This window comes from Notamacropus eugenii, chromosome 7 (genome assembly GCF_028372415.1).
Source record: "Notamacropus eugenii isolate mMacEug1 chromosome 7, mMacEug1.pri_v2, whole genome shotgun sequence".
Taxonomy (NCBI): domain Eukaryota; kingdom Metazoa; phylum Chordata; class Mammalia; order Diprotodontia; family Macropodidae; genus Notamacropus; species Notamacropus eugenii.
In genome coordinates, this window is record NC_092878.1 from 167,043,753 (window position 1) to 167,165,648 (window position 121,896).

Here is a 121,896-nt window from a genome sequence, read left to right on the forward strand (position 1 = left end):
ACACCACATAAAATAGCTGTAAAAAAGGACTCTAAACAAATTCTAGAGCAGCAGAAGCCACAAACGACAGTGGAAGAGATTTTCAGGCCAAGGCAGCCTGAAAGACTGACAGGAAAGGTCTATTGCATGGAACATGGAGCACCCCGGCCAGCCTTCATTGTGCAGCGCAGCAGGGACAGGACCAGAACAGGACTCTGGGACAGAATCCTCAGCAGCAGCAGAGGTTCTCAGATCCCTCTACCCACAAATGCCAAAGACACTTCAAAGGTCACTGAAAAAGTTTTTTCTCCTGGATAAGAAGGGAGCAGAGTGCCCCCCTAGACCTGGCCCAAGGTGGTGGTGACTGCTCAGCAACTGCAGCGTTTCTTTTTGGAGCCCTAGACCTAAAGCTCCTGGGGGAATTGAGCCCCTGATCTGGGTCTCAGTCCTGAGTGGCAGTCTGGGGGTGAGGAAGAGTGCTAGCTGGCATGGTGGAGGCTCTGGAAAGGGAATTCTACTTGTAGATTCTAGGCAGAAAAGCTTTGGTAGCTCCCAGGCCAGAGTGCATGCCAGGAGAGGAGTAAACTGCTCTCCCTTGATTGTGCCACCTTGGAGGAACTGAGAACTTACAGGACCCCAGAGTATACCCCCCTCCTAACAAAAGACTCAAAAGTCAAGTAACTGGCTGGGAAAATACCCAAAAAGGGGGGGGGGGGGGGGAGAGAAGAAAATAGAAAGTTACTTTCTTGGTGAACAGGTATTTTTTTCCATTCTTTTGGATGAGGAAGAACAGTGCTTACCATCAGAGGCCTCCAAAATAAATATGCAATAGTCTCAGGCCATGGAAGAGCTCAAAAAGGACTTTAAAAATCAATAAGAGGGGTGGAGGAAAAATTGGGAAGAGAAATGAGAGTGATGCAAGAAAATCATGAAAAATGGGTCAACGGCTTGCTAAAGGAGACCCAAAAAAATGCTGAAGAAAATAACATCTTTAAAAATAGGCTAACTCAAATGGCAAAAGAAGTCCAAAAAGTCAACGAAGAGAAAAATGCTTTAAAAAGCAGAATTAGCCAAATGGAAAAGGAGGTCCAAAAGCTCACTGAAGAAAATAGTTCTTTAAAAGAGAATGGAGCAGATGGAAGCTAATAACTTTATGAGAAACCAAGAAATTATAAAACAAAACCAAAAAGAATGAAAAAAATGCAAGATACTGTGAAATATCTCATTGGAAAAACAACTGACCTGGAAAAGAAATCCAGGAGAGACAGTTTAGAAATTATGGGACTACCTGAAAGCCATGATCAAAAAAAGAGCCTAGACATCATCTTTCAGGAAATTATCAAGGAAAACTACCCTGATATTCTAGAACTAGAGGGCAAAATATTGAAAGAATCCACTAATCACCTCCTGAAAGAGACTCGAAAAGAGAAACTCCTAGGAATATTGTGGCCAATTTCAGAGTTCCCAGGTCAAGAAGAAAATATTGCAAGCAGCTAGAAAGAAACAATTCAAGTATTGTGTAAATACAATCAGGATAACACAGGATCTGGCAGCTTCTACGTTAAGGGACTGAAGGGCTTGGAATATGATATTTCAGAAGTCAAAGGAACTAGGATTAAAACCAAGAATTGCCTACACAGCAAAACTGAGTATAGTACTTCAGGAAAAAAAAAAGGTCATTCAGTGAAATAGAGAACTTTCAAGCATTCTTGATGAAAAGACCAGAACTGAATAGAAAATTTGACTTTCAAACACAAGAATGAAGAGAAGCATGAAAAGGTAAACAGGAAAGAAAAATCACAAGGGATTTACTAAAGTTGAACTGTTTACATTCCTACATGGAAAGATAATATTTGTAACTCGAGACTTTTCTCAGTATTTGGGTAGTTGGAGAGATTATATACACACACATACACACACACACATGTCTGTGTATATATATATATATATATATATATATATACACACATATATACATACATACACATATATATACATGTGTATATGTATGTATGCATAGAGAGAGAGCACAGGGTGAGTTGAATAAGTTGAATAAGAAGGGATGATATCTAAAAAAATAAAATTAAGGGGTGAGAAAGGAATATATTGGGAGGACAAAGGGAGAAATGGAATGGGGCAAATTATCACTCATAAAAGAGGCAAGAAAAATCTTTTTCAATGGAGGAGAAAAGGGAGGAGGTGAGAGGGAAAAAGTGAAGCTTACTGTCATCACATTTGGCTTAAAGAGGGAATAACATGCTCACTCAATATGTTATGAAAATCTATCTTACACTACAGAAAAGTAGGGGAGGGCATAGGCAGGGTTGGGGGGATGATGGGAGGGCAAATGGGAAGAGGGGGTAATTAGAAGTAAACACCTTTGGGGAGGGACAAGGACAAAAGAGAGAATAGAATAAATGGGGGGCAGGATAGGATGGAGAGAAATATAGTCTTACACAACATGACTATTAGGGAAGTCTTTTGCAAAACTACATATATATAGCCTGTATTGAATTGCTTGCCTTCTCAGTGGGGATGGGTGGGGAGGGAGGAAGGAAGAGAAGTTGAAACTCAAAGTCTTAGGAATGAATGTGGAGAATTGTTTTTGCATGCAACTGGGAAATAAGAAATCCTTGTATTTATAATGGGGTATAGAAATCTATCTTGCCCTACAAGAAAAGAGAGAAGATGGGGATAAAGGAAGGGAGGGAATATTGAGGGAAGGGATAATCAGAATGCAAGGCATTGGGGGTGGGAGAGGGGAGAGATGAGGAGAAAATTTGAAACTCAAAATTTTGTGGAAATGAATGTCAAAAACCAAAAATAAATAAACATTTTAAAAAATGGTAAAGAGGCTTAAGTGGCTAATACTGTGCTCCAGTGCACTGGAAATAGAAAAGCAAAGATGAAACAATCCCCACCCTCAGAAAACTTATGTACTACTACGAGAGAAATAAGACAAGGAGACAAGATTGGAGGAAAAGGCACAGAGATGGGAGATGGGAGCGTCTTGTATGAGGAACAACATGGCAGCCAGTTTGGCTGTAGAGAATAGGCAGGAGGCAGGTTGTGAGGGTTTTATTATACATCAGAAAGAGGCGTTTGTATCTGATCCTAAAGTCATGGGAATTTGGAGTTTAAACAGAAACATAGTGAGATCCATCCTTTGTTTTCAATTTTTTTATCCTGAACTTAACAATACGTGAATGCAGAAGGTAGAACAGAAAGATGTGGAAACCATTAACGAAGCCACAAATTATTATGTCATACAGGTTGGCCTTTTGGGAAAGTGTAATATAAATTCAAAAAGTTACTTTCAAAGCTGTTCTAATTTTCTGGCTTTTCTTCTGTTCTTTCTTGGCATTTTTAAAATGCTTCCTCCTCCTTTTTTAAAATTTTCTTCTTTCTAAAATGTCCATGATTGAATGTGCCCTGTCCCAAAAAACTACATCTCATTCCAACAGTCAACAGACAATTATTAAGTACCTATATGTGTCAGGCCCTGGGTTAAGCACCAGGGATGCAAAGAAAGCAAAAGTTGGTCCCTGCCCTCAGGAGATTCACAATCTCATGGGGGAGACAACATGCACAAAGCAAGCTCTCCATTGCATAACTAGGTAATACTTAACAGAAGGAAGGCTCTGAGATCGAGGGAGCAAGGCTTCCTGTAGCAGGTGGATTTTAACTGACAGTTAAAGGGAGCTGACCTTGGAAGGAGGGAGAGTCTTTCAGGAACAGGGGCAGCCAGAGAAAACGCCTGGACTCGAGAGCTCAAATGTCTTGTTCATAAAACAGTCAGGAAACCAGTGTCACTGGATCAGATGCCCTGACCTGGTCAGGCTACAGCTGGGATACTGTGTTTGGGGATGAATTCCACTATTTAAGGAGGTGAGGGATACACTCTGAAAGTGTCCAGAGGAAGGCTGCTGGCATGGGGAAGAGCCGAATATATGTGCTTGAAGCTCAGATGAGGAGAGTGATCCATCTAGAGAAGACAGGAGGGACAGGATGATTATCTTCAAGTATCTGAAGGACTGTCTTATGAAGGGGGAATGAGACGTGTTCTCTTTGGCCCCAGAGGACAGGACCAGGAGCAAGGACAGAAGACCGGGAGCAAGTTCCCAAAGGTCAACTTAGGCTTAATCTAAGTAAAAAAATAACCCTAACAATAAGAGCAGTGCTCAAGTGGACCAGGCAGGAGATAGATTTCCCCTTCGGGTGCTCCCTCTCACTGGCTGTTCTCTAGGCAGAGGTTGCAGATCCTCTTATCCAGCCATGGGTGGGGGCAGTGGGCAGCAAAGAGGCCTTCCAGCACCGAGTCCAGCAGCCTCAGCATCGTTAAAGTCCAACGGAAAGGTCAGCTATTAGGACTCCATATCTGAATGAGATGAGATGGTGGAGCTGTTACGCCTAATGGACAAGAGGCAGAGAAGCCTTCTGGAAGGCCCCTCCAGAAAGCTGGTGCCTTCCCCAGGGTGACCTCCATGGGTCCTCTCTACTGAGCTCTTGGTGAGCTGTCAGAGTTGGGGGTGGAGAGGGGCTGTCCTTCTACCTCTCTTTGTATCCCCAGGGCTAGCACAGGGCCTAGCACACAGTAGGCACTTAAGGAATGTTTACTGTCTACTGTGCACAGCCCATTATGCCCGCTCCTTCCGTGTCTGGCTGGCACTTTTCTTACATCATTTATACAACTCATTATGACCAAGCGTCACCGTTTCCCCATCAACTATCCTCTGCCACTTGCCATGTCGGTCTGCCCACTGCCCCTCACACCCAAGGCTCCCTCTCCAAGCCCTTGGCACAGGCTCACCACCCACCCTTAGCCTAGGCTCGGCTGGCCTCCCTCCTCCGATCAGCCTCTTGGAATTCTTTTCCTACAAGATTCAGCTCATGTACCACCCTGCTAAGGCTTTCGGTGGGGGCCTAAAATTACCTTTTTCTCCTTCATGTAGGATGCCGACTCTGAGGAGTCAAGGACTGTTGCTTCCTGTTGAACAAACGAACGAAGCCGTAACAAAGTGGAGGATCAACAGAACGTAGCAGAAGCCGCATCAGGCTTGGAGTGGGAAGACCCAAATTCAAACCTGGCCACAGCTGCCTGAGGGAGCTTGGGTTAGTCACCTGAGGCTCTGGGCAGTGATTAAAGGACACTCTTGTGTCCTGGACCTCTCTGGGGCACCCCAGAGGAGGGATGGAATTACCCAGGAAACCAACTCTATGGGAATGCAGCGATCCATGCATCTTCAAAAATAAGTTTCCAGACCCTGGTCAAGACCCCCCTGCCATGTAGATGAGCTCTGGGGGCTCAGACTGTACATCCTGCGATCTTGGAATCCAAGAAAGAAGGGGAGGTGTAAAAGGCCTCAGAGCAGCCAGAACAGTCCAAAGTCCGCAGAACTCACTCAGACCCTGGTCATTCTTGTTTTACTTTCTTTTTAAAATTGTTTCTATTTTTAATTTACGGAATAAAACAAGCATTTCCATAATAATATAATAAAAAAGGCCTGCACATGGAACTGCCTATCTACTACGCATAGCACATTATTCCTCTCAAATAGATTCTTTTTCCTTTGTTTTCCTTCCCAAAGCTTCCACCAAGTTCCACCATCTGGCTTCCCAGATCACAGTAGATCTGCCTGAAAGCTGGCACAAACAGCCCTCCCTACGGTCCCGAGATCACAGCTGCACACAATCACAGGAAGACCATCCCATCCTACAGCCTCATTTTGCAGGTGAGGAAACTGAGGACACACCAAATGTGGGACATAGTGATGTGGTGGCTGAGCTGGGACTGGACCCAGGACTCCTGCCTCCTCAAGCAGGGTTCTTCCCAAGGCGTTGGCACACTTTCATTATCAGGAAAAAGGAGAATTCTCTGAAGAAGTCCAGAAGTACACAGATTAGGTACGTTTGGGGGAGTATTTTCCTCAGAGTGATGACATTTTTTAAAAAGCTGCAGTACTTGAAATGGGACCCACTTGCGGCGAGCAAGAGAATGCAGCTGCAGGCACAGGGGGCCCTATGCCGGATCCCAGGCAGCATGTTCTCAGAGAGCTCTTTCCACTTCATCCAGGGCCGCAGAATGAGGCTGCAGGCTCCCTGGGCTGGGGAGGCCTTCAAGGTGCATTCAACGCACCCCACACCTGAAAAGGAATCCCTACCACCACGCACCTCCCTGTCCTCGGCTTCCACCTGACAAAGACTCCCAACTCTTGAAGGGGGTCCATCCCACTGTTGGGCAGTTCTAACTGAAAGGCACATGCTCCTGCCCTCAAGCTGAAAATCTGCCTCTCTAACATACACACAAAAGAATGCTGGTACTTTCAAAGTTGTCTGTTCCTGTGGAAGAATATCTACTTGTGTTTTCTGGAATGTCACTTTAAGATCATAGGAGCGAAGAGTTGGCTGGACTGGAGGGGTCAGAGTCCAGTTCCTTCCAGAGGTCCAGAGGGGATCAGTCAGCAGCCCAAGGTCACACACATCCAAACATGGTTCCTGTGACTCTAAATCTAGCATGTTCTCCAAGCTACCGCACCGATTCCCTGAGATCAGAGGGTTAAGGCAGTTGGCCTATGGTCACACAGCCAGAAAGGGCTGGAGATCACCACCAAAGCTGATTGCTTCCCTGACACCAACCAGACTCCCTTCTGAAACTGGCCCCAGAGGGGTGGTCTTTGGGATATTCTCAATGGCTGCAAAGTCTTGGCTTTTAGGATGGAATTGATTCCTCAAGAAAAGAGTAGTTAATTAAGGAAAGAAAACTGTCTGGAGAGTAAGGTATGGGATGCATCGAGAGAAGGACAGATGGTCATGGAGTCAGGTCCCTAAAGAGGAAGCTAAGGGAGAATGGGCAAGACAGAGTCACCTGAGCTTCAGACCCTGACCTGAGAACCACAGGGAGGAGCAGGGAAGGGGCTCACCTGGGATGGCACTGGCCTGGCAACTCCTAGGTGAGAACATTCCCTCCACCAAGTGGTGAAATGGAGATAACAGGGAGAGAAACAGTAACAAGAGAATCCAGCATTTAGGCAGGTCAGGCCTGAAAGTCTGTAAAGGTTTTTTTCATATCATATCACTGAATCCTCAAAAAGAATTCCTTCCCCCCTTCTCCCTAGGCTGTTGGGAAATCTTCTCCAGCCTGACTCTCCAGCTTTTCTAAAGAGAATGTATTTATTATGACAGAATTAGTGAAAAGCCTCCCTCTTCAAGCATCTTCAGGTCAACAGGACTCATGACATCACTGACATCATCCCCATCCCATAGACAGGGAAACTGAGGCTGGGTGTGGCTGAGGTGAACTGGCTCAGAAAGCTGCAGCCGCAGCGAGGTCTGGGAGGTACAAAAGCCCCCTGGGCCTGGGGAGTCCCAAGCCAGAGCTGGCCAGGTATAAAACAAGGGAACATTCTGGAATAAACAGGCATTTATTTCATGAAAAACTACCAGAAGGCCTAAGTACAAAGTTCCCCATTGTGGAATGAGACTCAATGGCCGATGGGCAGTGCCATCCTCTGACAGTGTGTAACACACACAGAAAAACCGGTGCCCATCCCTCCGCACTGGCAGCAGCACCCAGGAGGACAGCCTCATAGAAAATGAGGAAATCACAATGGGGGCCCAAGGAGGCCCACGGAAAAAGTTCTTTTCTTTAAAAATAAAAAACTCTTGGTCACTGCAGCTCCACTAGCAGCTGCAAAAGAAAGTGCCCCATTGTCCTTGACCCTGAAGCCGGAAACAGCTTCCAGACTTGTGCACAGACCATGAGTGCTAGGAGCCAGTGGGGCAGGTTTTCTGGCCAAGTGGGGGTCTGGCCCCACTCACATGGGAAACGAGCCCCCCTCCCACATCTCTGAAGGCTGGAAGCCGTCGTGCAAAGAAAGGTCTTGGGAAATGCCCCTAAAAACCTCTTCTGAAGGCAATCAGGAAAAGAAGCGGCCAACCTTGACACACTGGGAAACATTCCATGTTTCTGATAATAGTCCATCACCCACCACAGAATGGTAACAAATGTCCAGGGGAGATCCACCATCTCAGATGAAGAGCCCTTTCCTGGCTCCGGCTTTGGCTTTCTTGGAGCAGCACACTGGGGGCACACTACCCCGGACTCCAGAGAACCAGCCTGGGAACTTCCTCTTGGAGGTCTCCAGCATGGGCTGTGGGGGAGAAGAAAGGGGGGAGCAGACAGGTGGAGAGGGGTGCTGGGCACAGAGGGCTTCAGGGCGTGTGCAGGTACACACACACCCCCATGCCATACATCACACGCATGCATACACATCACACACACACATCCCCTCATGCCATATACCACATGCATATATACACACATCACACACACACACACACATTGCATACACATGCACCGCACACACACACCACCATATATACACACACCCTTGTGCCACATACTGCATGCACACATATTACACATGCACATCACTCATGCATGCACACACATACACACACGTGTGTGCACATACATTGCCACACGCTACACATACATACACACCACATTGCCACACACTGCACGTACACACACACATCACATACATGCCTGTGCATATACACATATACACATACATACACACAGAGATGCCAGGGTTGGTCACAGCACTTGCAGAGGTCTGATACACAGAGCTAAGGGTTTGGACAAAGAAGACCCCAGGGGTCTGCACAGTGCTTTCCTCTTGTCACCTCATTTGGTCCTCCCACCAACCCTCTGGTAAGGCCCCAGCCCTGTCACTCTCCACTCTCCAGAGAAGTCCCAGGATGGAGGTGGTAGCTCCCAGCAACAGGCAGTACCCATACAACCAGGAGAAGAGGAGGCAGCAATGTCAGGTCCGAGCTCCAGAGCTTGCTGGGCCAGTAAACCCCACAGCGATCACCTGGGAGTCCCCCTTACAGCCAGCTCCATCACTCTCTACCATGACAGGTACAAGGCTCATCCTTTCCTCCTTGTATGGGGAAGGAGGGCCCAGGAAACCTGGGGGGAGGGGAGAGGTGGAACCAAGCTCCTGAGGCTAGTCCCCTGCCCTGCTGATCTGCACAATGTGGGGAATGTCACTCCTTTGGAATAAATCACAGGAATGCCTCTCATTGGAGGGCAAAGCTAACATGACTGGGCTCTTAGACCCAACAGGCTTCAGAGTTGAGGCTCATCAGCTTCTGGGTCACAGTCATTCTGAAGAAGCCAGAAACATGTTTTTAAAGGCAGAAAACACAAAGGACTATAAAGGGAGCCAAATGGCCTGAAACCATCATTAAAACATTTTTTATAAAGTTCAGGGACCTCCCATGAAGAAGCCCTGAGCAGGCAGACCACCTGGTCTCTACTGCCTAACCATCACACAGAGCCATCCTGCTGGCTGTCCCTAGGATGACCTTCCGATGCAAGCCCAGTGCCATGGCATTCCATGACCAAAGGAGCCTTCTGCAGAGCAGCTAAGATGGGCCAGCTGAGGTGGACAGCCTTCGAGATTCCTCCACATTAGAGACCAGAGTCAAGGCAAACACAGCTTCTCTGCACCCCAGCATGGTCTCCAGTTTTCCAGGAGGGGCAGGCAGAGGGCACATTTAAAACTCCAGCTCCTTGAGAGAAGCCAATCATGCACCAGGCACCAGGATATTTGAATTTGGGACTTAACAAGATGTTTTGCTCAGCTGTAAAATTTCCTGATATTATCTGAGGATGCGCAGTGCACTGATAAGTCACTTTCTATCAGAATTCACAGGTGCTCAGGGTTCAAACTCACCCATACTCATTATCAAACTTCACCGCTGAATGTGACCTTGGAAATGGCCCTGCCCAACCACTCCTCTATCCACAGACAGATGCTGCCCCATACAGAGAATCTCCTTACTACAGACAGTTTGGGTGAGAGGGGGCTGCAGGGCCAGGGTCTCTGCACCTTGACTGCCTACCTTGTTGGCATCTGAGCAGGGCTCTGAAGTACTGGCTACAACACTCTCCACGTTGGACTCTTTTGGGGATGGATCAGGGAGGGTGGCTTCCAATGTCCTCTCCTTTTCCACCAGTGCCACCACTATCTGGATGAGGTAGGTCTCAACTTTTGAAGGAACCAGCGTCCTGATGTCCTTCATTTTGGAAATATCTGAAAATAGGTGTTGCTAAGTGTCAGTGGAAGAAAATGTGCAAGTTTTGAATGACATGCAACAGAGCCCAGTGAATCATGCGAGAAAGCCTTGGAAGAGGCCAAGTGGTAAAAGGCATGCCCATGTTGGCAGGACTTGACTGTGAACCTTGTCTCCAGTTCTGCCATCTTACCTCCCCCTGACACCAAGTTTCCTCCTTCACCAGCCACCCAGTCATCCACTCAGACCATCCTCCACTCTGCCCCACATCTCCCTAGCTGGATTGCCAACACCCATGCCCACTGTCCCTGGGGAAGTGACTCCACTGACCCTTGAAGCACCCCCAGGACCCCAGCCACTTGGCAGGTGACTGCGCCAACAAGATTTCTGAGCCAATCTATGTCCTGGCTGGCCCTCCAACCAGCCCAAAGGGGACAAAATTCCCTTCACACTCTATCCTGCCTTCTTCCCAGGTTACCTCCCTACCCTGAACACAATAATCAGATGGAGAGTACTGCTTCTTCTGGAAAGGACACGTCACTGGGAATGTCACTCCACTCTTTGCCTAAAACCCTCCCCTCCCTGATCACCACTCCTCTGAATATGATCTCTCGGCCATGACAAGAGAAGGCCCTTGAAGGAAGGGATCATCTCTCTATTTATAGAGTGCGGATTTGGCACACTGTAGAGTGTTTAATAAATATGTTTTCATTCATCCCACACTGGCCCGGTGACTTCTGAGGAGCTAGGTGATACAGCTAATGTGCTTCCAAGCACTCCTGGCCGAATGCTGGGGCATTTTTGGCCTGCAGGGTCTGCACTGGATGCCCTCTAAACACCCTTCCAATTCAGAATCTATAATTCTCTGAAGTCATACCATAGCCAGAATGGACAGGCCATGGCTGGGGGGCTGGGGACCTGGAACGGTGAAGTCACTTCGGAAATGCTTGAGGTTCGGAAGAGTTGGTGTGGGAAAGGAGGGTAGATGACAAGAGAGTCAGGGTCTCAGAAAAGACTCCAATTTCAATCCCCATTTGAAACTCTCCTCCAGCCAAACACAATTGGTGTTTTAACTAGACTATGGAATGAGTCCAAAGGAGGCTGGATGCCCTGTACACTCAGTGATGCAGTTGGCAAAGGGAAGGGCTTTCAAAGCCAAAAACAGAAGTCAAAGGAAGCCCTAGAGTTCAGTGGTCAGGCCCAGCCTCTCCTAGGGGGATCCCCATCACCTCTAGAAATAGACACACCTTCCTCAATGGAGCAGTGAACATTTCACGACCTGGTTCCATATTCATTTCCAACTTTCTAGCACTCCCCTGCACTCACTTCAGCCTACCTGGCTCATTGCTTCTAGGCCAGAACCTGGTCTAAAATGCCCGGCTCCCCTTCCCTGTGCTTCTGGGGGGTCCTGATGGGGCAGTGGACAAAGCGCTGGGCCTGGAGTCAGGAAGATCAGAGTTCAAATCTAGCCCCAGACACTTACTAGCTGGGTGACTGGACAAATCACTTAACCTCGGTTTGCCTCAGTTTCTTCATATGTAAAATTGTTAATGACACACCAACCTCCCGACACTGTTGTGAGGACAGAGCTATTTGCAAAGCATTCAGCAACCCTTAAAGCCTAGATATGTGCTACCCAGTAATGCTATTTCTCATTCTCCTCAAAGCTCTGCTCTCTCTGCCTACATGAGATCTGCCTGATCCTCTCAGCTGCTGGCACCTCCTCGTACTAGTACTTGCAAAATGACTACAATAGAGTGAGCTCCCTGCAGGCAATGATTGACCTTCTCTTGCCTTTGCACACTGCCTGAAAACAGTTACCAGGTTCTCCTTCCACCTAAACATCCTTAAGCTCTCCCAAGCCATCAGCTGGCTGGACACCACGATACAGTCCGGCAGTGCGTCTGGCCACCTCTCTTGGCAGAGGGTCACCTGCCAAGGACCTCAGCACACCAGCTCTGCTTCTCTCTGGGCCCAGTCAGGAATATCTGTCTCCCTCTCGAGGGTGCTGTGAGGTGGTCAGAGCCTCCGAGCTCATGGTCCGTGCCCACATCTGTCCTGTCTTTCCCTCAAGCACAGAATTAGAGACTTTGTCAGAAGCTCTGTGTAAAACTGCTACTAAATGTACCTCAGGACTCTGGCATCATCTCCTCAGGGCCTCCTGATCCCTAAGGGCCAACACAAAGACTGTTAAAAGAGCAGTGGGACCCAGCAGCCTGCTTCATGGCTAGAAGGGATTCTTAGACCTAGCTGCAACGTCTAAACAGCACAGACAACGCTAACATTGTCTAAGGAGCCCAGCTTGTTTTGAGGAAAAACTCAGTTTGGGCAAAGGAGAAATGAAGATCTTCTCTATTCTCTCCTAAGCCATACCAACCTGCTGCCTCTGTTAGGATGCTACCAGAAAAATGTCTGCCCAAAACCAAGCAGCTTCTTTAAGATGTAAACAGATTGTGACCCAGAAAATTAAACTAGACAACTTCGACAGTCTTAAATGAAACATACTCAAGGGGGTTCAACCTCAGGAAGACAACATAATATTAAATTACTGTTTGTTGACTATAAAAACCCATTTGACTTGGCAGGGGAATATGGTGCCCATGAGGCTCTCCCCTCCTCCCCAGGGAGGCTCCCATGCATACCTGAAGCCCACCAAAGCCCCTGAAGGAAGCTTTACAAGGTGATCATGGAGGTTTAAATTAAGTAAGGCATAAAACAAGGACAGTCAGAGAGAGTGCCCAGGGCCAAGCCCCAATCACCCGATGGAGGAGGGAATCTCCATGGAGCAGCGGAGTGTGAGGGCTCCTGTCTGTAGATTAGTCATGGGATGACTCCTCACAAGCCTAAGAGCTCTGCAGGTCTCTGCTGAGACCCAAACACACCGGACCCAACTGCTCAGTGAGAGAAGAGCACGTGCTGCTCGTCAGTGAGCATCTCTGAGGGGCTCTGGCCAAGGGAGTGGGCTGAACTGCGCTTGGGAAACTGAGGCCCACGTCTCTGTGATCTCAGCTTCCTCCTGGTGATGCTAACCGCTGCACAGACACCTCGAACGCTTTCAGGTCCCAGCACCTTATCTGCTCCTCACAATCACTCTGTGAAGTAGGCGCTGTTATTATCCCCATTTCACAGATGAGGAAACAGAGACCAAACCAGACTCTGGGCCCCCAGACCCAGGCAGCGGGCAGAGGAGGGCCGCCCAGCTGACTGGCAGGCCCTGGGACAGGGCTGGCCTCAGATGAGAGGGGGCTGGGGAGCTAGGAGAGGAAACCCCTGGGAGGGACGGAAGCAGCACACTGGATTCAGAGCAGTGACTGCCTCACTTAACAAAAATCTGCACCTCTAGGACGGGACAGCCATTGGTTACCAACAACTGAACACTCGGCCCCGCTCATTTCATCCTGTTTCCTACGTGCCACAGCGTTCTGGGACCAATTTGTGCTTAGAGTGTCACTGACTTTAAGGAACGTAAAAAATTATTCTAAAACAAACCGAATAAAAAGGATGACGATTTGGAAATTTCTTTTGTGCAAGTGCCTTTTATCCTTTAAGGGCTGAGCTGATGTAAACAAACTGGGGAGGGGGAGCCCTGGGGTTCCCACATATGAAAATGAAAGCAGGAGACCAGAAATAAGTTTGTAAAAGGACGTGCGCACAATGAGGGGAGCTGAGAACACCAAGGTGGGCCCGGGCTGCCCTTCCCTCGGTGACCAGCCCTCCAGATGCTCACCGCCCTCTATGCTATGCCTAGACAGAACAGAGATACTGAAAAAGGGCCTAGTAAGAGGCCTGCGGGCCTCCCCCTCAAGGTGAGCAAGGCTAGAAGCATGAACAAACGCCAGTCACAACACCATTTGAGTCAGGATGATGAGGCAAACTGAGGACAAGCCCGTACCCAAACCATCAACACCCTGAAGTCTTAGATGAAAGAACATACAAGCCTGCTTCTTCAGGGTCTCCAAAACCTCCAGCCACTCCCCACTGACCCTCCCTCGTCCCTGAGGCTCCAAGTATGCCCTGCACTCTCTACCTCACTCACACTGCTTCCTTTGTGGAACATCAAGCACCAGGCCCTGACCTCAGGGAGCTTAGACTCCACCTGTGCACAAAGGAGCATGTACCAAATATGTGCCAAGGCCATGCCATTCACCAGCCCTGCTCCCCCTTCATGAAGGCTTTGGCAGCCCCCCTTGCCCATAAAGACTTCACCAGGCACTCTCCTCTGTACCCCCTTAACATACTTTGCTAATGTGTGTTTCTAGTTATTGGGGCCCGTAGCGGCCTCCTTCTGGGCTGCTGGCCTTCTGCAGGTGGGTCCACAAAGCCCATGAAGCCTTCCTGCCCACTTCAAGTCCCACTGAATGCAGACAACAAGACCCCATGTCTCCACTCCAGGTGTCTGCCGCCGTTGAGCAAAGGCCTCCTAGACAGGGTGTGCTACTGCTCCAGGAGGCAGCTTGCCCACACCCTGACAAAAGGGAGCTGAGCTCAGGAAATGCAATGACAGTCACCACTGAGGACCATTATGCCCAAAAGGGGGGCAAGCTAAGCCCGTATCAAGAAGGAAACAGAGGAGCAGCCCAATTGCCTCTGGACACCAAGGAGGCCACAAAGGACAGCTTGGGAGAAAACGTGACCCAAAGAGGTGGAAAGTTTGGATCTGCATCACCCCCAGGACAGTCATGGCCTACTCCCAAAGGACCAAGCTGGCCTCAGCCCTCAGCGGCCATGGTTTGGCAGGGGGTGGCGAGAGATCCAACATCAACACCAAGGAAACTGATATGCCTGAGGCTCCAGATGAGGAGCTGGGTCTCAACATGGCCAGGCTGCATAGTGGAAGGACACGGGTGAACACAGGGCTTCCCCAGACGATGAGGGCAGGCCCAGGTGCTAGAACACAGACAGTATCCCAGCTGATCCTGCCTGCAGCCTTCCAGTGCGAGCCTGCTCTCCCCCAGAGGCCTGAGGCTCCCTGAACAAATAAGCCAAGAGTACATCACTCAGGCACCAGATTAGCTTGACTTCATTCAAATGCTTCATAACATCACCAGTGTAGTCAGCGACCAGCGAAGGGCATTCCTTCCACAGCTGCTTGGTCGCTGTTCCCCACTGTCTCTGAGGATGGCCCAGGGCCTAGATCTCATCCTGAACTCTCCTCTGAGTCTCACCACGCAGCTGCCCCTCATCTGTACTGAGTACATATGTGCCCACAACACATACATCATTCATTAGAAGTCAGAACAGATGGAAGCCATGAGAGAAAGAGCCCTGCATTGGGTCCAAATCCTGGCTCTCTCCTTCCCTACCTGGATGGCCTCAGACAGAACATGATCCTGCTTCAGGTTCATTAAAGGTGAAAATGAAGAGTGAGAGCCAATGCCAGCTTCCTGCTCTACAGTCTATGTTTCAGCTAGTGAACTGGGCCCCCTGCCCCCACCCGTGGAGAAGCAGGAAGCGTTCAGACCACGCACAGAGAAGGGGCGTAGAGAAGGGAGACGAGGGAGCCTCCCTCCAAGCCACAGGGAGCTGCTGCCACCTTTCCCGGAAGCACCAAAGGTTCCTGCTGCCCAGAGGCCAAGCTTGGCCCAGCTAGTTCCCTCTGGCCTTGATGGCAGTAGGCAGGCCTATGCCAGCAGCTCACCTGAGTTGATGGGAGGTTTCTGGATCACATCAGTGATTATCTTCCGGATGTGCGGAGTCAGGCCTGCACGTTCTAGGTCCAGCGGGTAGCCAGCCTTCACCGCCTGGGATAAGTGACTGCCAACCACGGGGAGAGGCATCGTCCTGTTCTCAGCAATGCTCCCCTAGGAAGACGAGAACAAAGGTAGCCACAGATTAGGCACAACATGGGGCACAGCAGCCCCAAGCCTCACTCTCTAGGCAATCTGAGCCTTGCAATTCAAAATAACAATGATCACAGGCCATGGCTGAGGTCCATGCCCTCCTCCCCCTGGGGCCTTGTGCCTGGATTGCCACACCAAGGGTGGGTCAGCTCTTGGCCCAGCTTCTATCTACAAGGGGTCTTAGGGACTGGGAGCACATGGGATTCCATCATCACAGATTCTAAAGGGTCTCCTGCCATCTGTCATACCACAGACTCCCTGCAGGAAACTGAAAACTAGTTCCTCTTGGAAGCCAGTGACAGTAAGCACCCCCTTAGAAAGCATGTCACCCTTATCCAGTGCCACACTACAAATTAACCACGTTGTTTCACTCTGGCCTCCCTGGTGGTCCTCAGTTAGGTGCAGGCTGGAACTTGACACACCACCCTGGGCATTCCCTTCAAGGGATTAGGGGAACATTCCTTAGATAAGTTCACTGGGGGACAGCTTCCCTCCTGGCATCTTTTTTCACCCCCTCCTGACCTGCTGACCTCCCAAGGCCGTGGACGGTCCTGCAGTTGGCTTGAGGCTCCTGGGAAAGCAACTATGCTCCCAGAAGAGGCAAGGGAGGTTTTAAATTACTTACATAAACTTTTCACCCTTCCCTGCCAGACAGGGCACCATGTGTGTGAGTATAATACCACGGTTATTTGATACAGGGCATCAAGTTACCTCACACTAATTGCACCCCGGCTCCTGAGTAATCAGTCCTTGGACATTTTTAATTTTGTGGTTAACTGACAAGTCCCCCTATTTCAGCCTCCTGGGAAGGGAAGCTAATACACAACCAAATACACCAAAAATAGTAACACAGTGCATCTACAGTGACGGTCACAGTCACCAAGCACGGAGACAGAGTGTGCAGCAGCCTCTGAACAGCCGCAGGGCCCGTGTGCCTGGTGACCACACAGGTCAGTGAAAGCAAAATGCCTTGGAGCCCTTCAAGCTGCCCTGGTGCAGCGTACCGTGACACAACACAGTGACACGCACACACCATCCATGGGCCACACTGATCTGGTTTGTCAACGGTGAGCTTTGACTGTTGTTTGTAACACACATCATCCCTTCTCGTTGGCTCCAGGGGTATGCTGGCTAAAGGGCTGGGCCTGGTGTCAGGAAGACCCAAATTCAGTGCCAGTCTCAGATACTCAGTGTGACCCTGGGCAAGTCAGATACTCTCTGCCTGCCTCAGTTTCCTCATCTGTGAAATCAGAAAAATTAGAGCACATCCCTCCATAAAGTGTTTTGTACCCTTAAAGAGCTCAGTAAATGCCAGCTATTAATAATCAGTCCAAAGGATGACCGGACTGAATCTTGGGGGTCCATTCAGCCCTGTCTACGCTGGCCCTTACCAGCACGTAGAGTCTGGAGGAGTCCAGAACAAAGACAGACAGTCAGGGCAGGGTCAGCAAGAAAATCCCTCTAAGGGGATGATGCCATTTCAGACCATGGCTCCTTTCTAAGGAGACTCAGAAAAGGACATCATTCTTTGTGGGCGACATGCACCCACGAAAGCCTGATATTCTCTCCAGCAAGGAGCAATGGAAATCTTGGGAAGGTGAAGGATTTTGAAACTGCACCTAACTTTCTAAGCTAAATATTTTCCTAAATCTCTGCTTAGAACAAGGATCTTGACAATACAGTCCTCTGGGCAGCCTTCACGCATGCCCACCACATTCAGCAGTCGGTCACACCTGGGACGCTAACACAGGCAGGCCAAACGACAAGGCCAGGCACCCAGGACTGCATGATCATGGCCAAGAGAGCAGCTGCCCACATGGCAGCCTGGAGCCTTCAAGGTTATCACAACATAGATGAGCCCCAAGGCAACACTCACCAAAGACATGTTCTTCTCCTGGAACAAAGAGTAAGTGATGGAGACCGACTTGGGAAGCGGCCTATACTCCTGTCTCTTCACTGAGTCGTTCTCCTCCACTCCAGGTGAAAGACTGGAAAACATGTCTGTCTAAAGAGAAGAGAGAACAGAGTGCAAGTGTTGTCAGAAGCAACCCAAGAATTCCCCAAGTTCCATCTGCCCAGAGACAAGACAACATATGGAGGGCGAGGAGGTGAGAACAGCTGCATTCAGGCCAAACCACATCTGCTCGCTTCCAGAGCACGTGGAGGTGGGGCAGACTCGCAGGCTCACAAAGGGAGAGCTGGGCATCTAGTACACTACCACATGAAGAAGAAATGGGCCTGGCCAGGGTTTCTGTGGAAAGAAGCTAGTCTGGGAGTCCAAGCTGTTGTACAGACATTCTGCATGTCAGCAGATAAAAGGTCAAGTCCCCATCTGGTACACAGGAGAAACGCCCAGGCTATTTGAGAATCTGACCCTGTCTAAAAGTGAGAAGAACCTCATTTTTCAGGAAAGCCCAGAACCATGATCTTCACCTAGGGTCCTCCTGGGACTAGAAAGCAGAACCAAGTACATGTGAGGTAAGGGGTCCAGCACCTGACCAGGCCTTGACCCAAAGCACAGCTATGGAGCTCTCCAAGGTTCTGACAAGAGAGGGCAGCTTTGGGTCCTAAGGCAGGAGGCCAAGTCAGCTCCAGATTTTAGCCCCTCCCTCCCCCCCCAGAAATGACTACTTAGAGTTCATCTAGCAAGCCTTAGAGAGGAAATTCAATCTTGAAAAAAAGGCTTAATGTATCTATGGCATTTTATGAGTCAAACAATGGAGTCAACCCTTCTCTTTAAGGAGGAGCAGGAGAATGATGTCATTCTGCCAGCTTCTCCTTAGGCCCTTCATGGTGCTGGTCAGAAATACCATGTCATTCCCCAGTACATTCGGTAACTTTGTCAGGCTTCATTATGTTGGAGCCTCTGCATTTCAAGGAGCATCACCTAAAATTAAAAGTGCTATTTCTGCCTCCCAGGAAGCTCTTGGAGGCCCCTCCAAGCATGGAACTGGAGAGCACTTGACAAGATTCTCAACATTGACATTCATGAAATTCAGTCAAACAACTTCCCCCTAATTCTTCGAGAAGATCCACAGGGCTCATGCTCACGTCCTCAGCTACAGAATTCTGACTAGCAGCAGAGGCTCACGCGCAGCCATGAGGCTTTTCTCTAACTTTCGCAGACTCTCCCTCCTTTTTCTACTTCCATAAAAGGAATTCAGACAAGCAATGAAATCTCATCTGACGACTTGCAAAATGTCTGCTATTTTCAAAAAGAAAAAGCATCAAAATTGTTATTGAGATATTAATGATGAGGAAAGGTCAGTCCTAAGACACAGACTAACTATCCCCAACCTATACAGAAAATTCCACCTTTAATCAGCTGCCCATGAACTTTTCCAGGTTAGGAAATAAAGTTTCCCAGAAGCACCTGGGACTAACTAGGGTGTTTCCCCTGGCACTGTTCATAATCATAAGCTTCTGAAATAAAATTTAAAAGAAGCAAGCAGGCGAGTTGGGGGAAGAGAGAGCATGTTTCTCCTTAACTCAGACTATCCATTCTCCAATTCAATCAATCAGCAGTTCTCAGGTGCCTAGAATGTGCGAAGCACTGGATTAAGCACTGGGTACACAATACAAAAGGGAAAAAGCTGTCCTGAAAAGAGACAACACCAACAGTAGCCACCAGAACATCAAGAACAGTTTCCCAAGAAAGATGAGGGTCATAGAGAAGGAGGACGCTCACAGCTGGCAGATGCGAGCTGGCCTCCTATGTGAGCTGGCCTCCTACACAAGATAGCTCTAGAGTCAAGCTTTGAGGGACCTTGGATTCCAAGAGGTCAGGAGACACAAAGACAGAAGCAGGAGCATTCTGGATGGGGACAGACCACAAGGGCTTGGACAATACCGTGGGTGTGCAGGGGCAGTGAGGGAAGGATAACAAGTAAAAACTCAGGAAGGTAGGATGGGGACAAGCACTATTGAGGAATCTATATTTGCTCCCAGCAGCAAGAGGGAGCCTCAGACATTTACTGAGTAAGGGAGGTCACCACACCTGAGCAAATTTAGGAAAATCTACTTGGTGACTGAAAGCTTAGTCTGAAAAGGAATCTGGAGGCAGGGAGTCTAGAGGAAGGGTGACACGGTCCTGAACCAGGGGAGACACCGGGGAGGAAGAACCTCCAAGACCAAGCAGCAAATGAGATGGAGAGACTGAAGGGAAGGAGTCAGGGAGACCAAAAGGACAGGGTGCCTCAGACTGATAGAGGGGGAAAACCCCAAGCTCTGGAGGGAGGAGAGCCATTCAGTCCTAAATGCCCTACAGGCAGTGGTGATGACCCAAGACCAGGGCCAAATACACACACAGAGTTGTCACTCATGGGGGCTGACAAGGTCACCTGCATCATCATGCAGGGCAGGGCTTTTCACCAGCTGACATCACGGACCTGAGAGCAGCAGACCAATGAAGCCCCCAGATCCCTGCCCAGAAGAAAGCTTCTGAATGAAAGTAAAATGCAGAAGATTTCAAAGCAAAGCAATTATCTCCAAACACCATCATCACAATGTCTAAAAAGCAAGTTCATGGCTCCCAGGCTGAAGAGGATGATCCAGATTGTTCTTGAGGAAGTCAGTAAATAAGCATGTATTAAGCACCTACTATGGGCCAGGTGCTGGGTTAAGCAGAGACAAAAGGATATAAAAGCCAGTCCTCATGCTCCAGGAGCTCACAGGCTGATGGGGATACCAGAGGGAAGGCCATGGGATGAAGAGTAACCCAGAAAAGCTGCTTGTACTAGTCGGGGTTTCAGCTGGGACTTAATGCAAGCCAGGGAGACCAGCAATGGGAGCAGAGGAGGGAGAACAAGAGCGAAAAATGCCAGAACTGAGAGATGGAGGATTGTGTTTGTGGGAAAGCCAGGAGGCAGTCACTAGACTGGAGAGGACGTCCTTGGGAGGAGGGTCAGGAAGGGCCCTGGAAGAAGCCACTGTAGCTAACTGAGCAGGGAAGATGTCATGATGAAGCCGGGGCTTTAGGAAAATCTCCCTGGTGGCTGAAGGGAGGATGGATGGGAGAGAAGGAAGCCCTGAGGTGGGCAGCCCCCACCCCACTCCCAGAAGCTGGACTGTATAGCCCAGGTGTGAGGTGAGGAGGGTCTGTACCAGGTGATGGTAGTGTCAGAGGAGAGAAGGGGGCATACTTAAGAGATGCTGCACAGATGGACAGGGCAAAGAGTGGGCAGTCCATGAGCTGGACTCACAGAGGAAATACACCTACTGAGGAGAGCCCCTCCCCAGATCCATGAGTATGAGAAGCCCCATGTCCACCACCCAGACAGAGACCCTCTGACTCTAAGCACACTTGTTAGATGGCAGAGAAAGGCAGGGCCAGAGGACAGGCACCAGATGGGGGGCAGGGGTGTCTGCCTTGACAAGAGCGGGCAGCTCTGCGCATCTTACCGGAAGATCGTTTGTCTGGCTGAAGACTCGAATTACCTCCAGAAGAGGGGCGAGCATCGCACACTTGGCCTCAGAAACACCTTCAATGTTTTTCAGACTTTCCAAGGTACTTGGCCTGTTGAAAAAGTTGTGGTGAACATGAAAAAGGCACTGCTGCCTCTAGGCAGCAGCTGACTGATGACAGTGCCACGCTGATCTCAACAAATGAAGAAAACAATGCATTCTCAAGTGCCGAAGACCCTTGTCCCCAGAGGTGACAGGTTAATGCTGTCACTCTAACTACTCTTCTGGTCTGTGTGAGGGCCTGGGGGCAGTGCTGGGACAAGAGGCAGGCAGACCTGACTCCCTGACAAGCCCCAGGACCCAGGGCAAGCCAGTTCACCTCTGTCAGCCTCAATGTACCCCTCTATAAAATGGGGATAATGGTCCCTACCTCCCAGCGGGGTTGGGGGGATCCAATTAGTAACACTTGTAAAGTACTTTGCAAACCTTAAAGCCCTGTATAAACGCCAGCTCTTATCATTATCACCATGAAGTGAACTCCGCAGAGAACACACCGCAAGTTCACTGGAAATACATCCAGTGAAGTAAAAGCCAAGCAGTACAGGTCAATAGTCTAAGAAACATCCCCTTACCAGGCATCACGACTTGAAGAGGAGCATCACTCAGGACCACTAGTTGGCCAAACTCAACCTGAGGGGACACAGGGACAGAAGGGAAGGACCTGGGGGGTGGGGAGGGAGCAATGCCGAGAAGGGTGGATGGGCCAAGGCACAGGCGCCCACTCAAGTGGCAGAAAAAGAAGCTGTTTGATGTGCCCACATCATCAGGGGTGAACTGGAGCTGGAAAGGTCCAAGAAGCTCTCCCTCTAAACATCTCCTTTTTTGCCCCTTCCTAGGGGCAAACCAGGCCCAGAGAAGAGCAAGGACAGACCCCCAGGACCCCACTGGCCCTGACTGTGGCACCCAGTCTGGAACTTGAGGGTGCGGGACACCCAGAGAACATGGCAGGAAGAGGGGTGGATTTCAGTGTGGCCTTGTTGGGTAAGCAAGCTTAAAACACAGGAAAATGGCAGACAGAGCTAGGGGCCAGGCCAAGGTTGAGGTTTTGCAATAAATGGGCACAGAGGGCAAGGGGAGACATTCAAGACCCCATTGGGGTTTCCAGCCTTGAGATTGGGAGGCTGGTGGTCAGAAGAGTGAGCTGTAGGTGGCAGGATCTCAGGCAGTGAATGAATCCTATTCTTAGACCTGGCACCCATGCCAGCCATGAGAATGCCCTTCACAGGTGGGATCAGATCAGGGAAGCCAAAGGACCAGGCAAGGGATGAAGCAAACTGCGTACTCCAGTCAAGGAGGGAATAGAGCCCCAGCGTGTGCAGGCACCTCCACCCCCATGTGGTGGTGTTCACACTCACCTCATCTTGGCCATATCCACTAGCACCTTGTTGGTGGCTAATAAAGCAGGAGGGAGGTCCTTTTCACTGGCCTGCTTCTGCCTTGCTTCCAACAATTTGCAATACAGTGCAGTCTGAGAAAAAAAAAATCACAAACCCTGCACATCTCAAAAGAGTACACTCCAAAACACCAAGAGTGCATCCAAGGCCTTGGGGCCTCAGTCAACACGTGACTCTAGCATGCACACGGAGCAGGCCACAATCCTGGAATCCCAGACTCTCCAAGGGCACACAGGGGCCACAGCAGGGATCCCCCTCCAGCACACCTGAAAAGGAGGCCCCAGCCCCATCACACACTGACACAGCTGTGCTGTAGAAACACAAATGTCCATGAGTATGTGATCATGGACGTATTCACTGAACACTGATATGAAACTTTCCAAATTGACCATGAGACGGTTCCCTAACCTCTCAGGGCCTCAGTTTGCTCCAAATCGTAAAAGGAAAGCTCTGAGTCTCTCATGACCCTGTAGACAATGACAACAAATATCACCAACCCTTTTTCATGGACTATCCAACAGACTCAGAGGGGTGGTGGCTGATTGTCCGACATCACCTGGCTGGGGAGAGTGAGACACAGATGTTCCCTCCCTTACCCTGACTCACCTGAAATTCCTGCTCTTTGGATGACACAGATGCTGGGGAGTCAAGGGACCCAGGAAGAGGAAGAGGCTTCTCTGGTGATGTTGGCCAAAGGCTACATGATTCAAAAGAGACTTGAGATGAGAGTGAAGTGAGGCCTCTGTTCCCTATTCCAGATAGCCAGTTTCCCATCAGCTCCATTCACCAAGGCTCCTTGCTCAGACCCCACTGTCTCTTTGTGACTAGAAACCCAGCAGGCAGGCATGTGGCTGACATGCAAAACCATCTGTCACCAAACAGCTGGCCTCTACATTAATGCCTGATGAGCATCCCATTGTCAACTCCCTCATGGAGGAAAAAAAATGCTGTCTTAGCGAAAACCAAGGGGGGAGCAGAGAAACAGACCCAAAGCCTCGACATGGCTATTTATGGGAGGCTCCTCTATCGGATTCTTATCAGGCGCACAAGTCCATTCTTTCACTTGCTCTTCCAAAAAGCCCTGGGAAGTGACCTCTAGTGGAAGAACCGTCTCCATTGTGTAGAGACATGACTTATGTTAGCGTGGAAACAATCTAGAAGCCATAACTCAAATTCCAAGTAGAACACAGTCAAAATATACAGACCATAAACAGGCAGGACTGGATAACACAATCACCTTCAGAGAAAGAACTGAATCCATGAGCTGATGATGTCATAGGAGGGAGGAGCCAGGACAGAACCCTGAGGGACACCTATGGTTAGAGGCTGTGATCGGAGGAGGAGCAAAGGAATAGTCGGGGAGGTAGGAGGAGAACCAGGAGAGACTGATGCCCTAAAACTTAGCGAGAAGAGATTGTCACCAACGAGAGAAGAATCAAGCATCAAAGGGAATGAGAACTGAGAAAGCTGCGAAGTTGTTTTTCAGTCATGTCTGACTCTTCATGACCCCATTTGAGGTTTCTTGGGAAAGATACTGCAGTGGTTTGTCACTGCCTTCTCCAGCAGATGAGGAGCTGAGGCCAACAGGCTTAAGAGACTTGCCCAGGGTCACACAGATAGTACGTGTCTGAGGCCAGATTTGAACTGACTGGTGCTCTGTGCACTATGGTGCCTCCTATCTGCCCCCATTTTCTTTTGTATTTCCCTAATTATTAGTGATTCAGACCATTTTTTCACATGACTATTAATAGGTTGGATTTCTTTCTCTGAAATTGCCTGTTTGTATACTTTGACCATTTATTAAGTGGGGACTATATAAATTTGGCTCAATTCTCTACATATTTGATAAATGAGACCTTCATCTGAGAAAGCTTACTAAAGGAAAATTCCTTTGGATTTGGCCAGTAAGAGATTATTGGTAACTTTGGAGAGAAAGGCTTCAGTGGAATGATGAGCCTGGGAGCCAGACTACAGAGTTAACAGAATTATAATAAAGTTAAAAGATGTCTAAATTGTTTAAAAATAAGATGAATATTCAAGAAGAAACCTCTCCTATATTTGCCAAAGTGTACAAAATAGAATCACAGATGTTTGAGCTGGCAAGCATCTAAGATCACCTAAGTAAAGTCTCATTTTACATGAGAAACTGGTGCTCAGAGAGTTTATGAGATGGACCCTGCGCTGAAGAGCTTCCAAGGTTGAGTGTTAGTCACACCATCTGACGATTTAACAGATTATATTGTCTCCAACCTTGAGCAGCCAGAACTCGTCAAGAGCCAGAAATCCCTGCTCTGCTTCCTCTCGTCTCCCAGTACCTCTGCCACAGTCACTGGACTCACATCCACCCAGCCAAGCAGCAGCAGCCCAGGACAGGACCACTCCCACCCAGATTTACAACTTCCTTCTCTGACTGATAGGTCATCTGCTCAGTTGGCCTCATCCTCCACCAGGCAGGGATGAGGTGTTGGACCAAGAACCAAAGAAGAACTCCATCTTGGCCTCAGACTCTTCTGTTAATCGTGACACCAGGCTCCAATGCCCCATCCCCTCCAGTCCCTCATGCTGCTGAAGGAAGAGCCTACTCCAGATGCCAAAGCTAATACTATCAGAGTGTTGTCACAGGACCCCAGAGGGTAGAGGGCCAGTCCCAATCTCACAGAGTTTTCCCCAGTCTATACAGCTAGTCAAATTCCACTTGGTGATCCCTCAGTCCTTAAGCTTCAGAGTTGCTATGGAGTAAGGCCAAAACGTAGGCCAAGGGCCCTGAGGAACAAAGTTTGGATCTCTTCCTCCCATGGATGAAGCTGTCTCTGGTGGTCCGTGCTCTGCAGTCAGCCCTCTACCCCTGGGGCACTTGACTGGGATGGTTGATGGAAATTCAGTTACTCCAAGGGTCCTGGTTCCATCAGGGAACCAAAAGGAGATGGCCCGAATAGAGTGGCTGAAATTTGCATCCTCCCATTCACCAAGTGCCCAAACTACAGGGGCGGCAACTGGCATCTACCCTAAACAAGGTGGACCCTACATGAAAGGACATGCAGTATACCCTGTCTTCTGGCTTGCCAGGCAGTGCCCTATTTTATAAACTCTACCAAGTATAGTTATCATCAATACTATGAAGGCCCAGAACAAGGCATTCTCCTGTTCCCTAAGTACCGTGACCACTTTACCAATCCTAGATTGGGAGGCTTACAGTTCTCTCTTGCACAATTTTTATCTGTTATAGGAAAAACCTTCACTTTTTCTTAAAAACGGGGTGGGGAAGGGACTCATTCTATGACACGAACCTTCACATAGTAAAAATTATTAAAGACTATAGATCTTACTAGCATTATTCCAAGAAGAATTGTTATCCGTGGTTTTATAAGAATACACCTTCTGCAACTTTTCCTGGTTTAAATACATATAAATCCCATTAAAAATATAAATTATGAAGTTTGAAGAAAATAACAATTTTTTAAACTTTTCAAAAATTGCATTTGGGGCAAAGTGTATAAAGCACTGGCCCTGGAGTCCGTTCAAATCCAGCCTCAGACACTTGACACTTACTAGCTCTATGACCTTGGGCAAGTCACTTAACCTTGGCTGCCTAGCCAAAAAAAAAAAAAAGACCCCAAGGAAAAATGTGTTCAGAAACCCCCACACACCAGTTATCATGAAGAAGGACAATAACCCACAGCACCAGGACTCCTGAACCTTTGGACACACCCACACACACACACTCTTCCTATTCCCCAGACAAGCTCTCCTTGTTATCTCAGCTTTCTGTGTAAGGACAGCAGGATCAGCACCTGGCTCAGGACAGCTCCTAGGGGCCTGACCTCTCCAAGGCTGACCCAACCAAGAAAACTGATGCTGCTGGCCCTGGGAACAAGACCCAATCCAGGCACATAAGCTCAACTCAGCAAAGTCTCTGGAAAAAACGTCAGGATAAGACGGAAAAAAAATACAAGTTCTGGTGAAGAATAAACGAAGCAGAAAATGCAATAGATCACAAGAATTCACTGGTTCCACATTCAAGCTAATCAAGGCCAAAGTTATAATTAAATTAAGATCCATAATTAAATATAGGATACATTTATAAATTTATAAGTATTATTACAATTAAATTAAGCTCTACAAATCACAACAAAACACTGAAGCTGAGAGGCAGAATGATTCTAGTTTTTCTCAGAAAAGTCTAAAAATCTAATTTGTACAATTTAACTGTAAATCAGGTACCATTTTAGCACATAGCCTGACTAAGCTTTAAAGTCATTTCTGGTCTCATTAACTGAGACACTTGTAGACTTTGATTCAGCCCTGAAGTCTCTGATAACATCACCATCATGCCCAGATTACATCTATGGAAGCAAAGAACAGAGTGGGACAGGGAGCGAGCAGCAGAGTCAGGATCTGAATTCAGGTTCTGTTTCTCCAAACCGCAGGCTCTCTCCTTCCTCCCCTTGCATTCTTTAACCATCATACTCCCTCAGGAGATTCTGGGCCACCGAAATCCCCAAGATACAAAGGAACAAGAAGTTGCACCCCTGAAGCACCCACCCCATCTCACTATCATCCCCTCCGCTTCCTTGGAGAAGATGCTGAGCCACAGAAACCCAAATTTGGACAGTTCATCCTTCACATTTTGGACTGGGCTATTTCATCACTTTTCTCCAGTCAAGGACAAGTTACACATTTTGTTCCACAGCTAATCCTCTTGATGCATACACAGAAAGAGGCAAACAGTAAAAGATCTCCTTTTACTGCTGCCAACTCTTTAAACAAACCTTCTTCAAGAAAGCTGGCCCTCCACAAATAAAGTCAGATTTAAGTAAGTGGAAAAACATTAGTTGCTCATGGGTAGGCCGTGCTAATATAATAAAAATGACAATTCTACCCAAATTAATATACTTATTTAGTGCCATACCAATTAAACTATCAGACAATTATTTTCTAGAGCTGGACAAAATAATATCAAAATTCATTTGGAAAAACAAAAGGTCCAGAATATCAAAGGGACTAATGAAAAGAAATGCTTGGGAAGGTGGCCTAGCGCTACCAGACCTCAAACTCTACTATAAAGCAGCAATTATCAAAACCACTTGGTATTGGCTAAGAAACAGAGAGGTAGACAAGTGGAATAGACTTGGCACTCAAGATGCAGTAGGCAAGGAATATAGCAACCTTCTGTTTGATAAACCCAAGGACCCCAGCTTCTGGGATAAGAACTCATTGTTTGACAAAAATTGCTGGGAAAACTGGATAACAGTGTGGCGGAAATTAGGCATAGACCCATACCTGGCACCGCACACAAGAATAAAGTCCAAATGGGTACATGACTTAGGTATAAAGATTGATACCATGAATAAACTGGAGAAGCAAGGAATAGTGTATTTATCAGATCTATGGAGAAGGGAAGAATTCTTTACTAAAGGAGAGATAGAATGCATTATGAAATGCAAAATGGATAACTTTGATTACATTAAACTGAGAAGTTTTTGCACAACCAAACCCAATGCAACCAAAATCCGGAGGGATGTAGTAAATTGGGAAAGAATTTTTACAGCTAAGCTCGGGGATAAAGGCCTCATTTCTAGAATATATAGAGAACTGATCCAAATGTATAATCATACAAGTCATTCCCCAATTGATAAATGGTCAAAGGATATGAACAGGCAATTTTCAGAGGAAGAAATTAAAGCTATCTATAATCATATGAAAAAATGCTCTAAATCACTATTGGTTAGAGAGATGCAAATCAAAACAACTCTGAGGTACCACATCACACCTATAAGATTGGCAAACATGACAGAACAAGAAAATGATAAATGCTGGAGAGGATGTGGGAAAGTTGGAACACTAATTCATTGTTGGTGGAGCTGCGAGCGCATCCAACCATTCTGGAGAGCAATTTGGAACTATGCCCAAAGGGCTACAAAAATGTGCATACCCTTTGACCCAGCAACATCGCTACTAGGACTATATCCCCAAGAGATCATAAAAATGGGAAAGGGTCCCACATGTACAAAAATATTTATAGCAGCACTCTATGTAGTTGCCAAAAACTGGAAGTCAAGGGGATGTCCATCAATTGGGGAATGGCTGAATAAATTATGGTATATGAATGTAATGGAGTACTATTGTGCCATAAGAAATGATGAACAAGAAGACTTCAGAGAGGCCTGGAAGGACTTATATGACCTGATGCTGAGTGAAAGGAGCAGAACCAGGAGAACTTTATGCACAGCAACAACCACAGTGTGTGAGAGTTTTTTCTGGTAGACTTAGATTTTTGTAATAACACAAGAACTTCTTACCAAAAAAAAAAAAAAAATCCCAATGGAGGATCTCAAGGCAAAATGCCTGCCACACTCAGAGAGAGAAATATGGAAGTCACTCACATATTGTAGCAGATCATGTTTGTGTATGTGTATGTGTTTGTGTATCATGTTCTGATTTGTTATACGATTTCTTTCATTTATTCTAGTCTGACTACATAGCATGACTACAGTGAAAATATACTCAATAGGAAAGTATATGTAGAACCTATACAGAATTGTATGCAGTCGTGGGGAGGGAGTGGGGGAGTGGGGGGTAGGTGGGGGGGGATAAAATCTCAATTGTATGGCAGTGATTGTTAAACATTAAAAAATAAAAAAAAAATAAAAAAGAAAGCTGGCCCTCTATGAGAGGAGCCCTGTTCTATGGATGCAAATCTTGTGACACCATTCACAATAAAACACCTTAGGCCAAGGGTTAAAACAATTCTCTGATTCAGATGCTCAGTCTTGAGCTCCTCATAAACTCCACACCATCCAAAACCTCCACGTCAGCTCCACAGATAACAGCTCATACTCTGCTCAAGGATAACATTTTGCCTTTTTTTAAGCCTGTTCACTCAAATCTCTGAAGAGCTCGAGAAGGAAGGAAATTATTACAACTAATAAAAATGCTAAAAGGTACTGCCAAATGGATTCCCTTCTCACCCTATGAAACGAAAGGGAGATTCACGGCTTCCCCGCCATCTGCAGCCTCTCTAACAGGAGGACCGCTCTCAGTCATTTGTCATGTTCTCCAGCACCTACTTCATCCAGATGCTTCTCCCCACCCACACCCTGCTCCCCCGTCCCCTACTGTCCAATGAATATATAGGTTACAATCTAAACAAAGCTAAGACAGACATTTCCTAGGTATCCTGCTGTGAAATGATAATGGCCAAATGACTTATTAACCAAAAAACCAATGGCATTTTAAAACAATGAACCTTAGTTTTACTAATTTCCTTGGATTTAGGTCTTCATTGGTATGAAGGAGGAGTGTTCGGGCTGATTCATCAGTGGCTTTATCCAACCAGATTCTACCCTATTTAAAAAAAAAAAACCTTCAGTCAGACAACAAGCATTTATTATGTGCCTATTATATGCAAAGTTTAGACAATAAGCATTTATTACATGCCTACTGTATGCAAGTCCCTGTTCTAAGTACTAGTGAAAGCAAAGGTAAGAAGAGTCTCTGTCTGCAAGGAGTTCATATTCTAAGAGAACAGCTTCATTTAACACAATCTGTGTGTGAACACAGTACAAATATAATGGAAAGGCCAACTTCTATACTTCTTACCGTCTTTGTAAGAACACACAATTTGGCAAACTTCTTGGATCCTGCCTTTTCCTCCAAGAAGCCCTCTGAGATCAGCTGTCGAGCCAAAGCCTTCCACCAGCCCTCCAGATGGTCCTTGCCACCACCAAAGAGACAATGCTGGCGGAATTTATCAGGAAGACGTTGAGAACTCTGAAATTAGGAGGAAAAGTCATTATCTCTACATTTTTCCTGGCTTATGGTAGACAAAGTACTCATCTCATCAAGGAGACAACAGAAGCAGGCTAACATTCTCTTGGGACGGGTGCCTTGTGCTCCTAAATACTTGTGACTTGGGCAGGCAGATTCCATCTCCAGGAGCATACCCCCCACAGTGCTGCACCTCACCTCCAGGCCACTTTCCTGACACAGAAAGGAAAGATGACCCAAACCCACAATCCAGCCAAGGCCAAGACATCATTTCTGTTTTTCTCGCCTTTGGGGGTTAAATCGTTAAAGTGACCAAGGCTGAGGATCAGTGAGGCCTACCCAGAAGCCAGCTTGGAGTACTAATTGTAAGCTATCCCAGGAGAAGGATGGGACAAGGACCAAGAAACGCAAACAGAAAGCAGAATGACCAAACTCCTATTTGTCTTCTGTCTTGGAGAACAGCCTTTGGACCTCCAAGTACAGAACCAAAAGGGCTGAAAGAGGAAACTCTCACAGGAAGCAAGGAGACGATACAAGAGCACCTCGCTGCCCTGCAGGAAATCAAGTCTTCAGGGCCAGAGTGTCCAGCCATGACCGCTGGGCCACTGTGATCACAGAAAGCCAGAGGTCAGGCAGCCACCTGCAGCTGGCCCTCTCCAAGTTCCTTCGGGCCCCCCCGTTACCTCTCACCTAAACTAGGAATGAGCCACTGCTCGCTCTTCTTCCATCAAGCAACGGCTCTTCCTTCTCTGATTCATCCTCTCCCAGTGGGAAAATAAATTTTCCTAAGATGTAGATCTAACAAGGTCATTCTCCTGCTCAGAAGGATCCAGCTACTGCATGGAGCCTCTCCTTAAGAACACAAGCTCCTCTTCATGAGCACTTAAAAGCCTGTGTGGTCTGACTCCCTCCTCCCTTTCCCCATCCACATCACTCCTCTTCATAGGCTGGGTACTTCAGCCAATCTGTCTCACCAGCTTTCCCCGACTGTGCCAATCCATCCCATTTCCACACTTTTACACAGAGGAGGGGCCGTGTTCCCATCCCCCTGCCACCCCTATGCTTGCTGCAGGTTTCAGCTCCAGCTTCTACCCACAAGCCCTTGCTGCTGCCCCCAGCTTGCACCAGTGCTCAGGCAGGCTTACTCATTGGCCACATCCATCAACGAAAAGGCCACTGTGCTCCAGAGTGTGCCCTCTCTGTATATAGACCCTCCTTCAGAGCATAGTTCCCAGACTGCCCAGAAGACTGCAGCTACTAGGTCTCCTGAAGGAAGGTTCTGTGGATTCCTAGACTGCAGTCTTCCATTATCACTATTTCTTAATGCTTGCCCCAGCTCAATCCCACTGGCAGGAGACCCCTCCATTCTCCTCTAGCCCCATCAGTATCGCCATGATCCAGTGAGTGAATCTCACCACATCCAAGCAGACTGCTGAGGAAGCCGTGACTCTTTGAAGGTCCTACTTAAATTTTATTTCTTGCACCCTCTGCCATGGTGCACAGACATCATGGGTCACCAGCATCCTGGGCATCAGAGGAAAGAGCGCTGGACTCCAATCAGAAGATCTGTGCTGGAATCCCAGCCCAAATGCTAACTAGCTGTGCGACCATTCACATGTTCCTAAACCTGTCTGGTCAAGTTCTATCATCTGTCAGGTGAGACTAATGATGGACCTCAAACTCTCCTGTTATCTACTGACTTACAAGGCTACCCTCTCATGCAGACATGAGAACCACTGAGACATCGCTGAGGGGCCCCACCAGAAACCAGCTAGGTGGCACCGTGGATAAAGTGCTGACCCTAGAGTCAGGAGGACCTGAATTCAAATCCAGACACTTACGAGCTGTGTGGCCCTGGGCAAGTCATTTCATCCTGCTTACCTCAGTTTCCTCATCTCCAAAATAAGCTGGAGAAGGAAATGGCAAACCACTGCAATACCTTTGCCAAGAAAATCCCAAATGGGGCATGAAGAGCTGGCCATGACTAACCCTAACCAAACCACCCCTGCCACCACCAGGCTTTCCTGAGTAATATCTTACAAAAGGCTGCAACGTCCCTCCTCACAGGGTGGACAAGCACAAAAGTCTCCTGAAGATAGAAACCAAACTAGATCCCTCCTGATCATCACCTTTAGAATCAGCTCATTCTTTGCAGCTGCATCCTGACACTGGCATCCAGCATGTTGGGGATCAATGTGCTCAAGAAGGCCAATCGAGCGTTCATCCACATCCCTGAGAAGCCTGAAGCCAGCAGGACCGAGGACAGAGGCCTGCAGCAATCCACCAGAACTGGGCTCATGGACTTTGTTTTGTTTCTTAGACAGCATTTTAATATGCATTGCTGGTTTCCTAGGGAGCCTATGAATTTCATTTTTGCATTTAAAAACACGATCTGGAGAAATTTCACCAGACAACGACAAAAGGACCCCACGAAACACAGGTTAAGAACTGTGCTACCGAAAAGCTCCTACAACTGATTCAGGTTAACTGTACTAAGAGAGAGTTCCTAAACAAACCAAAAGTAAACAGAGAAACCTGAAGGAATGTCAGAAAGAAAAGGATTCATGCGGAGGCAATTTTTTAAATTCTAGGAGAAAAGGTCACCAGAAAACATCTTTGTGTAAGCTAAGGAAGTGGACTCTAAACTACTGGAATCATAGCGGACACTTGGCATCACCGCTAAGCCAGATGTAAACATAAAAGGCTTGACAATTAACCTGGGTTCCCTCATTAACAAGCCACAAAGACAGATGGGGTCTTGTCTATCAAAATAATACGTGTACACACTCAGATTTACTCTAATTAGGAAGACAATTTAGTGAATTCCCAAAGAGTTAAAAGTTACAATTAAAAAACAAATCCCAGCTATTATGCCAATCCTTTCTACAGAAACCAAGCTCGTCTTGCTTTGTCAGGCAGTAGGTTGCTGGCATGACATTTGCCTTAGTTATTAAGTGTCTTTTTTTTCCAAAGTTCTAAATCTTTGCCTAGCAAGGGGGTATAAAATTTCATCAAGGATAACTTTTTAAATTGAAGACTCCCCAAAGGACTTATCTGACTCCGTTTCCAAATAACAGGTGAAATCTGATCTCTCCTGGGAGCCCCTTCAGCTCTGTCTAGGAGCCCAGGTATATTCATCAAAGATAATTTAACATGTCATACCTCCAACTGGGCTATGTGGGCTTTAAGGCTAACAGGGCCACATGGGTCATTTAACAGGGTTTTTCAAAGACATTCAAAGTCGTCTTCTCACATCTTAATGGTATTTTAGGGGGAAATGAGTTTCACATAAATCAGGTAAAATGAAAAGTGGAAAGCTCCAAATCTGCAATACTCCCACCCTGCCATCCCTAACAGAGTTCCCCAGACCACCCCCCAAACTGAGCTGGCCTGGGCTGTCAAGTTCCCAGTACAGTGGGCTCTAAGCAGAGCAAACTTAGAAGTCAACGTAGCCACAAATTAACAGAAATTCTTGTCCGAAGTTTAAGAAGATGGTGCAGCCAAAGCAAGTGCTTTTGAATACACTTTTTAAAAAAATGTATTTCCTCTACATGCTGCCTTTTACTATCACAACTAGGGCTCTCTTTCCCACTTTCTGTGGGAAGGGAAGGAGAAGGGAATATGCATGTACTGAGCTCCTACTGTGGGCCAGGCACACGGCTAAGTGCTTTACCACGATTATCTCACTTGATTCTCACAAAAACCTGGAAGGCAGGACCATTAGGCTCCCCATTTTATAGCTGAGGAAACTGAGGTCCAGAGAAGTTAAGTGACCTGCCCAGGATCAGACAGCTAGTAAGTGTGTGAGGCTGGATTTACAGTCAGTCTTCCTGACTCCAGGCCCAGCAGTCTACCCACTGCACTGCCTGGTGGCCTGGCACTGAAACAAGAGCGTTAAGAATTACGCACAGTGCCTTTTCCGGTTCTTGGCTTCCAAGATGACCAAGAAGAGAAGGAACAACGGACGTGCCAAGAAGAGCCGCGGCCAAGTGCAGCCCATCCGCTGCACCAACTGCGCCCACTGCGTGCCCAAGGACAAGACCATCAAGAAGTTCGTTATCCGCAACATCGTGGAAGCCGCGGCCGTCAGGGACATCTCCGAGGCCAGCGTCTTCGACTCCTATGTGCTGCCCAAGCTGTATGTGAAGCTACATTACTGTGTGAGCTGCGCGATCCACAGCAAGGTAGTGAGGAATCGTTCCCGGGAGGCACGAAAGGATCGGACACCCCCACCCCGATTCAGACCCGTGGGTGCTGCTGCCCCCAGACCCCCTCCAAAGCCCATGTAAAGAACTATCTGCTCATCAACATTCCTGAACCAGTCAGAGGAAAATAAAATGGTTGGTCTATCTTAAAAAAAAAAAAAAAAAAGAATTACGCACAGTGTTACTCAGTTAAAACCTCCTTCAGCGCAGAGGCAATCAAACCCTCAGACCCAGGGTTAGCAGGGAGTGACATGCCAGGAGAACAAATGGTACAAAAACAAATGTGATGGAATCCATTCTTTGCTAAGAAGGGCCCAGCACACAGTAGGCACTTGCTGACAGATTACCAACTGACTAACAATGGCCCACCCATTAGAACTTCTCAGCAGAACACACCCAGCAGTTCTCAATCTAACAGCACAGACTGTACCCTGTCCTAGACCTTCTGAGAGTGGACTTTTCTTAACGGTCCCCAGGAGCCCGGGCCCGGGGATTCCTCCACTGGTCATGGATCAAGATGACAAGAAAGGCCTGAGGTGAGCCTGGAGCCAGAGGAACACATGTGCCAGGGAGCAGCAGGGGCCTCCCTGGCCCACAGCAGGCTGAAGGACACATCCCAAGCACCTCCAGGAGAGGACAGGCGCACTCACCGAGCCTCGAAGAAATAAAATGGGGACTCCAATTCCAAACTTCTCCCCTAAGTCACGCACTGCAGACAACAGCTGGTAAGCCTGCGGTCCCAGGTCCCGCAAGAGCTCCTCAGAATCAACGCTGGGGTGAGGGTCCTTCAGTCTGAAGACACGGATACTCAGTAAGTTCACACGCTCAATCCAGCACCGCGCCAAAGAGCAACATGAGATTCAAGCAGAACAACAACCACGGGGGAAACACGGTGGCACGCAGCACAGACAGCCAGGAGGAGGAGGAGGATGGGACATGGGAGGCCTGCAGAGCCCCTGCAGGTGACCACCACCCGATTTTCATGTGAGAACACTAAGGGTGTGGGATGGTGGGTGACGGGCCCCTAATCTGAGGCATGCCAAACGGTCAGAGGACGTTGGTCCTCACAACATCCAGGGAAAGAGAGACTGAGAGTCTTCCCATTCGTACAGAGAAGGAAACTGAGGCCAAAAGAGGTTAAGTGAGTGGTGTGTCCAGGGTCACACCCAAGCTCCCAAGGGTGTGAGCCAGAACCTGAACTTGGGCCAGATTCTGCACCCCCACAGGCTTGCCTCCAACATCACCCCACAGTCTCCTGGGAGACACCACTGCCAATGCACCCCAGTCCCCTCATCAGGAGGCAGACTTCGGCACAGCTTCCAGCCCAGTACCAGAGAGGCTCTCGTGGTTGGACCATGAGATCAAACTGTCTCATTTGAAGAAAAGATAAGTCCGAGATAAGCCAGGTTTCTATGGCAGTGGCTGCTTCCTTGGTTTCCACCATCAAAGGTGGCTCTGAAAAAGCCTTAGGTGGCAGCTCATTGGTTCCAAATAGACCATTTCAACACATGCAGAAATAGGCTGCCAGGAGAAAACGTGATGCCAGGCAAGGAGCAGTGCACCACAACCTGGCCCTCTCCCTCTGGTACAGGGGGCAGCTTGCTAGGGAGCAACAGGGACATGTTTGGAAAAGAAAGTGAAGACCAAAGAAAACATCCTCTTCCAACAGTCTCCATTCCTGTGGTAGGTGTCCCTGCTCAAGGCGGGCTCACCCTCTGATCTGCCTCCAGCTCCTTTCCAGCATCACGTGGGCCCTGACATTGCCCCCCACCCCACCCCAGAAAGCAGAGGCTCATAAGTAGATGGCCTGGGTCAAAGACTGAGTCCCACCCTCCACCTCTACAGTGACCAACACCTCGCATCCACCTCTCTAGGGACTGAGCCCCACCCCCCACCTCCCAAGGGATGTTCGGGAAATCAGGGCCTCTCTTTAGGTCAGTCTTTTCATCTGTTTAATAAAAGAAGCAGTTTCCATGTGCTTTTCCCTTCCTGTATCCTGCGCAAACAGCACGTAGAACACCTAGAGTCACAACATAAAGCAACCTGAAGTTTCCTGCAAAAGTCAAAGGGAGATTTTATATTGTGCCGAGGGGCCAACGGGTCTGATGGCCAGCCGACTGTCTGAGAGACAGAAGGGCAGAAGGAGTCACGGCCACACAGGGCAGCTCTGCTAGCGGCACAATGACTTTGTGACATGCTGTTTCAGTTTCATCCTCTCCTACTGATCTGCAATGCATATGGAAAACATTCTCATCACAGCTGCCGTTTGTGAATCTCTAATGCTTCTTCCAAAATGAAAGAGCTTAGGAAGGAAAAATCTGGATTTTCAAGTCACAAGCATTCATACACACATCACCCTAAAGTTTGCAAAGCATGTTGTGTCACTGTGTCCGTGCTTTCAAATGCTACGTTTGCTTATTTTGAGTCTGAGGAGGTTAGATGTTTTTAAGGAAATGAAAATTAACACTTTGCTAAAGAAATCTGGCATGCATACCAGCAGCCATTCCAACCCCTCCTTTCTCCCTGGGGGGCGATACCTGCACTTGCCATCCTTTCCCAAGTGGCTGAGAGGTGCTCACCTGGCCTGACAGTTGTCACAGCACTGCTCCGTTCCCATGATGCCCAAGGAGGCCTTTCGGAGCTGTCTGTCTTCAAAATGAGACAAGATGATTCTACCCAAGAACAAATGGAAAATTCAATGAATGAACCGAAACCGACATGTCAAATTCCTAACTAAAAAGGAGGTGAAATCAGCCCTGACTGACGCACAGGGGACGTCATTAGGGGCTCTGATTCACTCAGAAGCCGGCAAGCTCTGGTATAGACACAGAGCCCTGAGAGCTATCCCACTGACTGGGGCAGCACACAGTGCCCTCCTGCACAACCCCACCCACTTACTTCCGCCGGCATTTGCTGGACTGAAGATATTTCTCCAGCTGTCTCATCATCTTCAGCTTGTACTGTCGAAAGTCAGCATTCTGGATGTCAGTCACAAGGTGCCTGTTGTTAGAAGCAAAGGGTGAGGACGTAAGAAGGAAATGTGACTAGGAATTTCTAGAGACTGGTGGATTCTAATCAAAGGGAAAAAGGCGGTTTCTTTCAAAGTACCCACCAAGAAGAATTACCATGTCTATTGGGGAACCATATCCAGTTAGGAACGAGAGTCTTCGTTTTATTTTTAACATTAATTATGCCATCACCTGAAATGAGTCTCCTTTTTGGGGGGGGGGGGAGGGAGGGGAGAGAAGAGGAGGCAACTGGGGTTAGGTGACTTGGCCAAGATCACACAGCTAGTTAACAGATGAGGCTACGTTCGAACTCAAGCCCTCCTGACCCCAGCCACTGCACCACCTAGCTGCCCCCTGGGTTTCCTTTTGTAAGCCATCTATCTCTGCTCCTTCAAGAAAAGTCCGTCACACACACACACACACACACACACACACACATACACATAAACACATACACACACACACACACACACACACACATGCCCCTCACCTGTTGAAGCTCATGTCCGCAGGAGCCCAGAGCACATGACAAGCACTGGGCAGGCCATCACGGCCAGCCCTGCCCATCTCCTGGTAGTAAGACTCCATTTCTTTGGGAGCGCCGTAGTGGATGACTTTGCGGATGTCGGCTTTGTTAATCCCCATGCCAAAGGCGACTGTTGCTACGACACACTGAGAACAAAAGTACCACAGCAATGACTTTAGTGCTGTCAACACACCCATGAGCAGAGTGGAAGGGAGTAGATGAAGCCTAAAATCACCCACGGAAACTCCCCGCCTGACATCTGCTCTCCCAGCCCCAGCTTGTGTTGGGTGGGCAGGGAGAAGACTCCCCATGGACACAGCCAAGTGCTGCCCTGGCCAAGCCACCTGCCCACTGGCCTGGATCAAGCTTGGCTCTGGAGATGAATCTGTGCCCCTCAGGAGCCATAATGAAGCTCATGATGAGACAGTATGACCCGAGGTGTTCCTAAGATAGTCCTACTAGAGAACAAGATGAAGGAGGAAGAGAAGGAGAAGGAGAAAAAAATTATCTAAGGGAAAAAATGAATGAGTAAAGTGGGCCTTCTATGCACCTGGAGATGGGGAGAGGGTCCAGAAAAGGTGCCACAAGCCACAGGTGACTTCTCTGGGCAAAGGCACATGTGGACTCAGACAATGCTCACTGCAGGCTGCCACACCAAGCAGGCAGGTGCTGGACGACTGTGGGATAAATGCCAAAGCATGCCATGAGAGGATGGACAAACGGCTTTGGGCGATTCCTCTTTTCCTGCTCTTAAACCAAATGCATTTTATGTTAACATCTAAGTGCTGAGTCCTCGGGATGCTGTCTTCAGGAAAGAATACAATAAACCTCAAACACACACGGCTGGCATCTCCTACCCCAGGACTGCGGGGCCTCCTTTCCTCCGACTTTCCTGCATGAGGTGGCTCCCCCTTCACAAGGTGAGCTCTTTGGATCCCCAGGACTTGGCATGTAGGATAATTCCTCCTCAGCTCTCACTTCAGTAAACATAACCATAAGCACAGTGTGGGGCCCCGACAGTGTCATATTTCAGGAGTAAGTAACACGCATGCACACAAAATGCAGAAGTGCTAACAGCAGCAAGAAAAGAAGAAATGATTTCAAACAAAGTAGAGCCACAGATCAAAAGTCGAGTTACATTATTAAAAGATGAGTTCATCTCATCTTTCTAAAACGAGCCTCTCCTCTGGCTTTGTTAGAGCGACAGAGCCGAAATGATAAAGACAACGCCAAGAGCTCTGAGGAGGAGCATCTCTCAGTCACTTTGGAAAGCACTAGCTGGTGCCAGGAAGAAAGGAGGTATTGGGATGGCTGCTGGTATACCAGATTTCTTTAGCAAAGTGTTAATTCTCAATTCTTTCATTTCATTTTATGTCTCTGAGTGCCAGGAGCCAAGAGGCACTCGAGACAGCAGAGACCCTAGGCCTGTTCACTTAATTAAGGAAGAAACGGAGGGCCAGAGACATTAAACATTTGATCCAAAGTCATTCAGTAGCCAGTGTGTGGCAGCTACTTCTCCTGGAGCCCACGAGGAGCAGGCTGGATCAAGAGGTATGAACTAATCTAAATGGCTTTCACTGAAATCAGGATGGAGAACAGGGTGCTGAGAGAGAGGAGGATGCTCAGTGAACAGCTATGGAAATGAATGAGGAGAAGGAAGGCGAAGAGGAGGATCCTTGGTCAGTGCTGTCGTGGATCGCGCAGACCATTAGCCAATCCAAAAGGCTTGTTTCTGGTTCTTACATGCATTACCCAGTGAGATCTCTTTCATGTAGCAGATAGATTTCTGTCAGAAGCAGGACCTCTAAGTGAAACTAGAATCAGGTTTCAAAGGCACTTCCTGGGGAAGGTCAGAGAGAACATCATACGTACATGCACGTGCTCACAAAAAGGTTGGGGGTTCCCCTCCAACCCCTTTAAGCCCCTTCTGAAGAGGACAGGTGAGCAAGAGCTGGACGTCAAGGCCAGGAGGTGTTCCATGGCCAGACAGAAACAAAAGCAAGGCTGACCACCCTCACCACCCTCTCCAGGAAGGATGGCAGTGTTGATCTAACAGGTTATACTAGGCAACTGGTAAGAAGATGGTCACTGGTAAAGAACTAGAAATGGAGGGAATGGTTTAACAAGTTGTGGCACATGACTGTGCTATAAAAAGTGATGATGAGGAGGTGGATTTCAGAAAAACCTAGCAAGACTTCCATGAGCTGATGCAAAGTGAGACGAGCAGAACCAGGAGAACACTGCACAGTAACACACAGTGTTTGAGGGTCTCTCAAGGATCCAGGACACTCCACAGGATTCACGGCGGATAGACTGAGCGAAGCAGACTATTTACCATTTTCATCTTTATTTTTTGTAGTTTTCTTTTTGTTCTATTTCCTCTTACACAACATGTCTAATATGGAAACGTTTACATGACTGCACAAAAATAACAGATCAAAGTGCTTACTGTCTTAGGGAAAGGGGAGGGAAGAGGAGGGAGGGATGGATGGAGAAAATCTGGAACTTGAAATTTCATTAAAAAATAAGTGTTAAATTGTTTTCACGTGTAACCAGAAAAAATAAAATGCTATTTAAAAACAAAAAAAAATAAGACGGCCCCTGTAATGGGAATTAAGAATCTTCCCTGCCCATTGATAGGCCTCAGGTAGGGCTGTTGAGGGAGGCTTGTCTTGTATGGGGGCCCACACCTTTTGCCGATTGTTAATGAGGCACTGGGTCATGAGGGGTCAAGCCCTCTGGCTCTGAAAAGGGTATATATACGCTGAGGGGAGGTTTGGCTTTGGGGTTTAGTTTTAGAAGAAGGTTCCTGTGCCAGATGAGACTCTGGGAAGCCACTAAGCAGTCCCCCAGCTTTGAAAACCCAGATGTTGGTGTGTCCCTCTCTGGTAGCTATGTACGTATGTAATGAGCAGACAACTAGAAGCCTGTCTGTCAGTCCCTGTTTGTTGAATGTAATTAAAATGATTGCTAACCCCTCAAAAGTTGCCTTTCCTTTCACAAATGCAGATCTAGGAACCTGTGATAGCAGACCCCTGCTGTGGATGTCAGGGTGCTGATACAGCCCCTAAATTCTGGATCAAAGGAGGGGCTTACCAATTAGATTGGGGTCCCAAGGTAAGAGTTCCAGAAAGGGTTAGCAAACCAGATCCCAAATTCAAAATTTAAAACTAAGACACTTGCATTTAGCTAAGTCTCAACGCAGAGGTTCAAGGCCAGAACCTGAAACTGGGAGAGGGGATCAAACACCAGAATGGAATCGATTTTTTTTTTCAGTCTAAGTCAAGAGTAAGAGGAAAAAGTCAAACCAGGAGAGGCAGGGGCTAAAGGTGGTCAGGCCGAAACAAGCCAAATGAACTGAGGTTCTTTCTGCCAGACTCGGCCTCTCCCCTAAGAGAAGAGCAGGCCAAGGGATGGATGCAGAGCAGTGAAGTGAGAGCCCCACAACTTACAGCTTCAGAGACAAAAAGCTCCTTTAAATGGCCCGACACCAAGAGACAGTGCAGGCGCTCACTGCAGGCAGGCCCAAACCACCAAGGCCTGAGAGCTGCCCGGCTTCCTGCTCCCTGGGGAGATGGGGGAGGGGCCGGGGGATGTAGGGGGTGCCTGTGTCCCAACACTTTTTATAGTTATTTTTTGTTTTTATAAAAGAATGACCTTTAAAAAGGATGAACCTAGGAAGGAAGCCCTGACAGCCAAGCTGGCACATTCTAAAACCTTGGCCCAAGAGATCCTCCTCAGAAAGGTTTAGGCCCCTCTTAGGCCTGGGACAGACACAGGCGTATAAGACAGGAGCTAATGTGGTGGGCTAAAGTCCAAGAGGACGGAGGGGCCGGCCACAGAGGTCAAGTCTCCTCAGAATAGGGCATGACAGCGCACAAGGGCCCTTCCTCTCACTCCTTCTCCTAAACACTCCAGATAGAAAGGCAGCCTCGATGAGCAGGCTGACTAGAGACCATGGGCCAGACTTCTTGAGGACTACCTCTGAGCTAAACCACATCACAAGTAGTAAAAAGCCTCATTCAAGTTTTAACTGGAGATGATGGGAAAGGAGTGACCAAACAACCTGCGTGTTACACACTTCCACAGAGGAAAGGCATACAGCCCACACACCTGGATTTCATCACGCATGAACTGGTGGTGGATCTCTCGCCTTGACTTAATCCCCATGCCTGCGTGGTACGTCCCACAGGCCAAGTTCAGATTCTGGAGCACTGCAGTCACTTGCTCAGAGATCTTTCTAGTACGACAATAGATGATAGTGGGGCCTTCAAATTCCCAGGATGATCTGAAACAAAGGGAGAAATAAATACATGAATAGGGGACGGAGGGACACACAGATGGACACACACCCTGGAAGACATCTGGACTAAAAACTAAAAAGAAGCCACAACAGATAAATACAGTGAAGTCACTCCTTGGCAACGGAGACCAAAGAACTACTACTCACACCAAAAACTTTCATTTTACCAAGGAAACGAAACAACAGCCTCATTCTTGCTCAACTGTGATCCCAAGCTAACCCAAGTCACAGAAGTGCCTGCTCTGGGTTTCCCACTTACCACCACAAAGACCGAGGGGTGGGGAAGGTCCAAAGCGCAGACAGCCAGATGAGCAGAAGAGCCCAGAGGATACTATGGGAAGGAGAAGTGTTGGATGTGAAGGTCCAGGCCTGCAGACCACCACTGCATGGTCCAGGACTGCTCACTCCTTTCTGACCTCTAAAATGAAGTGTAGACTCTTCTCCGAGGTCTCTCCAGCCCTAATTCTAGGCTCCACTAAGAACGCTTTGTTGAATGAATTGGTCAGTGGGTCATTGGCCTCCGAGCATCTTTCCATGGCAAGCTCAAACCTTTTCCTTAGTGGAGAAGAGCCCTCAGCCCAAGGCCGACCTAGGCCCTTTCCCTGGAGCTTCTTAGAAGTCAGAAGAGCAAAAGGCCAACAGAGTATCAGAAATCGGGCAACTCGGAGGACACTGCCCATCAGGGCAATGTGTCCTTCATTGCCAAGAGAACCCTGATGTCAGGAAGGTGATGCCATGACGTGCAAGTCAATTGCACTGAAGTGAGGCAGGGCTGTGCAGTCACCAGCCTCATTCTCTCCTCCAGAGTCATCTGGGTGCATGGCAAGATATAGATCAGGTAGCTGGAGATGGCCCAGGATGCAGTGGGGGACCTTGGCCTTCTTAAGCTAAGTCTTTCCCAGGTCTCAATCTGACTGAGGCAATACCCATTCAGTGATTAAGGCCAGGTATGAACAAGGCAGAGAACAGCCTCTTCTTTTACCTAGTCAAAAAAAAAAAATACCCCCAAACTGCGAGGGGAAGACCCTCAGGATTTCTGGCCAAAACAGAAACAGCTGCTATCTACATTCATTCTGAGCCAATCAGAGTCTAAGTAATGACCAAGTGGGGCTTGGCCTGGGACCTATTGTTGGCCCATCAATGAGAACCAGAGTGATTTGGGTTTGAGCTATGGGCCTTAAGAAAGAAATCTGCAATACAGAACCTAAAATACAGAGTAGCAAAGTACCTGCTATTGAGTGTCTCCACCATGGCCAGTGCAGCATGGAAGACCACAGAAGCAGAGGAGGCTGTCCTTGCTTGGACAAGGGGACCAAGAAAACAATGGCCTTATCATTTTACTTTGCCATCATGGCAACTACTTAATAGTCCCACTAGGTTGTGACCCCAACATAGAAAGGACCAGAAACAAGGTGACTCCATAAGCATGAAAAATGGAATAGAAAACAAGCTAACATAAAGGAGAAGAAGAGTCTGTGAAGAGACAGACACGCTGATACATGGTTGGTAGAGTTGTGAGCATCCAGCTATTCTGCAAAGGGATTTGGAACAATGCTACAAAGGTAAAATGTTCCTAGATTTTGACATAAACTCCATAGGGGTCAATGACAAACACTGAAGCCCCGTATCCAGCAGCACTTTTTACATGTAAGAAAGGACATGGCAGATGACCCTTGACTGCAGAATGGCTAGACAAGCTAGAGTAGATAAATAGAATGGAATGTTATTGCATTTTGTGGAAAGTGCAAACACATATGGGAATCAGTACAAGAGGAAGGCAGCAGAACTGGAAGAAACACAGAGAGGACATCCATGCCAACCTCCACGAACTCCAGGATAGAGCCTGAGGTAGCGTTGTGGCCAGGAAGGACCAAGGAGATGAGCTGGGAGGAGGCCCCCTCACCTACCCCATCAGGGCATGGGGCAGGGGGCTCCACAGAACCCCAAAGGAACCGCTGATGAGAGGCTTCCTGCCCCACCCCCCCTTACCAGGGACAGCTCTGCAGGGGCGCTGGGCAGGACCAATTAATATGACCTAAGAGCTTGTCTAACAGCATGCTTGCGTAACCCAACAAGCCAATGGCTACTCACCCTGTCTTTTTCACAAGAAACCTGTCCAGATCCTGAAGGATATTGCCTGTCTTCCGCCGGACTTCCAGGAAAAGATTGGGTCGGTCAAAGCTGGTGCAGGTGACTTGAGGGTTCCGCAGGTTGAGGGAGTGCACAATATCTGCTCGGATGGTGGAGCTTGCTGTTGCCGTCAGTGCCAGCACAGGCACCTGAGGGGAAACAGAGACAGTATCCCAGATGAGCTCAAGGGGATTGAGGGGCTAGCAAAGGGGAGCTGGGGGTCACCAATGAAGAAAGAGAAAAGAGGAGAGGAGGAGCCAGGACAGAGCCTTGGTTCCACCCACAGGCATGCTCTGAATGATGAGCAGAGTCAGGAAGAAAAGGGAGAGAGAAGTGACAACCCAGAGGGGAGCAAGTGGTGCTGAGAGGGTGGAGGTGAGGGGTCAATGCCAAACATAGTAGAGAGGTCAAGAAGAGTGAAGTCATTAGCTCTGACACTTAAGAGATCATTAATACTATTCTACCTAGGGTGCAATTCAAGACCCATTTCCCACATACTTTTCATGAGAACTGAATCCAGTGTCCCACCCATAATTTGCTTGCCTTGTGGGTAGCAGCTGATGGTGGGCCTGTAACTGGCTTCGATCTTTGTGATTAAGTTAAAATCCACAATATGCCTTCAGGTTCAACCAGCATCTGGCTCAATGGCCAAACCCCCCAGGGACCAAAGTTCAACTCATGAGAAAGCATTAAGGGCAAGAGAGAAGAGAATTCCCTCCCAGGCTGTCCCATCTGCCCCACCCCAGGCCCCAGGTCCCCCCTGCCAAGGACACGCTCTTTATCAGGCACCGTCCTTTCTTTCATTACCATTGGCAAGATAGTCTTCAAGGAACCCAAGTTTCGGAACGAGTTTCTGAAGTCATGCCCCCACTCCGACACACAGTGGGCTTCATCCACAGCAATCAAGGTGATCCCTAGGGAGAGGCAGAAACTACCTGATGAGGGACTTTGGCACTCAGCAGGCCAGCCCTCAACACTCCCTTTGCCATTCGGACAAGAAGCAGGATTGGCATCTCAGGGACCAAATGCTACAGTTAGAATAGACACAGTGCAAGCCTAAGTCATTTCAGACAAAGCTAAATCCCTATGGCAGAGGAGAGGAAAACAAAAAGAAACTGGCCTGGATGCCCAGTACTTCCCCAGGATGTAGATTTCATCCTTTTGTGCCTCTCGCTCTGCCTTGAATTCCAGTTTGATGGCGATGCTGCTGGCATCTGGACTGGCTATCACGGGGCAGGCATCCCAGTGGGATCCACCTCCAGAGGAACCAGGCCCACTTGAGAAACTAACAGGAGGAACACCTCGTGGAATCCACGGCCAAGTGACAGATCCCAGTTGGAGAGCACCTGCTGGGTAAGCAGGGAGCAGCCTCTCCTGCACTTGGGAACAAGAAGGAGTTTGAGGACCTGCGTTCAAATCTCACCTCTGACTGAGCCTCTTCAGGGGGCCTCTTCCTGATCTAGATTGAAGATCCTATAAAACCACGCTTTATGTTTCAGTGAGTTCACACCCAGCTAAGCAGACCCACAGCCAAACATGGCAGCCACGCTCTTTCCCCAAACAGGCACCACCCATCACATCCCTGCAGCTGAACCCCCAGAGACAGCCAGACTGCTTCCTGGAAGCCAGGAAGGAAGCTGTGGTTCTCCTGAACAGGGCAGAGCACAGTGCCTGGCACACAGTAGGTGCTTCATCAAGAATTCCTGTCTGACAGACGACCTCTCTTACACCTCAGGTTTTTCCTAACTCACAACCTCGATGTGCCCCTAGGCCTCAGCACTGCTCTCTGAATGGTGAGCCCTCAACCTGAGCTCAAAGCCTCTAGCCTGGGACCATTCCAGCCTAAGCTGCCTTTCCCCATGTGGACGGAACCTCCTTAGGAGCACTGACTGCCTTGTATACCAGCACTTCGAGCATAAGGCACAAAATGCTTCTTACAAAATGCTTCTCTAATCTTTAAGTATCATATATGTTCATCCACTCAAAGCTGAAGCCAGATTTTCAGTAGGCTCAACCTTAACATGTTTCTGTCCCCTTTTTTTGTCATTTCTGATACAAACATTTGGGGAACTTCAATAATCTAATATACTCTTAATTTTATAAAGTAATAAAACGTTGGAGCGATGCCCACGGAACATTCTTGTTTACACCATGAATGCTTCCAAAATGATTTTCCGAGGCTATACTCTTGTATAACATCCAGAACCTAGTGAAAGCACTTTACAAACGTTTTCAATGCACAAATATTAGGGTTTCTTATTAGTCACGCACATAAAGCAATCACTGAACAAAAACACAGAAGACAAAATCACAGATCTTGGGAGACTCTGAACTACTGAAGGAAGGAGACACGTTACAGCCAGAAACCCACTAACCACAGAAACAGCAAATGGGGCAGAAGGAGTCAAGGGGGACCAGGGTCTCGTCAGAAGCAGGGTAACCAGTGTCCCTCAGTCTCAATGTTCTCATCTATAAGATGGGAATGAGAATAACCCTTGCCCAATGGTCCTCCTGCAGACACGCAGAGGAGAAGGCCCCGTGACCCTGCCTGTGGCAAGTGACGAGAGGATGACAAAGCAGGGGGAGATCTGCATTGGGAAACACGAGACTGCACCATGTCGCTGCTGCTTGTGGCTGGTGTGAGCCTGGGCTAACCATTCAGTCACTTTAACCTCCATTTCCTCATCTGTAAAATGAGCAGACTGAACTAGCCAAAACCCGAGAATCCTGTCACTTCACAATCATAGAAAAAAATCAACAGATAGAACTTTTATAAAATCTGGAAAATACGGAGTTCAGTTGCCTGCCACTCACCAGCAGACTTAAGTATGAAAACTAACAACAGGGAGATTTGACCAAAAAGGTTTGTTGGAAACTTGACCTAAAATACCCCAAAAAAAGGAAGGAAGAAAGAGAAAAAGCTGCATGCTCGAAAAGAATCTCCAGAGACATCAGCTTTCAAACAACTCTATCCATGCAAAGAAATCCACTGTGATGAACCACCACATGGTGGTTCTTTCAGCATTTGGCTTTCATTGTGAGGTATACCTGAGAGCTATTACCTGCGTGTGGCTGTCATCTGGACTCCCAACTAGACAATCCACGGCCCCCAGAGAGTCAGATCCAGAGCTCACGAGTCACAAAAAGCAACCCAGGAACATCAGCCACCTCTGCCACTTACCTGGGTCAGCATTGAGTCGCATTAGCAGGTCCAAGTTTGCCAAGCAGAATTCTGGGGTGATGTACACAACTCTGTACTCTCCCCTGTGACAGAGGAGAGGAAGGGAGAGTGAGAAGCTGGCAGGCTGAACTCTAAGGCATTCACCTCACTGGATCAGCCACGATCACCATGTTGGATTTATTAAGGTACCATTGCTAGTTGCATCCCTGACTGTTGATGCTACTTGCCAAAAACATCTCCCTGAGAATTTGAGAATCGCTGTCCCCCTTGGGCACCTGCCATAGCTCCTTGTCTGAGGTGTGACAGAGAAAGGAAATGATAGGGAGCTTCCTCCTGAGCCATGAAGCAGAAGCATGGGGGGCTGGGAGGTCTAAAATCCTTGGTCAGCCTGCAGCTAAGCAGAGGCTGCCAAGGGCGCTCAGAACAAGAGAGCCACGCCCTTAGGACATGCCCCACAGACCACACAAAGCCATAACCAGCCTTGCTGCTCTCCCCTTCTCAATGGTCATGGGAGGAGGCAGGGAGGGAGAGAATTTGGAACTGAAAATAAAATTAAATGTAAAAAAACCAAACCAACCAAAAGAAGGTCCCCCACAAGTCTAGAGCAGCGATGTAGACAGCTGTCATAGGAAACTAGGCTGGCAAGAAGCTTCCCCTGCCAGGGGGACCAAGAACCAAGTCAAGGAGGAACCAGGAGAGAGCTGGCCATCCGCCACATGGAGGAAGCAAGGGAGGGCTCCAGAGACGTTTCTCGCTATAGAAGGCCATTAAAGGGAGGTGACCGAGAAGTACCCCTGGCCCTGCCCCCATACAACCCAGACCAAGGGTACAGCCAGTCAGGCTCAGGGAGAGTCATCATGAAGAAGCCCATCCAGGGCTGAGGCTCAGACTCTGAGTGGGGATCACAGCCAGGCCTCACTGCACTGGGGGTCTGGGCCTGGAACACATGCTACAGACCAGCGTCAAGGGGTCTCCATCTCGGGAAGGTGGGAAGGGCTGGGAGGGATGCAGGTAATTCCAGGGCAGCATGATGGAAGAATGGAGGGAACGAGAAATGACACAGCATGGGAAGAAGTCCAAAGGAACTGGGTCTCCCGTGCCAGGAGAAGGGAGAGAGCAAGAGGATGGCAAGGAGAAGAGAGGAGTGTAAACAGGGAGATGAGACCTCCCTCGATGGACAAGTTCAGTATTAAGGTGGGTCCCTTCAGGTGAGGGTCACCCAGCAAGCAAGGAGGAAGAGGAAGAGGAAGCCAGCAGAGTTGAAGGCCTGCCTAAGGTATCATGGCAAGTCCCCACTGGCCTGGCCATCCAGGTGAGGGGCTGGCTGGCTGGCTGCCTGGGGACAGATCTGCAGATGGACTGAAGGCTCTGTGATCACTCTCCACTTCTAGTGCTGGAGGAAGGCACAATGACAGCCCCAGAAAGAGCCTAGAGAGTGCACTGCCAAGGGTCGTGAAGTCCTGGGGAAAGACCCAAAGGTCCCAGTCACACCAGCTGCCTGAAGTCAGAGGAGTCGGGAGAGGCCAAGGCAGCCAGGGCTAAAAAAACAGGCCCTATGGGCCTGTGGCTGAAACTAGAGGAATGAGGGTGTAATGGGCAAGGTAAGCCTCAACGACACAAAGCATGAAGAAAGACATCCAGCAAAACTCAAAAAAGCTGTCCTCGATCCAACCTATGGCCTCAAACAGCCTTGTCCAGGGCACACATTAGACTCACCAGAGAACGAGACATTAACCCAGGGAAAGAGATTCACGTGCAGGAGGCAAAGGGGGACCTGGGACACAGAACTGGAAGAAGTCTGACACAAGACACGTTCCTCAAAAGGAGCAAAAGCAGAGGCTGTGAAACAGCGTTAAACACTCCTGCGAGTTAAAATACTCCTGCGAGGAAGGCCAAGCATCTTCAAAGGGAAAGGCAGGGCACACTCAGGAGGCATCCCGTGGCCTCCTGTCTGCGACCTCAGCATGTGGGGGGCTCATCCACAGTCCCCCCTCTCCCCACCGTCCCAGAGTTGTGCACACAGTAGGAGCTCAGCAGCTATTTCAGTCTTTGTATGAACTCCTTCCCACTTTGGGAAAGCCCCATTCTGGCTTTGCTTTTTAAGTTAGTGAGCACTACAAGTCTCCCCTTCTCCTGCTGAGGGCTTCTCCAACTGTTCACATGAGGGACAGGAGGCTCACTACTTGGGACCAGCGTCGCTGTGACTGCTGGCAGCACAGTTCAATGGACTCCACGCTGGACAAGGAGTCTGGAGATGTCCCTTCTCAGACAGGATTCTGTGAGTGTGATAGCTGGAGGATAGCCTGATGCCTTGAGAGGTGATATCACACATATTAAAACCTTTCAGGATTCAGAGGTATGCTAACATGCTACTGAGGAAAATGGGACAGATAACAGCATGGCCTGTGCCCAAGTGGCTCTTCATCCACCACAATGCCAGGCTGGCCCCTCCCTATGGCAGGGCAGTGCCCTGGGGTCCCACAGGCTTCCAGGCTTCAATAGCCCAGGCCCCAGGCCAAGAAGGCCTCAGGGACAGTCCAGGTTCCGCCAGGGTGCACCACACCAGCTCCAGAGGGGCTCAGCCTGTGCCTGAGAGCAGAGGACATGTAAAGAGCCCCTTCTACAGGAAGGGGGATGGCAGGAGGTCAGAGCACTGCCATGTCCTGGGAATTGGATGTTTCAAAGGTTACAGAGGCTTCGCTCCCACAGTACAGGACACAGCAGGCATTCAACCTTACCCAGAACTTAGTAACAGAAAATAGGCTACTTACGCTTTAACACGATCGATGATGTTTTCTGATTGAGATGACCCAAGGAAACAAGCTTTAACGTTGGACATTCTGAAAGAAGAAAATGCCAAGATGATGTTCTAGGATGTTCTCAGGGGGCTCCTTCCTTCGGTGGGGCCCCAACAGAGACAGCGTGAGCGCTGGCTTGGGACCTGCTCATTCACTCTCTCCATCGGATACTGCCCACAGGCTTTTCCCGGACTGCTCACTGAGTGAGGTGCTGGGCCTACCGAGACAGAGAGAGACAGTCTGTGCCCCCCAGATGAGCACACATCAGGGACAGCACTCAGAAAGTACAAGGCATTTTCCAGAGGGACCGAATACTAACAATCAGGGCATTGGGGAGGGTTGGGGAAGAGATCACAGCAGAGGGGGCCCTGAGTTGGCCAGGATTCAAAAAAGGATTCTCAGCAACTGCAAAGAGGATGGAGACATGCCAAAGAGAGGAATCACCTAGTCTCGTGCACACAGACAGGAGATGGAATGTGGTGAGATGCAGGAAAAGGCCAGCAGTCCCATCTGGCCAAAAGCCATCGGCCCAGTGAGCCAGTGAGAGTAAGGCCATCTAAGACCCTGAAAGCCAAGGTAAGGAGTTTGTGTTGTATGAGAGAGGTGATGGGGGCCACCGAAAGTCTGTAGTCAGGGGAATCACATGGTCAGAGCTACGTCTCGGGAAGATTATTTTGGCAATTGTGTAAAAAATGGACTCCAGAGATGAGTCACTTTGACAAAAATCCCGATTACTAAGCTCTTACAATAGACCAAGGGAAAGAAGAAGAGAAAAGAAGCCAAGAGAAGAGGCCATCTGGATGTGGGGTGAGAAGACACAAGGAGCATGGATGACTCCATGGCCACAAGCCTGGACAACTGAGAAGATGGCCCTACTTTGGAGGGAAGGCAGGTTTAGGGGGCTACAAGATTCATTCCACTTTGACCCTGCAGCAGCTGAGGTACTGAGAGGACACCTATTTGGAACCAGACAGGATGGGGGCTCAAGAGAGGAACCAGGGCCACGAAGAGGGATGCTGTGGAAGCAGGTGAGTTCACCCACTACAGAGAGAACAGCAAACAGGCCCAGGCCCTGGGAAGACTCAGTGAGAGCACAAAGGAGTCTAAGGACTGCCTCAGGCCACGGAAGGGAGAGGAGCCTACAGTCAACGGTGTCCGAAGCTACAGCAGTGTCAGCAAGGTCATGGAGGAGGAGGCCCAAGGCTGACTGAGCAGATGAGCGACAGTGCGAGGCCTTCGGGAGAGCAGTTTCAGGGAAGCGATGGGGTCGGGAAGTCAGCCTGCATTGCTTGGTTTGGGGTTTTGAGATTTTTTTTATCTTACATTTCAGCCTCCCACCCCTTTCCCAAAAGAGTCCTCTGAGCTATGAGACAGACCAAAAAGGGTGGGGATGGAGGGTGCTTAATTAAGAGTGATTATAGCCATTTTAAAAAGAATGCATTTTTGAGATGCAATATTTTAAAATGTCATGGCTCACCTAAGAATAAAGGTTTTTTTTAAATGTACTACAGCCCAATAGAGCAGAATGGATGGTGTGTGAAGGCAGGGGCTGCTTTGTCTCTGATTCGTATCTGCAGCACCTTGTCCGGGGCCTGGAGCCCAGAGGGGGCAGTAATGCTTCCTAATGACCACAATCCTATGCCCAAGTCACCCAAGGGGAAGGCAAGAAGCAATATGGCAGGGGCCCCATGCTTTCTTCCCTGCCTCTCTAACTGCCTCTGGTCCCTGCTATGTCCCCTGAAGACAAAGAGGAACACGAACATACATTCTCTTCAGACAAAGTCTGACAGAAAGAACGCAGAGCCACTTACCCAGGACGATATTTTCCTCTTTCAAAAACTTCCTACAGTGAACACTCACTCTCTAACTAAAGTCCAACGGAAAGGCCAACGAGAAGGAAGAAATCCTAACAGACAGTTCTTAAAACGCATCTGATGCATGACGAGGACATAAGATGAGCAATGCCCTAAGACGCAGGGCCGGGAAAGCACGCCGCCATCAGCGGAGAGGAACACCCTTCCTGAAAGGTCTGGCCAAGCCCAGACTTAAAGGACAACTCACAGCTGAGAAGCTTCATTCCTGGAAGAACAGAGAAGTGAAGGAGGGCAGTGAGACAGGGCCACGGATGTCCGACCTCCAACTTACTTGAGCTGAAGTACCTGGTCTTCCATCAGAGAGATCAGTGGAGAGACAACAATTCCAACTCCGCCGACAAACACGGGAGGAAACTGGAAGCACAAACTCTTGCCGTACCCTTCCAATACAAAGGCCACAAGACAGAGAAGACAAGAAGAACTGACATGGGACATCCTTCCAGCACTATCCCAACCCCAGATCTAGCACTCCCTGTACCAGGGTTAAGAGGGTCTCTTCACCGGTGCCTGGGCCTGCCATTCCCCACCCCCCAAAGCAGCCACCATGGTCTGCATCCAAGCATCTAAGTCTAAAGACTCAGTAAAGGAAGAACTCTCACCACACTACACTTCCAATTAAAAAAATGAAATTTGCTACAGATACGCTGTTTAGCATGACATACCAGTGGCCATAACTACAAGATTATCTCTTCTTTCTTCTAAAACAGAATGGATCACTTTCCACTGCATCCTGGCAAGGGAGGGAAAAACAGGGAAAGCAGACGTTAACTAACCAGTAAGAGACCTCAGGGAACCACGCCATAGTCAGGTCACTGCACATCATTCCCACACCTGTCTTCAAAGGTCCCCGATGATCTCGTCTAACAATGGCCCATGCAGCTAAGCAATTATACCCAAACAAGATTCATCATCAGGAGACTCTAGTTAAAACACCCTTTTATTTGATTGGCATGGAGCAAAAATTTGATTCCACCCCTGGGTGCCTAACAAAGCAATTAGAGCTTAGGGAAGAGGGTCTGAGGAGCCTGAGGCATGGGTTAGAAGTGACCTGCAGGGGACAGGAACAGAGGGGACCAGAAACTCCTCCATCTGCTCCCCGGAGAATTCCCAGAGGGGCCGCCCCCTCGGGATCATTCCCCAAAGGGGAAGATGTAGTCCAGCAGAGCGCTGGGGACTCAACTTCCAGGGAAACTTTGGTGCATTTTGGAGGTAGGTAGCAGAGAGAAGTAGAAGAAAGAAGCAAGCTATGAGCATGCTCAAAGGTGACGGGTTGTCCCACAGGGGAAGAGCAGACCAAGGGGAAGGACAGGTCAGAGTGAGAACCAAGCCCAACAGCAGGGGTTAGGACCGCTCGCTGGCCTGCCCTCAATCTGGGTACCCACACCAGGGAGCCGCGCATGGTCTCCTCTTGCAGCACGGCTGTGGTTAGCGTGTTCTCCCCAACAGCAGACCCCTCTCCTACACTTACCAGGCACACAAGCACACGCACATGGAGAGGTGAATGTGTGTGCACATGCATGTGCATACATATGTGCACTTTGGGGTAGGATTTACTGGCTTCGGATGAAAGCATATTAGATTCAGAGCTAGGACCATAAAATCCAATGCCCTCAATTTACAGAAGAGGGAAATTAAGGCCCATGGGGGTAAAGTCACTTGGCCAGGTTTATCAAATGGGTAGCGAGTGTCTGAAGTGAATTTGAACTCGGGTCTTCCTAACTCCACTACTCCAAGCTGCCTCCACAGCAGATACTCATAGACATTTGTTGAACATAAAAGGGAACTGAAATTATTTCTCTCTTTAAATTAGTATCTGGGAATGCACTATCTTCTTACCAGCAACAAGCTAAATTTCCAAAATCCAACCATGCCAGAAAGCACTAGGAAAGAAAGTACTAGCCACATTATGGCTTTATAACCAAGATGAAGGGTATGCATTTTTCTCTGCATTTTTCCTCATTAAGAAAAAGTCATTGAGTTAAATAACATGATGCTCACGGTTTAAAGCTGGAATGTCCAAAGTAGGTCTTCAAGCAAGTGACTTGCTCAGTCGTAGGCGTTGGCAACGAGGGGTCTTAAAACAAAATATTTGAATTTAAGTTCAAACAGAAGAATATTTTAAGGTAAGGAGAGGAAATGTAACTTTTATCCTTTTTTTAAAAAAAAGGAAAGAAAAATCCAGTATCCCTGCTTCAAATCCCCCCTCCCTGGGGATGACTTCACCAGATGCGGTTTGGATCACTTCCCAATGCCTTCGGATCAAAGTCCAAATGTCCCACCACCACCCACACTCTAGGCTTCTTTCCCACTGTCCAACACCCCATCACAAACATGCTGCAGCTTTAGTAATCATCTCAGGCCCCCCCAGCCCCCACTGGAGACCTCCAACCTGGCCAAACTCTCAAAGCTCCCTTGCCACCCCTCTCCCAGACGATGTCCCAGTGTCTGACACAGATCCATACTTGCTGCTTCAGAATTCATGATGCTTCCTCCCTCCTCAAACCTGTTCCCACTCACTATTTCCTCCTCCTCCTCTTCGTCCTCCCACTAGGCAATAATACCGAGGCTCTGATGAATGATTTTAGTGGCAGAAAAAGCCAGGCCCAGAGAGCTCAGAGGGATGCCAAGGTCAGAAGCAGAGAGGGGCCCCACACCCACCGGCTGCTTTATCCTTCCCTCAGGGTGGCCAGTCTGTTGCCCAACTTAACAAGACGCTCCCTGAGGTCAGGGTAACACCCCAGGATTCACTGGATGCCCCTTGACCTCCCACTGCTCAGCATAGAGCAGATTCACACTTTGCCAAATGACTCAAGAATCAACAAGCACTTCCAGAGGCCTGGTTCACAGCCAGGCCTACAGAGAGGCAGCCAGCACCTGCTTTGTTTCATTCAGCAGCTCCTAAACAGAAAGCCCTACTCTGGTTTAGGAGAGGTCCAGAATGGCTAATCAAGCATCCCATGATTCACTCAGCCCATACAAGAAAAGAGAACTTAACAGGCCTCAAGGATTTCATCCCCCTATCCCCTCAGCTCATGCACTCCATCAGCCCACTGAACTGAATCAGGAAAGATTTCTCAATGAGAATCCCAAGATGTCAAAGCTGCCACAGACCTGAGAGGAGCCAGTGTGATTCCTTTACAGATGAGGGACCAGGATCCCAAAGAGAGGCATTAACTGGCCCCAGGTCACACACAGAGAAGGAGGGGAGAGCTGGGAGTCAAAGCCAGCTCCCAGGACAGCAGGGCAGAGCAGCCCTGCTGCTCCCCATATGCCTAGTATGAAAATGAGCTTGCACCCCATTCCGTCCTGTCAATGTCCAAAATCACCAAGTCCTGGAAAGCAACAACTATCTCACTCCCTCTTTACAACATATCCAATATGAGCCTTTCCTTGGACTAAGATCAGGAAGACAACTACGTAAGACAGAATGCTGGGTCCCACCTCGACAGCCACACTCTTTCAGTGTCTGTAGTCAGTGCGGCCTTGGAGGAAGATGTAAAATGAAGACTGAGGTTCCAACTCCAGGCTGGAATACAGCTGTCCCTGCACCCTGTTCCTAAAATGCAAATGATAGGGGTGCTACCTAGTTCTTAAGGTGGCCATGGAAGGCAGCACTATGCAAGGTGATTTCTCCTGTTCCTCCCCATATCTACCTTTAAAAAAAAATATAAGTTCTCCTCAATGTAGGCTGAGTAAATTTTAATCAGGGGAGGCAAACTATGACAGAAGATGTAAGTAAGGAAGCCTGTCTTCAAACTGTACACACACACATGCACACACATGCACACGCACATACACACCAACAAGGACAACCCCATCCTCCTTTACCCCATTCATCTTCCTCTTCTTCAACAGCTTCCTCCTCTCCCTCATCAGCAGCAACTCCGGCCTTCCCTTCTGTTTCTGGCAACTCTGAGACATTCTGCTTCAACTTGTCACAGTCCAAGTCTTCTAAAGACTGAACAAAGAAAAGCAAATGAGCCCTACGACCACCTCATTTTCCTCCCCAAACTAGCCCTGACCCCCAGGAGCCTGGGGGCTCTCCTCAAAACACAGGCTTCCGAGCCCCCAAGAAGGAATGATTTCCAACCATGATTAACACAGAAGAATGCCATAAGAATCCCTGAGAAGGGAGCTACAATACAGTGGCTTCTAGAACAAACTTTGTCTTTGATGAAACTCAGTAAAAATGCTGCGTGTCCCAATTCATATTTTTAAATAAGTCACTGGCTCAAAGAAGCACCACATCCAGATGAAGGTACTGGGACAAGAGCCCAGGTGAAAGGACATACGGCTTCCCCTCGGCCAGCTCCTCCAGCGGGCTGGAGTCCTTTCAGGAGCCCCTCAGAGGGGGCAGTGCAGCCCAGCGCCTTCACAACAACATCCACTCACTTCTCAATGTGATGGCAGAACCACAACATACTTTGAGCATCTGCATTTCCAGATCTTCATCACTCTCAATAACACAGGAAACATCATGAGCATCCATCACGGAAACCAGGTCCTGGGGAGAAAAACAAATGATTCCTTCTGGGATCTGAAGTTCAAGCGTTCTGACTTTTTTCCTACCAAGCCCGTTGACTACTCGTTTTGTTTTTAGAGGCAGTCAGGGTCACCCTGCTAGGAAGTGTCTGAGGCTGGATTCGCACTCAGGTCCTCCTGCCTCCAGGCCCCATCGCACTCCCAAAACTCCTTTACTACTGATTCCACTTACAAAAAATAATTATACACTCGTTCCTTAACATAAGCAACAATCAAAGTGTCAGTGGAATGGTAAGGAACTCACTCATTCATTCAATAAACACACATTAAGCACCTGCTACGTGCCATCACAGTGCGGGCATCCAGATAGGAATGGATCGAGAGGAGCGACTTCATTGATATGGGAAAACTCATCTGAGAAAATTCCTCCAGCCAAAGGGGACCAATGATAGCTCTGCCTCCTCCAGCCTGAGAACACTACCGGGAGCAACATGACAGACGCAAAGAGCTGGTCACCTGCCCCGGATCCCAAAGCGCCCGAGCATCACGGACAGCACATGAAATCAGTTCGTTCTGACTTTCAGAAGAACGGCTTTTCCCTGAGGGCACAATAACGTAAAGCAACGTCTGCTTTCACGTTCTAAGCCGCACGTAAAAACTGAGGAACCATGAACTCTGGAACCACTCTGTGATAACTGGACAAAGGTATACTGCCTAGCTATGGCTTAGCCAGAAAAGACAAGGATTGGCTTCCCGTAAGCTACCGTGAGGCTCACCACTCATCTTTGTAACCCTACCATCTATATAGCCATAAATGGCCCACAAACGTCTATTCCTCTTCACTCTGCATAGCCTTGTCTGTGCGCTGCCTGGCTCTCTCTCATTAGACAATGAGCTCACCGAGGAGAGAACCTTGTCTTCTGCCTCTTCTTGTATCCCCAGGGCTTAGCACAATGCCTGGCACAAGGTCCAAGCTTAAAGTTTACTGAGTGACTGAATAAACTTGGGGTATATAAGTCAGGATACTCACAAGATAGACAAAGTAAATGCAAAGTAATTTTGAAGGTTAGTGGAGAATACAACGTGGTCAGATTCTGAGCCTAAGCCATGTAGGAGGAAAGGAAAGCCGGAAAGTCACCACTGCTTCTACCAAGACAAATGGCTTTTCCTCATCAAGAAGTAATCTGTATGGTAGGATCCTGTATTCTCTACACTTTTAAGACACCTAAAATGTCTTCTGCTTATATTAATTGCCAAAGCCTGCCAATTTCCTTTTAATAACATAAAAGAGGATATGCCCTGGAGGTGCACACACGAGCACACACACGTCCAAGGGTTCTTTAACTATTTGTGCTACAGACTCCTTTGGGATGCCAGGGAAGCCTAGACTCCTTCTTAGAGTAATGAAGGAAATGCTGTTTCCACTGGGAGTTACTGAAAACAAGGATGTCATTTTTTCCTATCCAAGTTCATGGGCCCCGAAAATCTATCCTTGAGCATCTCCCACGAATCTCAGAACACAAACAGCCTCCCCCTGATAGCATGTAAGCTCCCAAAGACAAACCTCCTACCCCCCCCACCAGCAATTTTGAATTTTCTGCCTCAGACATGGGTTAAAAAAGAGAGCAAAGCCACTCAGAGCCTGAGGCTAACTGTACTTTCTTTGGGCCTGAAGATTAATGAATTTGGAGTGTGAGAATCTGATACTCACCAGACCTCAATTTCTTATCTGTAAAATTGGAGGCATATGGGTGGATACGATGGCATCTAATCTAGGAGCCTAGGATTACCTCATTTCTGTATTTCTGTCTCAGTACCCAGCACAGAGCTGAGCATACAACTGCTCCCTAAATGCCGGCTAACTGATACATGTAGCTCATTCACAAAAATGAAGCCTAGGGAGTAATAATTATGGGATCTCACTCTTCAACATCTCTCAGCAATGCCAATCATTTGACATCTTTCCCTCATGGACATTTTAAATCAATCCCTCAAATTCTTTATCACTTTTTATTAAAGACAGCCTACTAGAACTATATCAGAAGAACAACCGAGGTAAGTCTAGAGAGGTTTGTCTCCAGAAGAAGGCCAGAAAGGACTTAAAAATGACCATAAAAAATAACAGTTTTTCAACAGACAGGTTTTACTGTTTTTTAGCAGATTCTGAGAAGTTGTATTGATAAATAATTACACAAACACAATGAAGAGTCTTTTTAAAAGCCTTCCTCAGACATGAAACATCTGGATAAGTGGAGTGGTCAGAATTCTTGCTCCTTAATAACTATTCTTGAAATTCTGGCAAGAGAAAAGTTTGAAAATAGCAGAGAATCCCATGCAATTCAGTATGACAAATAGAAGGTATTACTGTAGTTACCAAAACACTTATAACAAACTTTAAACTTACTTAATTTTGAGTTTTTTAATAGAAAAGTGAAAGGGAAAATAAAAAATAAACAGAATTTTTTAAAAAGGGAAAAAATAATCTAGACAATTCCTACTGATTTTTCAAATTAATAAAATATTAACAGAAAATATATTGGGGGAAAAAAGACAGAAGCTCCTGGAATTAAAAAAAAAGAACTTCCAGAGGAAAAGAATGGAAATTCAAACAACCACAGGGTGTGAGGAATGTTTCTGGTAGACTTAGAACTTCACAGCAACGCAAGGACTTAAAACATTCCCAATGGACTCTTGAGCCAAAATGCCTTCCATATCCAAAGAAAGAACTATGGAATTCGATCACAGAATGAAGCAGACTGTTTTCTTTTGTATTATGTTTTGTTTTGTTTTATGATTTCTCTCATTCATTTTAATTCTTCTATGCAACATGACTAAGGTGAAAATGTATTTAATAGGAATATGTGTGTAGAACCTGTATATAAAATTGTATGCCATCTCAGGGAGGGAGGGGAAAAAAATCTAAGATATATGGAAGTGACTGTAGAACACTGAAAACAAATAAAATAATTTAAAAAAAAAAAAGAAGAGAAATTCAGATTGCCTTTAAGATTGTTTTCTAAATCAAAGACCGAGCCCATAGTGACATCTGGAGCCTGAATTTCACAAAATCGGCTTGTGGGCCCTGGAGGCAAAACATCTCATCATGCAAATCACCTAGAAACTGAAATTCCTGGAGTGGAGGGGAAAGTCGAGGCAGCAATTACAATCAGACAAAAGGATGAATTTCACACATGCTTTCAGGGAGGCAAAGAAGCCAGAACATTCCATCTGAAGCTGAAGCCAAAAGAAGCAGGCGTCAGCCAAAGTCTCCAGGGGCTGCAAGGTTAACGTAAGGTTAATGGGAGGGAGAAGAGTTAAAGATCTTCCCGGCCCACTAATAGGCCTCAGACACCTTTGGTTAACTTCTAATGAGGCACAGGGTCAGAGGGTCTTGCCCTCCAGCCCTGAAAGAGCACGCATACTCTGAGGTGTGGTTGTGCTTTGGGGCTTAGTTTTTAGAAGGATCCTGTGCCAAAAGAGACTCTGAAAAGCCAGGTGTCGGTGCTTCTCACTCTGGTGATGACAGGCAGGTGGAAGCCCTGTCTGCTGGTCCTACCGTATTTCCTCTACTGGTATATGTAATTAAAGTAAGACTGCTGACCCCTCAAAAGCTGCTTTCAGAAAAGGATCTAAGAACCTGTACAGCAGGCCCTCCAGCATGTGCCAGGGTGCGGGCTGTTACAGGGGCCAAGACAAAGAATCTCTCTATCTTTGGGTGATGTTGTCATGACAAGCGGACTGAGGAAAATGACCATGAAGGCCAGGGAAGCTGGGACCATCTGAGCAGCCCACTCAGCCCTAGGGCCCACCCTGGCCTAGCCCCGAGGAAAAGACCAAAGGAGACAAACAACTGTGAAATACAGGCACCAGGGCCAAGAGAAACACCAAACACCAAAAAGTAAACAGAGGTCAACAGGAGTAATGATCCACAGGTCATCATCAGAGGTCACAGGAGGATTCCTAGAAGACAACCTGGCCTAGCAAGGGCTCAGTGACATCAGGGTGACCAGACACTGACAGAAAATGGAAGAGGAAAGGGGTACAGCCCATCACCTTCCTGCCTGTGTGCAAACATGAAGCATCCAGCGGGAGAAAGGGCCGGGGTCCTGGCCAAAGGCTGAGACCAAGGCCTGAGGCAGACACACAGCCTGTGTGTCTTAACTTCATAGCCACTAAGGTAGGTGCCAACCTGCACAGGGCTTTCTCCTATCTTTCCCCTAACATGACGGATGCCACCAAGTAACATCCGTGAGGACCTCAGCCCTCCATGACGGTAACAGGAAGTACCTGATCAGACACATATGTGGCTTCGTTCATTTCCTCCCGCGCCTGCTGCTCCATCATCTGAAGCTCATATTCAGTCACATCCAGGGACATCAAGCAAACCCTTTCCCTGGTTTCCTGGGGTCTCGGATCCTCCCGTCCACCTTCAGATCCATCGGTACTCAGGCCCACTGTGTCGTCTGTCCTATTTCCTCCACCATCATTTGCAGCCCATTCTCCACGACATGATGAGGCCTGTAACCTTTCTCCAATTCTCCTCGGCTCATCCCCAGCGGCAGGGTCTTCATCTGATGGGGGGTCCCTGAGGGGGCTCTCCAAGTTGGGAGCCCCAAGCAGCGCAGTCCTTAATGCCCCCAGGTCTTCTGAAAGGCTCTTCAGTAACTCAGTAACTCTATAGAGTGGGTGGGGAGAGATAAACATCACAGGATTAACTGCATGGCCACTATCAAGATTCCGTGATGACAATGAGCCCTCAAAACAAGTGCTCCCTGTCCCCCATTTGCTTCTACAAAGACATAAGGTTCCAGCCCAAGGACCACAAAGGAGTGCCCCAGATTTTGTCAAGTCCTGTCATTGCCAATGACACCAACAAGAACATGCTTCTGAAAGGGAGAATGAAAACTGAACGTGGACGTCAGCATGGAAAAGAGGACATTTAGGGTCACCACAGAGGACAGAGGCCCCTCCCACACAACCTGGGAGGTGGGGCTTGACAGAAATGCCAGGTGATTGATGGCAGCAGAGCTCAAAGCTCTGGGAAAGTTTGGGATATGTATCAGCAACAGACTCTGGTCATCCATAAACCAGTTCTAGCTGTCTAAGACGGAATTCGAATTTCACTTTTCCTAAGAATTCCATCATTTTAATAAACACAGAATCCTGCAATTCAGATGGGGCACCTAACGAGCTGGCTGGGAGTCAGCAAGGCCCACGTCCTGACTGGACAGGCCAGGGCTCTGACTGAAGGCAGGAGACGTGAAGGGACCTACCCCACTGCAGGGCACAAGAGCCAATCCTGTTCCAGTTCAGGCCTCTGCACTGTCGCTGGGCTGCGATGCTGCCCTCACACTTCTGCCTCCAAATCCCTGTTCTCTCTGAATGCAACTTACAGCACCTTGGGCAGGAAGTGCCTGCTGGTCCCTCACAAATACTCGTCTCCTCCTTCTTCACCCCTCCAAATACAGGTGTTTTATTGTGTGTATACTTAGACATGCAAACTCTCCTAAGAGGACACAGGCAACTGAAGCAGAGAGATGATCCCATTTTCGCCTCTGTATCCCCTACACCAAGCATATCAAAGGTGCCTAATAAATGCTTGATGATGCAGTGACACCAGTAAGAGACACTGGTGCCTTGTGCTTCTGAATGGTGAGGTCTGCTTTCAGCTGATTATCTCCACCTTGACTGTCAAGTGTTAGCGGGTGAGCCTCCTGGTAGGATGCCTCCTCCACATCAGGAGATCAGGAAGTCAGATCTCCAAGTGTGTAAGAACAGTGAGTAAGAAAAGAGTAAGTAGGCTCTGAGTAAAGTCCAGAAGGACAATTCCCTCATCTACCTGGAGGAACTCTTTAATTTCTCTCAGGCTGAAGGTTATGCTCCATCCAGGAGCTCACTGCAAGTAAGATGTCAGCCCTTGAATTCATGAAAGAACAAACAATACAAGCACTCTGCCCGGATCCTCTTCTACTCATCAGCAGAAATGAATCTACTCTGTCGTCTTCTCACACTGTAACCAATAATGCCACCCATGAGCATGGATTTACTGTGCATTCAGAGACTCTGGCACGTGGAAATAGGACTAGGGGTAAACGCCCCCTCCCACAAAGGTAGGAGATGTAACAAGACACAAAACACAGGCCCCAGAACATGTGGAAGGGGGTGATAAGGGCTTGAAAAGGGAGGAAGGGGCTGTTGTGAAGGATTTTAAAGGCCAAAGACAGGAATTTCTGTTTGATCCTAGAGTAACAGGGAATCAGTGGAATGTTTGATTAGGGAACGAACAGATCTGAGTTTACTGAAAATCCTTTTTGGCAACTGTGGGGGACCCAGACAGGGATGGCCAAAGAAGCAGCTCTGGCTTAGATCAGGCAAGAGGGGGTGTGAGGCTCCACTCTCATGCCTTGACTTCTTGGGCAGAAGAGAGGCCCCAGACGTATCAAGGAGAAGGTCTGGGAGCTGCCTGGGTATATAAGGTGAGAAAAGTCAAGGACAACACCACAGCTGCAAATGGGCAACCAGGAGAATGGCAAGGAGCACTTCCTGGGCACCTCTGTGCCAGGAGCTCAGCTGAGCTCTGGGAGGACAGAGAAAGGCAACAGGCTCTGTCCTGGAGAAGCTCACAATCGGAGGGAAGGGATGGCCAGCACGGGGGCAGGAGGAGGTCTAGAAGGGAGCCAAGGACAGGTGGGAAAGAAGAGGTGGCATCAGGGAGGGACAAGCCCCAGGGGCAGGAAGGAGCAACCACGTGAGGCTCTGGGAAGGGTGGCCTGATGGGAAGTGAGAAGGGGGCTGGCTCTCAATGGAAACAGGCACCTTGGGAAGATGGGTGAGTTTGAGAAGGAGAAGAGCGTACACTTTGGGACACAGAATTTGAGATGGAAACGCTTTACAGAGACCATTTCTGAGGAATAATACTTAGCACTGCTAGTATGCATTAAAGTTTGCAAAGTGGAATGTTTTGCATGACTGCATATACATGATCCATGTTAAACTGTTGGCCTTCTCAAGGAAGGGGAAAAGGAGGAAAATGGAAGAGAATATAGGACTCAAGATTTTAAAAAATGTTTTAAGAAATTGTGTTTATATGTCATTGAGAAAAAATAAAACATATTTTTTCTCTTTTAAAAAAAGTCTGCAAAGAGCTTTACAAATATCTTATTTTACTCTCAGAACCATCTTAAGAGCAAGTGCTGTTATAATGTCCACTTTACAGATGAGAAAACTGAGGCCAACAGAGGTGAGATGTCCAGCTGTATGAGACTGGATCTGAACCCAGGCCTTCCCGGTACAGGACCAGTGCCACCGAGCTGCCAGTCGGGACCACAATTAAATAAGGAAGCCAGAGGCTAAGAGATTCCTTATTCTAGGCCAAAGACATGACTCTTGGATGTGCTTTCTTACTGCCCCCAACCACACGTCTCCAGAAACTGTGCCCAATCCTACGGAAAAGTGTGAGTATCTTCACCCTCTCTGACTAGAGACACACACTAGGAGATGCCAATCTCTCATTTCCTCACCAATCGGAGCTTGGTAAGCCAACTCTCCCGCAGCCCACCTTCCAAACCCAGTGCACACACCCGGCATAAAGAGGACAAGACTGAGCAGTAAGAAAGGACCTGCCTCTGTGGTTCACTGCAGGGTCTCCAAGTACGGGAAACACTCGTGGTCAGATCTACCATCTCTTCAGAGAGGGACAGCAATTGTTTCTTCACCTCCTCAGGAAACTGGTCCAGCTCTGGAAAATCAGGGTTATATTCATCAGCCAGAACACCATGTTGTCAACACGTATGCTCCCCAGCACCAGGGTCTTTGCGCTAATATAAGTCACCTGCATGCCCTTTTCTCCCTCCCATTCATTAGCAAGGATGTTATAGATGGCAGGCCAAGATGAGTACAGTGCCCGTGAGACAGAAGCAAGAGAAGAAAGGTTTGTTTCACCAGCCAAAGACACACATTCTCTCGCTCTACAGAGTTCTTCTGCACAGTGTTGGGGTGCACCTCTTATTCCTGTAACTGAATTTGCTCTAAAAACATGCTTAGGAGGATCTAATTATCTTTTTTAAAGTTAACCTAGACTCCAAACTAATCTAGAAAAATGCTAGGACCAGGGCAGTTTAAGAGGGGCCCAGCTGTGAGGCAATCTCATCCAAGAGGAAGGAACTGTTAACATGCTCAGAGAGTTCACAGCAAACCCAGCTCAAATCCTCCTGGAATCAAGAATGGAGACCCCCCAAGATCCAGGTCACAACAGTCCCCAGAGTTCCCCGACAGTCACTTCAGCAAATCTCTGCACAGCTGTTACTGCATCCAGGCCAGCACGGGGATAGCTGGGGTCGGGTTGGTGGCATTTGGGCAAGAATTGTGATTTTATGAGCCTGGGGAACATTCCCCCGGGCCAGGGCTAACCAGGCAGCCTGCTGCTCACTCATCCATCCACTGCTTATGCACTGAGGACATCACTCAGCCACCCTGTAACCATGCCCCATCCTCCAAGGCCACTCTGAGCCTCCACGTATGGCAACACCAGCCTATCAGACCACAAACACCTCGGGGCCAGGGACGCCTTCATTTCTGTATCACGCTCCCCAGATCACTCACTGGAACCCATGTCTTCCTGACTCAAAGGCTGACTTCTATCAGCGCAGGGACGCAAAGACAAAAGAGCACAAAAGCATGAATGCTCTCAATTTGTCTCAAATTCAGTCTACACAGAGACATTGATCAGATGAAAGCTTCATGTCTACAACTCACTTTTCAGCTTGCTTACTGTTCACAGCCTACCTTCTGAAGGGGCTTTTAAAAGTCAGAAGCCCTCATTTCCTAAGTTTTCTTCTCTACATCACAGCCCTCAAAAGAAGGGGAAAATATCACTAAAACAAGGAAGGAAAGTTGCAAAAATGACACCCAAAGGAAAGTAACTCATTTCCCACACAAAATACACATAAAAGGTAAATTCTAACTAAGACTACTGAGACTAAGCCCCTGGACTGCCTGATCCTGGAGCAGCCACTGTTTGTGAGCACAGAACTAAGACTGAGGCAGGGTGCTGGGGAGGGTTCCAGTGCCCTTGGCACATGGACCCAAGGCTTCCCCTCCCTCATTCCTGTCTCCAGTTTGTCATACCAGACCACAAAACTGCTGGTCCCAGGATAATGAGGCTTCACTCATCCAAAGAAGATGAAGAACCCAGAGTGCTGTTTTCATGGAGAACAGGATGGAATAAAGTCCCTTCAATACAACCAAGAGGCCTTGTCAGCACTGAGCCACAAGGACCTAGGCACAGCAGAGCGCTGTTCTCTGTGCTGTAGCACAGCATCCCAGGAATGCTGGACCAAGGCAACATCAACTCTGCTGAGCAGCCCTCCCCGACAGAGCCAGCAAAGAAAGGACTTGGCTGGGATGAGCATTCAGGCTGCCACCATTGGCCACCAAGTGATGAATGCTTCTGGTTGCAGTACTTCTACCAAGGGGAAGGGAATAAGCATTTCTTGAGCACCTACTGAGTGCTGGGCACGGTGCTAAGCACTTTGTCCATATTTTCTTCTGGATACAGTACAAGGACCCCACACATGGAAGCAGTGAGACAGAGGAGATGGGCTATAGGTCCATCCGAGGCACAGCTCGGGTGAGCAGGAACATCCTCAATCAGGCAGGCAGTCACACCAGGCTCCTGTTTCAGTGGCCTAGGTATAGACAGCCAAACCACTGGGTCTGGTTAGCATTTTAGCCATAAGAATTTAGGGGAAAATTCCATATGCAACCAATGAACTCTGAGTCTGGCACACTGACCTTATCATCTCCAGCTGGACAAAGTGAAAAGCAGGCACTTCAGGGAGGCCCTGGGGAGCTGCCCTATGACCCTGTCCAACAGCATAGCTGGCCCTTTTAACCATAAATGGCCTGGCTCCTTCTCAGGGGCAAAGACCGTGCCTTTCGAGGCCTCTGTGTCCCCAGGGCCTGGGACAGAGCAGTTGTACCAAAACTACCAGCTGAATGCTTGCTGCTGACCTCTCTGCCAGTGCCTGGTGCCACTGGAAAGAGTGAAGACACAAACCCAAGCTGCCACGTGCAGCCAGCAGAGCACCACGTGCACCCTCAAGCACCATGCACACCCTCCCTCCTTACTGGGGACACATTTCAGAATACTGCCCATTCTGTCCCACGGAGCTCATAAAACCACTCACCGGTTTTTGGCAGCAGCATCTGTGCAGATCCACTTAAGGTTTCTAATTTTTGGTAAACTATGAGACTAGCCTACAACAATAAAGAAAAAAATTATAGAAGTGTTCAAAAATAGATCTTTTTTATGTCAATCTGTCCTGTCCTGGGGGAAAAATACCTAAGAGTCCAGTGTGGGGCACAGGCTCAGATCCAAATTCTGCCCATCTTCATCAGTGCAGCACCCCATGTCCTGGCTGGATCTCTCACAGTGGCCATGCAAAGCTGCCAACACCACAGAGACTTTGCACTCACATCCCAGGGCTACTTCCCTCCCATCCTGCCAAGTACTTCTCCCTAAGGGCCACCACAAAGGCCTGGGATTTCCCAAAAAGCACACATGGGAAAAGGGGCAACCCATTTTCCTGCTCAAGATAAAGGCTGCCCTAGATGCCCAGCACAAGGGACTCCACTGCTGAGACAGATGCCCTAGGTAAAATAGGTAAAGTAGGTAAACAGAGTGAATTTGACATAAAGAGATGAACCTTAAGAAACAAAAACAAAGCCTTGATTCTGTGACCCCATCACAGGCCCATCTATCTCCTTGGCTGTGGACACAGAAACACCATTACAGTGAAGGAAGAGCCCTCTGCCAATGCAGGCTGCCCTGTTAAGTGAAGGGGCTGGCCAAGGGTCACCCAGGTGGAACCACAGGTGGTTCAGAGGTCGGTCTTGCAGCCAGATCCTGTTGGCTTCAAGCCCATTCTCTCCCCACTGCTCTACTGCCCGACAAGTCACCCCAGCATTCTTGAAGGTTATGCCAGTGCAGGGGTTCAGTCACATTACTCAAAGCCTGCCAAGCTCAGCATCCAGACCAGCCAACAAGACAAGCTCTGATGCCCCAGGACCACTCCAAGGGCATTTGAGGGGTGAGCCACCCAGTGAGCCAAGCGCTTATGTGGCTACAAAGACAGTATCTTCCCTTGCATCTCTCCCAGAGCATGTGTAGCAGGCGGCCAGAGTCCAGTTGACAAGAAAAGGGGCCCACTGAGTCCAGAGAGCAACCTGACCTGCAGAGCCATGGCAACCTGAGGGAGAAGTATGAGGGGGAAGGAAAAGAGACCCCTGCGGTGTCATGGGTGAGAGGCCGTATGTGTGCCCACTCTCCCACCGACATTCATGCCAGGCTGGTTTGGTCCAAATCTTTGCTATGGAGCTGCCAGGGGAACATGCCGGCAAGAGGTGTAAGAGTGTGGCTGCAGAAGGCCAGTCTGGGAGGAGGAGAGATGGAGTGACAACAACCACAGACTACCTCTCCACTGGGCCTTCCTTTGACTTCAGGACAACAATCACTGGAGTTTAGTCACCTGTGAATAGGCACTACTTGGTTAATTGACAGAAAAAAAGGCAGCAATAAATGCCTTTGGAAGCCCTTTCTACACTAAGCTAGGCTGAACCTGTGAGCCGCAGGGAGGACTCCAAACCAAGGTCACAGAAGCTGTCCCCTCCGTACTTACATAAGCATCAATGGAGGCGTACTTCTTCTGGTCCTCGGTGAGTGGGAAGTCCTCCCAGCGGCTGCAGCGGATGGACTGCTCCTTCAGAAGCCGCTTCCTGAAAAGGTGCTTCACCAAGCCATCCAAACTCCAAGTCTCCTTACACTTGAGCTAAGAGCCATAAGGGAAGACCATTGAACAGCACTTACAAACATTATCCAGAGGAGGACTGGCCTCACCTGTGGCCTGAGCCTGGAATCATCCATGCAACTCCTCCAAGAGTCCATCTGGAGACCCTGGCCCAAACCAAGCCTCAGCACAGGAGGTGAGGGGCCACCAGCTCTCACCCTGGCCTTTTACAGAGGTGGAAATGGAGGCCCAGAGAGATGGTCACAGGAAAGTCAAAAGAGATGTGAACTGGGACTCAGAAGTGAAGATAAAGGAGGAGGTTGTGGCTGGAAAAGCGGCCATGGCCATGGGCCTAAGTTCTGGCCCTTCTCCAGTTCCCCCCAAAGAGAAGCACAAAGCCAGATGTGTCTCTACCTTCTCATTGGCCACACTGGCCAGCTCCACAAAGCCCTTCAGGTGGATGCCAAAGTCTCGGAGGAGTTTCCACTGGTCTGCCATTCCCACACCAGCCTTTTTAACAGCTTCATTCTCCAGTAACATCTTTAATCCCTGGGGAAAAACTGAAATGGACTTTGTGGTTGGTCCCAGGCCCTCTGTGCCCCCCAAGAGCTTTCTGCACAGCTTGCCTCGCCATGCGTCCTGCCTGCCCATCCACCATCCCTCCCTATTCTCTCAGGACAATCCCCCCCAGGAAGAGGTCCAGATCCATTTATTAAGCACCCAATAGAAGCTGGGCAGTGAGCTAGGCACTGGGTATAACAGTCCTCACCCTCAAGGAGCTGGGATTCAATGAGGCAAAAAAACCATATCCACGAGGAGCCCCAAAACAGACTCCGAGGGAATTCAAGGTCTTTTAGCCCTGAAGGACACCAATGAGGACCCCTGAACCAAGGGATGGAACTGTCAGACAGAATGTGTGTGGGGGTGGGACCAGGGTGCGGAAGGCCATGAGTGTGTAAAGGACACGAGTGTGTAAAGGACACCAAAGGAGCAATACTAACCTGTCATAGAAGCCACGTGAAATAAATAACATTTGCTCTCGGATACACACAACTGAACAAGGGCAACCCTGTCTGACCTGCCCTTCCAGAAGGGTGGAGGCCATTCGATGTCAAACCCCACCACGGTGCCATCAGATGAGCTCATTCTGAAGGGGAAAAAAACATTTCTTGGCACAACACTTTCAATTCCATAGTGCCTGTGAAAGTGGAGCTTTCCAAGTCAACATCCTCAGGTCAGAGTAGTGATGATGCACAAGTTTCCTTTGAGGATGCCCAAGCTCTGGCTAGAATTTGTGTGACGTGGAACCCAACAGGAGCCTCGGCAGGTCCCACTGTCTTATTCACCTAGAGAATGACTCCAAGGTCCCTTCCAATGCTCAGTCTACAACTGATCCTATGAGCTTGCAAGGGGGTAAAAGTAGCACACTCATTTATTAACTCAACACGAAACACTACAAGACTGGGCAGAGACTCAGAGAAATCAGGGAGGCTATGATCTGGATCCTGCCTATGACACAGACTGGTAACTGGGGGGCCCGCAGACAAGCCACTGGACCACCCTCTAAGCCCAGAGAGGCATAGATAAAGCCAAAGGAACAGACCAAACACACACCAACACCAGGGTCTGAGACCCAGGGGAGAACCTCCCACACTCTCAAGGACATCTCCTGATGTGGGCCAGTAACACTTGCACATTCCCACCACCAACCACAGCCCCTACCCCAGCCTGAGCCCTGCCCGTGATCACCTCAGACCCTCATGCTCTGAATTCTGGGCTAACAACTTGTTACGACTACTTTGAGACTAAATTTATTGAACAGTTTTAGTATTGTTGGTATCTAATTAAAATACACTTAATGAAGCTTTCCATACAAATAAATCCTCAATAGCCCTCTGCACTCAAAGACCTGGTTTTGGTCTGGCCTTGCAATGTCCTTAGTGTGAGACTTAGCCTCCCTCAGTTCTGATCTGGTCTTCCCATCACTCCCACCTCCCTCTCAACTGGAGCATACTGACTGTTCTTCCTAAACGCGATTAATTGGAAATAGGTTGATAAATAGCTGTGAATAAAGGGTTAACCCTAAATACAAAATAATTTTGTAAATACAAAACAACGGCCAACGTGAAACAATCACCTGAACGAAAGGTTTTCAAATTTCATTCTCTGATTTTGGCTATTTATGAAAGTTATACTATCTATTTTTTATCTGAAAAAGAGGTTCTCCTTACATTGAAGAAGGAGAAGCAGAGTGGTAAGTGGAGAGAGGACCAGCCCTGGAGTCAGGAGGTCCTGGATCCCAGTCCTCCTCTGCTCCCAAGTGACAGTAAGGGGCTACCCAGCCTGGCCATCACCGAGGCTTCAGCCAGGAACCATGGGCTCAGGCCCTAGTGGAATTCAGGACATGAGCAGCTACCCTTCCGAAGCAGAGATGCACTAGTTCTGAGGTGGCAGTGACCCTCACCTGATATCTTCTGCCAGGAAGGAACAATCACTCGTTTCGTAGCTGTAAACGATGGACCCAGGGAATTCCAGCAGGGGAAGGCCATCTTCCAGAACACTCCTCTGAGGAGAAAACCCAAGGGAAATCAAATCAGAAAAGGCGTTCAAATGGCTAGCTTGCCTTTTCTCCACTGACTTTCTCTACCAAGCTCTAATTATACAAAGACAAGTCAACCAACATTTCCTGAGCTCCTCCCAGTGTGCTGGGCTACAAAGGAAAAAAACAAAAAAGGTACTGCTTTTGAGGATGTCTACATCAGTGAGAGAGGGAAAGGGGGAGGAAGGAAGAGGGAGGGAGCAAGAGGAAAAGAAGGTAGAGAGAAAAGGAGAGGGCAGTGGAAAAGGGGGCAGGAGGGTGAGAAAACTAGTGCTGAGGGAGAGGGAAGAGAAGGGAAGGGTCCCTGCACAAGGCAGCAGCACCTGCCAGCATTCTAAACAAGCCAGGGCTTCTAGGAGTCCGGGGTCATTAGAAAGCGAGGGCCTTCCCCTGCCATCATTGCCCCCTGAAAAGGCCCAAGCCCAGGTATCTCCCTCCACCACCTTCCTTCTCTGTGTCTAGCTCTGAAGCTGCTGATCCCGCACTGGACCACGGGGTTTTAGACATTCAAGCACTCTCAGCTCAGCTGCTCCCTGCCCCCCAGCAGCCAGCCTCTCCTCCACGCCAAGGGGGTCCCATCCCCTCCTCCCCGCTGTGATCACTTCCTACCTCTCCCTGTCTCCCAGCTCTCTCTCGTGGCCTACACCCATGCTCACATCTACCTCAGCCTTAGAACCACTCCCCTGAGCTCACTCACCTCACCCCCTTCCCCAACCCTACTGAGGATACCCAACAGAGCCCAGTGGAAGGGGACTGTCTCTATGTGCCCACCTCTCAGTTCCCTGTGTTCTGGATTCTGGCCTCTTCAAACTCAAACCACTCTGAGGTTCTCCAGGCTCTGCTGAGAGCTCCCCATCCTCCAGGCAGGCCCTTACTGCCTATCCTGGCCGGCCTCAGGCCTTGGCCTCCCAGCTCCCAGCTCCCAGCTCTCCTCCCAGCTGCCCCCAGCCTCCCTACCCAAGCTCCTCTCCTCCTCTCCCTACGCACACAACTCTCAGAGAGCTCCCTTATCAATTGTCACCTCTCTCCAGATGACATCCAACTTCATACACCAAGGCCTCCCTTCTCATCATTAATTAATTGCCTGCTGGATACTTCCTACTGTAGGTCCCACAGGCCTCTCACACTCAACAAAATAGAACTCTGTATGGTGGTATGCCCTCCTGGGGCTCTCCTCCAAACCTCCTCCCTGCTTCTGCTGAGAACCCCGCCATCCCTCTAGTCACCAAGGGCGCTGCCTCATCATTGCCCTGGACACCTTCTGTCTTCCGATTCCCAGACCTTCACAGCCTCTTGAGCCCTTCCTTTTCCAGGTACGTGGCTACCACATAATCCAGACCTCCCTGTCCTCTCCCCGAACCTCCCAGGCCTCCCTGACTCCAGTCTCCCTTGTTCCCCATCCATCCCTCACATGACTGCCAAGATTATCTTTGCAAAGCACATGTCTTTCCCTGCTCAGTCCTCCAGGAGACTAATTAATCAATTCTAGTTGTCTACAGGACCCTGGGCTAAGCGTTTCTTATCTGTCTTTGCAGCCTTTTTTAGAGTACCGAGTTCCACCATTAGTCATTCTCCAAACCTGACATTCTATCTCCCATCTCTAAGCATTTGTACAAGTGGCTACCCAGGCCCAAAATAGGTTTCTTCATTTCTAGAGTTTCCTTCAACATGCAACATGTGCCGCTTTCCCTGACCCTCTACTCATCAATAATGTCCTACCTCAATTTTCCTTACACTACCTTTATCTATTTAGCCTATCTCCTCAGGAGAATGTAAGCTCCTGTGTGAATTATCCCAACCATTTTAGAAAGTAATAGAGAATTATGCTAAGAGACAGACAGACTCTGACCAACGGAGCCCAAGGAGCACAATAAAAAGATTAGACAAAGCCAATCAGAAAAGTGGCCTTTTAGTAGCTGCAAAGAACTGGAAATAAAGGAACTGCCCAGCAACTTGGGAACAAAGAGATGGAATGGAATTCACTGGAAGCAGCAACGAACATGAGGAATTCAGAGAAGTAAAAGAAGACTTCTATAAACTGGTCCAAAACAACATAAAGCAAAAATTACAATAATGGAAATAAAAACAATGGAGGAAAAAAGTCCACTTAACCCTGTGTAATTATCATGACCCCACCTGGCCCCAAAGAGGCTGAGAGAGAATGACCTTCCCTCCCCTCCTTAGCAGGCTGAGGACCTGTGGGCATAGAAGGCACTGGTCTATACCACCAGCCCCCACTGACAGACTGGTGAGTTCTGCCAGAGGGCTGAAGGTTTGTCCCCCTCTATTTTACTTTTTGTTAGGAGGGATGGCTGGGGGGAGGACAGGAAGATCATATGTAAAGAAAAGATGACAACAAAAAATGAGAAACAAAACAAAGCTTTTTAATCAAAGGCCCTTGAAGGCCCAGAGTGTTTCACTGTCTTCACACTCCCCAGGACAGGCACAGTGCCCCCAAAAGTACACCTATGGTCAATCTAAGTGACTCACAGTCACTTTCACCATGAAGGTTACTTGCAAGGCCAGTTATCCAGAGTACTGACAGGAGAGGAAGCAGAATTCTTTATACTCTACAACTTGACAATTTTCATTTCTCAGCCATCACACAACAATCCTACAAGTACAAGCAAACAACAGCTAATGAGAGATAGATGTTTGATAGATGATCAAACTTAAATTTCTCACAAGCCCAGTTCATACAGGACTACCAGGCAGTCTAGGTTACTAGCAACAAAGCTGAAAGCCAATCACAGATGGGCAAACTCAGGAAGAAGCTGTCCAGGCTGAACACAGCACGTTTGTAAGAGAAAATACTAACAGAAAAAAAAAACCTTCTGCATGAGTACCAACCTTTCTTTGATCTGAATCACATCCCTCACACGCCTCAGACATCCACTCAGGAAGTTTCCGTGCTTGGAGAGTCCTTGTCACTGTGTTTTCATTCATCTTGAGAAATTTCTGGTTCTGAAAATGAGAAAAAACAAAAAACAGAGATTCAGCCAAGACGGGGAAGGCCCTCCAGAAAAAGTCACAGGACGCTCAGCAGGAGGAAGTGGGCACCCTTGGCCTGAGAGGAGCAGGTGCCCTGGCAGGACACTTTGGTGAAGGGCAGTTACACAGATGAGGAAGAGCCTTCCCTATGCTGGAACCCTGAGGCTGAATCAAGAGCAAGGGGGTAGACTCAACCTGAAAAGACCAGGGCTCCATGGCAGATGAACACTCTCTAACAGGTGGAGCTAATAGTGGAACTGACTGGCTACCAGCTAAGGCGGGCCCTCAGAGATCTCTCCCTGCTCAAAGAGCTGAAATTCAGTGATCCATAAAGGGAACTCACAATGTGAGACTGGGAGGAGAGGTGTCACGTACACCCAGTGGGAACGGAAACACATCCAGCCACGCATTTATTGAGCTCTCGAAAGCCAATGTCTGCCGCTCCACACACTATTAATATGAAAGCAGCAGCAGCAGGAAAACAGTGAACCTCAAAAACGTAACTTTAAAAAGATCCACCTAGATAATGGACTAGATGATCGCCAAGGTCACCCTCAGGTCTACAAGTCTGCAATCCTCTGGGGGCTTTGCCTTCAAAAACGAGAATGCTGGGCTGGGAAAAGGAATTCTCTGATGAAGGCATGCACATAACTTTCATGTTCTCTAGGAATTACAATATCTCCCAGTCATTCATTACTTGGCTCTATTAACCTGTTCTCAAAAAACCTCAGCAAAGTCATCTGTCAGCATCCTTCTACAAAGCCATTAGGACACCAGACACTGGACACTGTGCTGCAGGTCAGCTAACAGTGGTACCACTACTAGGTCTAAACCCCAAAGAGATCAAAGCATGAGGGAAAAGATCCATTACGTACAAAAACAGCAGTTCTACTTGTGGTGGCAAAGGACTGGAAACGGAGGGAATGCTCACCAAATGGCGAATGGCTGAACAAGGTACCTGAACAGCATGGAACGCTATTGTGCTGTAAGGACTAACCAAGGGGATGGTTTCAGAGACACCCGGGAAAACGTCTGTGAACTGATGAAAGTGAAGCAAGCAGATCCAGAACCTCATACACACGGACAGCAAGGTTGTAAAGACAAACAACTGTTAAAGACTTAAAACTCTGATGAATACAGTGATCCATCTCAATTCCGAAGGACTCATGACAACACATGCTGTCCAACCACAGGAAGGGTGACGATGGATTCAGAGGGCAGAGACTTTTTTAATGTGGTCAATGAGGGAATTTGTTTTAATTGACTACATGTTTATACCAGGGGTTTCACTTTTCTTGTATTCTCAATTGGGAAGAGGAATAGGAGGAGGAGGGAAAGACAGAAGACAAATTTGGAAATCAAATAAATTTGATTTTTATAAAAAAACGTGCTTCTTAAAAAAAAACCCACCAGTCCCAAGGCACTCAATTCCACTTTCGGAAAACAGAACCAGTAGAATTCCACTGAACTCTACTGATTCTAATATAGACAGAGGTTTCTGGTTGGACATCAAAACCAGGCTACATGAGGATCTGCTGAAAAAATCAGGATGTTTAGCTTGGAAAAGTGACGAGAGGACCATGGCAGTCTTCAAGTACCAAAAGGTTCATCTTGTGGATTATGAGCCTTGGTCTGCTTGGCCCTAGAAGGAACCAAAAGCAGTAAAGGGGAGGACAGGGGGGTAAGAGGTTGCCGTGTAGCCAAGGCTTCTTCACAATTAAGAGCATTCAAAATGATAGGAACAAGCACCGATCACTGGAGGGCTTATGAGAGAACAAGAAGGCCCTTCTCCTGGGTATATGCTGTAAAGGAGATCTTTCTAAGTAGGGCTGGATGGGATGGATGGGACAGACTCCGGGGGTCCCTTCCACGCAGACTCTGTGCCCCCTGCTGTGCTGACAACTTGGCCCAAAGGAGCATCCAAGTGCAGAGGGGCCCATCTCTGAGGACAATCACAGGAGACAAGAGGTCACCTACAAAACAACTCTGAGACATCTCCAGACTCTAGTCAACACCATGACAGGTATGACTCAAGAGGATTCCTGAGGAGAGCCCCTCAAGGGGACAGACTGAGAGAATATATTTGCAGTCAGTTTTGGTTGACTATGCATATTCAATGGAAGGATTCTGCATTTTTTTCTTTTTCAATTCCTTCCACCCTGCCAGTGGGTGGGAGAAAAAATAAAGATTTGTCAATTGAAAAACTTAAATTAAGAACAAAATCCCTCAGGTCTCAACACATTTTGTTTCGTGACTTCCCATTCCACTGTGTACTAAGACACCAGAAGTAACCAAGGACGGAATTCTCCCACTGGTGGAAAGAACCCATCCCCAGTTTCCTTCACTATCTATCATTCCTGCCAATCTTGCTGGCCCCAGTGCAAGCACCCCGAGGGAAGGGCAAAGGGCATGGCTCTTCCAGTTTCCCTGGATCCAGCGAGAAAGGAAAGACAAACATTTTCCGACACCACACAAAATCCCAGGTGTGGACACACTGAGGTCCAGAACATGAGCATTCAGGATGAGATGGGGCCAAGGGGGAGAGTGTGCCTGGGGTGAAGCACTGCACACATCGTTAACTGGCAAACACACATGGAGCACAAAAAGATAAATAGCCTTTGACAACTCTCAGAGTAGGAAATAGGGCAAAGCCCAGACGTAAAGCTGATGTTCTCCACTGGGCTTCCAGCCCACAGCATCAACTGCAGGGTCGAATGACCCTAGACCCAACAATACAGTAAACTGAGGCAACTGGCCACATAATCCCACCACTAAAATCAGCTTTGCCTAAAGTGCCTACATGACATTTTGGGTCCCCCCAAAACCTACTCCCCTTCTGAGCTTCCCCAGCACTGGCCAGCTGCCCATGCCCTCCTCAGCTCCTCACTCACCCCCCAGCCCACATGACAAACCCTGCACCAAGCCTGCCAAGTCTGGTTTTTACTGTCACAACATCGCTCCCATCCACCAGTGCACAACACACACACGCACATGGGCATACACATATGCGCGCACACATGTGCAAACACACATATGTGCACGCATACAGCGCACACAATACACAGAGGCACATACACAGACACATACTCTAGTGCAGCCTCTCATCATCTCACCTGAACTACCTCCTTTTTGACTCAGTAAGTTGTAACTCAGCAGATGCCACTATTCTCTATTTCCTCGACTAAAATACCAATAAGCATTTATTAAGAGCTTCCTGTGTGCACGCCAAGCACTGGGAATGCCAACTCAAGCAGCCAGAAGCTGTCCTGGCCCAGAGGTGATTACGTGCTGATGCAGAAAAGGCAGCACAGGGGAAGAAAGGTCTGGTCCTGGCAGAGTGGAGCATCTAAGGCAGCATCAGCCCCGGGCAAAGACCTTCCCCGGCCCCGACACTCCCCAGGACATCATTAACTAGGTCAAAGAATCAATGAGGATTTGGGGCTGCTATCTCATACTGGTGAGTCCATCAGGATCTCCGATTCTGTGCTGGAGTCCTGGAGGTGTCCTTCCTCTGGTCCTTGTGAAGTTGATTTCTGAACACAAATCCTAGTGTCCAGTCATGTCCAATTCTTCCTGACCCTGTGGACCATAATGTCCATGGGGTTTTCTTGGCAAAGATAATGGAGTGATTTGCCATTTCCTTCTCTAGGGATTAAGGCAAACAGAGGTTTAGTGACTTGCTCAGGGTCACACAGCTAGTGAGTGTCTGAGACCACATTTGAACTCAGGTCTTCCTGACTCCACACCCAGGGTTCTAGCCACTGAGCCTCCTAGCAGTCTTTTACACCCAGTTTTTTCAGTGGTTCTTATTATAGGAATAGGATATGAAATGACAAGCCTTCCAGCAGACTGTGAGGGGAGTCTCTCTGGAGGGCACCAAAGCCACCACTTCTAGAAAGATGAAATAATATGGAAGTATTAACCCTGAAGGGCCAGCTATGTCAATGCAAACAAGTCATTACAATTCTACTTTGAGGTAAAACTGTCCGTCCTATCTCTGTTTTCTCTCCTCACAGACAAAAACAAAGTGTGGGGGAGGCTGGCCCATCAGGGAAGTCTACTGTTAAGCTTTCTCAAAGACAAAAATGTTTTATTCAATTAAGGCTCCATTAATAAAGCCAAGACTAGTCACAATCCAGGAGTCAGCCTGGCCAGGATTCAGGGAATGGAGAGAGCACTCCCTGTGCCCAAGGCTGGGATCCTGGCTGTAGGGACACCACTTAGCTGCTCTGCGTTCCAACCTCCTCCTCCTCAACACAAGGGAGAAAATCAGCCAGGCAAGGTCGTGCAAGTGGATGAGGCAGGTGTGGGCCCTGCCTCACCAATCCTGACAGAAGCAGCAGGTGCATAATATCTGTGCTCTCTGGGCCATAAAATGCAGTTGCCAAAGTCCGGGTCACAGAGAGGCACAACCTTCCTCTAAATCAGCTTTCAATGTAGAAGCAAGGGCCTTAAGTGCAGAAGGCATCCTCTCAGGAGGAGGCTGACTGAGCTTACAGATGTCTACCCTTGAAACCTACTGTGCCAAGGCCACGAGGGTGGATCCCCCGAATGGCATCAAGGTCACCAAGTGTGAACAAAGCACTTCCCGCACTGTTCACCTAAATGGAACATACAACTTTCAATTCCAAAAACGGGGGGCAGGGGGAGTGCCAAAAGGTTTTTGGCAATTGAGTTCTTACAGGGTGCTCAGATGGCCATTCACCTCCCTGAAGGGCTGAAGTAATCAGGGCCAGGTTTCCATAATTTCACACAAGTGTTTAATTGTACATTGTTCAAAGGAAACAGAGTCCCCGTTTCCTCAAGTAACCACTGTGTTATGATGTTGACCTAAAAAGGGCATTTCTGGGAGTCTTCTCAACTCTCCAACTTCACATTAGGAAATGTAAATAGCTCCCAAAAGTGTACAGGAGTAAACACAGCCTGGATTTGAAACGCATGCAGTTATGGCAGGATCCATTACTCCAGAGGATCAGAGCTCAGAGGACGGATGTCTCACTTAGGGCAGTTTTACTATAAAGAATGAACTGCAGAACACAGAAACCTGAGAGAAGCCCATTAGCAGGAAGGAGTGACTTCAACCGTCCAGTCACACGGTAATGAGGCCTGAACTCAGGTGGTGCCCGGATGAGTGGAGAGAAAAGGGCAAATGTTAGAAACGTGGCGATGCTAGAGTCAATGAGACTTGGTGAGTGATGGGACACGGGGTGGAGGGCAGGGGATGGGAATAAGCAAGTCTTGGGATGATAACTCCACTACAGCCAACCTGGGTAACGAGAAAGACAAGTGATGCCCTTGTCAGAAAGAGGCAGTCAGAAGACGAACAAGTTATTGGAGAGTGGTGAGGATGATGACATGGTGCATTGGAGATTCCTACTGAAAATCCGGTCTGAAATGTCTAAAGAGTAGGGAATGAGGTCAGGATGGGATCCTTGGATCTGCCTTGGCAAGGGACAGGCACAGGAAGAAGAAAAGACTAGATGAAGGAATAAAAGGTACAAAGATTCTGGCGCATGGTGTGATGACAGTAAAAAAGCATCCGACTTGTCACAGCAAAGCACAGCATAAAAGACTCTTCCAACAGGGAATCCCTCCCCTCTCTGGCAGTCAGGTGTTGAGATCATTCCTCCACCCCTGAACTACACTCAGAAGTCCAGGTCCCTTACGCTTTGGAAGAACACCTTATACCTGAGTACAAGGTGCGAGCTGTCGCTCCAAACCCAATTTCTTTGACACTGCAGTCTAATCTCCCCAGCAGGCTCTGTCAAACAGTCTTTATGTCTTTATGCAAACCTCAGGCTACCACATTTGCCCTTCAGGATGTGGTGAGCCTCTTCTATCCCACTGGTCATTCATTTTTTAACCAGTAACAAACTGTTTTTAAAACGATTGCTTTGTAGTATGACTTGAGATCAGGTACTGCTAGGACCCTTGGCTTCTCTAATTTTTTTTTAATTTTTCCCTCGAGTTTCCTGATCTCCTCCATATGAATCATTATTTTTTCTAGTTCTTTATAGTAACCACTTGTTAAATTAATTGGCTGGGCATTGAATAAATAAATAAGTTTAGGTAGGATAGCCATCTTTATCATACTGACTCACCGTAGCCATGAGTAATTAATATTTGCCCAAATATTTAGGTCTATTTCAACAAACTGTGGTTTGTAGCTCTATTGATTTAGTTTGTGTGTCTTGGTGGGTAGACTCCCAAGTATGTTATACATTCCATAGTTATTTCAAATGGGATTTATCTTTCTATCTCTTCCTGAGGGTTAATGGATTCAGATTGTGGAATTAGGCAATTTTTGGACACAGCCCAGAAGGGAACCTGTTTTGTTTGACTATGCATGTTGGTTACAAAGAATATATTCATTTTTCTTTTCCTTTTTCTCCAATGGGGGTGGGCAGGAAAGAGACAAAATAACTTTCTATCAATTTTTTCATTGTGCAATTTTAAAAGGGTAAGTGGTAAACTTGCCCAAAATTCGACTTCCTGTAAACCAGAAGAGACCAAACGGAAAACAAATGATTCCATAAGACTTCAAGAAAAATTAGAACAAAATGAAGAAGTTGACTAACTAGAAGAAAATATAGCAACTTGATATAAAAAAAAAAAATGACCTGAAAAACACATCACAGAAAGAATTTAAAGATCCTTGGAATCCAAAAAACTATGACTTTTAAAAGAAATCACATACAAAAACTGCCCCAATAAGAACCAGAGAACAAGACACAGAAAAAAAGAATCCACCAATCTCCTCCTGAAAAGGAACTCAAAAGGAAACTCCCAGGAATGTTGCCCAAGGCCAGAGCTTTCACAGTAGGGGGGAAGAGGGGGTGAATACTGCAAGAATACAGAAAGGATTTCACCTGCAAAGGAATGACATTCAAGTTCATATGGTTTCTTGAAGCTCCTACTAAAAATGAGAGAATTGTGGAATAATTTTATATTACAATTTCCTTTTTGTGTCCTTTATGCATAGGAAAATGTTGAATTTTTTTGATGTTTAAGTTCAGAACTGAAAAATAGGTTTGGTTTGGTTTTTAAAAAAACAAAAACAGATCACACAACTTTTCTTAATCCAACTACTGAGATCATGGTGTCTAACAATTATGACAGTCAAGTGAGGCATGAGGCTGGAAAATAACCAAATATTAACCAAGATGTTTGCTACCATAGAGAATGTCCAGATGGCACAAGGAAGGATTCCTTAGAGCCAATGAGGTCCTCCAAGAGCTATGCTCCCAATGACCCCAGGCTCCAGGACTTCCTCAACCTTATTCATGACAACCCAAAAGGAGACAAGACTGAATTTTTCTGGTAGACTTTGGGCTTCATTGAAATGCATGGACTTAAAAAATTTCCAATGGATTCTTGAGGCAAAACACCTTCCACACCCAGGGAAAGAACTATGGAGTTGGATCTCAGACAGAAACAGACCATTTTCTTTTGTGTTATGTTTTGCTTTGTTTTATGGTGTCCCCCATTCATTTTAATTCTTCTATGCAACATGCATTTAATAGGAATGTACATGTTGAACCTATATAAGATTGTCTCAGGGAGGGGGCGGGAAGGGAGTGGAAAAAAGTCTAAGATACATGGAAGTGATTGTTGAACACTGAAAACAAATAAAATAATTCAATTTTTTAAAAAAGAGACAAGACTAATCACAAACGAAAAGCGAAATGCAAAGCGATGCACATGGAACAATATCCCAGCATGCAATCAGATCACTGATCCCCTGATTCACCAGGAAACCAATAGGGATGAACCCTGTGGATGGACATGGACATAAGTCCAGAAAGGAAAGAACTTGTGGCAACCAGCTTAAAGAGTCTGTCACGTCAGGGCTTCACCAACTGTCAAAAACTGACAAAAGCACCTTCCCAGACTCCTTTTAAGAGACAAATGTGGTTCTAACACAAAAACTAGGGAGAGAAAAAGCAAAGAAAGAACCAATACCATCAATTAACATCAACACCAACATTCAAAAGAAAACCTAGTAAAACGTCTTGGAGAGTATAAACAAAAAATTATGGCCAATCTGAAACACCTTAAACAACAAGATTGTAACAACAGGTTCAGAAAGTGCCTCATTTAGACCTAAAATCATTGACTGAGAAAAGACTAATATTAATAAAACAAAATACCTATCTGTAAAGCCAAAAGCTCCCGCTATTTACGTAAAACCCAAAGCTACTCCTGTTTGTAATTGGGAAGCGATAGAAACTTGCTAAGCAAGGGAATAAAGGCTATCCCCTCCTCCCACCAAATTGTGAGTTCTGGAAATGCTCCTGAGAGCAGGAACCAGAAACAGAAACAGGAAAAAAGATCAAATGTGTCCTATCTAGTGGCGACATAATGACTTCCTTCATAAAAACCAAAACCAAAAAGCCCCTAAGAGAAAGCAGCCTCTGAAAGTCCAGAGGGCACCAAGAGAAAGAAGGGAGAAAGAAGTCCCCCCCAGATTTCCATAGAGCGCCTCCATTTTGACACTGGCTCCACCTTGTTCACATGCCTTATCTGTACTCTCCCATTAGTGCTTTCAATACAAGTTACACAAAGTAGGCCCTGCCATGGTTTCCTGTTGGGCAACCTGTTCTGATCAACAGCTGAGCCTCCCTCACTCTCCCATCCTAACCACGAAACTCAGTAAAACGGTCCTTATTGCATCAGATCAGCCTGTAGCCCCAGTAATGGGAACTTGATCAACCAACTTTTGCCCCATCCCCACCTGGTATTAAGAGGACTTCTTCTGTGAAGCTGGGATTCAGTCAAAGGGCAGCACTTGGGGACCTAGACGGCCACATGTGGCCTTGAGGTCACAGATTCCCCACTCCTCATTTCTTGAAACCTACATAAACCCTGAATATTATTTATTCAAGGAGTCTTTGCCTCTTCAGATGAGACTCCCCAACAGGGCAAACCCAATAAACCTTAAGTAGCCCCCCCCCCAAAAAAAAAAAACGGAAAACAAAACCAAACCCCCCAAGCATCAGCAAAAACCATTAACAAAAAGGTACCAAAAAATGCATTAAATTCAGCAGCAGCTCTATATAATAACAATAATAAAATCCAATTAAGTAGAAAAGGAAATTCCATTTAAAATAAATATTAAATGCATAAAATGATGGTCAACCTGTACACTCAAGACATAAACACAATTACAAAACTTTTTAAAGAAATTAAGAATGACTAACTTGTAACATAACATTTACTGTCAGATGCAAGGTACTGGCCTTATTATTTTTTCTTTATTTTTGGCAAGGGAAGGCTCGCTGGGTGAGAGGGCACTATAAAAAAAGCCACATTATTTTGTCAGAATCATGGTAGAAGCAACCTCTACTAAGATCTCTGCCAAGGAGAGGACACTAATGGGTCCCAAAGACTCAGATGTTTCAGAAGACTAAGGCTTGAAGCCCTTAGCAGGATCCTGGCTGCATCTGTATAGGGGTCTGAGCTCAAGGGGCAGGAAGCAGAGACCTCAGACATGACCCTCTTCCAGCCAGCTGCATCAGTGCGGGAGACCGGGAGGCAGGGGAGCCACGACTGGAGCTGATGCTGCACCCCTGCTGAGCGTCCCTTCCATGCTGCCGGTGATGCAGTGGCTATGACTCCAGGTCTGGGGCCAGAAAGGCTCAGTTCCAATCCAGCCTGACACCTCCTCCCTGGACGAACCTGCCTACGTCAGGGTCCTCCTCCCTAACACTGTTGTAATAACAACATTTACCTCTCAGGGTTTTGTGAGGACAGAATCAAACACTTGTCAAGCTCTTTGTAAACCCTAAAATGCTGTTTAAAATGGCTATCATTAACCTCCTTTTCTTAAATGTCCACACGGTGTGGCAGGAGCACCGGGCGCCATTCAGGCTAGGCTGATACTTCCTTAAAGATGCTCAAGCTGCTCTGAAGACTCACCTGGTTCAGGACACTTTGCACCTTTAGCAGTTTCCTGAGGACCAAAGAAGGAAAGGCCAGAGCAGGAAACGTCAGCTTCAGCCTCAGGTTTCTGACTGGCAGACCAAGCTAGAGGCAGGAGAGATGGACCCAGGTGAGTCCCCGGCAGGTCCTGGCCAAGTATCCTTTCCACACCATGGCCAGGACAATTCCTCTTGGAAACGGCTTTTCAAAAGGAATGTCAAGGGAATCAGTAAAAAATGTGAGGGAAGGTGGTCTGGCAGACCCAGGTGTGGGCATTAACAGTCTGGTACCGGCCAAGAATCAGAGGGGGGCTCAGTGGCACAGACCAGCCACACAGCATGTTACAGTAAGGGCCGTGGTAATCGAGGCTATGCTAAGCTTGGGGAGAAGTGCACCTCACAAAAGCGACTGGGAAAACTGGGAAAGGAGGCTGCTGAAGCCCTTCACAACTCACTTGGACCTTCTCCGGAGCCACGGAGGTGAGTCAGGGGGTCCCAGAACGCGGTGCCACCGGAACGATGAGTCCTAGTGTCCTCAAAGAATTCACTCGGTCTGCAGGTTAAAGAAAGGCGTTCATCGGGGCGAGGCAGAACCCCACGGACCCCACTCCCCGCGGGAGCCGGAGCACAGGAGGCTGGCCAAGGCGGTGAGCCGGGTCAAAGGCACGGTTAAAGACAATTTTACAGACCAGAGCTCCCGAATGCCTGGGATATCAGGCAGCGCCGGGGTGCCCCTATCACCCAGGTAAGCAAAGAGGAGGGGAAGGTCGGGGCGGTGTGCACAGCGGGGGGCTTCAAAGACATCCCGTGTCCTGCGCTCCTTCTGCCTCCGGCTCTCCTCTCCGCCTCGTCCACACAGCAGAAACCAGGTGTAGACCGACATCTGGCACGGTACACCAAGGGGAGGTGAGGATGGGCACAGGACTCCGACACGGAGGAGAGCAAGGACCCACAGACAAGCGAAGAGTGGGACCAAACGGGGCGGAGCGGCACGGAACGGGAAAGGTGTCCTGATCACATAGAATTAACGTTTCCACGCAAGCCAAACCAAGGCGACCAGAGTTAAAGAGGGGCGCGGAAAGTCGGGGGGCTGCAGAAGCACCTCCGACAAAGGCCTCCTTGCTCCGACAGAACACCCGGTCCAGGGTCTGCGGTCACACAAGAGAGGTTCTGATCAGAGGCTCCTGTGGGCCACCCGGCACCCACGGACCGGCTCCCGGACCGCCGGAGGCCTGCCGGCCCAGCCACTCCGAGCGGCTCGGAACCAGCCCAAAGGCCATCGGACCGCGCACACTCGGAGCCAGCACCGGCCGCTGCGGACCAGAACAAGGAGGGCTCGCGTGCAAGCGTTCCCAGCAGCTGTTTGTGGGGGCAAAGATCGGGGTGTCTGACGGACCGACCCGAGGCAGGGCACGGCCAGCGGGCACCGGCCAGTGGCTCGGCGGCTCTCGGAGAACCCACCGCGAACACGTGTGCCGCGTCCACGGCGCAGACGGCGCCCTCCTTCTGCTGTCCCCCTTGTGCTGGTCCTGATCTTGCTTTCGGGTCTGGGGCTCGAGCCTGGTACAAGATCCCTGATACGGAAATGTTTCAGAGAGTGTGGCTCACCACCTGGGGGGCAGGACTTTCGGAGAAAGTGTTAGGGTTCAAAACCTAACTGGGGAAAGCACTGTGACCTAGGGTCTCCCGACGCTGTTCTGGCACCCAGCCTGCGGCACCAGGGCTGCCCACCGCGGCCAGCTGCCCGTCTCCAGCTGCCCACCGCGGCCACCTCGGGCTGTCCTGCCCACCACGAGCTCCTTCCCCCCGCGCCCCAGGCCGCCTCCTCCTCCTCCTCCTCCTCGGCGGTCTCCACAGAGGCCCCACCTGGCACGGGCAGCCCTCCCTCTGGGGCGGCTCAAGGGGGCCACCTCCCAGGGAGCAGGGGTCGTTCCTCTCCCAAGGGCGCCTCCTCCAGGTCCTACTTAGAGGTGGGCTCTCTGCCGGCCTGGGCCACATGTTTTTGCCTACTTCTTTCTTCTACAATTCCTCCCCCTCCCCCTAAAGCTCCGATCCAAGCGGAGCCTCGGAGGCGCCCACATCAGCCCAGCTCCCGCTGCCTCACCCCAGGGGGTCTGCTGACCCCCTGCTGGGCAGGGCCACCGATCCCCTGGAGGACCTCAGTTCTTACCTGGCCTTACAATACTGAATGGGGTGAGGGCTCGGACAAACAGACACCAGGGACAGACTCTGGGCCGTGGCCGGGGGTCACCCCCGGACACTCCTCCCACCTCAAAGTGCAGAGGGCTCCGGGCCTCCTCCAGGAAGCCGAGCCTGCCCACCCAAGGCTGACCAACTGGGGCAGACAGGCCGCCCTGGCACGGGGGGTGGGCACGGAGCGCCTGCCCCCGGCCTCAGTTTCCCCCTCTGTCAAAGGGGACGCGGACAAAACGCTCCCGCGTCTGCGCCCACCAGCCCCGGCCTGGCTCCTCCCGCGGCCCGCGGGGACCCCCACCCACCGCACGCTGCCCATCCCACCCTGGGGGCGCGGCCCCTGCGGGGCTCCCCCCCCAGAGGGCACGTGGGCAGCCCCGCGGGGCGGGGAAGCGCGGCGGCCACGCACCTGGCCCAGTTTCTCCGCGCCCTAGGAGCCTGGCAGCGGCGGCGGGGCAGCGGGCTCCCGCGGGCAGGCCCCCAAGGCGGCTCCGCCCCGCCCCGCCCCGCCCCGCCCCGCCCTCGAGCGGTCGCGTCGCGCATGGATGACGTCACGGGAGCGCGCCCCAGGAGCCGGGCCGCGCACGCGCTGACGGGAGCCCCGGCTCCCAGGCCTAGGGGCGCCCTGCCCTCCCCGGGCTCCTGTAGCTGCCCGACTCTGTGATTGGTCCTCCGGCCGCGGGCCTCGAGCACGGAACCATTCACGTCACCCGGGATTTCCCCGCTAGCACCGCCCCCTGACCTCTCTGACCTTCTACGCACCCGCCCGCTAGCCCGCTTCCCCGACGCAGCAGCCGCCTGACGTCACGAGCCTGCGCGATCCCCGCCTCGGGCTGGCCTGACGTCACGCGCACCCGTGCGCGCGTGACTTACGACGCCTGCCGCCGTGCGCATACCCCTCCCCCCTCAGCCGGGCTCTCACGGAACCTCCCTTCCTCGCACGCAGGCGTGCGCGCTCCTGCCAGGCTTCGTGCGCGCTCCCGCCCGCCCTCCCTCCCTCCGGGGCTGAGGCGGTTCCGGGGCCCGCCCGACATCCCTCCGTCCCACACGGAGGAGGCAGAACGGCGGCCAGGGATGCTCGCGCCCGGAGGAGGAGCGGCGGTGGCCAAGGGCATCCGCACAGAGGAGGGCATGGCGGCCGCGCGGACGTGAGTGACCGGCATGGAGGGGGGAGGGGGAATAGGAGCCGCCGGAGAAGGGGCGGGGCCGCGGGACTGGGAGGGGAGTGGGAGGGGCCCGACGGATGGGTGTGGTCATTTGGGGGCGGGGCTGTGATGGTAGGACCAATGAGGCAGAGGGAGGGGCTAGCTTGGGGTGTGGCCAGTGAGGGGACCGGAGGACTGGAAAAGGGAAGACTGGGACCAGGCGGGTCGGTGTGGCCAATGGGGGAAGGGCCAGTGAGGGAAAGGGTGTAGCCAATAAGGGCAAGGGGCGGGGCTGTTCTAGGGGGAGATGACCACTAAGGGGAAAGGGTGGGGCGTGATGGGGAGGGGCCAAGGATGAGAATCGTGGAGCTGATCTGCATGGATGGATGGATGCAGCCAGTGAGAGGAGAGGGCGGGGCTTTCGCGGAGGGGCAGGCCAATGAGGGAAAGGGTCAGGGTCAGGGCTGACCCTAGGAGGCGGTCCAGCCAGGCAGCGCTCATTCGTGAGAGCTCCTCCCATTTTACATATGGGGAGACTGAGGCACGGAGGGCCGTGGGGTGATTTCCCTAAGGCCCATCCTCACCGAATGCGGGGGCTGATTTCGAACTGGAGGCCTCCTGACCACAGGCCCGGCCATAGGTGCGGGGTCACTGTGCCAAGTGCCAGGGATAGAGAAAAGAGTGCAGCCCCTGCCAGGCCCCAGGAGCTCCCGGTGTGCCCGTGGGAGTGCGCCCACGGGAGGGTGCCCACAGGAGTGTGCCCACGGGAGTGGAGTGCGCCCACGGGAGTGCACCCACAGGAGACAGAGGGGTGTCCAGGTGAGCCCCCTGGAGAAGGAGGCTTGGGGGGTGGCCACTGCAGGGCATGGAGGCGGTGGCTGGAGATCTTGGGGTCTGTGGGCACTCAGGCGGAAGGGACGTTTCCTCTTGGCTCCTGGAGGCCATAGGGAGCCACGGGAGTGCGTCCACAGGAGTGTGCCCACAGGAGACAGAGGGGTGTGCAGGCGAGCCCCCTGGAGAAGGAGGCTTGGGGGGTGGCCACTGCAAGGCATGGAGGCGGTGGCTGGAGATCTGTGGGGTCTGTGGGCACTCAGGCGGAAGGGACGTTTCCTCTTGGCTCCTGGAGGCCATAGGGAGCCACAGGAAGTGATTGAGTAGGGAAAAGGGTGCTGGGATCAGACCCCCAACCCCTCCCCGGCAGCTGTTGTGCCAGTCCAGGTGGAAGATGCTGAGGGTTTGCCCCAGGGTGGGAGCAGTGTAGAGGGCATGCTAGGCCCAGGAGCACCCGGGAAGGACTGAGGAGGAGGAAGACTGGAGAAGCATTGTCTCATCCCAAGCCTTTGCTTTTTTCTCCCTTCTCTGCCTCTTGCAGCTAAAGATGGAAAGAGCTGGGAGAGGAGCTGGAGGAGGAGGCAGGAATGCGGGAGGGGGCTCTGGGGTGAGCAGAAGCAGCCTTTACGCCCAGGCCCAGCAGTCCCCATGCCCACACTACTCCCCACCCGCCGGCACTCCCGCCTGCCAAGCTGGGGCCACTGTGGAGATCCAGGAGCTGGCCTCGAAGCGGGTGGACATCCAGAAGAAGAGGTTCTACCTCGATGTCAAGCAGAGTCCCCGTGGCAGGTTCCTGAAGATCGCAGAGGTCTGGATAGGGAGAGGTCGGCAGGACAACGTCCGCAAGAGCAAACTGACCCTCTCGCTTTCAGTGGCAGCGGAGCTCAAGGAGTGCCTGGGGGACTTCATCGAGCACTACGCCCACCTGGGCCTGAAAACTCGCCGGCTGGAGCACAGCCACGACCGAGACCATGATGCCCGCAGACGGCCGCAGTCCTCCGGCCCGTCCCCCCCAGCCTCGGTGGCCTCGGAGGAGCCCCCTCACAGTGTCCTCAAGACCGACTACATTGAAAGAGACAATCGAAAGTACTATCTGGACCTGAAGGAAAACCAGAGGGGCCGCTTCCTCAGGATTCGGCAGACCCTGACCCGCGGCCCTGGAGGGATGGGTTACTTTGGACACACTTTGGGCCAAGAACAAACAATCGTCCTTCCAGCCCAGGGAATGATCGAGTTCAGGGATGCCTTGGTCCAGCTCATCGAAGACTATGGGGACGGTGACCTAGAGGAACCGCAGAGGGGAGCAGAAGAAGAGCCCCTCGAACTCCCGGAGGGCACATCCTTCAGGGTGGACAACAAGAGGTTCTACTTCGATGTGGGCTCCAACCGCTACGGCGTTTTCCTGAAGGTAAGTGAGGTGAGACCCCCTTACCGTAACACCGTTACTGTCCCGTACAAAGCATGGACACGGTTTGGGGAGAACTTTATCAAGTATGAAGAGGAGATGAGGAGAATTTGCAGCAGCCATAAAGAACAGAGAACAGATGTCAGAAGGGATAGTGGCGAAGAGCGAGAAGGCCTTGACTAGAGGACCAGGGAGCTACCCATCTGTCCTCCATCTGTCTGACTGGAGAAGCCTTCCTGCCTTGCCCCTTCCATCTTCCGTCCCTCCACTGTCCTAGTTACACTACGTAGAAGCCTCCCAGGGAGGTCTTAAGGGAATTCCAGCCTTCCCAACGCTGCGTCCTTGGCAGTTGCAAGCACTCAAGACTCTTGACACAGGCAGGTCAGCGCAGTGGTGGCATTCTGACCTTTAGATTAGTGGCAAGGCTTACGTTGGTTGCACTATTACCCAGTCCCAAGAAGACACCTGAACCTGCTGTGGAAGGCTGGGCTTTCTGCCTGACAGGTTTCCCGAAAGAGTTTAGGAAAAAGCTGCTAGGATGAATTGTAGGGAATTTGCCACCACCACAAAACTGGACTCTGCATAGTCTGCATCGATGCTCACAAGCGAACGTAGATCTCACAATGTTTCATTGGCTCCCGAGTCTGAAATGTTCATACCACACAAGGAGAGAAATCTGGGGAACCGTCCAACTCTTTAGGAAGCTTGTTGGCGTACTATCGTTGGATGAGTTCAAGTGCCAGGGTGTTCTGTGATTGTGTCATTTTGGGTTCACCCTGCCCTTGACACGCACCACCACAAAGCCATGGGGGGAGGGGAAAGTGTGGGCCCAAGCTGGTGGAAACTGGATGCCCTTCTCTGGGGACTGCACACAATGAGAGGGATATTTTTGATGGTTTTTCAAATTTTGAAAACTATTTTTATATCCCTGTTGGGGGGAAGGGGAGAATCCACCTTGCGGTTTTGTGGTCGGAACATCAGTATGGAGCGTTTTCTGCTGATGGGGGGAAAGGAGGTGGGGTTAAGACTTTTCTTCCCAGATGTTAGCTAGCTGATGGTTTCAGGGTGGCCAGTGAAAGTATCGCTTTTAGGCTTCTCCTTGGAAAGAGCAGGTAAAGCTTGGGCAAACCACTTAGCAGATAGATGCAGAAATCCATCCGTGATTACGAGCTTCAGTTGCACCTTTGTGATTCAGCTGTTGAGGCTGTCTCAACACCTCCAGTAGAGATGTGTCACGTACAGGCTGGCTATGTCCACAAAAAGGATTTCCCCAGACTGTGTGCCACAGTGGGAGAATGTTATTTAAAGCTTGGTTGTAGGCACATTTCAAAGCAAAAAACAAGGTGCTTTTTGTAGCCCTTTAAAAGGTTTTCTTTACAGAAGATCTACCCTTTTATCTACTTTTAATATTAATTTCAAGAAAGCTCCAGAAATTTTTCATCACTTTGGTTTTTCCAGCAAGTGAGCACATGGTAATGTGCGCTTCCGCCAGCTTTCTTTTAATGGAATGAAATTTCATCTTTCCTACGGCATTTTTTTGTGAATGAAATGGTGGCCCTCCATCTTGGCTTTACTATGCTCCCACGCTGTCTGTCTAAAAGCCAAACCCTGATTTCAGTCCCCAGAACTGACTCTCCCTGATCTCCATGAGAGTTGGTTGCTGGGAATGAAAACAGGACATGGCCTTTAGTATGCATGGTTTTTAAAACTCTAAAATATTTTAACAAAAAAATTTTTGCACTAAAGTTGCCCCAGAATGCACCTCAGTAAGTGTGATCAGAAAGTATCACGGTTCTGATGGAAGCAGGAGAATCGAGAGGGCAGCAGCTCCTTTCCGTGACCTGACCAAGCTTTAGGGCGATGGAACTGGGGACAAATATGGTCTTTTGCAAAGGGACCTTCTCGAGTTCAGTGCATGGTCACTGGACCGCTGGGATCTCTTTGAAGGTAGCAGTAGCACCTCGAGCTCCTGATGCGCATGGTGGCTGTCAAGACACCACAAGGAGCGAGGCCATTTTCAAGAAGCCGCAAATGTGAGTAGAAAGATTCCATGGCTTTGCTTAAAGTCCAGTGCCATACCCTTGGAGCCCTGGCTACGCAAGGCCCCAGGCAGCTGGGATGACTGCCTTGTCAGATTCCAGCCCTCACCAGCGGGAGGCCCAGGCTGACCCAGCCTGGCGGGCGGTCCGACCTAACGTTGTCTCTCAGTGTTCCAGTTTAAAGCGTGTGGCATCGTTCGATAGTCAGGGCTTCCTTTCTTGGTTTTCATTAGTCTGAGACAGAGGAAGTATCTGTGTGCCAATGCAAATGCCTCTATTCAGTGTTCATGCTGGCATCATTTTGCACCAGGTTTTTCTTTAGGATAATTATATAATGGATTAGTTAAGCAAACAACATTCCAACATGGATACATCCTATACAGGGGAAAAAAGTCATCTGAAAGCTTTCAGTTGGACTGATGAGTTTCAACTGTCATGGTCTGGTTATAGCCAGCCTATTGAATAGTCTGTAAACTAAACAACATGTGTAGCTATTTAATCCCTTTATTTCTTTTTCCTGTTATTTGTATTTCTTTGGAAAATGAAGAGAAATGGTGTTTTTATAAGAAAGATACCCAGGAAGTCATTAGCCATAGGCTGATAAAATCCAACCCAGAATTCCAATGGCAAGGCACCTACCTACTGCCAGGTGTCTCCTAAAATGAGCTATTACATTGGCGTATGTAATACACATTTTATTTGTTGTCATCTACCCTTTTGACATGCAGTTGTACAAAAGGAGAAGCCCTGCCTTGAAGATGCTCGGTTCTAAAGGTGCCTGGGTTTCCAAGGGCTCATTTCTGTTTGGAACCTGCTGCATTTCCTCTTTTTCAAAACCTAAACCACTTGTTCTCTGTGCAGTCTGAAAGCGCTTGATATTTGCACATTGGAATCCTAGGACAAAAAGTCCAAATGTAAGAGCATGAGCTTATAGGGTTAGATTTGAAAATGGTTCCTCCCCACCTGCGCTGGCGGCAGCAACAGCAGCAGGAGTGTTGCCACGGGAAGGTGGGGGCCTCAACGTCAGCTGCGTTTGCAAAGCGTTTTCATTGTTTAAACCCCAGTAATGTCCATGTCCCTTAAACTTGAGTAAAACACAAGCATGTTTGCACTAAAGAATGTGGCCAAAAACGAGACCCAAGCTAGGACAGGCTGGACACAAGCAGGTGGAACCTCTTGAAATAATTGGTTCTTTGAGAGAATGTCTCCCTCAAGCCCCACTTCTGTTTTAGGCCTGTGCGGTCCGGGCAGAAACGTCTGCCCGTTCACTGGTTTAGCGATTTAATAACGATGATGCACTTTACCTTTTGTATATAACATGTACATTGCTGCTGCCTGATGGACGGAATGTGCTGCGGTAGAACTGTCTAGTCCGGTGTCTGTGTCGAGTGTTCTTTTGCATGTAGACGTTTTCTTAGTGCTATTGTAGTCACTTGAGCCCAGTGAACTGGTGTCCTAGAGAAGGGCAGAAAAAAAAAGAAAATTACAAACAAATCTCAAAGCTATTTAGAATGAATTTAAAGTAGGCCTAATACCTGTATTCACAAAGGCTCAGAGCCAATAAAAACCAGATTCTTACTTGATTTAGTATCCTAACCTTGCTCGTGAAGAATTCCCCCAAATGAATTTTGGTGGAATTCTCTAAGTCGTCCTGGCGTTGATGGTCATTCAGAGTCAGGTCGTCCTTCTTCCCCTTCTGGTGAAAAGGCAAAATCTCTGACATGTTCTTGTTGATTGTAACTGGAGGGGAGTGCTGCCAGAAAGGAATGCTGCACTGAATTAGGATTTTAAGGTTTGTCAGTGAAGCCAACGGACGGCAGATCAGGAAGCGCGAAAGCACGGCTGAGATGGCCGAAATCATTCCGGACCGTTTCCAAACTGGCCCAGGTTGGATCTTGTTTCAAATCTCAGTGCTGGGGAGTGGCCCCTTCTGATTTCTGTGTGAGATGTAGGGCTGAAGAAAGGGACGAGTGTCACTTCCGAGCTGTGGATGCTTCCAAGAAAGAAACGGTAGCTCTTCCTGGCTCTTGCTCAGAGGGGCACGACCTGCCTCGCTTTGTTATACGTGTGTGTATATAAGTACATGTTTATGAACAGGCATACTATTTTACACTATATTTCTATGGGTTTATATTGTAGTTTTGCAAATTTTTCAGTGAAACAATCAATTTAGCTGAGCTGCACAATTTAAAGATGAGGGAAAAACCTCTTAGAGATGCTTAGTTTTCAAAAACAGCTTTATATCACTAAAGGTCACGCATATATTATTTGCCATCTCTTTAAAATTCTTTCGTAGTTCATTTGTAATGTGGGGGGGGGGATAGGACTCCTTTTGGAATTTGGAAAAGGAACTTGGTGGTTTTCTAAAAACAGTTTTTAGTGAGTTTTTTTAAACTTAATCTCTACATATCTTTCATAGGAAATACAGTTTTAAACCCTTTTCCTACCTTTATAAATGAGGGTTTGCTGTAGCTCCCCATACTGTTCCAAGTCTGTCTTTATATGCCAAAAAAACTGTGAGTATTTGGCAGGATAAAATCATTTCCAGATCCAAAATAAACCAGAGAGTTTTTGACTGGGCTTCATATCTGTATAATTCAACACAACTCAGAAAATTCTGCTCTTCTTTTGTCACTGCCAGAACAAAATAATTGCACCCTTTTTCGAAGTGTATTTATTTGTTACTTGAATATGCAAAGGAGGAAACAAGGCCTGAAGGGACACAGAATGCAGCCCAGTGTCTGGATCTTAGAAAAATGTCAAGGAGAGGATGACAGGGCTTGGGAGGGAGGGAGGACTGTCATGCGTAGTGGGGGCGCTGGCTGGGTGCTTGTCTGGTCCTTCAGCACTAGAGCACGCCCCCTCGCCCCAACCTTATTATATTGGAGGGGGCTCGAATACGTGGCCCATCCCCAGCATCTGTCTTTGATCAGACTACAAAATACAGAATTCTACATTCTCCGTTGACGGGACCTTGTTGCCATCTAACTCGTTTTAGTCATGTCCGTTCTAGATGCACTGTCTTCAGTAACATTTCCAGTTTGTTTTTTTATCAATAGTATGGTTGAAATGTAGCTAAGATGTCGACCCTATTTAAACTGCACTTTTGCACATAAGTGGCATTGACTTTACAGATTCCCTAAGAAGTTTTCAGAAGAAAAACACAGATATAAAAGGACTCAGAAAAAGGATGTGTGTAAATAAATTCCAGGGACCTGTGTGTTCCTCCTTTGAAAAGTGCTTGAAGAGCCTGGTCAGTTCCGCTCCAACTCCCCGTTCACCATGCTTTATTGTCACCCCTGAACAGCATCACTCAGACAGTGGCCAAATCCTAGAGAACTTAGCCCAGGCCTCCTCCAGGTCTCTCTGTGTAATTAGTCCTGTCCTGAAGGCTTAACATCTTGGAAGAGGCTCGCCATTTTCATGATGGAAACTACTAAATCATCATTGTCTTTCATCTTTAGCAGAAGGCGCCACCATATTTAGCTGCAAACATCAACTGTTACTTTCTGTAAAAGCAAACTGAGATGACTGCTGGAAACTTTGGATTTATCAACATGAAGCCTCTTTGTTGTTCAGATATTTCAGTTGCGTACAACTCTCTATGACCCCATTTAGGATTTTCTTTTCCTTTTCCAGCTGATTTTACAGATGAGGAAATTGAGGCAGACAGGGTGAAATGACTTGCCCAGGGTCACACAGCTAGTAAGTGTCTGAGGCCAGATTTGAGCTTTTGAAGATGAGTCTTCCTGACTGATGAAGCCTTGAGACATCGCTGTTTTTTAATCATTTCTTTAATACCTAGCTTATTTGCGTGGTACTTTAAGGTGTACAAAGCACTTTGCTCACAAAAACTCCATGATACGTGTTGTGCTGGAAGTATTACTATCTCCACTTTACAGATGAGGAACCAGGCTATAGGAAGGTAAGGGACCAAGCAGCAGGTCACCAAGGAAGTGAGAATCAGAAACAGAACCTAAACCCAAATCCCCTCCTGGTTCCAAAATCAGCCTGTTCCCTGTAGACCGTGCTCACTTCCAGTGTTCAGCAGATACAAAGAGTTAACAGTCTCCACTTGGGCCTAGCAGATAATTAGCTGAATATCGACGAAGGGCCCAGAATTTGTTTTGTTTCCTTTTTTTTTTTTAATGGTTTTCTAATGTGTAGTCTTGGGCCTGCACAGATTCTGGTCGCCAGAAGGCAGTGCTCTAAGTTGGAAGGGAATGACATGTCTGAGATCATCCAACTCTCAACAGCCTCTTTTCAGCTTCCAAAGAGCACAGCCGCTTGTAACTGCAGATAGCAAGGGCAGAACTGAGGCTTGAGGAAGACATCTCAGCCACAGTGCCCATGGGGAGAGGATAGTGCCTGAATTGTAGAGAATGAAATGACATCGCAGTTTCACAAAAACCAGCTAAGTTCTTTGTAATTTAAAGGAAGGAAATAAGTGCGCTTTTTTAAGATGTTAAAATAACATGCTTCTGTAGTCAGGAGCAAGATTTCCCCTTTTGTGAAATGCATGCCTGGCAGAAGGCAAGGCAGCTGTGGGATAGTCATCAGTATGCTGGTTTTTGAGATTTAGGCCATGAATCAGATCCTGGCCCTCCCAACTTAGTATCTGTTTGACTGAACATCAGAAAATGGCCTTGTTGAAGACTGAGTTTCCTTATCCGTAAAACCTGAGAGTTGAACTAGGTGATATGAAGGTGTCTCCAAGCTCTGGAACCCATGAGTATAAAACAAAGTCTGTTCTGAGGACTTTGTGACTCAGTGGCCCCATGACTACTCTAAGGTCATCATTCTTGATGGAATCATAGGAAGTAGGATGGTCCCAAGTGACGTAAGCCATGTGTTTGGGGATAAGGTAGATGAGTCAAGATCTAAAGTGATTCCAATAGAAAAGACCATTGGACTGAATCTAGTAAAACACAATTTATCAGGGATGAATATCAAGTCTTCTACTTGGGTGCACAGACCAATTCCATATATGAAACTGGGGACATTGTTCTGAAAAGGTTCTGGAGGAACTGCCAGCTCAGAATCAGTCTGCGGTGGGCTGTGCCCAGGCAGACATAAGAGGTGTTGACAGGCCTTCTATCCTGTGCCCTGCTCAGGCCTCACCTGAACCACTTACTTCTGGGCACTGCAGAATTGGAAAGCTGAGGTGTGTCCAGAGGAGGGGAACTGGAATAGTAAGCAAGGGTCTGAGTCTGCATCAAGTGAAAATGAGCTGAAGAAACTGGATGTGTTTAGCACGGAAAGAGACAAGGCAAGGAGGACGTGAGCACTGTATTCAGGTATCTGTAGGGCTGTCATGTGTGCGAGGGCAGAGCAGAACGACGAGCAATGAGGGAAAGTCAAGGCTGAATATCAAGACAGACCTAACCCTGAGAGCTGTCCAGAATGGGGAGCAGCTACCTCCGGAGGCAGTGAGCTTCTCATCCTCATCCTCAGAGGTCTTTAAGCCACTTGTCAGTACATGACGGTGATTCCTTTTGTGTACAGGTTGGTCTTGATGGCCACCAGCGACCCTTCTCACTCTCCATTTCTGTATATGTACTTCTCCATTGTTGAAGGAATGTTTTTAAAAAAGAAAAATTCACTTTCAGGGGAAAAAATGTTGCTTCAATCTAGGCCGATGTCAACTTTCTGGGAGTGCTTTCTTTCTCATTCTGGAAGGGTCTCTAGCAGTGACATCTCTGGGAGATATTTTTCTCTTCTTTCTTGTGGATACTATTTCCTCAGAAAAAGTGGTTGCTGTTGGCTGAGGACGAGCGTTGGTCTCTGTGGGTGTCAGTCAGTGGTATCCACCACACCTGAGGGTTGGCTTCATTAGGAGTTTCTCTCGGGCAGTGTTTTGTTTCTTACTTCAGTGCTAGTCAAGCTTTGCTCCAGTTTTTCATATTTCTTTGGAAAGACACAGATGTGAAGATCATGCCATGGTATTTAGGATGAAAACTTATCAGAGGGATTGGCCGGAAGAAAGTGCATGACCTCTGTTGGGTGGGATAGTAGCATAAATTGGAAGCTTTTTCCTTGTTGCTTCTTGGTTGTGGCTGCCACTAACGATGGAGTTATTGAACAGCACTGAGAGGCAGAACGTGCAGGATTAGGGATGTGATTGTCTGGCTGCCCTCTGCCTAGGTCACACTCACACACATCTGGGGGCAGTAATTTGTACAGAGTATTCATGTGGAGAGGGTCCAGAGGAGGGCAGGCCACCTGGATAGTTGAGAGCTTTTGTATTTCATTGTATTTCTCCCCATCCTCTCCCTGCATCACACTGTTATTTGGAGGTGAGTCCCCCCGTTGAACTGATGACCTCCCTTCTCGGTTTCATCGTCCATTTGACTCCTTCCCTTTCCCCGTATTCTTAGAGACCAGGCCGACCATCTTTAGCACACGAAGCAGGCCTGGTTTGTAACATTGGCAGAAATTTCCCCTGGGCTATGGGATCTCTTCTTCATTCTGCTCTGGCTCATGGAAGCAACCGCAGTAAAAACATTGCTGCATCTTACAGAGGGCTGTCCGTCCATGTTGGAGAAACCCTCTCTGCCTGCCAGCCGTGACCATCTCAGTGATGTTCCCAGAGTGCCCAGAAAACTGTTTTCCTCCATTTGATCCCTTCCATTCTTTCCTTTTAAGACATTCAAATGAACGGCTTTAAAGCTGGTTGACAAGGCTTCACTTTCAAGCTCTTGGGAACGACTTCAGATGTGAAACGCTCAAGAAAAGTCCTTTTAATTTTGTCCCCACATTTCTACTCTGCCTCTTGTGAGCTCCTCTAGCTGCCCACCCCTTTCTTGGGTAAGGATTCTTCCCCTTGCCATCTATAGGGCATCCATAGCTGTAAAATGGTCTGTCTCTTCTCCTCCTGCATTTCTTTTACGACGTAACCTTTTATATTCAGATCCAAGTCTTCATCACAGAAAGCATTTTAATAGCTTTTCTGTTCAGAGAGTGGGAAGAGTTAGAATGAATGGGGCTCCAATGAGACAATAGATAGAAAGCGCTTTGCCACCCTGAGAGGACACCGTGTGGCCATAATCATTCTCACCGAGAACTCAGAAAATGAATCTTCATGTCATACTTTGATTCTTGACGTCTCAAGAGGTCACCACTCTAGAAGGGCCAGTCAGGGATTACAAAGCTGAGTCTGGCTCACTCCTAAGAGTTTTCTACAGAGGCATGGTGTGGATTCCATAGAAATTTTGCTGTCTTATGAAAAGTCTGTATTTGTTTTCTTAACATTTTTATTTCAGAAACATAGTGTCAGCATGTTCTTGGGATCTGACCGTTAAAAATTCTATTCCAGTATCTCAGTGCTCCTTGTTGACAGTCTCTAAGTATGTGTATGTATTGCTGGTGGGTCAGAGCCAACCAAATGAAGAAATCCATCCATCCATGAAAATGTGACATTGGAGTGTGTTTATGAACGCTCCCAGGCTGAGGATGACTGCTTAGTACTTACATCACCCTCCCTACTCCAAGGCACCAAGCGACAATGTTTTTGGGTTGCTCGGGGAGCAGCCATTCTCACACTAAAGAATCTTCCCATCACTGTTGCAGCCTGAGTGCGGGCATTTATAGGTGGTGTTAGCCTCTAATTCATTAGGACTTGCTTTGTTTAGCTATTGTGTGCAGAAACACATGCCCTGTTTCATGATGGGCATCCATTCGTTTAAAGGTTGGACTTTGCCATGGTAAAGTGAAACCCCACCTGGCCAACTGTTTGATTGATCAGCATCCAAAAAAGAAAGAGGCAAGATGGAAACCTTGTGCCTTCAAAGGATTCCAAGTGACACGACTCAGCCATCTTGTTGGGAGCAACAAAAGGGCCTTCCGCAGTCCAGCCGAGCCTTCGGAGGGCGTCCCAGAAGCCTTTCCAGTGCCGCAGTTCTGTGATGCTTGTAAGAGAACTTGTCTCCCTAGCAGGAAGCCTGGCCTGCTGGAGCGAGCCCTTGAGTTGGCCTCAGAGGCCCTGGCTTCCATTCCTGTCTGCAGGTTCCTCACTGCCCAGTGCCTACTGCCTCAGCCTCAGTTTCCTTTGTAGTACAGTTAGGGGGCAGGCCTCGATGGACCTTTGGGCCCCTTCCATGGGTGTATCACCTCAATGGGTGATTCTTTTCTCCTTTCTCTTTTTTTTCCAGTGATAGTCACATGACTACAAAGTAGAAACATCTAATTTAAGCAAAGAGATTCAGATGAAAACCCTGAAAGTCTTCTATTTGCAAGGACCTAAATGTTGGACCTTGTCGGATTGGGGAACCAAATGGTAAAATGAAGTAACTGCCCCAGTAGGACAGAACCCATGTGGGCCATTTCTGCAGACTTATGTAGGCCATGTGCCCCCAGAGGCTGGTAGAGCCTCTCTGTGCCAGAGCATGCACCAGGGGTGACCTGTGGGCCTGCCTGAACAAGCCTGCATTTGTCTGGGCCAACTTTACAGTGCTGCAGGCCCCTTCCCCATATTCTTTCTCCCCATAGCCTCCTCTCACATTATACAGAGCTCCTGTTAGCAGATCGTACCTTTTGCTCAGAGCCTGTGAAGAGTCGAAGCATATTACACCAGTTCAGCCAAGTCTTCTTCCATCTGGGACCGTGCTCTACCTCCCAGAGAAGCCCAGGGACCCGGAGGCCTAGGCTTGAGACTCCCACAGGCAGAAGGCTTGGCTACCTGAGGGTACCAAACACTTAGCAATAGTGTTGGGCCTCTGTGTTGTATACCTTTCTTTCTTCCTTGTTGCATTTGGCAGGGGCACTGTGCAGCTCTGGCTGACTGTTTAGAGTAAAGAGATCTGCCCAGCGCAGTGGTTCACACAAAATAGGTTATTAATAAATGCTTATTCATTTCTCCATATACCTGGTGTACACATTAGTACATACGCATAAAAACTTGGCAAGGCAAAGGATGCCACTCACCCAGAGTTAACACGTAATTCCAATTCTTTGTTCCAGCTTTTGTCCCTCATTCTAGGCACTTAGCATTCTGCCTGGCACATTAGATGCTTAGACCAGCTGTCTCCTGGACACTGGTTGTTCCCAACCAGCACCTCCAGAATACCATTCTCCTGTAGTCCCAAAATCTTGGAACAAATCTGAGAGTGTCTTCTCTTTTGGTGACTTCATGCCCAAACCTGTTGTTTTGATCAGTTTTTCTCAGTTCCCTTTTTCTTAGAATTTCATCTTTTTCAGCCCCATCCGTCATAGCTTCTCTCTCAGTTTATATTTCCTACCATCCAGTCTGAAAGAATCCAATCCATTCATGTTCTATAGATATATTCCTCCACCTAAATGTGAATTTATGACTACAAAGCAATTGCGCTTAATACAACTTTTCTGCAGCGGAAGGAGTTGTGATTCTGACACAGATGTCTCTAGGATTTACTAGTCCTAAACTAAAGAGTTTTGCTAAACTCTTCCACAGTTCCTTCTTGAATCAGACTGAACGTTAGAAGGCTCTGTGGAAAGTGTACTTTCAAGTTTATGAAAGGCTCATCAAGTCACAACAGAGAAATGCATTTCCCAAGTGTCATCAAACAAAATGCCCCCTAATCTAAGGCAAAATCTTCAGAACTATCCCCCTAGTGTTTCATGTTAGAAAAGACCTGGCCACCTTACTCAACCTCAACCCCAGATTCTCCACAGAAGCAGTAAAGTGGAGCCACCATTATTAAATACAGGCCCTGTGGCCCTGCCCTGTCTAAAGGCTGCCTATGGGACTCCAATGTGGTGAGGCATTAACCATCCTCCTTCCAGTGTTTCAAAGTATTAGTGATGATTCCTCTTTAGACTGAAAGCATTGAATAGAGAGGTCAGGGGTCATATTCCATGAATCTTTTTAGAAAAATATTAGTGAATTTCTTTAAAACAATCTCAGTAATGAGAGGCAGCAACGTGGTGTATCAGTCAGAGATGGTGAGACCCTGGACAGGTCACAAGTCACTCCTCAGTACCTGAGACAAGTTTCTCAGAGAGCTTGAGCTGTCCTCCAGAGGTGGAGATAATTCCTCACTAGGACCCCCTCAGATACGGGAAACTATAGGGCTGCTCCATGGGCTACAAATGCTTGAAAATTCTTTCTGGTTTTCAAAGATATCGCAAATCTTATTTTTCTTTTTTGAAGAGGTAGATAGATCTTCTGGTATTTTTCCTTTTGATGATCTTTCTTGATTTGCTTTTCAAATTTATTTTCCTTTGGTTGCAAAAGAAAAGTGTAAATTCAAAGCCCTTAGCTGGAAGAGACCTTTAGAAGTTGTCAAACCCCTTCACTTTACACATAGGGAAACTGAGGCCCAGAGTGATGACTTGACCGAAGGCATGTGGACAGTAAGCAACAGAGGCAGTATCAAGGTCAGGGCCTCTCCCTCCCAGTTTAGTCAGCTTCCCTAAGCTCACCACTCCCATCCTCAGGGCACCAGGCCTTCCCTGTCCCCATCCCCATCCCCACCCCCAGGTCACCCAGCCCTCCAGATTAAGCCATGATACCAATGGTCATACAGAAGTTAGGGGTTTTCTCGTGTTGGCAGATGCCTTTCTGCAGTACTTCAACACAGGTGCCCCTTTGTTATTAAGTAAGGAGTATGGCAAAAATTATCACAAAGGGAATCCTACCTCTTTATTTACTTTCATTATAAAAATCAGAACTATTCCCTTTAACAGAAATTCTCCCACTAAGGTAATATGTCTGGGAAAGCGTTGAGGTTGGTGGCCCATCCCAGAGCCTGTGGGTTGTTGAGCTTTGTAAGGCACTTGCTCTGCAGGGGAGGGCCTCCCTCCTGCCCCCAGATGTTTTCTGCCGGCTCCCACCACTGTCCCCACCCCAAGGCTTCCTCAGTGCTAATCATAGCAGAAACATCTGCCCCAGCACCCCTACCCATGCTTTGATGTAGATGTAAATGTGATTCCTCCCCAAAACTCTGCTGTGTTCTCTATTTCTACGTGGGACCTTTCTTGGCTAAAAGAGACAGCATGGGAGAGGGGGAGTAACTCCTGTTTGTGTGATGCTTGTGAAGTGTACCACCAACTCTTGAAGAGGTCAGAATAAGTAAGACCTTTATTCCCATTTTACGGGTGAAGAAACAGACTCATCAGGGTCAAGCGTTTTAGTCAACATCATGTTGATCGTTGAACAGAAATGTCCCACGTCACAAGGAAGCACGTAAAAGCCTGTCCTTGAGTGCTGGCTCACTGGTTGGGAAGGAGTTGTAGAGCATGAGAACTCCCCAAAGAGTGATGGATGTGTGGATCTCTCCCGCCTTCCCACCTTCGTTTCTTTGTGAGGTCCCTTCCCCTTGCTGCCACAGCTTCCCAAGTCATCTCCAGGAAGTTGTGTTTGACCCTGCCTTTGTTCAAGAAACTACACCATCCTAAGATCCCTCAAAAGAGGGCTTCTCTTTATCAGCTACAGTGTAGTCATGTCTGTCAGTAAAATAGAACTTTTAACCCAAAAAGCCCTGTCTTTCCTCTGGCTTTTGAAGGGATATAGAGATAAGAGATCAGTGACCAGGTAAGGGCTAGATTTAAAACTATAGTCGTATACATAGCATGCTTTCTAAGTCCCAGTTAAAGTAGTTGGTTCAGAAATCATAGTTTTCTGTGGCATTCCATTTTGAAAGTAATGCTTTTAAAAAAAAATCAAATCAAGTGAGATAACATGGAAAACTTCAAGTCTGTGTTGAAGCTAGCTCTTATTTCCAATTCCAAATTAGTGTTCTCCCTGCTATAGTGTACATGCTTAATCAGTGTTTGATGCTAGATGAGGCCTGTGGGGAGTGTGGAAGCACTATTCTACTCCGTTAGAATTAGTTTGGAACTTTTTTATTTGAAAAAAATCCACCAGTTAAAGATGAGAGCAGAGGGCTTGGCTGGACAGTCGTTTGAGGAGAGAGGCCAGGAGAGTTAAGTAGAGTCCACATGTAGCCGATGGCCATACAGACCCATGGGAGGATATGATCAGAGTATCCAGAAGAAGGGAGGTAGCAGTTTCAATGTGCGCCAGATGTACCCCCCTGGAGAACTGGGGGGATCTTAGGAAGGATGTCTAGAAGCAGATGGCCAGGGTGGTGCAGGACCTGGACACCAAGTCACACGAAGGTCACTAGGAGGAAATGAGAACTTTGGATGCACCAAAGCAGAGGCCTAAGGGGGTCGTGTAGGCTGACTGTCATGTGTGTGAGAGAGAGATCACATCTCCTCTTCTTGGCCCTGGGAAGGAACAGGGGGCTCCACTGAGGCTGGACCAGAAAACCACTTGTTTCCAATTTTATCACTAAGATTCTTTCCTGGACTGTGCACGATGTTCTCTCTTTCTCCGCTCCTGTGGGATCATATGTGTAAACAGTCACATTTTTCATGGTCCAAAAGATGTGCAGATGATGGTGATCCCTTTTGCTAAAGATGACATTTAGCGTACAGTCTTTAAATCTTGTTTTCACTGCCAAGCGCACCTATAATAATGTCAGGCCAGCCGCCACCCAGTCCAGAGCTGAGCTTGCAAAGCCATGGGACCTGTAGAAACCCTACCAGTGAAATAGCCACGATGTGTGCCATCAGGCAGGAAAGAAGGCTTTTGTTTGAAATTCCTGTCAATAAAGAACAAGATGAACGATGGACCTCCCTTAATGCTGGATGAGACACGTTTTCCTTAGTGCAGATGCAGAGAAACGTGGCAGTGCTACTTTCAAACCTTAATTACAAATACAGTTAAGTAATTGAATGCACAAAGGGTTACGTTGCTTTCAATAAGTTGGCCACAGCTGGTATGGCATACATAGTGTAGAGAGTACAGCCTCAGGGGCAGGAAGATGCGGGTTCTAGCTGGCCATGACATTTACCAGCACTGTGACCCTAGGCAAGTGATTTACTTGTTTCAGTTCTAGGCAATTCTTTTGTTTTGTTTTTTCTCTATTACACATAAACAAAATTTTTTAACTATTTTTTGAAGTTTGAGTTCCAAATTCTTCCTCTCCCTCCCTCCCCTCCCCCATCCTCAAGAAGGTAAACAGTTTGATATAGATCATCCAAGTGCACTCATGCAGAACGTTTCCACCTTAGCCATGTGGATGGCTCCCTTAGAATGGTTTCTTAACTGTTTGGGGCCGAAGCCCTCTAGCAAGGCCTCTCAAGGCAACAGGATACATTCATGAAGTCACTCCCATGTGCCTGTACTAAGCACTGTACTGGGGGCTCTGTGAAACCTCTGAACCTCCCCCTCAAAGCAAGAATTGTAAGTGCAGAAAGTTCATTGGCTGACAAAGGAAACCAATGCTATTGAAATACAGTCTTGATCAAAAGATTTAAAGAACCTAGTTCTCAGATACCGGTTAAGTCCCTCTGCAACCAAGCAGCAGAAAAGGTAGCAGCCTGCATTGGTGAAGGGAGAGTCCACACTGGGAATTCCTATGCCAAGGAAGTCTCCAGTGCAAGTCTAGAGTTCTAAATCAATGACACATACACCTGAACGTGGAATTTAAAATAACACTCTACATACACTTTTCATTGTTTTTCAGAGCTTTTTCACCTATTTTATTTCTGTGGTATAGCAAGCGGCTTTGGAATCCGAGGACTTGAGTTCAAATCCTGGCTCCAAAACCTTTCTGGTAAGCGAAGCCGAGGGCAAACCTCAGGATCATTGAGAAAGGTAAAGAAACGTCCCTTTGTAAGCTAACAAAAGCCATTGTCTTCTCCATAAAGCACTAACAGTGTCTGAGGGAACTGGGTGGAGTTCGTATTAGTGCTTCTCTCTCCTGTACTTTAGTCCTGGAAGCTGATTGGAGGTTCTAAACTCTCTCTAACTTGTCTTCTTTCCATCTGTCAGGAAGCTGTCTGGTCAGCCTGGAAGTTCCCTGCTCTCTACCTAGGACACCATCCTAAGTTCACACTTAGGGCCAGTACTGCCAGGTAGCCAGCTGGGAGCTCAGGCTGGCCCAGGCTGTTTGGGCCTAGACAGGAGGCTACACTGGTTCACTCTCCCCACGTCTGCCTTTCTGCCCACCCATAGCTTCCAACCCTTGAGTGCCCCCACGCTGGGAATTAGATCCCTGCATAACCCATTATGCCTCCAGAATCTCCCGATCTGACTTCTGATCTTTCCTTAGACAGGTCTTGGGCTCAGCCCCATGACTTCCTTGACCCTTATTAGAACTGCACATCTTGGGCTAGACCACCAGCTTCTTCCGTTGTCCCAACCAGGCTCCCAGGCATCCATGTCCCCATCCCTTGTCCTTCCCTGTGGTTCCCAGCCTATTGGTGCCCTCACTAATCCTGGCCTGCCACTTTACTCCTCCCTAGGCCTCATCTAGGAGCATCATGGAGCTGGCCTCCAGGTAAGACCAAATTCATTTCAAGGCGTTTTATAAAGCATTTTATGAAGCACATCCTTTTTATATGAACACTGTACAACACAAAGGTACGTGATTTGCCCGTCCCTGCCCTGGGGAAATTTAGACTCATGAACCTTCTGACTTCTCCCCATTCCTAATTCATTAGGGATAGATTAGGTCAAATGAGTGTTATGTTTAAAAAAAGAGATAAGAACAAAAATGTCATTTTAAATGGACGAGTCATGCATATACTGATGATATATGAAACAATGTGATCATTAAAATGTCATTTAAAAATTAAGAGGTCTTATTTCCTGTAAAGGACAAGAAGGAATCTTAGGTCTTTTCTAACTCTCAGCTCATGAACTCATGATATCCCTTACTCCGGCCCCTCCCCCTTTTGCTGATAAGGAAACAAAGGAAGGTTAAGTGACTGGTTGTTTGCTCACTAGCAGGAGAAAAGCCTGGAATTGGCCTCCCTCAAGGCAGGACCAGTTTTCAAAGGTATTTGGGGCTTTAGGCTCATGTCCACAGCCACCAAGACTGAGCCATATCAGAAAGGCTATTCGTCTCCAAGGTGGTATCGTCAGTGGAGCAAAGTCAGGCATGCACCGTCCTTGGGCCTTGCATCGTCCAAGGATGCACGATTAGAACCTAAGTAGGATATGACTTTGTGTTGAGTGCTAAGGAAACAGAGATAGCCACGAAACAGCTCCTGACTTCGGGAGCTCCACCCTGTGAGAGAGACAGCACATACACATGCAAGTATATAGAGAGAAAGAGGAAAGGCACCAAAGACCCTTGCAAACCTGGGAATGGTTTTGCTCTGTCTACAGTGTTCTAGCCACACTCCACACCAGTATCATTTATAGTTACCTTTTTTCCAACATTAAGAAAATGGTGGGTGTACTTAAAAATGTCTAATAGAATCCTGGAAAGAAGCCTGTTTATTAGTATTCGATGAGGGTGGGGTGTGTGCTCTCTACTGGTGTTCAGCATCGTCATCAAGGACTTCCAACACAGTGAAGATGAAAGAGCCACTTCTAATTCATTGTGACATCCTCTCTTCCCAAGACCAGAAACCCAACAGAGCCTCCCAAGTGAGGTGTGTACTCACTCATGAGAGTCTGAGCGAAATACACACATCAGAAAACGCAATGAAATGCTATGGAATGGATGGCAGAGACACTGCAAATGGACAATGAGAAGACCCAGGGTTAAAGAGCAAGAGAAAAGCAGAAAGGATCACCTTTGGTGGATTACTTCATTCTTTTAAAGACCCCACGATTTCCCCAAACAAAAGCTCATCTTTTAAACATCAGTGTTTTTCCAGTGACATTGGATAAGGCATGGAAAATCCTTCCCTTTCCAAAAAAATGAAATTGAAGTTCTTTCAGAGGGCTGTGGAGAGGCACATGGGCTGTGTCTCCAAGCTGCAACACATTATAGACCAGGTGTTGTACAAAACAAGTGACATAGAGACTGTCATCAGAGAGATGAGTCATCAGAGAAAAGGATGGATGTGTCACATTCAGAGCCAGGGGCAACTATAGACATCCACATGGCCTCTGGGTCTCCATGCAACATCATGAAAACCCAGGGAATGATCCCAGCATGTTATGTGGAGCCCTGCGGCAGATTCATGGCGGGGAGTGGACAACGGTTACCCAGGACGGCTGGAGGGAGCACCCACATGGAGACGATCACAAATCTGTTGTAGGGGCTGATCTATGTGGAAGGTTTTTAAGTCTGCCTTTGACAGGTTTTTGCTCTCCATAATCTTTATTTGTGTGTGCCATTTCAGCTGGTTCGCTTTCACTAATGCCAACAGCCCCAGAGACACCCAGCCATTGCATACTCCTCAGACGTTAACAGCAAGCTGCGTATGTTTGTCTGCAGTCTCATTGTGCCTCCTTGCACACGTACATCTTCAACCGAAAGCAGAAGGTTGGATAGACTGGTTAGGAAAGGTTGACTGTAGCCTTTCTCATCCACTGCCTTTCCTGTCTCAAGCAGGATCTCCAGAGTGACCAAGAGCCATAGAGGTCCCATCCATTGGAGCAAGCTCTGGCATACTTCTGTGGCCAGGAAGGAGGCAGAGCCCAAAATCCTGGTAAGGTCCTGCTTGGAGAGCACAGACTGGAGGACTGGCTTAGAACTATTCTGGTTTCTGGGGGTTTTCAGAGGTACATCACTTCCCATCACTGTTGGGGTTTTTTAATTATTTAATATTTTATTTTTCCCAATTACATGTAAAAACTATTTTTAATATTCTTTTTCTAAATCGTGAATTCCAAATTGTCTCCCTCCGCGCTAATTGAGAAGGCAGGCAAATTACTATGGGTTATACATGGCCTATCGTGCAGAACATCTTTCCATCTTAGTCATGTTACCAGTACTGTTGTTTTAAAGGTCACTGGACAGTCTTTATGGGGTTGGACCAACCAGACCAGCAGCTAAAGATATACTGCATGACCTGTGCTGCTGGTCTCCAGTTTGCTAGTGCACAACTTGGAATGACTGGGCAACCCGTAGTGGCTGTATCTAAAGTAATATGTGATGATATATGAGTTTGAGAGCCAAAAAGTGGGTGAGTGGTGGTATTATACGTGTATGTGTGTTGTACACATACACGTATAATACATTCATGAAGCATCTGCTATGTGCCAAGCACTGTGCTAGTCACTAGAAGCTCCAGGAAACAGCCCATGAAATAAAAGATGCCCCATGTCAGTTGTGTGAAGGTTGTGCCAGAGCTTCCAGTAGTGCCCATTTCCTGACCCCACTGTGCTCCAAAGGGCTTGGGAATCAGTGTTCTGCTGGTCACTTGACGGAGCGCTCTCTGCAGCTTGGGGCACGTTCGTGGTGACCCTCTGTCCATTGTTTCTGGCAGTAGTCTAGGCTTAAACTTGACTTGAGCACAACCTTAATCTCTGTGGGTAGACTTCAAGGGGTTGGTGAACTCGAGTGGGGAAAAGATACGCTTTAATTGTAATTAATAAACATATATTTTAGTTTATTAATTTAAAAACATGATTCTGAGGTCTGTGGGTTTCATCAGACTGACTCCCAGTGGGGTCAAACACTTAGAAAGGGTGAGGGACTCAGGTTTGCAATGCTCCTCAGGGTGATGCCGAGAGGACATCCTGAAGTGGCCTTGACAGCTGGGCCTTGTGATCCACCTGCCTGCAGAGCAGAAGCGGAACACAGGAATCAGTGCGGATGCGGGATGGAGACATGCAGTACATCTTCCACACACCATCAACAAGTAGCCTTCGCAAAGAGCTAATGCTGCGGCGCCATCTTTTCTTGAATTCTTGCAGGGAAGATAGGGTTTCAAGGGACTAAAGAAATCCTCTTCTCTGCCATAAGCAGCTGGCATTACCACCAGTATGGAGAGGAGAAAGAGGACTATGCCCATAGACATTGAAGAACCAGAAATGTAGCCATCGAGCTACTGTACACATTCATCATTTTAAAATCCTATGTTAAGAGATACAACCAGGTGGAAGAGGGAGAGAAAATTAATGTTTGTTCACTTTCTTAATAATTATTTTTTATTAAAAGAAATGTCCCCAGTTCTTAACCTGAAGCGTACCAGAGCTTTAGCAGGATAACCATTGGTAAAATTTTCTCCAACACCTGCTTTTAACCAATATCCCAATATGCCCTTGTGTCAGAATCCCTGGTGAAACCCTGCTAAAAAAGACCAAATTTAATTCTGAATACGATAAGTCCTCTTCATCAGACATCTGAATGTCACGTCTCACCTTGTTAATGCCACTGGAGAGCAGGTTACGTTGGCTAAGTAAGTTTCCCAGCCTCATTTAGCCTTAAACGATAGAGCATGGTGACTCTTTCTCATGAGTGTTATGGGGTTAGAACCAGGCTTTGCAGCGGTCAGACGTCTGAAGCAAAAGACAACTCACTCCCAAGCACCATGGATGCCCTCCCCATACAAGTAAGGCTGCTCTTGACTGTTCAGGAATCTTTGGTCCACAGGTGGTTTGGGGGGCATACAAGAAGCTTGTCAGGGGGTACAGGAAATTCTTGGTCAATACCAATTATTTACATGTTGGAATTAATCCTCATTTCTCCTGCATAGGCCCGGGTTATGTTCACCAGTTAGGGATTTTCTTCTCATCCTCAGTAACATCCTCTGAAATGTTGCTAGGACTCAGTAGTGATTCTCTTTTCCTTAACTGAAGCTTGTGTCTGTGTTTTGTTTCCCCAAGCTTCTAACACGGTTGCTCAGGCCTGCTCTGATCTGACCTGATTTCCTTTGCGAAGGTTACTCCCTGAGGAGCAAGGCTGTGAAGCACTACTTGTGTTGTTCTAAATTGCACTTCGTAAAGTCAAACAAAGCAGGTGGCTTCCCAGTTTTTTCCTTCTGCCTTTTATGTAGTCATCCTGAATGACCTCTTGCTTTGACTGTAATGGTAGCCTTCAAACTGGCCTATTCTGGTCCATCCTTCGCAGAGCCACAAAAACACTTTCCAGTGCACATCTGTAGTCACATCCCTCCCTCACGGCCAAGAATATACATTATGGATTGCTCTGTCGAACCTATGAGGCCCTCGGTGCCATTGCTGTGACCAATTTTTCCAGCTTGATTTCTCCGTAAACCCAAACATTCGTCCTGGGCTGTAGCCGATCAGATTTCCAAGCTGGTCTCTGATCATCTCCTGACTCAGTGCCTGTCTGTTAACATGGGCAGTCTTCTGAGCCCTCAAGGACTCACTTAGGTGCTGGCTTCTCTAGGAAGCCTTCCCTTCTTCTTTTCTTCCTTCCTTCCCCCACCTCACCTCCTGAAAATAAGCTCTCTCATCCCACTTTGTCTCATCTTTTGTGATGTCGTCCTTGCCACCTGGCCAGATTGAGTCCAGGAACCAGACAGTGCCTAGTGCTTAGCCAGCATCCTTAGTGAGTTTGCCACCAAATCCAAATTCTTTTCATAGAAAGGAGAGAGTCACTTGGTAGCCACCAGGACTTGGGAGTCCCTTGGTATGTTCTAGGAAGAGGTCCTGCTGGATCCTAGGTACATCACAGTCCTATCCTCTCCAGCCATGTGAGAATTATTAGGCTAGTGCTCTGGGACTTACAGACCTCCCCCTTCCCCTCTTCTCTCTCAGAAATCCACAGCTAAGCATCATGCCTATGCACCTTCTCTTTGCAGAATACTTACAAGGGACCTTTCCTTGTTGACCTCTTCCCCAATTTCTAAGATTCATTCACATGAAGAGTTCCCATGCGGTGTTCCCATTCTTAAGGCTTGGTTCACAATCTACACTGCCTTCACTACTGGACTATACCTTTCCACTGATGAGCTATGAAAATGCTTCATTCATAAAGACTAATAACCAGTGTTTTCAAAAACATACTGACTTGGCTTCCCTTTTTAGGAATGAGCTGTCAGAGTGAAGGGGCTAATGCCTGACCCTGCATCTTACAGCCCTATTTTATTTGTGTCTAATCTGCTGAAGAAAAAAAGGGGAGGGGAGAGTGCAAACACAAGCTTAATGTATAATTAGTATGCTAAAAATTGACTAGCTATAAGCCATTGTGGGAAAAGGGGTCTTTCATGAGACTCTTCTAGAATCTCTATGTCAGAATATTCAAGAAGCTTGCCAAAACAGCTCTTAATGATGATTTCCAGGCGTTACAAGGATGCAGGAGTTAAATTAGGAACTGAATAATCACGGAAGCAAAGATCTTTAAATGTTATGAAAAGCTGTGTTATTTTTTGGAAGTTGTAATTATTTTCTGGAAATTGTCTTATACTAGACTGGTGAAATTACAATTCAGCGATGTTAAAAAAAAAAAAAGATGTAAACCACCTGCTTGTAGACAGATTTGTCATTGCACAACTAAGAAATGTAGCATGAGCACCGTGCACCTTGGTGACAGAACATGGAATTGTCCCTCTCTCCTCCCCTTGAGCTGAGCTGCCCAAACAGCCATTCAGGGATAGTCCTTGTCCGGGTGTCTGTCTATGGGTCAGGCCAGGAAACTCCTTCCTTCTCCATTCCCTGAGACACTGCGCATTCCTTTGCTGTTCCTTCCCTCTTTATAGGACTGTTCCTTCCCACACTCTCATCCCAGTTCTTCAGCGTTTGACTTGGGGAATATTTAAAAGCCATTCACTGAGCATGGAAAAAGCTCTTGAAATGAATGCTGTCTTGCTGATGTCTGACTTGAAGTGCTTGCTGGGAAAAGGACCCCCAAACATGCATTTTCTTAGCTTCTGTTTGTTATAACTGAGTGTTTGGTAACCAGTGGGCCAGGGGCCACCAAGACAGCCAAGCCTACCGACACAGTCCTAAAGGAAAATCTAGTCAACACCAAAGAAACATAGGGACCCTCATAGGAATTGGAGCAATCTGTGGTCATGGATTAGCCCTGCTTTTTACAGAGGAGGAAAGGACCAAGCTAGATTGTTAAAGTGGAGAGGGGAAGGGGCAGAGCTTATTGTCGGATCAAGGTTGATGGTGCTGAAGACGGCTTGCGAATTGAGTGAGCGAGGTCGCCGTTGAGATTACGCACAAACTGTTGCAATAAAAAGCATTCGTCGTGCCTGCAATTAGACACTGAATGTCCTTTCACTCGGGGCTTTCTCGTTTAAGACAACACATTTATTTCAAATGAGAAAACATTCCTACAGATTGTTGGAATGGATAGAAAAATGGACCAGGTGGCAATAACAGTCAACATTTGTACTTTGTAGCAAGCAAAAGAGTGTTCAGCAAATAGCTTCTACGTGGGAGAGAGAGTGTGAGTGTGAGTGTGAGTGTGTGTGTGTGTGTGTGTGTGTGTGTGTGTGTGTGTGTGTGTCCCTCATCCTTCCAGAAATGACTTGGAGAATTACAATCTTGTCGGGTTGTATGTGACTTTAATGTGGACCAAAAGTTCAAATCAAATTAGACCCTTCAAAACTATGCTAGTTACACCACTGACCTTGCTTCTTTAGTTTCTCATCAAGCCTTAAAATGCTCTTTGGGTACAAAAAAAAAAAAAAAAGGGATTTACCGGGAAGAAAAGGCACTTTTTCTTGGCCTAGAATCTGCCTAGATTCAATTGAGGCATTCTTTATTCTTTAATAGGTTTGCCGTAGTCTTTCAGTTTTTCTAAAATCACTTATAGAAGCATATGCTAGCTAAGACTTCTAGACATAAATCAAAATGATTGTGCTGTAGACTTCCATGGGCAGCTAAAAGGACTACATGAGTCAAATGGAAAGAAGAAAGTGGAAAGGAGCACATCACCTATCAGGGAGGAAAATGGGGAAAAGTCAGTGGCATTTCATTACCTTAACCCTTTTTAGAATTGTTTACTAAGAAAAAATAAATTCAGTCATTGAAAAACGATGCTCTCCTGTCTTGAACGACTGACCAAACGCTAGCCTACCCAGCGCGATGACGTTTTTGTTTGCCTTGATGCTTTACCATGTGACCCCAAAACTTAACCAGATCAGCCATGCATTCTGCATGGTTGACTGTCTCCCAGCTGGCAGTGCGGAGCTGCAGTGAGCATGAGTGGGCAGCAGGCAGTCCTAGCAAGGTCATGCTAAGGAAATAAGGCGGGTGCCCACAAGACGCATTTGTCCGAAGATGAAGACATTTATTTGCTTCCTCCCACAACCAAGCCAAGCCTCCTCTTGTCTCCAGGAGGAGCAGTTAACTTTTAGCCAAGAACTTTCTTGCTAGAAGATGTTTCAGAAGGAACAAATTTGGTTGTTGTCACCTGGTTGTGTTCTGGGAGTGTTCGTTTAAACATTCCTTTTCTTTGGTGGCCCAGCATTGTGCTGTAGCGTTAGGACTGCCATTGTCTGTGACACCCCCCTCTTCTTCACTCCTGTTAAATGTGAAAACAGGATCATAGTTACCAGCTTTATGAGTGACCCTGAAATGGGTCAAGTTTATCACGCAGCAGTCTGCCTGTTAGCCATTAGGCAAATTCATTGAGTTTGGGCTCCATTTGGTTTGGTAGCAGCAATCTTGGGAAATGCTTTCAGAGTTTTTGGTGGGGAGGTTTTTTTTGCAGGGGGGGGAGGCGGGGCAAGCTGTATTAAACCAAAGGTAGTAAGCCATAGTATGATTGATCTTTATTATAAACTCTATGGAATACTTTGTGATGCTGACTGAGACTCCTCAAACATCTGGAATGGTTCCCATTTTTCTTAGGAAATTTTGCTTATCACTTATTGTTGTGAAGGTTTGGATCTAAATAGAACTTAAATAATGGTGAGAACCAAACTGTGTTAATGATAGAAAAATTATAAAGAAACCATTGTTAACTTGGGTATGAAATCAATTTGGTTTTCACACAATGTATTTCACTATGTAATTAGAACCTAAGTATGCAGCTGCCCTGACTTAGCATTTTTTCCCAATAAGCCCTGGTCTTTTCCAAAACTGTAATATAAATGCAAAATTTATATACACATACCTGCCTAAGAAATAATCTGTTGTTGTGCAAGTGTGTTCCCCTTGGCATTTTTCTTTGCCCCTATGTGTTCAGAGAAGCCACGTGCTACATGAGGAGAAAAGCCCAGGATTTGGAGTCAGAGGACCTGAGTTTGAATCCCCTATTCTGCAGCTTCCTGCCTGTGACCTCGGGCAAGGCACTGAACCCCGCAATGTCTCAGTTTTCTCATCTGCAAAGTAAGGGGGTTGGTCTATGGGCCCTTGGAGTTTGCTTTCAGCTCTAAATCTGTTATCTTCTGTCCATCCCAATTACCCATTTCTCATGCTGTATCTTACAGTATGTTGAAACTGGACAGAAATACTTAAGTCAAGGCTTCATACATCATTTCTTGATAGAAATTTTATCTGTAAAATCAGTGTAAGTTCTCAGTGTCCACTGTGGCTATAATCTGTATTACTCTCTTTAAAATACCTTACCCTCCTTTAGATCACTGTTAGTCCTTAAGCTGAGTAAAATGTCCACAGCCCTTCTGGAAGGGAAAGAGAGGTCCCATGACCTGACTCTGGCCTCTCACAGTTCTCTTGTACAGACCACAAATGAGAAGATGGAACAGAGCTGATTGTACCCTCTCCCCTCCCATCTTTGCTTATTATCTTCCCCAAGAAAAAGTAAATTGATCAGGCCTGTTGACATTGGGTTTGGCCATGGTCACCAATCACAGGCCTTGTCCGCCATGTTGAAGTAGCCTGGGACAGAGGGAATAGTTTTAGTCCATTTTTGTTTTCCCATTAAATATGTTAGCTTTTGAATGGACATCTAGCAGCACAAAGGTAGAAGAGAAAAGAGAGCCTGTAAATATATAACCCTCCATTTCAAAGAGGAACAAGATCCTGTCAGTTGTCTCCTCGGAAGGAGGAGCATTTCCACTTTGGGGTTCCATGTCTCAGCTATCATGTACCACACCTTCCAGGTTCTCACTGGTTAGCAGCTGCTGCTGTGAATGGAAAATGCATCAGTCGCCTTGCCCTGTTTTTACAAGGCTCTGGACCTTATTCTGCCCCCTTTCCCTCGTTCACGTGTTTCAGTGATGCCTGTGAACAGTTAGGTCCTCAAACTCTGTGGTGCTATTTACTCCTTCTGTAACCAATGGTGCTTTTGTGGATGCTAACTGTGTACTTGTGGAACAGAGCTTGCAATTTAAAATCCTCTCATCCGTTTGTATGATGTAAAACAAATGTCAGACTTGAATTTGTTTTGGCGTGTCATTGACAATCGAATACAGTGCGCTCTGTGTGCGTATGTGTGTGTGTGTACGTGTGTGTATATATGCGTGTGTGATCTGGGGGGTTTGGATTGCTTTTTCAGAAAGCAGCTCAGCTCCAATGCAAAGCTAGAGGATGGTCCTCCTGAGCACCCTCTGGGACATGCCCTTCACAAAAGCTTTGAATCTGGTTGGCCTTCGGTGCACTTTACCAGGAGAGTGAACACTCCTCCTTCAGGTTGGAAAGCAAGTCTGGGGAGAGAAGGCAGGACTGGGACCTTTGAAACTCCTAAGGCCTCCTCTGTTAGCACAGCAGTGGCAGCAGGCAGGTGGCAGCTGCCTTTTGACATGAGGGATGTCCACAGTTGCCTGAGTCTAAAATATGGCAAAGAAAATAACCAAGAGAAGTTCATGAAGGCCTTGGGTCAGTGTAGAAGGGCCCAGCAGGGTCAGAGCACCTCCCACACACTTCAGGCTTGGAGCTGCCCCAGCTGGGCAGGGCATCTAGCAGAATGGTCAATGTGCGCACTTGTGATTCACCAGACCTCAGAGTGACCTTCAGAGCAAATGAAGTCTGGCCTTCAAGTGGTGGACCTGGAAAGGCCACAACGTGCCTGGATGCAGAGAATGGTCAAGGAGAGCTATGGAAAGCATGGTCCCAAGCTGTTACGGTTCTTTGCTTATATGTGTTTAAAAGAACCGCAGACAACTTCAAGGAGTCAGTCTTTAAAAGGCTATTATGGCCCTGCCCTCTTGTATCCAAACAGAAAAGGTCAAGAGGAGAAATGGGTCTGTTTTTCTGACTCCTTCTTTTAAAAATGAAAAATCGAGAGTTTCTAATATCCACCCCTCCTACAGGTATTTTATTTCTGCCCTTTTGCGTCTGTGCACACACACACATGCTCAACACATACACACACAATGCTAGAAGGTCAGAGGGCTGCTAAAGAATTGTTTCTTTCCTGTAGAAGACACCTCCACTGGCAAGATGGTGAGCAGAGGTTGGTGGAAGCCTTAAGTGGTTACCCTTCAGGCCAAATCAGATCTGCTCCTGGGGGGTATTGGAGAACATATGAGCTGCTTTTGTGGGGGGAAAATATATATATATATACACACATACACACACCCCTAGATTTGTATCTGTTGAAATGGAATCAGATAGTTACCCCTGCTGTCAACCAAATTTGCATATTCTTGTTCTTCACAATATTTGTCCTGTTACAATAAATTTGCTTACCCGTAGTCAAGCAGCGTGGCCTGTTTATTTCTTATAATATTTTTATAAAAGCATCGTTCATGGAAATCATTTGGAAGGCTGCATCCCAATCCTCACTATAATTAATGGAATTTCTGACCTCAGATACTAAGTCTTAAAAATCAACCATTCCCCTTCCTTCCCCCTTCCCCCCACCAATCCTGCTGGATTCGGCCATACAGCTTTCTCAAGGAACGCCTCGATGTCTTGTGCCCCAATCCAGTCTTTCCCTTGGGGAACAGAATTGGCTCCTATGTAGGTCTCACCAAAAATGAAAAGAGGAAAAGGGTCCTCAGTTCCCATGAGAACACTCAAACAGAACATCAGATACTGGGAACGGAACCCAAGAATACTACAAAGGACTCATTCTCGAGTCTGTAAATTGTCTAGTCACTACCATGTTCCCCAGTGGCCTGGACCCCACATGACTCAGGACTGACAAAAGAATATGTCCAGGTCGCTCCTTCTTTAGGCCTCAACTTCTCTCTTGGGAGAAGCAGGGGTGGGGAGAAGGAATAGAGGGAGTGAACTTGCCAGGAAATCCAGGTTGTCATGACTCGGTGGTGGCACCATCATCTAGTACTCTGAAGAGGGGCGTTGGCTGGAAGGGAACGTCCCCACTCTTTCTCTGGTGAAGGTCCCATGTCTCCAGGACTATCCCAAGAACCTGAATGAGGGTGTCAATGCTATCCCATGGTGCCAACTCAGCGTCCAGCTGCAGCAACTTAGTTGTGACCAAGCAACTTAGAGGCTCACCAAGGCCAGCACAGAGGGCCACGTGTCCTGGGGACAAGACCAGGCCACTCTGTCAGGACTCACCTGGTCCAGAGACTTGGATGACTTGTTCTGAAGGAAGTAGGAGGGCCAAGGACTTCCCCAGCTCCTCGGCCTGACAACACCAACCTCCTCAGCCACACTTGTCATTCTGTGATGACACAATTCTAGAGACTCAAACCTTGCTGGGACTTTGCTTTCTCTGTCTCCCTTAGAGCTGAAGCTTGGAGTAAGTGGGAGGAGCCTCTTTTCAGGTCTGTTCAGTGGATGCTAAGAATTCAGCATCTGTACTCCTCTGTAGAGATTGAATTATTCCAAGGATTCATGGGCAACACCTGCCAAGCTGGAGACGACCACCTGGATGGAGCTCAGCTGCCTCCGGCCCATCTGCTGGCTGAGGGATGCCCTGTCTGTTCTGTCTGTCCTCTGGCCTGGTCCTTCAGAGTCTCCTTTGCAGGATCTGCCCCCTCTGCCCTTTGCACAGATTCTGTTCTCTCTCCTCCCTCCCCCATATTCAATCCAACCAGGTTTTATCCAACTCACCTCCTCACCTCTGACCACTTCTTTCTGCTCTCACAGCCTCCCCTTCATCACCCACCTCGAGAGCTGTTACAGTGGCCTCTCTCCAACCCATCCACTACCAAGGGCATGAATGAATGTGCATTTATGTTGTGCTTACTGGGGGCTAAGCACTGAGGATACACATACTAAAGTCAAGCCTTCCCCACCAGCCAGAAACTTCCATTCTCATGGAAGAGCCCTCATGCAGAGGAAGAGACCAGGGAATCCCTAGGGAAACGACAAGGTCATTGAAGGAGAGGCTCTTCCCCAGAACCAGGGAGGGGTGGGATTGACTGCATGACTGTTCCAGCACGATGGGGAGATGGCGCAGGGGTGAGCTTCCTGTAAGAAACAAGTGCCTTACCAAGAACTCCCCATAGCCATTAGTGAATTGGGGAAGAACTTGTATTTAACACAGGTGACCCAGAAGTATCTACACCCTTGCAGTGCAAAAACACAGTCTTTAATTTTCCTCCCTTGGTTCCCCATTGGCTGGATACTGCAGGGTTTACAGCCTATCCCTACGTGAGTGAGTCTGTGCACAGTTTACCTTTCCCGTTTCCCACATTTCAGTGCTCCCTCATCCTTGTTTTCTTCATACTTTATTTGGGAAACCTTGAGCACTTTTAGAGCCATCCCAGATCAGGGTGTCTGGTTACTCAGATGTACGATCCCCCTGTGTGTTTAACCACCCCACGAAAAGGAAGTTTCTCCATTGATAAGAGAGTTGACAAAATGTAGATTGAAAATGCAAGCCAGGATATCTGTGTTTCCTTCCCCATTAACCTAACCTCACATAGACAAGGAAAGTCCCATTCCTTATTGATGCCTTGGGTTAAGGCCCATCCCCAGCGGAGCTTCCCCTGGCCTTGGAGGTGTTGACACCAGGAGAGGCTTCCCTGTTTACTGGGAGAACCAAGCAGGGGACGTCTGCCGTCCTGTGCGCTGCCAAGTGAGTGAGTGCGCAGAAGCGACAGCCCCGACTACTCTTTCTACATGCGGTTTATTTCCTGCACTAGCCGTAAAGAACTAAGTGAGGGCCTTTCTGACCTGTAGGATTCCTGGGGTTTCACAAACCACGTAGCACATCAGTCCTCATGGCACCAGGGCTAGGCAGAGGCCGGGACACCCAGCCCTGGCTCTTGCTGTGGGCACTTTTTCTGAATGCGTGTTGGGTTTTAGTCATTTTCTGGTATGCGTTACCCTTCCCTAGCACTCTTACCTGCAACAACAGTCCCTGCAAACTCTAATACTGCAGAGTGCAGCAGTATCCGTCAGCCTCAGGACACTTCTTGGAGAGGGGATGGGTCAGAAAGTCCAAGGGGGAGGGAGGCTGCAGTGAACCGACTTAAAGGGCAGCCGCACTGTGGAGGGAAGCAAATGAGCACTGATGATGTGCCCGCTGTGTGCCAGGCCCTGTGCCCGTCAAGTGCTTTCCAGACATCTCCTTTGATCCTCACGACAACCCTGGAAGGTAGGTACTATTCTTATCCCCATTTTACAGATGGGGAAGCTGAGGCAGGCAGCACTGAAATGACTGGTCCAAGATCACACAGCCAGTAAGTATCTGAGGCTGGATTTGAATGTGACTCTTCTTGGGTCCAGGCCCAGTGGTGTGTGGGCTGCACCATCGGGGGAGAGGGGTGGCAAACAGCGAGGCTCTGCTCAAAAATGGGATTCTGTGTTTGAGACATGAGATGAGAGGAGCCCATCACCTGAGGCAAGGAACCCCTCCTTTACCGAGGGGTAATTCTGTGGCCTGGACCCCTGTCCAGGAGGGGTCCCAGCCATGCTCACTGCACCACTCACTCTTCAGAGGCTGGTATAGTGGGTAGGGCACCAGCAAGAGGCTCAGGCACTCACTCGCTGTGGGCCCCTGGGCAAGTCATTTAACTTCTGCCTCATCTGTGAAATGGGCACCATCGCAGGGCCTGGGACACTCTACACAAATGTCATTATTGGTACTATCTCTGCCTCCATGCCCAGATTCAGGTACCCTTTGTATATTGACTCCAGCTTGCCTGAATTCCTGTCCCAGCCTTTAGCCTTGAACGTGCCTGGCCCAGTGAGCATTCAGTAAATGCTTGAGCTCCCTGCTTGGAGGCTGGGAGACTCGACTGTCAGTGAGTGTTAGCAGGGAAGTGGCCTTACATGTCTTCCCCATTTTCCTCACCTTAGAGAGAAGGAGCTGGTGCCCCCAGAATCCCAGTCATGGGGAGGAAATGAAACCCACATACGCAGGAACCTGCTGAAGGCGGGACGGAGAAGCCACAGGGGAGTGGGCGGGACCCAGAGTTCTCTTCCAATAATGGGATCAAGGAGAGAAGAGCCTCCTTTCCCAGAGACTTGCAGGGCAGTCCTGGAAGCAGTGGGAAAAGGTGTGGACGTGGTTTTAAGCTCCTTCCTCCTTGTTAGAGCTGCCGCAAGCACGCACCCCCCACCCGCCCCAGCCTTGCTGAACCAGAGCCATGAACATGGCACCTGGCCCTGAGAGCAGAGCTCTGCTTCCTCTCCAAGCACCAGGCATTGCTTGGCAGAGTAATAGTTGCTTAACCATTACTCTGGTTATTTCACCTCCATTAACAAGAATTCCAAAATTCCTTTATCCACCTAAAACCCTTCCTGTGCCTCGGTGCCCTCCCAGGTCTGCTCCCACTTCGCTTGACCCTCTTCCATCCAACATGACACTGGCCCATCAGCCCTTCCATCCCTCTTCCCTTTGGAGATCACACATTGCCATATCCCAAACCAGAGTTAGCCCCAGCATCTTGTCCCTCTGTCCTTTACCTGCTCATTCCGACTTTCCCCATGCCCCGTGAAGATTCCCCCCTTCGTCCCCCCAATCCCTCTGCCCCTCAGTTCTCTCCCAGACCATCACCGCTACACGGGCTCCCCTCCACCATGACTGTCCTCCACTCTCAAATCTCTTGTCACCTTGTCCTTTCACTAACTTGAGGAAGGATGGGGTAGTGAAGATGTAAAAAACAATTCCTTGCACCATTTTTAAAAAGAAAAAAATCTAGCAATGGAAGAGAAGGTTTGAAATTTCAGCTCTCAAACTTTTGATTATAATCATGTATTGCCTTGACAAGTTGGCCATGAGAATGGTAGAAATTCTCATTTGTAGACTGGGCAGTCATGCCCAGCTCTCCACACAGGGGATGGGCCACCCCAGGAGGACTGGAGGCAGCACAAAAGGACTTGGCATCAGACCACTTACAGTCATGCCCCATCAGTCTGGTGACAATGATTCCTTGCCAATTTTGAGGAGCACGTTCATCCGGTAACTCACTTCAGTGAATCTCCACAAGACTCCTGCCTCTCTCCACTTTCTTCTCTCCCTTGTCCAAGC

At 48.2% G+C, this 121,896-nt stretch overlaps 2 protein-coding genes and 1 pseudogene across 14 annotated transcripts; 2 read left to right on the forward strand and 1 right to left on the reverse strand.

Annotated features, from left to right (window-relative positions):
* Positions 1-7,381: 7,381 nt before the first annotated feature.
* On the reverse strand, positions 7,382-87,360 carry WRN (WRN RecQ like helicase). 9 transcript variants are annotated; one of them, XM_072625475.1, is made up of 34 exons: positions 87,277-87,360; positions 84,788-84,885; positions 84,331-84,438; positions 74,272-74,385; positions 71,287-71,387; positions 69,824-69,969; positions 69,237-69,382; positions 68,715-68,864; positions 67,224-67,293; positions 64,660-64,774; positions 61,324-61,711; positions 56,978-57,058; positions 56,383-56,512; positions 54,553-54,628; positions 53,217-53,284; positions 52,826-52,934; positions 50,654-50,722; positions 47,883-47,965; positions 45,509-45,615; positions 44,663-44,850; positions 42,382-42,556; positions 38,233-38,414; positions 37,633-37,734; positions 37,314-37,406; positions 35,385-35,526; positions 30,362-30,532; positions 30,009-30,106; positions 23,369-23,459; positions 22,724-22,836; positions 21,306-21,420; positions 17,782-17,910; positions 15,704-15,866; positions 9,895-10,085; positions 7,382-8,129 (listed from the first exon to the last, which is right to left on the reverse strand). In XM_072625475.1, the coding sequence occupies exons 4-34, from the start codon at positions 74,365-74,367 to the stop codon at positions 8,007-8,009; spliced, it is 4,011 nt and encodes a 1,336-aa protein (XP_072481576.1). In that variant the 5' UTR covers positions 74,368-74,385; positions 84,331-84,438; positions 84,788-84,885; positions 87,277-87,360; the 3' UTR covers positions 7,382-8,006. The 9 variants fall into 9 exon arrangements, with proteins under 9 accessions (XP_072481576.1, XP_072481575.1, XP_072481573.1 ...); XM_072625474.1 differs by having other exon boundaries at positions 87,288-87,307; XM_072625472.1 differs by lacking the exon at positions 87,277-87,360 and adding an exon at positions 86,935-87,026.
* On the forward strand, positions 34,463-34,898 carry LOC140514957 (small ribosomal subunit protein eS26 pseudogene; annotated as a pseudogene).
* A 97-nt stretch (positions 87,361-87,457) lies between the features above and the next one.
* Positions 87,458-117,196, forward strand: PURG (purine rich element binding protein G). Of its 5 annotated transcripts, XR_011970784.1 has the most exons (4): positions 87,458-87,673; positions 89,043-89,909; positions 105,457-105,546; positions 106,238-109,305. XR_011970784.1 is itself a non-coding variant. In XM_072625482.1 (3 exons), the coding sequence occupies exons 2-3, from the start codon at positions 89,049-89,051 to the stop codon at positions 105,487-105,489; spliced, it is 894 nt and encodes a 297-aa protein (XP_072481583.1). In that variant the 5' UTR covers positions 87,458-87,673; positions 89,043-89,048; the 3' UTR covers positions 105,490-109,305. The 5 variants fall into 5 exon arrangements, 2 of the variants coding, with proteins under 2 accessions (XP_072481583.1, XP_072481582.1); XR_011970782.1 differs by adding an exon at positions 109,396-117,196 and having other exon boundaries at positions 89,043-108,382; XR_011970783.1 differs by having other exon boundaries at positions 89,043-105,587.
* Positions 117,197-121,896: the final 4,700 nt, after the last annotated feature.

Coding starts and splice junctions, on each gene's coding strand:
- WRN (XM_072625475.1), bottom strand. CDS start 74,367: ATGAATGAAAACACAGTGACAAGGACTCTCCAAGCACGGAAACTTCCT. Junction 67,294..68,714: donor ACGCCTCCATTGATGCTTAT/GTAAGTACGGAG, acceptor TTATTGTTGTAG/GCTAGTCTCATAGTTTACCA. Junction 47,966..50,653: donor ATCATCGATCGTGTTAAAGC/GTAAGTAGCCTA, acceptor CCTCTGTCACAG/GGGAGAGTACAGAGTTGTGT.
- PURG (XM_072625481.1), top strand. CDS start 89,049: ATGGAAAGAGCTGGGAGAGGAGCTGGAGGAGGAGGCAGGAATGCGGGA.